Source organism: Zalophus californianus, chromosome 8 (genome assembly GCF_009762305.2).
Source record: "Zalophus californianus isolate mZalCal1 chromosome 8, mZalCal1.pri.v2, whole genome shotgun sequence".
Classification (NCBI taxonomy): domain Eukaryota; kingdom Metazoa; phylum Chordata; class Mammalia; order Carnivora; family Otariidae; genus Zalophus; species Zalophus californianus.
Window position 1 is genome coordinate 52,906,451 of NC_045602.1, and position 135,801 is coordinate 53,042,251.

The window sequence follows — 135,801 nt, forward strand, 5'->3', positions numbered from 1 at the left end:
AGGTGCCCCTCATCACATGCACTTCTGACTGAACCAGCCAGGCGCCCCATAGAACCACCATTTAATTCAGCCTTTTCTGGGGCACCTGGGTGGCTCAGTCGGTTAAGCGTCTGCCTTCAGTTCAGGTTATGAACCTAGGATCCTGGGATTGAGACCTGGGGCAAACCCCACATTGGGCTCTCTGCTCAGCGGGGAGCGTGCTTCCCCCCTTTCCCACCTGCTCTTGCTATCTCTCTCTCTTTTAAATAAATAGGTAAAATCTTGAAAAAAAGAAAAAAAATTCAGACCACACTCAATGATAAGGGAACAAGAGTTCACTTTTTGAAGAGAGAAGTATAAAAAATAAATAAATAAATAAATAAATTCAGCCTTTCCTCTTTTGAATAATTTGTCCTAAGAAAATAATCAGAGATGTATCTCAACATATTTTTGTGAGTATAGTCACTGCTGTATTATTTAAGATAGCAAAATGTAAAAACAACTTAAATGTCTAAATAGGAGATTGGTTAAATAAATTATATCAGTGTAATGGAGTACATATGGCTAATAAAAAATGCTACTCTGAAATAGTGTTTATTGTAGTGAAAACATTCATGATTTATTAAGTTAAAACATAGGAAATAATTTAAAAAATAGGATATGATGGAAGAATAGGTTTTTTTTTTAAAGATTTTATTTATTTGAGAGAGAGAAATTGAGAGCACAAGATGGGGGAGGGTCAGAGGGAGAAGCAGACTCCCCACTGAGCAGGGAGCCCGATGCGGGATTCGATCCCAAGACTCCAGGATCATGATCTGAGCCGAAGGCAGTTGCTTAACCAACTGAGCCACTCAGGCACCCATGGAAGAATAGGTTTTTCAACAGTGCTGGGACAACTGGATATCCATATGCAATAGAATTAATTTGGACCTCTACTCAAATCATACACAAAAATTAACTCAGAATGGATCAAAAACCTAAATCCAGGGTCATTAAGATTTATCCTTATGTTTTGAATTTTATAGTGTAAGAGTTGGAATTATAAGAAGAAAACATTAGCATAAATCTTCATGAACTTAGATTAAGCAGTGGTTTCTTAGATATGACACCAGATCAATCAAAGAAAAAATAGATGAACTAGACTTCACCAACATCAAAAACTTTTGTGGTTCAAAGGAAACCATCAAGAAAGTTAAGAGATTAAAAAAAAAAAAGTAAGAGACAACCCACAGAATGGGAGAAAATATTTGCAATCATCTATCAGATAAGAATCTAGTATACAGAATGTATAAAGAACTCTTACAAATCAATGATAAAAAGACAACCCAATTTTTAAAATGGGCAGAGTATTTGAATAGACATTTCTCCAAAGAAGATATTCAAATGACCAAATAAGGGGAAGAAAAGATGCTCAATGAATGAAGTGAAAATCATAAGGGAAATGCAAATCAAAACCAAAATGAGGTACCACTTCATGCCCAGTAGCATGACTATTAAAAAAAAAAAGCATTAGCAAGAAGGTAGAAAAATTGGAAACCTCATACTCAGATGGTGGGAATATAAAATGGTGTTGCCATTGTAGAAAACAGTTTGGCCATTCCTCAAAAGTTAAACACAGAGTTACCATATGACCCACCAATTTCACTCCTAGGTATATACCCAAGAGAAATGAAAACATATGTCCACATAAAAACTTGTACAGGAGTGTTCATAACAGCATTATTCATCCTAGCCAAAAAATGGAAACAACCCAAATGTGTATTAACTGATGAATGGATAAACAAAAATGTGGTCTAGTTATACAATGGGATATATTCAGCCAAAAAAAGTAATGAAGTACTGATACATGTTACAACATGGATGAGCCTTGAAAACATTATGCTAACTGAAAGAAGCCAGTCACAAAAGGCCACATATTGTATAATTCTACTTATATGAGATGTCTGGACAAGCAAATCCATAGAGTCAGAAATTAGATTATTGGTTGCCAGGACTGGGTTGGATGAAGTGGGTGAGGAATGAGGAGTGACTGGTAATGGGTATGGGTTTCTTTTTGAGGTGATAACAATGTCTGACAAAAGATAGTGGTGATGATTGTACAACTTTGTGAATATACTAAAACCACTAAATTCACACTTCCAAATGGTGGATTTTATGGTATCTAAATGATACCTCAATTTAATAAAAAGAAAAATAGCATACAAATTAGTCCGTAGAGTATGATCCCATTTTGTTATTATTTTTTTTAGAGAAATGAGATGATCCCATTTTAAAAAGAGTAGCATATATATGCTACTTTAAAAGAGTAGTATATAAAACAAATAGAGGATGTTAACAGAATGGATTTTCTTTTCTTTTTTTAAGATTTTATTTATTTATCTGACAGAGATAGAGCATAAGCAGGGGGAGCAGCAAGCAGAGGGAGAGGGAGAAGCAGGCTCTCCGCCCAGCAAGGAGCCTGGCTCCGGGCTCGATCCCAAGACCCTGGGATCATGACCTGAACCGAAGGCAGGCACTTAACTGACTAAGCCACCCAGGCACCCCAATAGCATAACAGTTTGGACTTTCATATGCGTACATATTCATGTACATTCTATAAAATGTTTTGCCATCTTAATTGGAAAATTGGGCAATAAAAGTTATCAAAGACTAATGTGCAGACTATCTGTCCATTAAGACTCTCCGAGGAGAATTTTAAGTATTTGGGGCAGTTTTTCTGTCCTGGTGGGACAGTCCAGAATAGTGATTAAGAAAGCAGCTGGGGGGAAAAATGTCTAGCTTTCTAGGAGCTTGGGAGCCACATTGCTTGTGTTCAAATACTGACTCTGCTGCTGACTAGCTCTGTAATGTTGGACAGATCACCTAATTGTTGTGTGCCTGTTTCTCATCTATAAAGTGGCATCAAAATACTTACTGTATAGGACCCTGTAGATTCAGAGTTAATTCATTTAAAGTACTTGGAACAGTGCTTTGCATATAGTAAGCCTTTTTTTTTTTTTTCAGTAAGCTCCACGCCCAGTGTGAAGCCCAGTGTGGGGCCCTAACTCATGACCAAGAGATCAAGACCTGAGTCGAGATGGAGTCAGCCACTTAACCAAATGAGCCACCCAGGTGCCCTGCATATAGTAAGCTTTTGATAAATGTTAGCCAGTCCTGGGGATGTTGCTTGGTGTGCCTGATTCCAGGCTGGGGAACGACCACATCTGACTTCACTAAGGTCCTGTTAGGAGCCAGTGACACAAGGTTCTTTTAAGGGCACACTGAGCAAGCCCAGAACACGCTTTTAAAATTTATTTTATTTTTTGGGACGCCTGGGTGGCTCAGTCAGTTAAGTGTCTGACTTTGATTCAGGTCATGATCTCGGGGTCCTGGGATCTCCCCGCTCAGTGGGGAATCTGCTTCTTCTTCTCCCTCTGCCCCTTCCTCCCCTCATGCTCTGTCTATCAAATAAATAAAATCTTGAAAAAAAATTTTTTTAAATTTATTTATTTTTTAATTGAAGTATAGCTGACACACAATAGAAAATGCTTTTTTTAAAAAAAGTTTATCGGGACGCCTGGTTGGCTCAGTCGGTTAAGCATCTGCCTTCGGCTCAGGTCATGATCCCAGGGTCCTGGAATCGAGCCCCGCATGGGGCTCCCTGCTCCACAGGGAGCCGGCTTCTCCCTCTCCCTCTGCCTGCCTCTCTGCCTACTTGTGATCTCTCTCTCTCAAAAATAAATAAATCTTTTTTTTTTTAAAGATTTTATTTATTTATTTGACAGAGAGAGACACAGGGAAAGAGGAAACACAAGCAGGGAGAGGGCGAGAGGGAGAAGCAGGCTTCCCGCCGAGCAGGGAGCCTGATGTGGGGCTTGATCCCAGGACCCTCGACCATGACCTGAGCTGAAGGCAGACGCTTAACTGACTGAGCCACCCAGGTGCCCCAATAAATAAAATCTTAAAAAATAAAATAAAATAAATTTTAAAAAAGTTTATTTATTTTTTTAGTAACCTCTACATCCAAGGCAGGGCTCATATTTATGACCCTGAGATCAAGAGTCACATGCTCTTCTGACTGAGCCAGCCGGGTGCCCCAAGAAAATGCTTTTTGAAGAAGAGGTGAACTAACAAATGAAGGCACAGGTTTTCATGCGCGTGGAGGTAGGTTTAAGAAAGTGTGTCTTCTCACTGTGGTTGAACGGCTCAGGGAATAACCAATTTGATTTCTTCCACCACCCAAGAGTGACTAATGGGGTAGTGTGTTTGCTGTCACTAAAGTACCCCCCCCACCAAGGTGTACTTAGCCTGGTGGCTGATGTCTGAAGTGCTAATTTGCTGCTGGGAGAAGGGAAACAGCTATGGCCACCCTCTCCGGACTTTAGCCGACATGGGTCCAGGGGGCGCTCGGGGAGAGCCAGAGCCCTTTCGTAAAGCTCTTACTCTTAGGACATGAGAGCAGGGAAAAGTGGAGAAGGGGGCTTGGGTCTGCCTAGGGGACTAACCCTGACTATAGATAGCCTTCTCTTGTGTGTACCCTCTGCCTTCCCTTCTACTGTCCTTACCTCCTCCCCATAACATCTAAAGGTGACAGCACTTTCTGGGATATTCAGAGTAAATCTTCCTGGTAATTCCTTCCTTCTGCTTCCTCTTCAATCAAGCTCCTATGAGTGGTTGCCCAAAATGCCAAGCTGGGCCTTGTTGCAGAACAGTTTTTTTGTTAACTTCCGTTTTTCGCTCTTAGAGTGTTTACAGAAGGTCTGTGTGTCAGAAGTCCGCCCTGTGGCATAAGGGAAAAGCAGGGATGGGTGCCCACAAAGGCAGTATTATTTCCCAAGGCAGCCAGAGAATCGTGGATATTATCTTATTCATGCTTCCCAGATGGAAGACTGAGACCCAGAAGGACCCAGAAAGATCCAGAAAGACCCAGAAAGCTTGCCCAAGATCACCTACAGAGTTGATGCCAAAGCCAGGACTAGAGCTCAGCTCTCCTGATCCTCAGCAGAGTGTAATTTTCCTTTCAGAATGTTGATGCTCAAGGGCAGGAGCCCCAGTGAGGTGTCCCAGAACCCCAGGCAGGTAACAAAGAGGACAGCCACGGTCAGAATTATGAAGAAACCATTATTTCCCAGGTGCAAGGATGCCCAAACAGAATGACACTGGGGAACTACACGTCATTCTGTATGGGAGGCTGAAGGCAGAGACAAGAGACTGGCAGGCCTTGCACTGGTGAGGCTGGTAAGAACGGATCCTGAAGGGTCCATGAGCTATGCTGAGAAGTTAGGATTTCTCTTGTAGACTATGACTGGAGGAGGGACTTGATGGCCTTTAAGTAGGGGAGTGATGTGGCCAGACTGGAATTTTAGGAAGGCCCCTCAGGTGGCCAGGCCAGGCAAGGTGGCCAGAGGACTTGGCAGTGGAAGGCTTCTCTGGTGGTGACTGCCTATTTATATGTCTGGCTAGGTGCTGTCTCATTGGCAGGAGGTGACAGCCTAGTGATGCTGGACAGTATGTGGCTCACTACCAAGGGTAGCCAAGAGTAGCAGGGAGTGAGGTGGGTTCAACTCAAGCTCTTTTTTTTTTTTCTTTTTTAACCTCAAGCTCTTAACAAACACTGCTTACTGTCCAGGTGATAGTAGCTGCTCTCACGGTGATCCCAAGAGTGGTGATTCATGCCCATACTGATGGCTGGGGTGGGGCGCATGGTGGTGGGGTACATGTGTGTATGTTGAGTGGTGTGAGAGAGGGGACTGGGGGCTGGGGGAAGACTAGCCTTCCAAACACGTGGGACAACTTCCGTGGCTATGACACAACAGGTGCTTGTCGACCTGTTCAGTCTTCTCGACTGTGGCTGTGGTTGTGGCCTAACAACTGGTGGCTGGACTGGGGCTGTGGCAAGAAACGCAGCAACTGCAGAGGGGGCTTATCGATTTCCAGTCCTCAAACCAGAAGAGGATGGGGCATGCTCAAGCTGCCCCAAAGAGAAAAGAGAAGAGTCCTGAAATGTAAGTCCTGATAGGAGAGGGAACAAAACGAATTAAATTCTAATAATCAAACTGGCCTGGCATCTGATATTCATGGCTCCAAGCTCCTCTTCTCTCCATAATCCTTTTTTTTGTTTGTTTTAAGTTTTATTTAAGTAATCTCAGGGCACCTGGGTAGCTTAGTCAGTTAAGCGTCGGATTCTTGATCTCAGCTCAGGTCTTGATCTCAGGGTCATGAGTTCAAGCCCGGCATTGGGCTCCATGCTGAGTGTGGGGCCTACTTAAAACAAAACAAAAAAACACACAAAAAAAACCCACAACAAAAACAGCAAAACAAACATTTCAGTAATCCCCACACCCAATGTGGGGCTCGAACTCATGACCCCGAGATCAAGAGTCACACACTCCTCTGACTGAGCCAACTAGGTGCCCCTCCACAGTCCTTTCTTACCTAGCTTTTTTTCCCAAGATTTTATTTATTTATTTGACAGAGAGTGAGAGCAGGAACACAAGCAGGGGGAGTGGGAGAGGGAGAAGCAGGCTTCCCACTGAGCGGGGAGCCCGATGCGATATGGGGCTCAATGCGGGGCTCAATGCAGGTCTCAATCCCTGGACCCTGGGATCACGACCTGAGCCTAAGGCAGACGCTTAACGACTGAGCCACCCAGGCGCCCCTCTTACCTAGCTTTTATTTTCAACTCCCTATTTGTTCCTTATCTGCCTTTAGTGAAGTTCCTTTCAAAAACAACAACCCTCCCCACCAAAATCTTTTCTCCAGTCCTCCCCCATTCCAGTCATTGTCCTATTTTTCTCTCTCCTTTGCACCCTTAAGCCGCCATCTACACTCCTGTCTCCACTTCCTTACCCCCAGGCCATCCTCTCCTGGTGTAATCTGGCTTTCTCCTATCACTCTTCTAAAATTCTGCTCCCCAAGGATACCCATGACTTTGGAAGTGTCTTCCCCAGTATCCCCTTAAAGTGGTCTCTGAGAATGACTGGGTGGAAGGAATTAAAAAAAAAAAAAAGGAAGAGAAAAAACTATTAGAAATTCGATTTCAATTTGTTTAACTGTTAATATTTAATTTTTTTTTTTAGATTTTATTTATTTGAGAGAGAGAGAGTGCCCGTGGTCATGTATGTACACGAGCAGTGGGGAGGGGCAGAGAGGCAGAGGGAGAAGCAGGCATCCTGCTGAACAGTGAGCCTGACGTAAAACTCGATCCCAGGACCCCAGGATCATGAGCTGAGCAGAAGGCAGACACTGAACCCGCTGAGCCACCCAGGTGCCTCTAAATTTTTTGTTTTCTAACATACATAATATTTAGAATTATGCTTGTATATAGTTTATAAATAAGCATGACTTAAATACATGTATGTAATTTATAAACAAACGTGTAATAGTGTATATGCTAAAGACTTTTTACTGAAGGGGTGCAATTAAAGAAAAAATTTTTTTTTCCAGTGTAGACATAGTGGTTTTTTTGTTTTGTTTTTAATTTTTTTATTGTTATGTTAATCACCATATATTACATAATTTGTTTTGGTGTACTGTTCCATGATTCATTGTTTGTTCATAACACCCAGTGCTCCATGCAGAACGTGCACTCCTCAATACCCATCACCAGGCTAACCCATCCCCCCACCCTCCTCCCCTCCAGAAACCTCAGTTGGTTTTTCAGAGTCCATCATCTCTCCTGGTTCGTCTCCCCCTCTGACTTACTCCCCTTCATTCTTCCTCTCTAAAGAAAATTTTTGAAGCTCACTAGTTTTCAGGATAAAGCTCAAACCCTTTATTATGGCATTCAAGGCTGTTTTAGCCTCAACTGATTTTGTGGCTTCCTCCAACTCCCCTTCCCTTATTTATCACGTACTATGCTTTTAACTATAATCAGCTACTACACATCTTCCAGTTGTACCAAAACATCAAATTTTAGTTCAAAGTATTTTGCACAAAGTAAATGTTCAATCAATTCTGTTAAACCTCTCTGTAGCATTATTGTCTTCATCAGCTTTGAAACTTTCCTCCTTGACTCCTCTCAAGGGCATTATCCTGGTTTTTCTCAGGCTGCTTTGACTATTGCTTCTTCATTGGCTACTTCTATATTCATTCTACAGATACTTACTGAGCTCCTGTTAATATATTATGGTGACAGGCATGGGAGTTACCGTGGTGAACAAGGAGACTAGGTCCTTTACCCTAAAGCTCAATCTCTAGCCCCTTCCTCTCATTTACCTGTCTCCCTAAGGCTCTGACTTCCCTTCAGTTTGTCTATTTCTAGCTACTTGTTGAATATTTCTCCCTGCAAATAGTCACACCACCATGTCTGAATTCATGGCTCCCCTCCTTCTAGCTTTCTTTGGCCTTCACACTCAGTTTGAATCTCCCTTGTATTTGGCTCCTTTCTACTGTATTCCTAGTGATATTGCTGCCCCACCTGTTATTAGAATCTGCTTGAGGCCATTTTCTAACTGCTCTTCCTGACTGCAGTCCATCCAAGTTGCCCTTCATCCTATGCCTTGTAGCCTATGTCATTATTTTACAAATTGTTGCCAGCTTTGCCTTTGAAAGGGTGGGAGGAAAAGGGGTTGAGGACAATTTGAGGTCTACTTTTTTTACGGCATTTGAACCACTTCACCCAACAAATTTTAGGGACTCCTTAAAAACCATTTGGCCTGGGTTTGACCGGTTCAACTTATTCACTCCTGCCCTACTCCTCGCAAACTTGGTTTATGCACATTACCTCCAGAAAACAATGAACCCGTTTCTGGGTTTTCACTAGGTCCTCCCTTACCTGTCCTGGCCCCTCAGTCCAACTGTCCTCTCTCAGCTTGTCATTTAGTACACATTGCTTTGTTCTCTTTTAAATATGTCTTTTCTGTCCAAAGACACTGTGGGCAGAAATGGACCTTTGACTTTTTGCAATCTGAAGTATATTTAAGTTTGCTACGTTGTAAGCACTGTTCTGCTTTACAAACATGCTCATTTTTCCCCCCAAGCCCAAGAGATCTGTACTTTTAATACCTTCATGTTATACAGAGGTTAAATAATTTGCCCAAGGCCACAAGAGGCCGAACTCAAATTTGAACTCCGGTTTAACTCCAGAAATTGGGTTTTCAGTGACTGCCTGACTCCACAGTGGGTGTGAAGTGCATGGTAGACCCCAGTCTTACCTCCAGGGATTCTTGGAACCAGGTTTGTACCTCAGAAAAAAGCAGATATCCTGTAGAGAATAAGCCTCAAGAGGTATTTATTGTGTGCAATACTCCCCTCCCACGGGAATTTCTCTTTGCTGTTAGTGATCTCCCACAGTGCCTGGGGTTTGAACTAAGCACTTTGGCACCTAATTGCCCATTGTCTTGTATTGCCATTTTCTAGTGCCTTTGCCTAATCATAGAGAATTTTTTTTCTCTCATAAAGTCCAGTCTAGTCCCACGGCTGGTGTGGACATGAGGTTATTAGGCCTTCACAGCAAGATCTTCCTAATCCATTGGTGAAGATAATCAGTGGCACTTAGTAAGAACCTTTTGGGGTTTTATTAAAAATGCAGTCTTCCGATTAGATTTGGGGGTGGGTACCAAGTATCTGCATTTTTAACACCACATTCTTAGGCTACAGTCAATGGATCTAGCTACATTCCTGCCTGTGAGGGCTGCCCCATTTAGGCAGGATTATTTCCTGGTATAATGACTTCTCTAACATTGCACACAGCTGAAGAATTAGAAGCCGGGCCTCTTTTGTTTCTGGATTCACCACTTGGCAGGTGTAATAACATCCTCTGACAGGCTGCTTGCCACAGGTGCATGCTTGCCACGTGTACCCCACTGGTACCATCCCCCATCCAGTCCTGGGGCCCAAGACCCCTCCATCCCTATCACCACCCCTGCCCTCTTCCGACTCCTCAAACACACCCTTGACCCTTTCCCTTCCCCCCACCTCAGCCCCTCCCTTCAGCCCCAGCCCAGCCCTTTCCCCTCCCCCACCTCTTCTTTGGGTCCCCCCCCAAGCTCCTCCCACCTTAGAACATTTTTTGTTGTTCCTAAGTTTCCCCTGTGAGATTGGGTTGAGGGGTGGGGCTGGCTGGACGGGAGGATACACTGCCATTCATTGGAGTTCCTATGGAATGGGCTACTTTTTCCATCTCAGAAAACCCTTGTTTTCTACCAGAGAAATGGGCAGAGGCCTCTCTGGGACTTGGAGGGATGTCACTCTCCGGGAAAGCCCCTCCGTCTGCAAATATCCCAAAGCAGGCCCAGCCTGCTGTGTTCCTTTGTTGGGGCAGAAAGGGAATGGAATCTTACCAATAGGTGAAAAGAGCTAGAGAGAACACCGAGGATGGGCCCACCCTTTTCCCTACAAAAGCCTAACGCTAAAAGGGAAGGGAAAAAAACCCACCAACAAAGAGTTTAAGATAGTAGTTCCCAGCTTTTTCAAATATGAAGCATTTTTTAACCAATCCATTTTTTAATTTTTAAATTCTTGACATTACAGAACTAAACTGAAATTTATTAACATTCCACTCTTACATTTCTTATCGACAAACAGAAATAAAATTCATGAGCCAAAAACCCAAAACAAAACTAAAAACAGGGAAAAGCTTATAAAACTAAATATGGATCCCAGCATTAACAGCTGAACAGAGAATGTGATTTTTAAATTCTTAGCGGATGATAAAGTTGTGTAGAAACTGAACACTTACAAATTATTTAAAACCTGGAATCACTGACCAGAAATTACACAGTTGGATCATGGGAAAACAGCAGAAAGGGGTTATAAGTGAAACCTACACTGTTCTAGCTGCACCCCATGCCCTTCTCGGAGGAAAGCCTGGCATTGATTAGATATTGGGCCAGACTAATACTGGCAGCAGAACCAGTGATAGTAACCTGCCTACCAGAGGAGCCTTCCACTGGATTGGCAATTTTGATCTGGGCCCCGGACATCTGGCGGATCTCATTAATGTTGGCGCCTTGGCGCCCGATTATGCAGCCAATTAAGTTATTTGGAATGGTGAGTTCATGGGTGGTTTGAGTAGATGCATCCAAACTTGCCCAATAGCCTTTCACCTCTGGAGAGCTGGAGTCAATTCCGGCGAATCCGGTCCCGCCGTGCATCATGGCAAAGTGAGACTGTTGTCTTGCCACTTGGTTCAGCTTGGCCAGATCGAGCGGAGAAATGGTGTGTTGTCCTTGAATCGAGTAGGCATCTAGAGGTGGTCCCTCCAGGTCATGAGTGGCATGGGGGTAGCCCGCAGCGTCGCTGCACCGATCTTGGCCGCCCGCGCAGATGACTGGAGAGCTGGCCGGCATGGGCTGGTACGGAATGGTCATGACTCTCCCTTGCGGAGACTGGGAGAGCGTCTCCAGCATGACCAGGCAGATCTGCTTGACACACTCGGTGACAGACTGCGGCACGCCAGCAATGGTGATGGCCCGCTCGGTGGAGTTGGGCAGCATATCCCCCGCCACCTGGACTTGGGCCCCCGTACTCTCGCGGATCTCTTTGATCTTACACCCGCCTTTCCCAATCAGGGAGCCGCACTGGGTGGCCGGCACCACCAGCCTCAGGGTGACCGGGGGCCTGCTGGCCGCCGTGCTGTTGGTCATGGAGCTGTTGATATCTTCTTCCAGCTTGTCGATGATCATAGCGAAGGCCTTAAAGATGGCATTGGTAGGGCCGGTCAGAGTGATGATTCTCTCCGGACAATTCCCCTCCGAGATGTTGATCCGCGCGCCACTCTCCTCGCGGATCCTCTTAACCGACTCCCCTTTCTTCCCAATGATGCTTCCTACTTCCTTTCCGTGCATAAGCAGCCGAATGGTGAGAGTCACATTTAGTCCACTTTCAGTCACACCGGCATCCATGGCGAGCGGCGGGCGGCGTTCGGGGGAGTTGGGCTCGTTACGTGGTCAAGTCTTTGGTGGCTGGCGGGGGGAGGGGAGGTGTAGGCCCAAAACTGCCGGCGCGAGGCGAGCGAGGGCCGCGGGAGCGAGCGGGCGCGGGCGGGAGGCCGCGGCGTCGTCGCAGGGGCGGGCGGCGGCGGCGGAGGGGGCGAGCGGGGCCGGGAGCGGCGGGCGGGCGGGTGGGCGAGGGCGCGGCGGTGGCGACTCCGGCGGCAGCCTCGGCGGTCTGGGCGGGGCGGGAAGCCCGCTTTCAACCCCGCGTACCCTCTGACCCCGGAAGTGCTTGCCGCGCAGGACCCCTTGAAAAAAAATGAGGACCCGTCTTTTTTAGGTCACAAGATTGCGCCAACCTCCACATGGTAGTTTTTAAAAACTCTTTTAACAGCCTAGCATTGAAAATAAAGCCCCAATAGGCAGACTCTGTGAGTCCGGCAAGGTTTTAAAACCAACATGCATTTTATTAACTCTAGCGGCACTGGCAAATGTTTGGAAATGTTAGTGTTGTGAATGGTGGATGACACATTATTTTCCCGCCTAACAAAAGGGGTTTGGAAGCGGAGCGACACGGACAGCCCCGAAAGTAACTGCAGGCGGCAGCTGGGACGCCGCGGGTTTAAAACGTGCGCGTGAGGCGGCTAAAGCGCGTGCGCAAGGGTGTGGGGAGACGGGAGGGGCAGCCGCGGTCTTCCGGGGGGGAGGGGCGGCGAGGCGAGTCTTGTGGGGTGGGTGCGCGCGCGCGAGAGCGCGCGAGCAGGCACGTGGGGCCCCTTTCGTCCCCGGTGCCCGGGCGCCCCGCGCCAGCCCCCACCCCTGTCCCGGTACCCCAGCGGCGGCTTGTGTGGAGAAAGACCGAAACCCACCCCTACCGCCCCCCAAGTTGCGGCTCTGCTGATGATTTCTGGGAAGTGCTGGAAACATGGCCGTAGAAAAAGAATGGCGTCCATTTACATAATGCTTTGTTTGCATTTTGCAAGTTTTTTTCGGTTGAACCTGCAGAAACCCCTCCTAGTGTCGTTTTAGTCGTGGCAGTCTTGTCAGACATTTAAGACAATGGTGTGCCGAGTAGTGCTGTGTGTGTGTGTGGGGGGGTTCTTCCGATTTTCCGTACACCGTTTAGGCTCCCGCTTCTGCCTTTTCCCCCGTTTCCCCGCTTGGTGCAGACGCCGCGCCCCGCTCTCTCCGGGGGCGGCCCCTCTCGGGCCCCGCCATCTTGGAAGGCCTTTCTTGCCGGTTCGCCACAGCACGTTTTTCTCACTAAAGAAAGGTCGCTTGCGTGGCTTGTGTACGTTTATTTCTATCCCTTTCTCTTTACTTCGGCTAAGCCAGACAGTAAAGGCACCCAGACAGATGTGTGCGCAACGTGCTTCAGGATCCCTCAGGGAAAGCGGCTAACGTGGCGGTCCCTCCGCCCCCCTTTCTTCCCCACGGGGTGGCCGCCATGTTTCCAGAACACAAAATGGCGACACGTGGCCTGGATTCTTCGCCAACGAGAAACTGGGGTAGACCCGAAAGCTCCAGAATGCTCCCAGCCCCCATCCCGTGCTTCTTGGCTGGAGCCTTACCCTCGCAGCGATTGCTCTGGCCACCCTGGTCCAAACCTCGGCTGCTGAATTTTAATGCATTTCCCCCCATTAATTTAAAATGGAAACGTTTATAACTGTAAAATGTAGGCATAATACTGAGTTGTTAGTTTTAAATTTAATGAGTAATGGGGGGCAGTACCAGTGGATAATTTGGGCCCCCAGTACCGAAGCATCTAGGAATAGTTGCTTTAAGAAATGAAATGGGAAATTACTGATTTGCTAGACTTTTAGCACAGGAGAGACCAAGAACTGGTCTTATAAAAAAACTTAAAAAAAGTTTCTATGAAGCAATTCAGATACCAGTGACCTTTTTTGGAGGCCAGCTGGCTGGTGAACCTCAGTTTACCCACAACTGGTGTTAACTTTTAGTGTAGAGGAACAGAGACAGATGTTATTGTGCATTTACCAGTGCCAGATGCTGTGCTAGCATTTTACTGCATACTATCTTGAATTTTTACAATGATCTGAGGTAGGTGTTACCTCTCTCTCTTTTTTTTAACAGACGAATTCACTTAGGCCCAGAGAGATGAAGTGACTAATTCAAGGTCACACAGTGTGGAGGATGGAATCCAGACCTTCTGATTTCCTTATTGGTGAGCACATTTTCAAATTTTTCTGTAAATCATGGTTTTAGAATTCAAGTGCTATTCGAATGTTTAGGTGAGCTTGTCATTTAAAGAACCCCTCAGGTAAACTTTTGGTGCATAGTCACCCCCAGTTTGTATCTGTTTGGGGATTCCCAGATTTTCCTCGCGTGAGCTATACCTGTAAGAGACTCAAATGCTATTTTTTTAAATGAGGTGTTTGGGTGACAATAGGGAGGGGGAAATGATTCAGCCCTACCCAAAGGCTGAAGTATCTGTCAATCCAGCCTTGTCTGCAGCACATTTAGACCTACCTGGCTCTGTGGGAGCAAGCAGTTTCTCTGTGTGACTCACTTGCTTCCTTCAGCTGCCGGTGGGCATGACTTCAGTCTTCCTCACCCCAATGTCCCAACCAAGTAAAAATAAATAATTTTGCTTTGGCGCCAAGCCTCCGTTTCTCTGGAAATATTGACAGAGCATGACAGTGTTAGGTAAATCGTAGTCTGTGAACTCTTCAGTTTAATGTAACAAATAACTTGTAGGCCAAACAAGGAATATGTGCCTGAATAGGGCTCTACATGTGTGGGTGTTAGAGATGGAGAGAAGGGCTTTTTGCTTCTTTTCACTTACATTAATGTTTCTGAAGTGCTTTTGCATTACCTTATATAATTCTACAAATAAGTTCAGCAGGTGGGTACATAAAAGCAACAATGACAGTAATACTAAGTGCTTACTGTGCCAGGCACTGTGTGAAGCTTTATTCTGTATGATAATTCAGTGGCTCTCATATTTTTTTATTTTGCATATTTAATCTCTACACCTAACGGGCTCAAACTCACAACCCCAAGATCAAGATTGCATACTCCACTAACTGACCCAGGCAGGTGCCCCAACCGTTTTAAAAGCAAACCACCATAAGAGATAAATTTTACAAAATAACTCATGTATGCACACGTATATAAAACAAAGTCTTTGCAAAACAACACTTATTCTTACTATATGCAGTGTACTCTGGTAATTTCTATTCTTTTACGTGAAATAAAAAGGCGCATCAAAATTAAAATGATGAGAAACCCATTATTAGGTTGTGACCAGAATGATTTTTTTTTTTTTAAGATTTTATTTATTTGACAGAGACACAGCGAAAGAGGGAACACAAGCAGGGAGAGTGGGAGAGGGTGAAGCAGGCTTCCCGCGGAGTGGAGAGCCTGATGCGGGGCTCAATCCCAGGACCCTGGGATCATGACCTGAGCTGAAGGCAGACGCTTAACGACTGAGCCACCCAGGCGCCCCAGTGACCAGAATGATTAATGTACACATTTAATCTTCACAAAACCTCCTGAGATGGGGGTGATGTTAATTTCCATTTTGCAGAGATAGAGAGAGGTGAAGGATTTTGTCTAAGGCACAGTTGTTAAATAGTAAAATAGGGATTTGAATCTAGGCAATCTGAATCCAGAGTCTGTATATTTACCACTATGCAAGATGTGGTCTCCGCAGAGGGCCTTGTTTTATAGAGGAGACAGAATTGTTTAGGGAATTAAAATTAGTAAATGTTGAAAACTGAGGAGACAAAAAGAGAAATTACATAATTAGGAATTATATCCTGATTCAAACTACTCTGGTCCTTTAAATCTGCCACATACTTATTTTCCCTAAAGACAGTTGTATACATTGGGTCTTCCCAAGACTGCCTATTTTAAACCTTTTTTGCCTGAAATTTCCCCCCCGCCCCCCAATAAAGACTTCCCCTTCCCCAGCTCTCAGGCTCTCTGTGTCCCCCAGAGTCCTACAAGCCCTCTCTGCCCCCATAGGCCACATTTAGCTGTTGGTTAAATTGTAATGTGTCTTGGTGTTGATAATGTGTTGTACAGGCTACAGGTGCTGTGGGTGACCCGGAAGTCTGGTAGAAGGCACTGGACTTGGGAATCTGTGGCTCTGGCCCGCAGCTCCAGCTCTCCCACTGTCTAGCTTGAGAAGTTTACAACCCAATTCAACACTGGGCTTTGGTTTTCCCATCTGTAAAACAAGAGGTTAAATGATGTCTTTTCATTCTATCTAAATTCTGTCTAGGGAGAGATGATATTTGATGATCTTGGTTCTTTATCTCTGAGGGGGGGGGATTATGTAAACATTTTACTTACTTATGGTAAATTCTCCACTCCCTTCCCCAGACCTGCAGTATCTTGTGGATATATGAGTGAATTCCACACCACCCATTTTACAGATGAAGCCACTGAGATATGGAACAATTGACTAAACAGTCACTGCCCCACCCCTGGAGCCTCCTGCATGACTCTTCTCCCATTTGAATGACTGCAGGTTAGTTAACGAGTTTAATAAGGTTGTGAAGGTGAGTCAGGCCTAGACTTTGGAATTGAACCACAGGATTTATATTCCATTCAAAGGAAGGATTTTTGCTCCCTTTTACTTCACATTGGCATGTTATGTGAAATATTTTGAAGTGATTTCACATTGCTTAATCATCACAGACAACTTTGCCAGGAAAGTAGTATTATGCCTATTTTATAGAAGAGCCATCTATGGATCAGAAGAGTGAAGTGACTTGCCCAAGGTGACACAGCTTGTCAGACCTGAGCTGGGTCTCTCTCTTTTTTTTTTTGAGCTGGGTCTCTTGACTATTAGTTGTGTCTTGTTCTCTTCTTGGCTTCTGAGGCTTTGATGCATGGAATAATTTTATCTTTAACTCAAACAGCTTTCAATCCAGTCTTTATTCTTCTGTCCCAGAGCAACCAGTCCACTTATGTTAGGTTCCTGATACTTTTGGTTTAAGAAAACCTCTTTCTTCTTTTTTTTTGTAATGTTTACATTTATGGGTTTGGGAAGTGGTGGGAATTATTCCTTTGGAGACTCTGGAGGCAGGGACCACATTTTTCCCCCTAACCTACCTGGTCTGGCAAGAATACTATAGCTTTTTAAATTTGCCCTACCAACATGCAGCATTTTTTCAAAAAAAAAAAACACCATGATTTCTTTTTCTCTTACCCCTTCAGAATTAGCTTCTTATTTTTCTTTTATTTGAAATTATAGTAAATTGAGAGGACCTTGACTCTATCACTTTCTGGGATACTACAGAGTATAGCCTAAGAAATATATATATGTATATATTTTTAATGATAGTTACCTCTTTATTTAAAAGATTTTATTTGAGAGCGAGAAAGTGGGAGAACACAGAGGGAGAGTGAGAGGGAGAAGTGGACTCCCTACGGAGCAAAGAGCCCGATGTGGGGCTCGATCCCAGGACCCTGAGATCATGACCTGAGCCGAAGGCAGATTGATTGATCCTTTTCCTCCCTCCCTCCCTCCCTCCCTCCTTTCCTTCCTTTTCTTAAAATCTTATTTATTTATTTTTCAGAGAGAGAGAGAGGGCACAAGCAGGGAGAGTGGGAGAGGGAGAAGCAGGGTCCGATGCAGGGCTCCATCCCAGGACCCTGGGATCATGACCTGAGCCGAAGGCAGACACTTAACCGACTGAGCCATCCAGGAGCCCTACTACTTTTTTTTTTTTTTTAAGATTTATTTATTTATTTGAGAGAGAGAAAGTGCACCCATGCACAAGAGAGAGGTGGGGGGGCAGGGGGAGAGGGAGAGAGAGTCTTAAGCAGACTCCACACTGAGTGCAGAGAGCAACTCGGGACTCGATCTCATGACCCTGAGATCATGACCTGAGCCAAAATCAAGAGTCAGTTGCTTAGATGCTACCCTGGTGCCCCTGGCCTAAGAAATATTTCTTACCCATTTTGTGGATAGTAACAAGAGTAGTAATATTAATCTTATATACTGATGATCTTGTGCTGCTGTTATGGGGTTATTACTGGGTTTCCTCAGAAACATAAGAAATACATTTGTGTGCTTTACAGAAGTGCCCAGGAGATACAGCAACATTCCTGTCCTAAGTTCTTCTAGTTGGTGAAAGTAATGCCCATGGATTCCCAGGGCTACTCTGACTGAAATAAAGCATGGAGAAGGGAGTGCAGAGAAAAGTTAAAGGGAAAATGAGAATAGAGTATAAATGCAAAGTACAGAAAATAAGGAAGGAAAAAAGGTAAGAAAGGAAAGAGAAAAGACGAGGGTGGAGGGCAGAGGCGAACACAGGATCAGTGGAAGAGATGTGAAGAAAACAATTCCAAGGTCCATTTGCCACTTGTGTGGTGTGGGAAGCATGGGCTGCGGTCTTGAACCAAGAAAGAGAAGCTGATGTGAGAACTTCTGAGCACCACATCTCTTTTTTATCCTCTCTTTGCAATGTCAGGTTGGGAAAATTTCTTTGTTTTTGCTATCAGCTGGGGATGTAATTAAGATGCCAGTAATTTTAATATGAGCCTCAGTTCAATTGGTTCATCAAGGAAAATGTGCTACAAAGATCACATGAAGTATTCCAGGTCAAATTTTAGCTTATTCATTCAGTCAGCAAATACTTTTTCCTTTTCTTAATTTTTTTTTTTTAATTAACTCAACTCCCAGTGTGGGGCTTGAACTCAGGACTCTGAGATCAAGTCTCATGCTCTACCGACCTAGCCAGCCAGGCACCCCAGTCAGCAAATACTTACAGATTGCTTGATATGTCCCAAACACTAAGGATATAAACACAAATGAGATCCTGTCCTTGCCTTCAAGATGTTTATGATCTGGAGTGGGGTACTGACAAGTAAACAGATTTGCAGTACAGTACGTTAATGTATTAGGATATGAGTAAGCAGAGGATGCTATGGGCTTAGAAGAGGGTCCCTGATTCAGCCTTGGAGGGGGTCCAGAAAAGGTACCTAGAGAAGCTGGCATTCAGGCTGAGTCCCAAGTTGGCAAATTGCAAGGTGAAGGGCAGGAAAGGATAACTCTGAGAAGGGAAACAAAGGCCTAAAGGCTGAGAGTGCACAGTCCATTCAGAAGTTGAAGGCATTTCAGAAAGGATGTTTGCATGATCCAGTTTTTGGTGATTTTTGTTCTGCTTCAGAAGTGTACATTATGAAGACTTGATTATGCTTACTAGAGTACAGAAAGTTCATCTTACTTTGTAGCAGTGATTCTCTTTTAAGATGACATCAGAAATTGTACTTCTGGTCTAGAGATTCTAAGGAGAAAATGTACATAAAGCAGTTTTTGAATTAGCAAATGATTGTTAACCCTCTGTGAGTAAAGGAAAGAAGGTATAGGGCATAGCATATGCCTTTCTTATCCAAGTTTTGGATTTGATTGTGTTCTGCTTTGTTTTCAAGGGGTGTGTGTGTGTGGAAATTTAGGGTCTTTGTTTAGCTGGTTAGGATGTTTGAGTTAGGGAGGAGGGAAAGGAGTTCAAGAATAATTGCTACTTTATGGCAGAACAAAAGAAATACATTTAAATAGCTCATTTCTCTGTTCCCACCTACTGAGCACAAGCAAGATTTAGTTGGGAACTTTGTTTCGGAGACACAATTAATTCAACCAGACAAAGCATTTGTTCAGCATTATTTGCTGTGTGAAATCTTTTGTGTCCGGATTAAGCACATTGATTTTTGTTTTTTGTTTTTTGAGACATGGTTATAGTTGCATTAAATAAAAACCTTATGTGTATTCATTAGACAATACTGGGATTTTACCTGGATTAAAAGAAAAAAAGTACTATGTGGAGTAGGGAAGACGGTGCTTAGAAAGTAGCACACAGATTCAGTGGTCATTTCTTAGTCATCTTGAGCCCTCTGTAGCACCTGACACTCCCTCCTTGCACATTAGTTTTATTTGGCTTCCTTGGTTTTCCCCCTGCCTCACTGGCCGGTCCTTCTCAGCCTCATCCCCCTTTTTTGGCTTCTCATATCCGGCCCCCTTTTGAATCCTCCTTATCTTCTTCGTCTCTAATGATGGAGTACTCAGATCAGTCCATGCATCCCTTCTCTGTTTACACTCATTCCCTAGATGCTCTCTTTCAAGACTTTAAATACCATTTGTACCTACCCTGACAGTTCTCAAGTGTATATCATCAGCTTGGATGTCTTCGCCTGAACTCAAGACTCTCATATCTAACAGTCTCCAGGATATCATCTCCACTTGGTTATTTAATAGCTTCTTGAGCTTAACATATTCAGCAAATACTTCTCTCAAATGTGTACCTCTGGGGGCGCCTGGTTGGCTCAGGCGTTTGAGCATCTGGCTCTTGGTTTCAGCTCAGGTCATGATCCCATGGGTTGTGAGATTTAGCCCCGCGTCAGGCTCCATGCTCAGTGGGGAGTCTGCTTGAGGATTCTCTCCCGCTCTCCCTCCCTCCACTCCTGCTCTCTCTCTCAAATAAATAAATAAATAAATAAATCTTCAAATGTGTACCTCTGCCAGTTCCTCCCCATTTGTTTCAGTTGTATTGAATCTATGGAGGACTCGCCTTTGATTCTGTTCTTTTTCTTTTTTTAAGATTTTATTTATTTATTTGACAGAGAATGAGAGAGCACAAGCTGGGGGAACAGCAGAGGGAGAGGGAGAAGCAGGCTCCCCGCTGAGCAGGGAGCCTGGCGCAGGGCTCAATCCCAGGACCCTGGGATCATGAGCTGAGCCAAAGGCAAACGTTTACCCAACTGAAACACCCAGGCACCCTGACTCTGTTCTTTTTCTTACTTTCCTCATCCAGTCTGCTAGCAAATCCTATAAGCTCTACCTTAAAAAAAATCCAGGATTTTGAAGACTTCTTACCCCTACTACTTTTGGAATAGACTTCTAAAATGGTCTTCCCTCGGTCTAATTTGAACAGTGACCAGAGTAATCCTGTTAAGTGTATATCAAATTATGCCACTCCTCTGCTGAAAACTGTCCTCTGGGTCCCACCCATGTTAAAAATTAAAGTCCTTACAGTGGTCTAGGAGGCCACATAGGATCTTCAGCAGCACCCTCTCCAGGCTGCTCTGACCTCATCTTCTACCACCTTCCCCTTGTGGTCTGGACACACTGGTCTCCTTGCAGTTGCTCCAAAATGCCAAGCCTTGGACTTCTGTAGTTGTATTCTTTGTCTCAAACACTTCTTTCAGTTACCAGTATGGCCTCCTCCCTTACCTCCTTCAGGTTTCTGCTCTGTCATCTAGTTTGTGAAGCATCCCTTGACCATCCTATTTAAAGTAAAAGCCATCTCCTGCCCTCTGCCTTCACTCTTCTCTTTCCCTACTTTGTTTTTTTCCACAGAACTTATTACTCTTTGATGTCCTGTTCATTCATTATTCATATATTTATTGAGAGATGCCTACTATGGCCAGGCACTGTTCTAGAGACTCTCTTTACTATAGTTTGTTTATTATTGGTCACCTGCCACTGGAATGTAAATTTCATGATAGCTAGGACTTTGTTTTGCTTGTTGCTGTATCATCACCTCCTAGAATAGTGCTTAGCACATGGGAGTTGGATGAATACGTTTTTCAAATTTTAAACAAAAATGTATTGAATGTATAGGGATTGTGTACCAGATAATGAAGGAAACATCTGTATGGGTAACGTACTGTTTCTGCCTTCAAGTGACTCAGTCTAAAAAATGTTTATTTTGATCTGAATAGTGCTGTGGTCTCTAACAGGATAAAGTGTTACATCATTTTGGAATTGGGGAGGTAAGGACCGGTTTGCAAAGGTATGGATCTCTTCAGAGAGGAAGTCCTACTTTGTCAGGCTTATTGATAATTTGTACTGTTTCTGGGAGGGCAGGATTGCTGATAGCTGACTGCCTTACTGGCTTTTTGAGTTACAGTTTCTGTTTGGTCTTGTCTTATTAGAGCAGGAGTTTCTTTAAAATCCTGTTACCAGTCTTGGTTCATTTAGATATCTTCTAGGAACCCTCTATCATAGCCCCTTCTTCTCAGCATAAGTGAAGGAGTTTACTATCTTTACCTTCCTCCGTATCTGAAAATTCTTTTCCAGAAACCCTGGTCACCCACGTACTAGCTATTTGGTCTTGAACCTCTCAGAACCTTAGTTTCTGCACTTGTCAAATGGAGATAATGATGAATGACACTTACCTTACTTCTTGTGAGGATTAAATGACTAAATACTGATTTTGAGAATGGGGGAGTGGAAAGGGGAAAGAGATAGAGGACAATTTCTTTTCTTTTTGTGGGGGCAGAGGGAGAAAGAGAGAGAATATCAAGCAGACTCCACACCCAGCATGGAGCCTGACATGGGGCTTGATCTCACGACCCTGAGATCATGACCTGAGCCAAAATCCAAGAGTTGGACACTTAACCGACTGAGCCACCCAGGTGCCCCAAGGACAATTTCTTTTTTCTTTAGTGAATAGTGTATATTTTTATTTTGAAAAACAAATTTTTTAGGGCGCCTGGGTGGCTCAGTTGGTTAAGCGACTGCCTTCGGCTCAGGTCATGATCCTGGAGTCCCGGGATCGAGTCCCGCATCGGGCTCCCTGCTCGGCAGGGAGTCTGCTTCTCCCTCTGACCCTCTTCCCTCTTGTGCTCTCTGTCTCTCATTCTCTCCTTCTCAAATAAATAAATAAAATCTTTAAAAAAAAAGAAAAAAATTTTTAAAAGATTTTATTTATGTATTTATGTATTTACTTATTTATTTTTAAAATTTTATCTGTTTATTTATCAGAGACAGAGAGCACAAGCAGGGGGAGCCACAGGCAGAGGGAGAAGTAGGTTCCCTGCTGAGCAAGGAGCCCGATGCGGAACTCGATCCCAGGACCCTGGGATCATGACCTGAGCCGAAGGCAGATGTCCAACCGACTGAACCACCTAGGCATCCCAGAGATTTATTTATTTCAGAGAGAGAGAGCGGGATTGAGAGCATGCACGGGGGAGTAGGGAAGGACAGAGAGAGAATCTCAAGCAGACTCCCTACTGAGCGTGGGGCCCAATCAAGCATGGGGCTCAATCCCACAACCCTGAGATCAGGACCTGAGCCTAAATCAAGAATTGGACGCTCAACCAACTGAGCCACCCAGGCACCTCTTGAAAAATATTTTTAACATGCATATGTTTCTTTTCTAGTGAGATTGGTGAAGATTTTATTTTTACAAACAAAGATGTTAATATATTGTGTTTTATAGAGTGGGAGGGTTTGGTTTTGTCTTTTGGTGCAAAACGGTGATTTTATTTTATTTAAAAATTTTTAAATTTTTTATTGTTATGTTAATCACCATACATTACATCATTAGTTTTTGATGTAGTGTTCCATGATTCATTGTTTGTGCATAACACCCAAAACGGTGATTTTATTTATTTTTTTTTAATATAAATTTTTTTAAAGATTTTATTTATTTTAGAGAGAGAGCACATGAGAGGGGGTTGGGTCAGAGGAAGAAGCAGACTCCCCGCTGAGCAGGGAGCCCGATGTGGGACTCGATCCCGGGACTCCAGGATCATGACCTGAGCCGAAGGCAGTCGCTTAACCAACTGAGCCACCCAGGCGCCCATAAAACGGTGATTTTATTAAAGCATGGGGGTGGGACCCATGGGCAGAAAGAGCTGCTTGAGGGTAGGAGGTTTGTTTGTTTGTTTGTTTCTTTTAAAGATTTTACTTACTTATTTGTCAGCACAAGCAGGGAGCTCGGCAGGCAGAGGGAGAAGCAGGCTCCCCGCTGAGCAAGGAGCACAGTGCTGGACTCGTTCCCAGGAGCCTGGGATCATGACCTGAGCCTAAGGCAGTCGCTTAACCGACTGAGCTACCCAAGCGTTCTAGAGTAGGAGGTTTTTAGAAAATACTTCCTTGTCTTTCCACCCAGATACTTCTGTATTATGAGGGCAGTGAAATACTAGAACCCCTCCCCGGGCTGCCCAGTGAGCTGGTATGTAGATATAGGCAAACAACCATTTCCTTTAAGTGAAGTTGGAACTCAGGAAGTAGTATTTGAAGAGGCTCAAAGGGATTGATGATAATAATAGCAGCAATAATAGTAATGGCTAACTGATGAACCAGGTACTTTATGTAGATTGTCTTCTTTTAATAGCATAGCAACCACATGAAGGCTGGTGCTATGAGAAATAGAGCAGTGCAGACTTCCTGCTCTGACTTCTCAGCTTTGTCAGTAATTAGCTGTATGGCCTTGAATTAGAAAACTGCCTCCTTTTCCTTATCTATAAAATGAGCATAATAATAGTACCTGCCTCATAAGGTTGTGATGATTAAATGATGTAAGCCATGTAAAGCACTTAAGATAGCACTTGGCACATAGAAAGTGCTCACTATGGGGTGCCTGGGTGACTTAGTCGGTTAAGTAGCTGCTTCAGCTCAGGTCATGATCCCAGGGTCCTGGGATCGAGCCCCACATCGGGCTCCTTGCTGAGTGGGGAGCCTGCTTCTCCCCTGCCTGTCATTACCCCTGCTTGTGCTTGCTCTTTCCTTCTCTCTCTCTCTCTCTCTCTGTGTGTGCCAAATAAATCTTTATTTTTATTTTTTTTTAAAGATTTTATTTATTTGACACAGACATAGAGAGGGAACACAAGCAGGGGGAGTGGGAGAGGGAGAAGCAGGCTTCCTGTTGAGCAGGGAGCGCAATGCTGAGCTCAATCCAAGGACCCAAGGATCATGACCTGAGCCGAAGGCAGACGTCTAACAACTGAGCCACCCAGGCACCCCTAAATAAAATCTTTTTTTTTTTTTTAATTTTTTTTTAAAGATTTTATTTATTTATTCATGAGAGACAGAGGAGGAGAGAGAGAGAGGGAGAGAGAGAGGGAGAAGCAGGCTCCCAAGGAGCAGGGAGCCCGATGCGGGACTTGATCCCAGGACCCCGGGATCATGACCTGAGCCGAAGGCAGACGCTTAACCATCTGAGCCACCCAGGCGCCCTAAATAAAATCTTAAAAGAAAAAAAGAAAGTGCCCACTAAATGTCACTGTTACAATAATTAAAGCAGTTGGAGAAGCAGAGGCTTAGAAAGAGGTAAAGTATGCCTAAGTGACATAGCAAATAAATGACTGAACAGTAATTTGATCCTGGGCAAACTGCAGCGTTCTTGTTTCTTTCTTTCTTTCTTTCTTTTTTCTCCCAGATAGGCTCCACACCCAACATGGGACTTGAACTCACTACCCTGAGTTCAAGAGTTGCATGCTCTACCAACTGAGCCAGCCAGGCACTCCATCCAGCACTCTTGTTTCTTACCATTATACTGTACCATCATCATGGACTGAGGGAAGAGATTGGGCATGAACTGTATTTTGTCCAACATGAGAGGTGAGCATAGATCTGAAGGTCACACTGGGTTTAGACCTACATAAGCTTTATTTGTGATCTTAAGCATCTTATCACCATAGCGTGTACTGGTTATTCTCTGAAGTGATTTTTCCCTAGATCCAAGGAAATGAAAGTGATGGGTCATTTTTGGTCTTCTGCTGAGGGGTTGAGTGTTCCCTGGCTGGGGCCAGGAAATGGAGCTGAATAAACACCTGTATCTTACTGCTTTTGGACCTAAGTAAGAGCTTGTCCTGTGTCTTGTTACTATGATTATGTTTCCTAATACAACTGGTAATGATGAGAAGCAGAGCAGTGTATACATTGAGCACTTTATGTGCCATGCATTTGACATGGGTTATCTCATCTATTTCTTAACGTAACCCTAGAAGGTAGTCACTCTTATCCCTATTTTATAGAATACAAAGAGATTAGGAAACATGCTTAAACTCACAGTCAGTGCTGGGATTTGAATATGCAATCTGGCTTTAGAGTCTACATTCTTAACCTCCACACTCTACTGTTTCTGTTCTTTTCTTACCTGTCTAAAGCACATAGTATGGGGCAGATGGCTTAGTAGGGTCGGTCCTGTTTTTCCCGTCGGAAAAATGGGAAGCTTTTGACTACTGGGCTAGAAATAAGGAGGCCTGTGATCTTGTCTTAACCTTGTCACCAACATCCAGGACTTCACTTTTCTCAGCTTTATTGTCCTCATTCATTAAACAAAAGGGTCACTCTAGATGGTCTCTGAGATCCCTTTTAACTCAGATGTTCTGATTGACTTTTTGAAGTGAGGAGAATAATATTTGCTCAGCTCCTTGATTTTGGAGTGGTGGTATTTGTGAGATTTTAGGGACCCTCTTTGTGCAAGGGAGGATGCCAGATTTCAGGACAGAGAATACTGCCTTCCTGAAGAAGGTAGGGCTGGGCTCTTTTTTGAGGCTGGTTGCCTAGGGAACGTAGCCGCTGGCCAGCAACACTCAGGAATGCTTTGGTTGAGAGTTGGGTACAGATAACTAAAACAAGCAGCACATTTAGGTTTCACTTTCCACCCTCCCGTGCCCCCCCCCACCAGCTACCTTTCCTTTAAAGCTCCCAGTTTTATACACTTTCTGTATGTTAGTACTTTGTTAAGAAGTTTGCTGTTTAATCTTCATAGTAATCTTATAAGTGTACTATTTTAAATTCACAGATAATGAAAGTGAGGCAAATAGAGTTAAATAATTTGTCTATAGTTACTCAAGTGGAAAGTGGTATCCAACCCACTGTATTGTACTGCCTGGTTGGAACTTAAAAAAAAAAAGAGGGAGGACTCTATTTATTAATGATGTTTGTTTTGTTTTTGTTTTATTTAGAATGATAGACTCTTGGAGTTGGAAAGGGCCTTTGCAGTAATAGTCAATCTCCTTGTCTCCTGTCTGCCATCCATTTACAGGAATGCTTTCCATTATCCCCCTGACAGATGATCACCCAAGGTCTTTTTGAATGTTTCCATTGCTGGGGAGCTCATCACTTCTTGAGGAATCCCATTATATGTTGAGTAGCTCTCTTTGGTAAGATATTATTTCTTGTTTTGAATTGAAATCTAATTGAGATGACTTCTCATCAGTTTTAGGCCTGTTCCCTGGAACCATACAGGATAAATATAATCCATCTTTCACATGCCAGTCTTGTGAATGTTTGAATACACTCTTCCTATTTATAAGGCATTTTGCAGTTTTCTCATAGCATCTAAACTTGATTTCAGTTTGAATTGGTCTGCACAAAAGCAGTCTCTGTTTTTTTACTGCTTTACAAGTACAGCCTTGCAACAACAAATCTATACTTCACTTCTTATGGTTAGGCACAAAGTATGGGCCCTTCCCACATCTTTGGAGAATGAATGGATAGTGACCTGAGTCTCAACAATTGTATATGAGTCTGGAGGGTTTGCAGTCTCCTACTCTTCTTATCTCTAGGACATTAGACTGTCAGAGCTTCACACTGTCAGAGCTCACAAAATGGCTGGAAGTTTATCCGGGCATTTGACAAAACTGCATTTACTTCATCAGGCCACTAGGTGATGAACAACTCACAAACCTAGACTTCAAGGATGGTTGTGTATAGGACAGTTTCTGTTTATACTTGGAAAGGCCGTCAGAAGTCATCTGGTACAGCCTCATTAAAAGGTCTTTTTTGGGGGAGGGAAAACATGTCTTGGGTACACTTTGGTCTTTCCCAGCTTTGCTCCAGTTTTAAATATTAATTTGAATAGGATGCTTCTTTCTCTGAGTGATTTTTTTCTTTTTTTTTTAATTTTTATTTATTTATTTATTTTAAAGATCTTATTTATTTATTTATTTTGACAGAGAGAGACACAGCAAGAGTGGGAACACAAGCAGGGAGAGTAGGAGCAAGGAGCCTGATGCGGGGCTGGATCCCAGGACCCTGGGATCATGACCTGAGCCGAAGGCAGACACTTAACAACTGAGCTACCCATGTGCCCCTTGGTATGTGTCTTTTTAAAATAACTCTGCTTGCCACTTGTTGAACTGTTTAGACTTAAAAATTTGTATTTTCTTAGTTCAAGGAAATTTTATTGCCTTCCTTCTATCTGTTTCCAACCTCCTTACTTTACAGATGAAGAAACCAAGTCCAGAAAGGTTAAGTGACTTGTTCAAGGTCACTCAGCTAGTTAATAGTGAACCTCAAACAAATAACTTGATTTCTTTGATGAACTAGACTTTCATTGTATTGACTGTTGCTCTGTTGAGAGAGCCATCATGAAAAACATGGAAATTTTTTAGTGAGACAGGGATTTTGCTGAGGGTTCGTGAGGAGATGAAGAAGGAGGAAGAGATGATAAAGTTCATTATGATTAAAATGTGACCCATTTGGGGTGCCTAGGTGGCTCAGTCATTTGGGTGTCTGACTCTTGGTTTTTGCTTGGGTCGTGAGCTCAGGGTCATGGGATTGAGCCCTGTGTTACGGAGTCTTCTTGGGATTCTCTCCCTGTCCTTCTCCCTCCCCATCTGCCTCTTCCTCCCCCTAGGATAAATACATAAGTAAAATCTTTAAAAAAATGTGGCCAATTTGAAGGACTATAAAATTCACAAGGTATCTCAGTTACTAGAGTTACCCCAGAGCTCTAAAACTTAATAAAGCCAGGAAATTGAGTGAACACTTGGAGAATTAGATATCTAATTGTCAGGAGTTGGATAAGCATGGTCATGCCCTGTTGTAAATATTGGAAAACATGTAAGTATCTGAAAGCTTGGAGACAGACATCATAAACTGTCTTATCAGTGGTCTGGTTTCTGTTTCGAGTTACAGCCTGGGACCCTTTTCTACTGGGAACCACCTGTTCCTGCCTTTGTTGATCTTTGGATTTCCCCAGCCCTCAGTCCCTTTCAGTTTTGAAATGAAACCTACCCCAGAGGGTGAGGTCAGGTACCGAGAGGACTTTGACAGCTCACACCGGGTTGTTTTTTTCTAGAGTCTGGTATGTGACTGTGTGAAGTGTAAGGCTCAGCAGGCTGTGATATAGACTGATTGATGGTGAATCAGCTGTTGGGTAAGGCCCAGGTAGTGCTATTTCTTTGCGTAACCAGGAAAACATGTAGACCAAATATGTTGTCTTTCATCCTTAGACAGTTGAAACTTAAGAGTACAGTCATCAGAGATCTGCCATGATCTTGCTGCTTTTGGTTTACTGAAGAAGGAAAGGCATCGTTTCAGTGGCTTTTCTCCTCGTTTTTAGAGCCTCCTTTCTTTTCAGGAAGGCTTCTTTCTGCTGCTCCAGCTTCTAAACGTTTATATTGTGCCTCCTGGAATTACTGCTTTGATGTGAAGTGACTCCTCCAGATACCCCTAGACACACATACCCCCATGTCCTGGCCCCAACCCCGTCACAGAATTTGGCTTCCCTCTTCCCTTTGTTGTGAAACTGGTTTCCATGATACTCTAGCACTTTGCTTGGAATCTTTATAAGCAGTACTGGCCCTTTCTTTAACTCACCCCATACCACTTCCCCCTAATTTTGCCTGACTGTCCCCCAGCCACTACCCTCAGTACTGCAAAGCTGCTTGTAGACCTTCAAATACCTTTTCTCCATTGAGACTTTTACTGGCCAGCAAGGCCACCTGATCCCTGTCCTTGAGGTTGGCATCTATACTCATTCTCCCATGGTGGTGGTCGTGGTTGTTTTTTTAAGATTTTATTTTTTTAAGTAATCTTTGCATCAATATAGGGCTCAAACTCACAACCCCAAGATCAAGAGATGCATGCTCTACTAACTGAGCCAGCCAGGTGCCCCATGTTTGTTTAAGACTTTGGTGTCTGGCTCAACATCGCTCGGCATCAGGGAAATCCAAATCAAAACCTCAATGAGATGCCACCTCACACCAGTCAGAATGGCTAAAATTAACAAGTCAGGAAACGACAGATACTGGCGGGGATGCGGAGAAAGGGGACCCTCCTACACTGTTGGTGGGAATGCAAGCTGGTGCAGCCACTCTGGAAAACAGTATGGAGGTTCCTCAAACAGTTGAAAATAGAGCTACCATACGATCCAGCAATTGCACTACTGGGTATTTACCCCAAAGATACAAATGTAGGGATCCGAAGGGGTACGTGCACCCCAATGTTTATAGCAGCAATGTCCACAATACCCAAACTCTGGAAAGAGCCAGGATGTCCATCGACAGATGAATGGATAAAGAAGAGGTGGTATATATACACAATGGAATATTATGCAGCCATCAAAAGGAATGGGATCTTGCCATTTGCAACGACGTGGATGGAACTGGAGGGTGTTATGCTGAGTGAAATAAGTCAATCAGAGAAAGACATGTATCATATGACCTCACTGATACGAGGAATTCTTAATCTCAGGAAACAAAGTGAGGGTTGCTGGAGTGGTGGGGGGGTGAGAGGGATGGGGTGGCTGGGTGATAGACAGTGGGGAGGGTATGTGCCATGGTGAGCGCTGTGAATTGTGCAAGACTGTTGAATCACAGATCTGTACCTCTGAAACAAATAATGCAATATATGTTAAGAAAAAAAAAGAAGATAGCAGGAGGGGAAGAATGAAGGGGAGTAAATCAGAGGGGGAGATGAACCATTAGAGACGATGGACTCTGAAAAACAGAGGGTTCTAGAGGGGGGGTGAAGTGGGGGGATGGGTTAGCCTGGTGATGGGTATTAAAGAGGGCACGTTCTGCGTGGAGCACTGGGAGTTATGCACAAACAATGAATCATGGAACACTACATCACAAACTAATGATGTAATGTATGGTGATTAACATAACAATAAAAAATTGGAAAAGAAAAGAAAAAAAAGACTTTGGTGTCTGACCTCTCCTCCTGGGACTCTGGCCCAGGCTCGGGGATTGGTGGTCAGGCTTGGCCTGGGTCTAGTGATTCAGGATAGACCGTGGAATTAGGGAGCTTTGTGTTAATATCTTAGATGTGGGGAGAATGGGAAGCCTTAAAATCTGAACACCAAGGCCATTGGGAGTGGAAGGGACAGAGAAAATTTAGCATCTGAAACAGTGGATATCATTTGTAGGCTCCCTCTTCTCCCATTTGTAGGCTCCCATTTAAAAAAAAAGGTTTTTTTAGAACAGTTTGAGGTTCACAGCTAAATTGAAGGAAAGATACAAAGATTCCCGTTATTACTATACTTAAGTAAGTGCCCAAGGTGGGGCTCAAACTCACAACCCTGAGGTCAAGAATCACATGCTCTACCAACTGAGCCAGTCAGGCGCCCTGAGATTCCCATTATTTTTTGAAAAATTGATCTATAGCTTTATAGGGAATGTAGTAATATAATTAAAAAAAATTAAAATCTGTAGATATTTTGAATTCTCCTGCTCTCCCCACACCCATTTCAGTTATTTTTGTATTCCTTAGAGGTGGTAACCTGTTAGTGTTTGGAATTTGTACATACCAGACTTTTTCTCTGTGTTTACATACATATGCATGAACCCAGAAAAGTGTTAATTTTGTGTCTTATTTATACAAATGGGGTCACATTTTATGGATCATTTTGGTATTTCTTTGATTCAGTAAGGTGCCTTGACAATATTTTATATTGGTACATAAAGATATTTCTCATTGATATTTGCTACTGTATAATATTTTCTAGTATAGATATGCTGTATTTAGCTATTTTCCTATTGAGAGACATTAAGGTATTTCCATTTTTTTGTTGTTATGAAGGATTCTTGTTGTGTTTTAAGTGTCAGCATTCTCTTCCTAGGCCTTTTCTTTTCTCATACTCTTTCTAGGTGATCTCAACCCTCTGACAGCTCCACTTAACCATCTACATATGGATGATGCCCAAGTCTTTCTCCAGACCAGTGTCCAGCTTGCTCATGTGGACAGCATCACGGGGATGTTTTGCATACTTGCCATCATGCAGCCTCCTGCTTTTCCCACTTGCTCCTCATCCACTGTCCTGTCACATGGTAAATAGCATGCAGTAATTAGGCCCAAAGGCTAGTAGTTATTGTCAGACTTCCCTTTCCTTCCACAGTCAACAACCAGCTTGTCACTGGGACTTTTCCTCCCTAGTGTTTCTTGGATCCAGTTGCTTTCTTTCCTTCTTCATTGCCACTACCTTGTACTTTAGTTTTATGACTTATAAAATAGAATACTTGTGAGTATTAAGTAAATTAATAACATGTAAAATGTTTAGAAAAATAGATCAGCACCCAGTAAGTGCTATGTGAATGTTGGTTGTTGTCATCATCATTGTTGTTGTTGTTTGGTTCTTCTCATCTTAGTGTACATAGTACATTTTCATCGCTACCTCCAGTCTTGATTTTATCCTTCCCCACCTTCATTCCACTCTGCACATTGCAGTCAGAGTGATCTTTATAATATATACAAATGATCATGGTCTAACTTTCCTGCTTAAAAAACTTCAGTGATCTTGCCATTGGACTTTTACATGAATTGTCACCCCCACCTAGAAGGCTTTTTCCCTTGATCTTTTAATTACTGTTTTTTGGGGGTTTGTTGTTGTTTTGTTTTGAGATATGTTTTTATTTATTTGTATTTTTTATTTTTATTTTTTCTAAAGGTGTTATTTATTTGACGGAGAGAGAACACAAGCAGGGGGAGCAGCAGCGGGAGAGGGAGAAGCAGGATCCCCACTGAGCAGTGAGCTCGTTGCAGCTCGATCCCAGGACCCTGGGATCATGACTTGCGCCAGAGGCAGACACTTAACCGACTGAGCCATCCAGATGCCCTGAGATCTCTGTTTTTTAAATGTCATGTCCTCAGAGAGGCCCTCCCCTGACCACCTAATTAATCCAAAGTAGCCACCCATATCCTTTCTATCACATAACCTATTTTAATTCTTTCCATAGCACTTATTAATACGTGATATTTTTCTAGTTTATCCATATATTTGTTTATATAGTCTCCTTCAATTATTTTTTATTTATTTATTTAAGTAGGCTGCACGCCCAGCCTTAGATCAAGAGTCGCATGCTTTACTGACTGAACCAGCCAGGCACCCCTGGTCTCCTCCAGTTAGAATTAAACTCTCTGAGAACAGGGATGTTGTCTGTTTTATTCACTGTTATATTTCTAGTATGTATAATAATGTCTGGTACATTGTAGGCACTCAATGAATACTTGTGAAGTGAATTTTAAAACAGTTTCATATGTCTTATGAGGCCCTTTTTGGTCTCTCCAGCATCTTCTGCTTCAGGACACCCTCTGCTTTGGCCTCTCCACCCCCCAGCTCATCCCATCTCTTCAGATGTGTTTTCTTGCTGCAAGACATTTGCATATGCTGTTCCCTCTACTTAGAACACTTTTCCTCAAGTGCCCAGCCACTGCCTGGGTATCTCCTATTTATCAAGTTTCAGCTTAGGTGTAACTTCACTTGACTGCCCTTCTTAGTCTTACAGCTCTACATGCATTACCTTTAATTATACATACTATAATTATTTGTCTCCCTCACTAGATGGTAAGTTTTGTTGGGCAAAGGCCTATGTCTTGCTCACCATGTATTCTTAGTCGTAACCGCTGTGGGCTGGAGGCATCTCTTGAGGTGGGGTGCTGGGCTCAGTTGGACTACCCAGAGTACCAATTGAGCACTAAGAAGGTATGCCTTTGAATGCCGGGTAAAGTCTAGGTATTTGGCCCTGGCTCATTGTCATTCTCCTTATTCCATCTTTGGTGATTCCAGTGTTTGCCTGGATGAACTATCTAAGATGCTTGAGAGGAATCATCTAATACACTTGTCTCTCTCTCAGACATATTCATAAAAATTAGTGTAGCTGGCAGAGGACTTGCCCATGAATGGGGCATGAGTGCTGAGGATAAAAGTTGGAGATCTGGGTAGGCAGATTATTTACTCTGAGTGGCTGATGGCAGAATAACTGAGAGTGGAGTGGAATTCTAAGCAAGGAAGGAAGCAGAAGGCCTTAGGGATAAGGTGAGGCAAAGATGAAACAGGAAGCTGAATCATTAAGTCAGAAACCTAGAGAATCAGGATGATGGGTGGAGTGTACAAAAGGACAGGGCAAGCAGTTCACGATTAGGGCCATAAATAATCTTGGGGATTACTTAAATCATCTTTTGGCATTCTTACCTCTTAGGTGTGGAACCAGCATTTGGATTAGAAGAAGGATCAGGTAGTAGACATAGAAAGGTTTGAGCTAGATTGCATATTACTTTGTATTTTATGTGTTAATTACCTGAAAGTCAAATCCTCAGAAATCCTATTGTACCTTTTCTCCCACACTTCAGTTTCTGCTCCCTCTTAAATATACTAGGTTTAACTAGCTAATTTTTGAAAAAGTTTCCTGTATAGAAGCCTGTAGCAATCCTGGTGTTCCTCTAAAGTAGGCTGAGGATACTCCCTTCAGGTAGGGTGAGCACTCCTTCAGGCTGTACCCCCCACCAGATCATGCATAGGAGCTGGCCTTAGCAGCCTCAGGAATTCAGGACTCCGCCTAGCCTGAATCTGTGGATTTCTCTCTGAATTTTGGGGAGGAACATAGGAGTGTAAACTATAGGGTGGTATTCTATCAGTGAGACATAGTAGGAGTAGTAGAAGATTGGCTGGGTGTGCATAGACCTAGGATCTGAAGGTGTATAGGCAGTGGGCTTCAAAGTTTCTGACCTGGAATGGTCCTTGAATTTATGGCAGTATTAGGTTGCTTTAATGTGTCAAGTAGAGAATCTTGGTGAGTGGTGCCTATTATTAGCCCTTAGAGGTGTTCTGTATATTTTTCTGTGTGGCCTGGAGGTCTTCTATAGACTGACTGAGGGGCACCTGGGTGGCTCAGTCGGTTAGGCATCTAACTCTTGATCTCAGAGTCATGAGTTTGAGCCCCGCACTGGACTCCACACTGGGTGTGGATGCTATTAAAAAAAAATAGACTGGTAGCTGGCATCTTGGTGGGTGCTTGGTGAGGGGGAATCATGGGGATAGGAAGAGTACTTACTGAAGAGAGGTATATTCTCTTTTGAAGGTTGGGTAGAGTGACTGTGTACACATCCTGGGGAGTCTAAGCCCAGTCACCTTGCCTCTGTGGGCTCTGCATTCTCCTCTTAGGGCTCTGCTGGGAAAACCAGCCTAAGAGAGCCAGAGATCATAGCCACAATTAGTGATTCCCTCAAGAATGCTCCCCCCTTTTTTTTTAAAGATTTTATTTATTTATTCGATAGAGACACAGCGAGAGAAGGAACATTAAGTAGGGGGAGTGGGAGAGGGAGAAGCAGGCTTCCCACGGAGCAGGGAGCCCGATGCGGGGCTTGATCCCAGGACCCTGGGATCATGACCTGAGCCGAAGGCAGACGCTTAACGACTGAGCCACCCAGGTGCCCCTGCTCCCTATCTTTGACTCCTCTTGTTCTCTAAGCCTCATGCTCTGATGTCCTGCCTTCTATTTTTTGCTTTGGTACCTTCAAATTTCATAATCCGTTTTGACTCCTCTTTCTAGATTACTCCATGTCCAGCTTGATTCTTGGTTTTACATAGTCCCCTAATTTTGACATTGCCAGCCAACTACATGGAGGGCCTTCTCCATTAATCCTGTTTGTATAACTGTGATTTTGAAGCTTTAATGCATCAGAAATACCCATGGGGGCAAAAGAGGAGCGTGCTGGATACTTATTTAAAATGCAGATTCCTGGGGCACCTGGGTGGCTCAGTCATTAAGCATCTGCCTTCGGCTCAGGTCATGGTCCCAGGGTCCTGGAATCGAGCCCCGCATTGGGCTCCCTGCTCAGCGGGAAGCCTGCTTCTCCCTCTCCCACTCCCCCTGCTTGTGTTCCATCTCTCGCTGTGTCTCTCTCTGTCAAATAAAAAAAATAAATAAAATGCAGATTCCTGGGGGTGCCTGGCTGGCTAAGTCAGAAGAGCATGTGACTCTTGATCTTGGGGTTATGAGTTTGAGCCCCACGTTGGGTGTAGACCTTACTTAAAAAAAGAAAAAAATAAAGTAAAACGCATATTTCCGACCTCTACTCCCTAGCTTTTCTGATTCAGTAGGTACAAGGTGGTGATCAGGAATCTGCATTTTGATTGGCCTCCCAGATGACTTTGACTACAGTCATCATCTGCAGACCATATTTGGAGACACTGACAGAGGATTCTGCTGACCTCCCATCCCTAAAGGGGAAGAAAAGGGTTTTGAACCCTTTATTTGGATTTAAAGGTCCTAGGAAACTTAGTCTGTCATCCAGTGGGAATAATGGATAACTGTCTCTATGTACCAGCATCTCATCTCGTTGCCACAGTAGATGCAGAGCCAGATGAGGTGTAGAAGGCCTTAATGATTAACCCATGGCAGGTTAGCACCTCTGGGATTTACAGGAAGCTTTAACTTTGGACTCAGGAAACAGGCTAGATCATGGACCCTGAAGGCTGCCGGTTGCACTGCAGATTTTCTCTAGGGTGCCTCTCTTCCTGTGCACATTGACCCTGTCTTAGTGTAGGCGGTCTTTATTTGGTTCCCAAGCTGTCTTCACTCTCTGTTGTGCCCATCCTATACACAGCTGCCACTGTCCTCCTATAAGACAACCCAACCTTGTCTCTCCTTTTCAAGTCCTCTGTTGCATTCCTGTTAACCTGTATGATGAAGTCCAAATATCGTAGGTTGGAATACACAGTCTTACACAATTTGGCCCAAATTGTGGTCTATAGGATTGAGGAAAATCTGGTCCCTGTCTTTTTCTCAGGTCATCCCAAGCCCTTCTCTCATCTCCTGTGGCACCCTTACCTGCTCGTAGTTCCTTGATCTCTTCTTCTATTCTCTGGTTTCAGAGCCTTTGTAGTGCTCTAGCCTCTGCCTAAAACACTCTTTACCCTGCTCTTCACCTCATTAACTGTCCCTTACTTTTAAGTATCAGTTAAACATTATTTCCTCTTAGTCTTTTCTGGCCACTCTATACAGAGCAACTCCATGTTACTTTTTATCTTCATACCTCATTTGTTTCCATTAGACCACTTACTGCTTTTTACTAGTTTGTCTTTCTCTCCTATTAGATTATAAGTTCCATGAAGGTAGGGAAGTTCCTGCTCATGGTTATATATTCAGTGCCTAGAGGCACTCAGGGAGTATTTGTTGACTATAAATTACTCTTCACCTTCTTGTTAGTAGCTGTGTGGGTGCTTTGTGGCCCTGCACAGCTCTCACCCTTTGCATGTGGTGTTGCCTCTGCTGGAAGCACCCTTTCTCTCATCAGCTGGTCAGATTTTTTTGTCTTTTTCCACTTCTCTAAGCAAGTCTTTGACTTCCCCAAGCAGTGCTAGTTCAGTAGAGGCAGCTTTTGGTTCTCTCGAATGGACTTCTTGCCTTCTAGTGATTTCATCTATGTAAGAGATAGACGGTATTGCCCTTGGTTTATGGATGATAAGCCAGAAGCTCTAAAAGGTGGATTAACTTGTAAATGGCAGAACTGAGATTCCAACCCCAATGTGTCTGTAGAGCCCTCACTCATTCTACCTTGCTGTGATCTAAAAGAAACCAAATAGCAGACCCAGAGACACTGAAATGAAAGAGATGTTTTTTTGTTTGGGTAATGAAAGTATGTGTGTTTGTGTGTGTGTGTGTGTGTATGGTTTATTTATTTGTCTTATACTTCTTGAGAGTTAAACACAGTAAAAGGTATACTATTAAGCCGTTTATAAGGATGATAGAATAAAGGGTAGCCAGAATATTCAGAGGACAGTATGTATTTCATGTGTTTTCTTGATCATCTTTGGTGACTATGACACAGTCAACATATATCCTGGTAGAAATAAGATGAAACACTATTAAATTCAAACCAAAGCAAGTATCAATGATCATTAGTAGTTGCTTGGAGGATATATAAAGAGTTAAATCTGAACGTTTTTGTTGAGGGAAAAAATATGCAAAATTGGTATGCATAGTCTTTAACACATTTTGCTTAAAAATACATCTTACTATATATTAAGATACTAGTTGAATAGGGATGCATGGGTGGCTCAGTCGTTAAGTATCTGCTTTTGGTTCGGGTCATGATCCCAGGGTCCTGGGATCGAGCCCCGTGTCGCTTCGGGCTCCCTGCTCAGCAGGGAGCCTGCTTCTCCCTCTCCCACTCTCCCTGCTTGTGTTCTCTCTCTCTCTGAGAAATAAATAAAATCTTAAAAAAAAAAGATACTAGTTGAATAAATTGTAGTAAATATTGCCATATTATGTTGCTGTTAAAAAGAATGAGACATACAGGCAGGTACACACACACACCCTGATATGGAACAATCTCTAAGATCCGTTATTAAGAGGAAACTAAGGCAAAGTGCAGAATAGTGTTTGTGGCATGCTAGTATTAGTATTTGTGTGAAAAGGGGGGAGGATTCTATCTACTTATTGTACCCAGATTACCTCTTGTTTGTTTTGTTTTTGTTTTGTTTTTAAAGATGTATTTATTTGAGAGAATGTGCATGTATGAGAGACAGAGAGAAAGTGGGGGGAGGACCAGAGGGAGAGGGAGAGAATCTCTAGCTGATTCCCCACTGAGCACGGAGGGCCCAATGTGGGGTTCAGTCTCATGACCCTGAGATAATGACGTGAACTGCAATCAAGAGTTGGATGCTTAACTGACTGAACCACCCATACACCCCAAGTTTTATAATGTTTTAAGTACTTTGCTTTACCCTATAAATATCCTGAAAAGTTGAATGTAAATGTGTGTGTGTGTGTGTGTGTGTGTGTGTGTGTGGTGTGGTGTGTGTATCAACAGGGATGGGCTGGGGAAGCATCAAGTTGTATCTCTAAACTTCACAGGAAAGAGGAAGAAGGAAGGTCCTTTTTGTCTAGTGAATGATCCCTAACTTAATATATTTGGACTTTTGTGTATGACATTTTTCTTGAAGTAAAACACATCTCTACTGAGAATGGAACAAAAAAAGAGGAGATTGTGTTTGAAATTGAAGATACCTGTGTATGTCAGGATACCCACTATTTGTCTCTACTTCCTGTTCATGCACTAGAAATCTTGGAGTCCCCCTTTTATAGTCTGTTTCCTGTGTGTTGATTTTGTCTTTCCAAATGGAGTAAATTCTTTTTTTTTCTTTAAGTTTTTATTGTTATGTTAATCACCATACATTACATCATTAGTTTTTGATGTAGTGTTCCATGATTCATTGTTTGTACATAACACCCAGTGCTCCATGCAGAACGTGCCCTCTTTAATACCCATCACCAGGCTAACCCATCCCCCAACGCCCCTCCCTTCTAGAACCCTCAGTTTGTTTTTCAGAGTCCATCATCTCTCATGGTTTGTCTCCCCCTCCGATTTACTCCCCTTCATTCTTTCCCTCCTGCTATTTTCTTCCTCTTTTTTTTTTCTTAACATATATTGCATTATTTGTTTCAGAGGTACAGATCTGTGATTCAACAGTCTTGCACAATTCACAGTGCTCACCATGGCACATAGCCTCCCCACTGTCTATCACCCAGCCACCCCATTCCTCTCACCCCCCCACCACTCCAGCAACCCTCAGTTTGTTTCCTGAGATTAAGAATTCCTCATATCAGTGAGGTCATATGATACATGTCTTTCTCTGATTGACTTATTTTACTCAGCATAACACCCTCCAGTTCCATCCACGTCGTTGCAAATGGCAAGATCTCATTCCTTTTGATGGCTGCATAATATTCAAATGGAGTAAATTGTTGAAGGTGGGAGGCATATCTTATTATATCTTATAGTGACAAGCATAATAGAAGTTGCTCAGTAACTACATATTCAAGGAAGAAAAGAGAGAGGTGGAGAGAGAAAGAAAGAGGCTCCTCTGTCAAAGAGATGATTGCTTTTGGATTTTCTCTGACTTGTTCTCTTTACTAGTAAAGAATTTCTTCCACTTGTAGACTCAGTGTGTTGGAGGATTTTGTGTGTGTGTGTGTGTGTGTGTGTGTGTGTTGGAGGGATGTTCCCTGCTGAAAGCCTAGTAAAGAATTTCTTCCACTTGTAGACTCAGTGTGTTGGAGGATTTCGTGTGTGTGTGTGTGTGTGTGTGTGTGTGTGTGTGTGTGTGTGTGTGTGTGTGTGTGTGTGTGTGTGTGTGTGTGTGTGTCTGTGTGTCTGTGTGTGTGTGTTGGAGGGATGTTCCCTGCTGAAAGCCCAGGAAAGAGCAGAAGCTGGAATGGGGTATGAAGGCTGTTGACCTAATGGTGTGTAATGAGACTTCTGTTTTGTATCCCTGAGGAGAATCTCAGATTTCTGACCTGTTCCTTATTTCAAGCTTGGGTATTCAACTGTCAGCAGGGCAACTGGACCTGTATGTGCCATAGACTTCCTAAACTTAGTAGCATGTGGTAGGAATGTTTGATTAAAGTGATTTGTTGTTTTTGGTGAGAGTATGTGAAAACTCTTAACACTGGGCCTTGTATATTGTTGGTATCCAAGAGGTGACAGAGAGTATGTGAGAAATATTTTGAAACTGTTAAGGTCCCCAGCCTCTGTTCACATGCCTCCTACTCTCAGGCTAAATAGGGGATAAAAACATGGATTCCACCTTTGGGAATTTGCCAATTCCTTATTGGTGGCTTTATGTTCAGGCAAGAAGTGTAATTGGCTTCCACATATCTGACAGCAAGTATATCTGGACCCTGTTCACCAGGTTACTCAAAACCTTACCCCAGACTGAAAACGTCACCTTGGGCAACATTCTTGGTAGGGACCTAGGCTTGAGCATTTCAGTAGGGAAGGCTGTGAATCTCTAGGGTAGTCATGCAAGGTGTTGAGTGTATGGGATTGGACATGAGTTTAACTTAGCCAGGATAGATTGTGGGGTGTAGCTATGGAGGAAGGGATAAAGTAGGGAGTAAAATGGGCTCAGCTCTGTGTCATTTCTTCTCCTAAGAAGATGTAGGCACTTGTGTGCCAGGGGCAGAGCTCTGGACTGCTGTGGCTAGTCACTTCCCTTTGAGAGTCAGTCTTACCTCTGGCTGCCCTGCAAGGCATTTGGGGTTTAGAAGATGAAACAGGGAATCTGAATCAGATAGCCTTGCTTCAAATCTTTTTTTTTTTTTTTTTAAGATTTTATTCATTTGAGAGAGAGAGCACAAGTAGTAGGAGGAGAGGCAGAGGGAGATGGAGAAGCAGACCCCCTGCCTAGCTGGAGCCTGACAATGGGACATGAGACTCAATCCCAGTACCTGGAGATCAAGACCCAAGCTGAAGGCAGACGCCCAACCATCTGGGCCATCTAAGCGTCCCAGCTTTGCTTCAAATCTTATAGATCTGCAAGGAGGAAGTGTGTGTCCTAGGATCTGTTTCCCATGTGCTGAAATAAGGAATCCCATCCAGGTGTATGGAGGTTTCCCTCCATTCTTCTTAGGCCCCTTCAGCTTGCCTTGATCTTAAGCTTTTATCCTTTTTGCACTATCACTGGCCTGGCATCTGGAAAGAGGAGGGAGAAGGGTGAGGAAGGAAGGGGAGAGTTAAAGAACTTGTAGGGGTAGGTGGATTTTTGGTCCTTACATCCTTTCTGGAACAAAGTGTAGGGGGGTGGCTCACTTGATTGGGATCTGACTTTTTTTTTTTAAGATTTTATTTATTTTTTGACGGAGAGAGACAGCGAGAGAGGGAACACAAGCAGGGGAATGGGAGAGGGAGAAGCAGGCTTCCAGCAGAGCAGGGAGCCCGATGTGGGACTGGATCCCAGGACCCTGGGGTCATGACCTGAGCTGAAGGCAGAGGCTTAACCATCTGAGCCACCCAGGCACCCCAAGCATCTGACTTTTGATTTTAGCCCAGGTCTTGATCTCGGGGTGTGGAGCCTGTTTGGGATTTGCTCTCTCTCTCCCTCTGCCCCTCTCCCCCAAGAAATAAATAGATGAAAGTGTAGGTGTGGGGAAAAGGATGAACACGGTGGAGAACAAATAAAGGCTACTGGCACCACTGGTCTGCAGTCAGCCCGGACCCTTGGTTGGTATTATCAAATTCTTCCTGTGTTGTTCCTCTATCCCATTTAAGGCATAAGCATGTATACACATGTAATTTCATATCAATGGAATCATACCATAATACTGTTTTTTTCTTTATACCATTTTGTAATCTTTTTTCACCTTTTCCCCCGCTTTACTGAGATATAATTGGCATATAACATTGTGTAAGTTTAGGGTGTACAATATGATGATTTGAAACACATACATATTTTTAAATTATTATCACAATATGGTTAACACATCCGTCACCTGACATAGTTCCCTGTTTTTTGTGTGTGTGGTGAGAATCTTCTCTCATTTTGTAGTTTGTTGTAGACTCCTTATGTAAATAAATGTAGAATAAATGGCTAAATTATATTTTAATGTGAGGATGTATCACAATGCTTTTTATTTTTTATTTATTTATTTATTTTTAAGATTTTATTTATTTGAGAGAGAGAGAGAACGAGGGATAGAAAGCACGAGAGGGAAGAGGGTCAGAGGGAGAAGCAGACTCCCTGCCGAGCAGGGAGCCTGACGTGGGACTCGATCCCAGGACTCCAGGATCATGACCTGAGCCGAAGGCAGTCGCCTAACCAACTGAGCCACCCAGGCGCCCTTATATTTTAATATTTAATCTGTTCATCTTATCTCTTATCTATGGGGCTTTCCCTGACTCCCTTACTTAAAATTGTAGCAAACCCCCTTTCTTTCCTGTCTACCTTCTCGCCTTTATTTTTCTCTAGCATTTAACACCCCTTGATATACTGTATACTTTTCTTATTTGTTTATTGCCCAATACCTTCCATTAGAATGTAAGCTCCATGAAGACAGATTTTTTTTTCTTCTTTTTTTATTCACTGCTTTCTAGCTGTTACGTAGGACAGTTCCTGGTTGGTATTCAGTAAATATTTGTTGAATGAACGAACTTGTTGGACTTTTGGTGTATTTGTTGGACTTTTTATTTGCAGTATTTTTTTTTTAAGTGATCTCTGCACCCAGTGTGGGGCTCAAACTCAGGACCCTGAGATCAAGAGTTGCATACTCTATTGACTGAGCCAGCCAGGTGCCCCTATTTGCAGTATTTTTGTTATTATGTACGTTCTGTGATAAACACCCTGTATATAATCTTTGTACACTTGTCTACTTATCTCCTTAGGATAAATTCTAAGAAATAGAATGGATCAGTTAAAGGATATGCACATTTAAATTTTTTTTTTTTAAGATTTTATTTATTTATTTGACAGAGACACAGCAAGAGAGGGAACATAAGCATGGGGAGTGGCAGAGGGAGAAGCAGGCTTCCCACTGAGCAGGGAGCCCAGTGCGGGGCTCGATCCCAGCACCCTGGGATCATGACCCAAGCCGAAGGCAGATGTGTAACAACTGAGCCACCCAGGTGCCCCCACATTTAAAATGTTGATTCATGGAACCAACTACCCTTAAGAATGTTAACTTCTACCAATAGCACATGAGAGTGCCTACACTGTCAGTAATACTGGGTTGTATGTTTTTCATCTTTCCCATCTGACAGGTGAAAAGTGGTCTTGTCACTATAATATGGTAGTTGAGAGTGTGACTCTGATAGATGTGATGTGATACGGTATGTGACTCTGGAGCCAGCCTACGGGGGCCTGAATTCTGACTCAGCCGTAACTGTGTGGCCTTGGGTAAGTCATTTAATTTCTCTTTCTCAGTTTCATCTTTGATAAGGTAAGCATAATGATAACACCTGTTTCAGGAAGAATAAGTCAATTAATTTAAATAAAATGCTTCAAATAGTAATGGAGACATGTCACTCAATAAGTATGACTTAATAATTTTTTTTATATTAAAAGATTGAACATCTTTTCAAATGTGTTTTGGTATATTTTTTGAGTCACTTATTCATGTCTTTTTTTTTTAAGATTTTATTTACTTTTTGACAGAGAAAGAGACAGCGAGAGAGGGAACACAAGCAGGGGGAGTGGGAGAGGGAGAAGCAGGCTTCTAGCGGAGCAGGGAGCCTGATGCAGGGCTCGATCCTGGGACCCCAGGATCATGACCTGAGCTGAAGGCAGACGCTTAACCGACTGAGCCACCCAGGCGCCGCACTTACTCATGTCTTTTGCATATTTTCCCAGTAATATTTTCTTAATGACTTGTAAGAGGTAAAGTGTTGACTATAATATAGCAGAAATGTTCCTAGTTTGTCATTTGTCTTTTGACTGTGTTTATGCAGTTTTTTTTTCTTGGGAAGTTTTACATTTTTAGGTAGTCAAAATCTTTTTTTTTTTTTACGGTTTTTCCTGCTGCTAGGCCAGTATTTAGAACAGGCATATCTCCTTACCTCAAAAATATAAAAAATAGTTATTCATTCTCTTTGAGTACTTGGTGTGTGTGGGCACATGCATGCGTGCTTTTAAATCTTTAAATTTAATCTTTAAATCTTTGATCCTTCTGGAATTTATTTTGATATGAAGATAGCAGATGAGATCTGGCTCTATTTCTTTCCATTTGTGTACTGTCCCAGACCTATTTATTAAAGAAGAAAGACCAGGAGCCTTTAATCTTTTCTCCCCTCCCCTAATCTGAAAGTAAGATATCCTCGAGATAGGAGGTCTCCATTTCAGAGAATGAATTTCGTGTTTGGACTCAGTCATTCAGTTGCTAAGCTATGGGATGAATATGCTATGTAAAGCAGTTTGGGATCAGAACTCACGGTTTGACTAAGCAGTGAAACTGCTGCATTCACTAGGGTAGCTTCTCTGCTGGCTCTTCTCTGGAGGCTTCTTCTAAATGGATCTTAGTTTGAGGACTGCTTTGAAGGGGCCATTGTTAGTTTGGAATGATAAGTTCTGTGTTCTTTTTTTTTTAAAGATTTATTTGACAGAGAGAGAAACAGCAAAAGAGGGAACATAAGCAGGGGGAGTGGGAGAGGGAGAAGCAGGCTTCCCGCCAAGCAGGGAGCCCAATGCGGGGCTTGATCCCAGGACCTTGGGACCATGACCTGAGCTGAAGGCAGATGCTTAACCAACTGAGCCACCCAGGCACCCCAAGTTTTGTGTTCTTAAAAAACAAATGAAGTGATTATAGTGGATATTTCCTCACTCCAGCCTGAGAGTATTGGTAGGGTATTGATGAGGGGGTATCGAATGGTAATGAACACATTGTGTTCTACCTGTGCCCTCATCAGCTCTTTTTTGGAACTCTTGTCCCATCTAGTTTCTTCCCTCTAATTCAAGATGGAGGGAGAGTGATTCCTATATGACGGAGTGTTCATATATCCCATGGCAGCTGTCATTTGCCAAAGATGTCAAAGAAGGGTAGCTGACTCTTACATGGCATATGCTTTGTGCCAGCAGCTGTTCCAAGCACCTTACTTATATGAGGTTTTTATGAGATTGGTGCTCTGTACTAGGTTGAATAGTGTTCTCCCCAAATTTCATGTCCACCCAGAACCTATGAATGTGATCTTATTTGGAAATAGGATCCTTGTAGATGTAATCAAGTTAAGATGAAGTCATAGTGGATTAGGATGGGCCCTAATCCAGTGACTGGTGTTCTTATATGAAGAGGGAGATACAAAGAGGGAAGACATCTGTGTGAAGATGGAAGCAGAGATTGGAGTTGTGCTGCCGCAAACCAAGGAATGTCAAGAATTACTGGCAACTACCAGAAGCTGGAAGAGGCAAAGAAAGATTCTTCCCTGGAGCCTTCACAGGGAGCATGGCTCTGCTGAAACCTTGATTTTGGACTTCTAGCCTGCAGAACTGTGAGAGAATAAATGTCTTTTGTTTGAAGTCACCCACTTTGTAGTGTTTGTTATAGCAGCCCTGAGAAACCAACACATACTCTTTTATTACCTCCATTTTCAGATAAGGAAACAGGCCCAGAGAGATCAGATACTTTGAGATCTGTCTAGGCCACTGCTCTGCTGGCTGTGCACTTACTCTGAAGTTCCTGATGTTGCAGTTGTCAGCTCGGCACCTTCACCATGGCTGTCACACCTTCTGGTAGTGCTGGGACTGAGCTGTTGGAATGGCTCCTTCCCTAACACAGCAGGCCACAGCCTTTCCCCATTCTTGCCCATTTCATGCCCTAAAGCAGAAACTCCTCTCAGAGGCTTCTGGCTGTAATCTGATCATTTCAGCAGATTGCTTCATGACCCCACTCTTCCAGGTGAAATCAGGCTTTTATTTTTCATTTCCATGCAATGTCAGAGAAATGTGGGTAACGGTTGTGGGGAGGGTCACTTAGCTTCTTCTGGCAATTATTTTTATGTTTCCCATTTTTGGCCTGCTATACTTCCTAGAATTTCTGTCAGTAGACAACTCAAGTCGTGGTTGTTTTTGGAGCTTCAGGATGTCACACACAGCTCACGTCACACATATCACAGTTCATGGCTGTGAGCAGAGAAGGAGCAGCATCATGACTGCATTGACTCTGAGGGCCCTGGTCACCTGTTCTTGATAAGCCCAACACACCACAGTGGCTCTCTTCTCTGCCAAAGTGAGTGGGGGGATAAGGATGTTATCTGACCCAGCCCATCCCCCTGAACAGCTTCTTGTTTGCCCATGGCCTCTTTTGCTGGCATCCCAGAAGGGATCTCTTCCCTTTGCATCCCATTGCTGGCTGCAGAATCTTGCCTTCTTTCCAATATGAACTTTTTGCTTTGGATCCTGCTCTTACTCTTTTTTTTTTACTTATTTTTTTGAGAGAGAGCACGAGAGAAAGCATGAGCAGGGGGAGGAGAAGAGGGAGAGGGACAAGCAGACTGCGCTGAACGCTGAGCCTGAGGTGGGGTTCAATCCCACAACCCTGAGGTGGTGACCTGAGCTGAAACCAGGAGTCAGACACTCAACCCACTAAGCTACCCAGGCATCCCAATCCTGCTCTTCTTTTTTTTAAGATTTTATTTATTTGACAAAGAGAGACACAGCGAGAGAGGGAACACAAGCAGGGGGAGTGGGAGAGGGAGAAGCAGGCTTCCCACTGAGCAGGGAGCCCGATGTGTGGCTCCATCCCAGGACGCTGGGATCATGACCTGAGCCAAAAGCAGACTCTTAACGAGTGAGCCACCTAGGCACCCCTCCTGCTTTTATTCTTAACTCTCACTAGACTGAGCTCCAGGAACTCAGGAACCATATTTGTTTTGTTTGCCGCTGTATCCCAGGACTGAGCAAAGACCTGACACTTCTCTAGCTCCTCAAGAAGTGTTTATTGAATGAAGAATTGAATATTGACCTTGAAGCTTTGGAATCCTGGTTTTTCTTGCTTCTTGATAAAGCCAAGGACCAGATTAAGAACTTCAGAGGCCTAAGCAATAGAAAGATTATGATGTCCCTCATATTTTCAGCCCTCAGTATGTATTTCAAAAACAATATTAAACACAAAATCAGTATAAGGAAATCCAGTGAAGTATAAGGAAAATCCAGCAAAATTCTGTTTTTTACCATGGTGACTAATTAGATAAATAGAATTTAAAACATTTGCTATTACTGTCTCTTCTTTGCCAGTTCTCTAAGCACATGCTTTGGGATAATCCTGCCTGGACCAGTCCTTTCCTCCCCTCGGACTTCACCTTCATTTCCTCTTCATTTCATCTGCTAAAGTTGCCAGCCAGTTCCTTTCACCCCATAGGGGTGTCTGGCTCCTGAGACCCCAGCCAAGCCTAAATGCCCCAGGTTCCCTGGGGGTTTGCCAAGAAAGTCAAGTAGAACATGCACACTGCTAAAGAGTACCTCAGAGAACTTCCATGCTGAATTGTGATTTATAGTCAGCATAGCACATTGTGCCAAGTGATTACACTTGGGCCATTTTTAGTTGTAATAATCTGCTCCTGTGATCCTGTATGTCCAGACCAGAAATGTTCCTTTGGTCCTTCTTCCTGGATCACTGAGAAGTCAAGACGTAGTCCCACTCTGCCATCTGTATTAATCTGGCTTTGTTGAAACCAGAGAAGCAAGGTATTCTGGAAGTGTAGAGCCCAGGCCTTCTACAGGCTATTCCAAAGCTGTGACTGTAATCAAATCTGTTGCTGTTTCATTTCAAAGAGCTTAAAATAGTGTTGGAAACCTCCCAGGAAAAAAGCACCACTGTAACTTCTTGGCTAAGGAAGGGGTGTGTGTTGGCCAGAGCAGAAGCGATAGCCAAGGCTCCCAAGTTCCTTTCTGGACCTGTTGATTTTAGGTGTGATATTTGGCAATCAGATGCTGTCCTATACCTCTGATGGTTCATCTTCAGCACAGAGAGTGATGTGGGCCATGCTTGTAGAGAGAGAGGCTGACATTGGTCCCCTGTGATCTAGGGGAGCCTCATCATTAGATGTCATTTCTTTCATTTGAATTTCTAGTTCTTTTTAACAATTTTTTAAAGATTTTATTTATTTTTAAAAAATATTTATTTATTTGACAGAGAGAGAGAGAGAGAGAGAGCAAAAGCAGGAACAAAAGTAGGGGGAGTGGGAAAGGGAGAAGCAGGCTTCCTGCTGAGCAGGGAGCCCGATGCAGGGCTCGATCCCAGGACTCTGGGATCATGACCTGAGCTGAGGGCAGACGCTTAATGACCGAGCCACCGAGGCGCCCCAAGATTTTATTTATTTAGTGAGAGTGAGTGAGGGGAGAGGCAAGAGAGAGGGAGAGAGAAAATGTCAAGTAGATTCTACATTGAGCACAGAGTCCAGCGTGGGGCTCCATCTCACCACCCTGAGATCATGACCTGAGCCGAAATCAAGAGTCCAACGCTTAACCGACTGAGCCACCCAGGAACCCCTAATTTAAAAACTTTTTAAAGGTTTTTGTTAAGTAATTTCTGTACCCAGTGTGGAGCTCAAACTCACAACCCTGAGATCAAGAGTTGCATGTGCACTGAGCCAGCCAGGCACTCCTCTAGCTCTTCTTTTTAATGTAGAAATCCTTCCCCTCCCCCGCAGAATTAATATAAGATTAATATCATCTACATTTTACTTGAATTTATTTCATCAGAATTGCTTTCCTTTTAGTGGTGTTGTAATTAGATCAGTTCTTTTTTTTTTTTTTGGTTTTTATTTATTTATTCTTTTTTTTTTAAAGATTTATTTATTGAGAGAGAGTGTGCATGAGTAGGGGGAGGGAGACAAGCAGACTCCCTGCTCAGCAGGGAGCCTCATGTGGGGCTTGATCCCAGGACTCAGAGATCATGACCAGAGCTGAAATTAAGAGTCGGACGCTTAACCGATGGAGCCACCCAGGCGGCCCTAGATCAGTTATTCTAAGGGATGGGAATTTCAGTAGGGTTTAGGAAAAGAGGGTTAGGTTTGTGTGGGGCACACACCTTGGCCTTGGACAGCCAGAGAGTAACATTAGGGCACCAAGGTGCATGATGAGCCAAATAGGGGAGAACAAACTCCTATCCCTGGAGAACCAGACATATATTAGATGCTTTTCATATATTTTCTTATTTAATTATCATAATGCAAACCAATGAAGTATCATTTTCACTTTTGCACATGGGCAAGCTGAAAGTCAAAGAAGTTATGTAACTTGTCCAAGGTCAGACAGCTAATAAAAGGCTGAGCTAGGATTTATTTCTCCTCAGGTCTGTCCAGTTCCAAAACCCATGCTGTTTTCACAGAGCTCTTCTGTCTCTGACAAGATTTAGGGAAAGGAGAGAAGATGGAGAGATGACATCTTTCTCTACCTCACAGTTTTACTCGTTGAGACGTGTTTAGCCAGAGCAACCTGTTTATAGAATGCTAGGTTCTATATATAGAGATGCTGCAACAACATATGTGGGAAGGATACCAGTTGGCTGTAGGGGAGGATTTAAAAAAAAGCCTTTGTTCTTTACCTCTGAGTTTTCATTGCAGTGTAATCCACAAGTGTCAAAACACCACTGGTAACTCTGGTTTACTGCTTAAGAGTCCCTGTCCTATTCTCCAAATAAAATTTGTTGATATGTCCCAAGGAGTAAGCCATGATGGGGGCAGAGGTGAGGGTGTGGTGTGCCCTTACTGTATGTTCTGGAGCTGGTGACACCTGTTACGTGACTATTATAGTGAATTATGACTGAGTAAACAAGAGGTGTCTCTCTTTTGCCTTTCTAAGGGAGACCAGATGGCATTGGGTGCTGGCCCAGGTCCAGGGGAGCCTGGCTTCTGGGCTGGCAGAGGAGACAGCTTGAGTGTGTCAGGTGATGGAATAAGAAGAGACAAGGCTGGACTGTCAAGTGGTATAATTTGAGGGGCACCAAGAATGTGTGCTGCCCCTCAAAGACTTGCTTCAGCTCTTTGCTAGTGCTTGGAATTCCACAAGTGAAATTTACTTCCCTTGATTTAAGTCTTCAAGACCCTATTAAAAATGAAGAGACTCCAGGAAGGGGTCTGATTGTGAAGCATTTTGGTCATGTGAGTGGAGGTGTGAATGAGTGTATGTGATTGATTTCTGAGAACTGAACTAAGGGACAGAGAAGAAAGGGCACTCTGCCCTAGTCAAAGGGACAGGAAGGAGAAACTATTGAGTTTGAGATAAAGGCCCTGAAAAGAGAAGTTGGGTCCCTAAAGAAACAGTTTGTGTTCTTTACAGTTTTGACTGAGAAGACAAGCAGCTGAGGGTGATGGGGATGGAGGCTGATGGGGATGATTCCAAGAGGGCGTGTTGGGTGGAGAGACTTCCCATGAGCATGCTGGGTATTCAGGCATGATGTTGTCTGGAGAACAGCTGACAGGCAGAATGTAACAAGGAGTGCAGGACCTTTGGGTCTGTGGTTTGCTGTGATGTCCTCAGACAAGACCGGCACAGATCTTAGGAAGTGGGAGGCAGCTTCCCAGAAGTGATGTAAAATGGTGGCGCAAAAGAGGTTGCTGATGACAACATGGGCAGGGCACTTCCTCAGAGGCTGCTGGTCGCAGGCAACTTCTGGTTTTGATTTCCCAATGTGCTGTGCTGAGATAGGGCTTAACCAGAAAGCAAAATATGCCATGTCAAAAGCAATGACAAAGCATTTGGGGTGTCCACGCAAAGGTACGGTTCCCTCTTGTCCACTAACTTTCTGGAGCCAAAATAGCTAATCCAGAGGCTGCCCGAATAGCATCTGTGATTCAGATCTACAACTTTTTTGGCCTGAATTCCTGCAAAGAGAGCCTTTCTAGTTGACTGTTCTTCATCATTCATCTAGCACTGCTTTCCAACAGCCTTTGTGATCTGAATTCTCACAGAGAATTCACAAAGACTCCTGGGGAAGTCTTTGACAGAAGCAACTCAAATCTCAGTGCCTTTTCTAGCTCCTCACAGTTGGGTTCATGGATGCCCTTCACTTCAGGCTTGAACTTCTACTCTGTCCACGTTCCTACCTTAAGTCTAGAGCATTTTGTTTTAGCTCAGACTTTTGGTTTCCATTCAGGCCTCTGGGGTCCTTCCAGCACATTTCCCTAGAAGGCTATTCTAGGAATGGTCTCCACCCCTCACCTCCTGAAGTTTGACAGGGTCTGGACCTCCCTCCTTAGTGGAATTAACACAACTCTGTAGAGTTTCTGGACGTAATATACCCCTTCATCTCTCCCCAACCATCATAGCCCCATACAGAAGATCTAGTGATGTAGCTAGATCTGCTGATCACCAGGATTTTGGAGCCAATGCCCCCAGCAGGGGGTCTCCTGGGTAGGTGTACTGTACTGTGAGTGACAGCTCTGTCCATTACTCTCTGCCTCTCCTCCATCTCACATTTATTTTGGCTTTTTCGTAAGAGGATCAAGCTCTGTCCAATTGCCCTGCCTGGACCCTCTAGCCTTGTCTAGGACTATAACTCTGCTGTCAACCCCTCACCAGAGGCTGGGGTTTTTGCTTTCCAGCCTCTCTCAGGCCAGTTCCCTTCTGATACTAGAGACTCCCCCCCTCCGCCATTGCCCCTACTAGAGACTTTTCTTGCATCTAGGCTTCTGTGGATAGAGTCTTGCCCATGCACAGATCTCCCAGTTGTTGACTATCCTGAACTCTGCCTGCTACTCTTTGGGCTAATTGGATGTCATGCTAGTCTGCTCAGCTGTACTTCTGGAACAAGCTTTTTAGCTTAGTTGGGCCCTGTCCTGAATTTCATGGTAGTTCTCCAACTGCCTCTGCCTCAAAGACAGCTTTTAATATGCATTTATAAAGCTTCAAAAGGGAGAGAATATAACATTTTCCAAACTTATTTAACTAAAGAACCATTTTTTTTTTTGAAGGAATATTAAGATCTCACAGAATATGGTGTTTGGTAGAGCACAGTTTTGGAAAATATGCGGCTTTATCCTAAAGGAATGGACATCAAATGGAGGAATTCCAGGTGAAGGTAATGTCACAGTCAGTGAAAAAACACTATTTGGGGGTAGGAAATCTCTCTTGGTCTCTTCATTCAATAAATGCCTACTGAGCACCTAGTATTTACGTCTTTCTGCTGGAATCACATCATGTGTTTGATTACCTAACTGTGTGTTGTCTGCATAAGGACAGCTCTGATCTGGAGTGTAGCTCTAAGGTGGGGAAGAGGTAGGGATTCTACATTCTTTCTCCCCCATTCAGATCTTCCTCCTTCCTCCAGTTAAAACAGGAAGTAGTGAATGGGATGATGCCATCATCAGCTTCTGAGGCTGCTTTCCCCAGGTTTTACCTCTTCCAGGATTTCTCTAGCTCTCCTGAGCACCCCTTCCTTCTCACTTTGGGAGTATTCATCTCAGCATCAGTCTCAAGTCTCACTGCTAGTTCAGGATTTCGACTTCACATATGGGATCAGTGCCAAGTGGGATGGAGCTCATTCTTACGGAATGATTATGGCATTGTAAATTTTCTGCTTTGCCTGTGAAATCCCTCTTTTATAGCTCATGGGTAGTCCAGACTATTATTTTTTTCAACCCTTCAGTGGAGATAAACCCATGCACTGTAGGCAGGGCAGTCTTGCAGGTGGAGATCATTTAAATCTGGCAGGGTAGGTGACCAAGTGCCAGGAGCTCCAGCTGGCAGAGGTGGTAACCAAAGAGGAAATTAGCTGCTTCCTCTGTATGCCATTCTCAACCAGGACAGCCAGGAAAAGACCACTTGAAGCAGACAGAAATCTCTTAAGACTCCTGATTAAGAAATTTTAGGTCCTTTTGAGACCCTGATGTATGTATGTGCCTTTACTGTCATGAGTGAGATCTTTGGTTGGCCAACTTTAACTCAGTTGGATGAGCTAATCATGAAACAAACTATATGCAAAGGCTTAGCTTTGATCCTGCCCTTAGGTATGATGTTCATCCAGTAATTAGCATCCTCCTACCCACAGGCCCCACCACAGGGGCCTTGGTCCAGGGCCCATGTCCATTCCTGCCACTTCCTATGAAATGCTCCAGTTTTAACTGAAGATCAGGGAGTGAGCTCACTTACAGGAAGATCGAAAGAGGGCTTGAAATGGGCGTTTAGAGGTCTTTGATAGAGCCAGTTATTTGGTCCATCTATTATAAGTATTAGTTGGCACATAACTATATAGATGTGTTAACTGTAACTTCATATAACTGTAGAAGGCTTGTTTTCCCCAACAGCCTTCCTACGTGAAGACATTTCCCAAGATTCTATCCTTAGCCTCCTCCTCTCCTCTGTCTATATACTATCCCTGGGTGATATCACCTGTGCTTATGGTTTTAGCTACCACTGATACGTCAGAAACTCTTAATTAAATCTCCCTCTCCAACCTAAATCTCTCTTCTGCATTCCAGATTCATGATGGCCAAACACTATTACCATCATAACCTGGGTGGCTCTTAGGTATTTCAAACTCAGCATGTCTCAAGCCAAATTCTATTTTTCATTATGCCATCCTCTTCCCCCTCTTCTTCTGTTCCTTCCTATTCCTATTCCTCCTTCTTTGTTCGTAGGAGTATCACTATCCAGGGTCATTAGTAAACTTGCTTCTGCATCACTCTCTTCCACTATTTCCCCACCAGGAATTAAGTAGGCTCTGAGTGTAATGTAAGATGTTTAGAATGTCCCTCCCTCCCACCCTCCCTTGCTTGTACATGTGGACACACTCTCTCTCTCTCTCTCTCTCTTTTATTGGGGTTCTTGTCTACAAGGCATCTATAGTTGAATTCAATAGAGAAGTTAACAAATAGGAAAAAAACAATTAAAGGTTACGCTGAGGTTCAGATTCTAGGTAAAATGGAAGTTTTGGAAAAGAATCATCTGAGAGCTGAAACCTTGAGAGAAAGCTTCATGGAAGAGATGAGAGTTGACCAAGGACACACTAAGTAGGGTAGGGACCAGAACACCTCTACAGGAGCATGTGTAATTGACACCTCCTCCACTGGTTTCTTCTGTGAATTACCACTGAACCTTATGTAGTTTGGTCCTTTTTAAAAGCTTCTGAGGATTGAGTATCCTAATGTATCGCATTAGTTAGCTGGAACCGTCTTTTCCCTTAAAAATTTGGCTCAAAGTGTCATTCTACAGCTTATAGAGAGTCTGATTCCTTCACCCAGATTCTTCAAATTCCTGGGAGCTCATGTATTTATGGTCATTCTAATTTTGAGCTCTTGCTTCCACTAAATTAGTTCAGATTATAGATGGCCTTACCATCTCAAGCATGCTGTTCCTGTTTCCATCCATATTCACCCAGATGTAGAACTCAGATATCTCCCAGGTAAAGCCTTTGTGTGCATAGCAGACTTTATTAAAGATTTAGGGTAATGTAGAGTGTTTTACATTGCCACAAAGCAAGCAACTTAAATTCTAATACTGGCTATCACTGTCCCTTAAAGTATTTTTGTCTACCTCTCCATTAGGATTTCATCATTATTCATATCACCCATGTGTATGGCTTTGGCCTCTTATAATCATATCTTTCCTCTTAAATCTTCCTAACTCTATTGCCACTAAGCATTCCAGATACTTCTTACTCTGTTATGCGAAGCAATTGAATTCTCCTCTCTTCCAGACTTCCCTCCGTATGTCCAAAGCCCACTGGAATGGGTCTGCTGAGTAAAAAGTTCATCCTCTTCTTTAGCCACACAAAGTATTTGTAGAAGCTCTGATGTGTTCTTTTACATTATTTATCTCCTTTGAAAGCATTTCTTGTTTGGGGCGCCTGGGTGGTGCAGTCGGTTAAATATCTGACTCTTGGTCATGATCTCAGGGTCATGAGCTCAGGGTTGTGAGACTGAGCCCCATGTCAGGCTCCAAGCTCAATGTGGAGTCTACTTGAAATTCTCTCTCTCTCTACCTCTGCCCCTCCTGCCCATGTTTTCTCTCTCTCTAAAATAAATAAGTAAATAAAAATTTTTTTTAGAAAGGCATTTCTTGTTTTATTTTTATCTTTTTATTTTTATTTTTTAAGATTTTTATTTGGGGGGGAGAGAGAGAGAGAGCAAGTGTACAAGCAGGGAGGAGGGGCATAGGGAGAAGGAGAAGCAGGCTCCCAGCTGAGCAGGGAGCCCAGCGCAGGACTTGGGAATCATGACCTGAGCCAAAGACAGATGCTTAACCAACTGAGCCACCCACACGCCCACATTTCTTGTTTTAAATAGCATTTACTACTTTTTCTCTTTTCTTTTTTTTAAGTAAGCTCTATACCCAATGTGGGGCTTGAACTCATGATCCTGAGATACGGAGTTGCACACTCTGCCAACTTAGCCCCCCAGGTACCCGAGCATTTACTACTTCTTACCTCAGGAATGGTTTTGCTTTGAAGGATCTGTGGAGGGAAGATAAGACGATCTTCCAGGCAAGGACAACATTGTGTATATAGGTAGCAGTCTACATAAAACCTGTTGTGGGCAATGAAAAAAAATATCCAACTAGAAATAAGAATTCTTTTAAAGATTTTTTTTTTAATTCATTTATTTGACAGATAGAGAGCACAAGCAGGGGGAGTGGCAGACAGAGGGAGAAGCAGGCTCCCCACCGAGCAGGGAGCCTGATGCAGGGCTCCATCCCAGCACCCTGGGATCATGACATGAGCCGAAGGCAGACGCTTAACCAACTGAGCCACCCAGGTGCCCTGGAAATAAGAATTTTTGTTGGTGAGCAGAGCTCAAAATTGATTAGAAAGTCCAGAAACAGATCTAGGTTTTAGTGGGAAAGGATAGTGTTTAGGGTAAATGTCTAACCATTAAAAAAAAATCCCTCTCACCTTCTACCAAAACATATTCTAGATGGATTAAAGTTTTTTAACACAAAAACTAAAGTAATAAGTGTACTTGAAAATAGTTATTTTATTTTTTAAAGATTTTATTTATTTGAGAGAGCATGAGCAGGGGGGAGGGCCAGAGAGAAAGGAAGAAGCAGACTCCCCCCTGAGCAGGGAACCCAACGTGGGGCTTGGTCCCAGGACCCCGAGACCATGACCCAAGCCGAAGAAAGATGCCCAATCGACTGAGCCACCCAGGTACCCTGAAAAGAGTTATTTTAGTATGGCACCCAAGGCAGGAACTATAAAGGAAAAAGTGCAATGTATTAGCTTAAAAGAAAAAAAAAAAGGCAAAACAAATACCATAAAAAGTAGATGACAAACTGGTTCAGAGGAGTTTTTGGGGCACCTGGGTGACTCAGTGGGTTAAGCAGCTGCCTTCAGCTCAGGTCATGATCTTGGGGTCCTGGGATGGAGCCCTGTATTGGGCTTCCTGCTCAGCGGGGAGTTTGCTTCCCCTTCTCCCTCTGTCCCTCCATACTGTTCCTGTTTTTTCTTGCACCCTCTCTCTCAAGTAAATAAATAAATAAAATCTTAAAAAAAAAAAAGACTTTTCAACATACCTCAGTGTGCACAAAGCTCTTATAAATCAATAGCAAAACAAAAACAAAAAGAAAATAGGCCAAAGTCATAGAATAAATACTAATGACCTGTAAAACCCATAGAAAAAGGGTATTTACCTTATAATCTAGAAGACACAAATAGAAATGAGACATCATTTTTCAACTGATAGATTGACAAATATTAAAAATAGTATTTATTGCTGGTGAGAGTTTGAAGAAACAGGAACTCATACTCTGGGAATTCAAATTAATACAGTCTCTCTGAAGTTCTATTTGGCAATATGTATCAAATTTGAAGTACACATACTCTTTTTTTTTTAAGATTTATTTATTTGAGAGAGACCGCGTGAGTGGGGGGAGAAGTAGAGGGACAAGCAGACTCCCCACTGAGCGGGGAGCCTGACGCAGGGCTCAGTCCCAGGAGCCTGACATCATGACCTGAGCCAGCCAGATGCTTAACTCACTGAGCCACCCAGATGCTCCTGAAGTACACACATTCTTAAACCAGCAATCTGACTTCTAGGTATTTATCCCCAGGGCAATGTACAGGATATATTTATGAGGATATTTGTCACTGCAGAATTTACAAAACAATCAAAATGGCCACCAATAGGGGATTGGCCAAATAAACTGGTAAATTCATACAATGATAAATGAAGTAAATCTATAATTATTGACACATAAAGATGGCTATAATATATACATGAAAAAATAGCATATGAATCTGTTTCAGTTGAAATAAATACAGCAATAGCTATGTGTATATATTTAAAAAAATCATACAGCAGGGGCACCTGGGTGGCTCAGCCGGCTGAGTGTCCAACTCTTGTTTTTTGTTTTTTTTTTTTAAAGATTTTATTTTATTTATTTGAGAGAGAGAGAATGAGAGAGAGAGAGCACATCAGAGGGGATAGGGTCAGAGGGAGAAGCAGACTCCCTGCCGAGCAGGGAGCCCGATGCGGGACTCGATCCTGGGACTCCAGGATCATGACCTGAGCCGAAGGCAGTGGCTTAACCAACTGAGCCACCCAGGCGCCCCAACTCTTGTTTTCAGCTCAGGTCATGTTCTCATGGGTCATGGGACCAAGTCCTGTGTCAGGCTCTGTGCTCAACGGGAAATCTGCTTGAAGATTCTCTCCCTTTGCCCCAAGCCCCCTTAAATCAATAAAAATAAATCTTAAAAAAATCATACAACACATTGTTAACAGAAATTATCTTTTCTGATTCAGAAAAAAAAAGCATTTAAAAAAGAGGGGCACCTGGCTAGCTCAGTCGATAGAACATGCGACTCTTGATCTCAGGGTTGTAAGTTCGAACCCCATGTTGGTTGTAGAGATTATTTGAAAAATAAAATCTTAAAAAAAAATAGGAAATAGATTCTGACTTGAGGGTGGTGGGTGGGCCAAAACCACAGTTATATTATGTCAAGGTGTGTGTCTGTCCTGTGAAGTTGGAAAATTACTCGTCATGATGGAAAGGGGGTAACTGGAAAGGAGAACCACTCTTCTAGAAAGGGGAGACAGGTTTTTTTCTTGGAGTTGAATTTGAAGGGCCAGAGGTACATCCAAAAGGAAGTATTCTGTAGATTGGGGATTCCCATTTAGAAGAAAAGGTACTTCTAAAGTAGAGGCAATAAGTAAGAGTGGGACTCTAGATTTGACACCCTTGAGATGTTTAGGGGAGGGGTGGTCTTATCTTGGTTCTCCCTTTCTTGTTGGTAGTCTTGACAGACCCTGGAGAGGAGTATGTGGCAGTGGTCTCAACTGGAACCTGAGAGTAGAGCTTGAGGAGAGGTAGGAATGGGTAGTAATCACCATAATAAAACAATAGCCACAACATTATTTAAAGATCACTCTGCAATTTATGAAGGCCATTGTATAGTGACATGGCTAACACAGTCCTGTATGCTGTGCATTATTTTTTTTCTTCTTTTATATGGACACTGAATCTCAGAGAGTACAATTAGGACTCAGACTCAGGTATTCAGGCCTCAAACTCCATTTCTCATATCTCCACTTTGCATTTCTTCGAGATGGATTTTCCAAGGAGGGAAAGACTAGAGTAAAAGTGGCAGTCTGGAGCTAGGGATACCCACAGTGAAGAGGTGGAAGGAAGAGGAGGGCCAGGGGAGATACCATGCTATTCACGGTCGGCGTCCTGTCCTCTGGCCCTTGTAGGTCCTGACATTCCTCTAATCCAGAGAATGTGGGATGTTCTATTGATTTAAGGGGGATAAAAAGTCCTAATCTGTTCATAAATAGCTTGAGGTGTTTTGGAAGTAAGGCTGGCCAGTTAGGTTAAAGCAGAGTTAGTGTGGTGGCTTAGTAGTTTATTGAATTCTGGCTTCATTTTTTGGAAGGCAATACAGTAGAAGCATATTGACTGAGCCCCATGAGGGAAGGGCTTGTCTGATTTAATTACATGAAAAAAATATTTTTGTGAAGTCATTAAGTTTGGAATCGCATGTTAATTCACTTATGCATGTATGCACTATCTAGTTGAGATCCTAAGAGGACCTGCTTTAATCAGTAGAAAATCAGAAGTTTCAAGTTACTTCAGTTTTCCAACTGACAATCATATTTATGCAATTAAATATTTTAGCTAACCCATTCTGATAGCATAAACATTAAAAGCAGTTATCTCCAGTCAGAAATTCTGAACCAGCAGGGTCCACTTTAGAGAGGTTCTTGGGCAATTGCTAGAGTGGTGTCTGCTAAGAGTTCTGCAAGGCATTCTTGCTGCCCAGTGCTTGGAGCATGTGGCCAGTCAGAAAACTGCGGTTGAATGAATGAGTGAGTAAGGAAAGGACTGAAGGAATCTTTATCTCTGAGGCATGTTGAGCTATGTAGAACAATCTTTGTACTATAGTTTGACTTGGGTGGTTCTGGGACTAGTCTCATCACTTGGATTTTGTATTAGGGAGAGAGGAAACAAGTACCATGGGAAATTTCTGCTCTGTGAGCTGGTGACTCCACAGAGGAGGGATGTTTCCCAAATCATAAGCTGGTGTCCCTTGAGTCCCAGTCACATGATCTCTCCTTCTAAAAAGATCAGGCTGCTGAGAAAGACTATGGAACAAGTGAGGAGGCCCATGGAGGTAAGAGATTTCCTATTGGCAACCTGGATCTTACCCAAAGAGGGCAGCTACTTTGTAAGTCCTCTGTGGGAGGCTCTCCACCACTCTTCTTCTTTTCTGCTTGGATTCTAAATCAGGAGCCTCTCTGGCTCATTGCTGGCTTTTGTGTACCCAGCCTGGCCCTGCCCTCTGGCTGTGTGCCATTGGCGATTTTTAGCCCTGCTGGAAATTACACCGTCTGTGAGGGTAAAGCAAACTGGGAGGTTCTGGCTCCGGCTCCAGAGGGACTGGAGCCTGTCACCTGGCCCTGTCCTGTGTTTCCTGGCATGCATTCCTGGCCACCTTTTTGCCCTTAGCATGGTCCTCTAAGCCCATAATTCTGCCTCAGTAAGGATTTAAGGACTGGCTTCTTCAGAGGGACTCTGGGGGGCAGGAATGTCAATGCTTTGGATGAAGCTCTTGATACCAATCTCTGTGTCCTGCTTTAGGAGAATTACTGGTCTCATGTAGATGATCTAACAGTTATGTTGGGGGTGGTTGGAATATGAAGATTCTTCAGTATCACAAAAGGATTTACCACTGGGTTTCTTTAACCTGCTTTTCAAAATTGAACCTGCTTTTCAAAATAAAATTTGATTTTCACACTGTAAGTAGTGTGGAGTTATTTACATTAAAAAACCTTTGAGGGGCACTTGGGTGACTCAGTTGGTTAAGCATCCCACACTTGATTTCAGCTCAGGTCTTGATCCTAGGGTCCATGCTGGGTGTGGAGCCTACTTAAAAAAAAAAACAAAAAACTTTTGAGATTTTCTAGGCAAACTTCCTTGTTTCAGATATGAGCAAACTTTGGGAGGTCCAACAAGGGCAAAGCTGTGCCTTTGTTGAGCTGACTTTCAGATTATCTGAAAGGAATTGAAGCAGAGGGGAGCAGACATTGTGTGAGAGGAAGTCTCAGTCCCTCCGGGAGGAGCATATCTTGGGGGTATTTTTTAGGTGAGGGAGTGGAAAGATGCATTCCTTCCCCTTGAATGCCCTGCTCACAACCCTTAGATTGGGTAATTCCTGCCTCATTGACTTTTACCTTAGTCCTTTCGGATTGAACCCAAAACGACATGGTAATACCTCAGTATTTGAAACTTTGCAAGGTACATTTAAGTAAGTGAAAACTTAAATTATAGGATATGAGTGACTGAATGTAACTTTATTAAATTCAGTGTGTGAAAAAAGCCTTATATTAAGTTAGCAAAATGTCAGTAGAGGTTCTTTAGGTGGCCTGATTTAATTAGTTGATTAGGTTGATTAGATTAGATTAGAATTATCTGATCTATAATAGGTACTTGTAAATTCTATTCATTTATCAAATATTTATTAACTGCAGAGAGTTGTGTGATAAGATAAAGCGGTAGGGTATGACAGATATAGACCAATGCTGTGGGAGCTCAGCGGAGAGATGGTTTCTAGTTTGTGGATCTAGAGAATCAGGATAGTTTTGGGAAAACAAACAAAACATTTCTTTGTTTTAAAGAACACTTTAAATAATCTTGCGTATACTCTAGTCAGAAGTAGTATTGATATGAAGGTAAATCTCATTTATATTATTAAAATTTATTTATTTTCATTCATATTATTAAAACTGAATAGCAACATAATGTATTTCCTTTTACAATGCTTCTTTGCTAATCTCTAAAGCAATTTTTTTCCCCAAGGAACAGACCTTTGGCAAGTAAGAGCAAGAGCAGTCCAGTCTTTTACTAGGCAGTACCTCTGCAGCTAGTGAATGGAGGCAAGGCTATGGACAGAGAGGCCACTCTTACAAAAGCTTATTTATGAAGTGAGGACAGTTCGTGAAGGGGCAACACAGGGCCTAGGGAGGGTTATTTATTTATTTATTTAAAGATTTTATTTATTTATTTGACAGAGACAGCAAGAGAGGGAACACAAGCAGGGGGAGAGGCAGAGGGAGAAGCTGACTCCCTGCTGAGCAGGGAGCCTAATGCGGGGCTCGATCCCAGGACCCTGGGATCATGACCTGAGCCGAAGGCAGACGCTTAACAACTGAGCCACCCAGGCGCCCCTTGGGTTTTTTATTTTTTTGAGATTGGAGCATGTCCTTGTACTATGGGAGAAAGAGCTAGTTAAGAGGGAGAAGTTGAAGATAGAAAAGAGAAATAAAAATTGAGCAGGGCCCCTGAGGGAAAGGGTCTACTGTGTCTTAAACGCTGGTGGAGAGATGAAACTTTTTTTTTTTAAGATTTTATTTATTTATTTATTAGAGAGAGAGAATGGGAGATAGAGAGCACGAGAGGGAAGAGGGTCAGAGGGAGAAGCAGACTCCCTGCTGAGCAGGGGGCCCGATGTGAGACTCGATCCCGGGACTCCAGGATCATGACCTGAGCCGAAGGCAGTCACTTAACCAACTGAGCCACCCAGGCGCCCCGAGAGATGAAACTTGATCTGAACAAAAGACAAAGGCTACCACTGAATTTAACTCCATTACCACCACCACCACCACCACCATTTATAGCTTTCCTACCTTTTGCTAGCACTCTGCTGAGAGTTTTCAAGTCTTATTTGATAGGGACAAGGGATGTGATGGGACAGAGGGACTTGTGAACATTTGGGGGAGGCAGAAAGTTGGAGTTTCCTTCTGTTGAGCTTTGTTTTCTCTGAACAGAAGAAATTAAAGTCATCTGCTGGGAGCAGGTGGGGTAGTGGGGACAGTGACATGGCTTTTAAAAGCTGTAGCTAATAGAGATCTGAAAACATGTAAGTGGATAGCTGAGTAGTGCTGAAGGCCCAGGTAATGTTGGAGATGATGACTTCCTAGAGGAAGAGCAGCCCTCATGACTTAATGGTTATTTTAGCAGTGTTCAGCAACCGAGGACGTTTGTATTCAAATAGAGGCTGTATTTTGTGATCCAAGTGGAAGACTTGGAGTCAGAGGAGTCTAGAATATTGGTGGCAAAGTGGTTGTTGTCAAGGTGGTTAAGAGAAAGGAGTGACTCCAGAGGAGGACTGATAGGCAGCGAAATGATGGGGGTGGGTGTCAAGGGGCTGGAAATCTCAATGAAGTTGAAGAGTGAAACTGTAGAAGTAAAGACAAGGAGAGGAAGAAATATAGAAGGATACAGGAGGTCATGACGAGGCAAAAGGTCTGACTTGGAGTGTAAAGCCACACTGTGATCAAGGGGCCAAAGGTCTTGATGACCGAGAGGTCAGTAGCTGACAGCAGTGAGGAGGAGTGTAATTGTTTGGTATAGACGTTGGCAAAGGAAGGATTTTTTTGTAAGGTGGTAGGAATAATGGCTTTGAAGCCACATTGAGACAGACCATCTCTTTTTCTTCTTGGTACCACTGGGTACTGAAGAGTGATTTTATGGCAGAATCTTCATTGCCCAGAACCAAGTTCCTCAGGGAGTGCCAGGTTCCACTTACTAGGGAAGGAGGCCAGAACCATCTTTTAGGCCTACATTTTGCACAGCGTGCCTAAATAGTGTGACATTGGGGGAGAGGAGAGATATTCTGGCCAAGTGGGACAACCTCCACAAAGTACTGGGCCTTTAGGCAGAGTTTGCCGGAATAGGGACTAAGTACTCTTTGCAGGGAAAATCCCATTTGGCCATGAGGGTTTTTTGAACTGTTCAGGATCAGATTGAGTCAGTGCTAACCTGTGAGAGGCTGAAGGGAAACTGAAGGTTTCTTGCTTAAAACTCTACAGGTCAGTAGACTCTTGAAGCTTTCTATTCCTGTGGGGTCTGGAATTTATTTTTCCTTCCACAGTGACAGTAAATAATGCCCTAAAGCCCACACAGTTTGAAAGAGTCTGGAAATATTCAGATTTTTGTTTATAAAGATGTTTTTGGGTTTTTAATGGTTCAGGATTCTTTTGACATTGTTAGTACATGATTCCAAACGTTTAATAAAGAGCCTCCAAATAGCTGGAAACAAAGTCTTTACAATTCTTTTTGCTCATTCTTTACTTGATTCATTTACACCACCGCCCTGGCCAAATGTGAATAGCTCAGAAAACGATTGCTTAATCAGCCATTTCATCACAGGAACTCAAGCAAGATTGTGTGGCGGCCAGCAGAAGAGGCTATGTGGCTCAGAGCTCGGGGTGTGCTGCTCCTGTGACAGTACTTTCGGAATCGTTTTTAACTGCTTTTGCCACATAAAAATGAGAAAGTTCTGTCTGGCAAAAGTCATAAACAAAGTTAGAAGACAGCCCACAGAATGGGAGAAAATTTTTGCAATATATGTAATAGGTGATGAATTAATATCTATAATCTATAAAGGGTTTCTAGAAATCAATAAGGAAAAGACAGACCCAATAGAAAATGGGTAAGAATACAATAGGTGAGACACAACAGAGCAAACTGTAATTTCATCTAAAAAAATGCTTATCCATTTCTTTTTTTAAAAGATTTTATTTATTTGACAAAGCACAAACAGAAGGAGAGAGAGGGAGAAGCAGGCTCCCCGCTGAGCAAGGAGCCCGATACGGGACTCGATCCCAGGACCCTGGGGTCATGACCCGGGCCGAAGGCAGCCACTTAACCAACTGAGCCACCCAGGTGTCCCAATGCTTATCCATTTCGGATGAAACTAGAATTTCATTTAAGATATGAGCACAGACTTCTCTGGATGGGAATGTTCACTGTCTTGGTAAATATCCATGAATGGGTACTATGAAATACTCTGTGGCTGTGAAAACATTTTTTTCTTCTTTTGAATGAGCACACATGTCCATGAGCGGGGGTGGGGGTTGGGGGGCAGAGAGAGAGAGAATCTCAAGCAGGCTACATGCCCAGCATGGGGCTCGATCTCACAGCCCTGAGATCATGATCTGAGCTGAAATCAAGAGTCAGACACTTAGGGCACCTGGGTGGCTCAGTCGTTAAGCGTCTGCCTTCAGCTCAGGTCATGGACCCAGGGTCCTGGGATGGAGCCCTGCATCGGGCTCCCTGCTCAGCGGGAAGCCTGCTTCTCCCTCTCCCACTCCCCGCTGCTTGTGTTCCCTCTCTTGCTATGTCTCTCTCTCTCAAATAAATAAATAAATAATCTTAAAAAAAAAAGAGAGAAAGACACTTAACCGACTGAGCCATTCAGGCACCCCAGCTGTGAAAACTTTGAAGTTAACTTTTTCTCTATCAGTGAAAGGAGCAAGTGCAGAGGAATATGAATAGAATGTTCCCATTTACTTTTTAAAAACATTCCTATTTGATTTGGAATGTATTCTGTTTTGAATTTTATAAAGGATTCCTAGAGATTAAAAAATATTTAAGGTTGTATTCTTCTAATTACAACATTAATGAATGAAATGTCAACTTTTGTCTTCCCCTTATATAAAAGATTTATCTAGTATTATAAATCTTAGTCTCTAAGAAGAATTTAGAGACTTCTCAGTACCTTTCCCTTCCCAGAAACTAAAAAAAATTCTGGAAGGAGGCTACTGGGCCATGGTGTCTACAGTTGTACTTCTTGGTGTGAGGAACAACGGAATTCAAAGCTCAGAATTATTTTTTCCTGGGATTTGCTACATTTTGGTATTCACAGCCTTCTAGAGCCTTTCTGCCTCCTGCCTGTGATGCAGTGGAAGGGGCTGAGACCTCCTCTGGTTGGAAGGCTTTGATGTTCCTTCCCTTGGAAGAAAAAGGAAAATTACCTGATAAGGCCCAGGTAGGCAAGACTTACAGCCAGCCTGAGTCTTGGGAGAAAACCTGCTTCTTGCATTTGTCCTTGCCTCTTCTTTGGAGAAGCCTCTCAGCCTGTTTTAATCTTGGTCTCAGGCCCCCACCAACCTAGGTGAAAGGAAACCTTGAAGCAGATAGCTTAGTTTTGCCTATTTCACTGGAATTTGAGGCTCTAGAACTCAAGCCTGGAAACAAGAGGAATTCCATCATAGGGTGGCACAAGACCAAAAAAACCTCTTTGTCTTTCAAAGACAGGCAGCACTTTTGGGACAGAAGCACTGCTTTCCTTTATTACATTACCAGTGTCAGTAGACCCCAGTATGGGTGTGTGAGGATTGTATCAGACTAGTAACATAGGCTTTTCTGTGAGCTGGCGAGTTTACATAGAGTGGTATAATAGAAATCTATTTAAAACAAAATTGATTCCAGCCAGTTCTTTCGAAAGAGAGGTGGCCTAATTCATATTCATAGGGGGAAAAAATCATTCCATTCTCTTCACCAGTACAGAATGGTGGTGCTGAGAGAGTGAAGTTCAAAACTTCCTTTTGTTCCTCAGTGCTGGTCAGGCGTGGAACCTGGAGTAGATAGTTCACAGCGGGGCTGACTCTAGGTATGGGGCATTGGATGTCAGAGGAAGGGGGATGGAGAGTTAAGTTGCTCTGAATAATATAAGGGGAATTTAGTTTCCTGAGCAAAGGGAAGACCCCTCCCAAACATGAGCACTGTCTGGAGAGAGTGAAGGAGCCATGGAGCATGGTAATGGTAACAATATAAAACCGCTCTGTCTCTTCATAACTTTAGGAAAGTCTGATGAAGACACTGTGTTTCGATACAGGTTGTGTATGTGTATTTTTTTCTTTTTTGGTAATGCATGGAAAAAGGGAACCCAGTCCCACCTCTGGGACAGCTCAGATCAGAAAGAAGAGATCAGCCTCAGTGAGTGAGATAAAAAAAAAATCCACAGGAGCTGGTCAGAGCCAAAAGAGGCTTTTTAGAGCATTAGCTGCTAGGAATTTGCAGAATTGTGGAAGGGTCATTGGGTGGGGGGATCCAGGCCGATTTTAAAACATGTCCACAGACAGTGGTTGCAGCTGATTCTTGTAGTGCTTGCTGTATAACTCATAGAATGTTTAGCCTTGATCCTCCCCCAGGATCCTTCTTATGGAGGTCTATTTGTTAGATGTTCCAGGAACTACCCTAATATTCCTCTTTCTGCCCAATGGAAGCCATTTGCATTTCAGACTCCAAAAGGGAAGCAAAACTTCCCAACAAAGGGCTTGTTATTCCCTTCCCTCCCTCAGAGCCTATGATGCTGGTCAAAGAGCAAGAGAACTGCAGCTTTGCTGGTCACACCAGCACTGAGTAGGGCACATCATTTGGGAGTTAAAGGGAGGCAGAAAAGGCTTCCACAAAGTATTGGGACTTGGAGACTGCTCTGAGTAAGTATTTAAGCAAATATTAAGACTCCAATAAGTGCCTCAAAGCAAGAAGCCAAGGTCTCTGAGCAGGTGGAGTAGGACCGGGGCAAATCCAGCCAGTGTCACACACTAAACAAGAACTCTTGCTCATTTCTTAGGGAGGAACACCCAATTGATGGAAGAACATATGGTATAGTCTTTTTTTGGGGGGGGGGTACCAAATTACTTTATTTGAAGAATGGTACAAATGAAAGAAGTTAAGTAGATGTTTTGGTACAACTTATAGAAAAGGTAAAGGTAACCCCAACATGCATGCACTGCCTTGATGACCAGGGAAGTCACCCTTGTGGCTATGGGAAGACAGCCTAAAGCTTAGCTTTCACTATCACTGTTTCCCAAGGTGTGCTTGTCAAAGAGATACTCTGCCATGCCAGATTCGGGAGCCCCCATCTTGCGCAGGTTGGTTACGTGGTCACCCAATTCTTTGATGGATTTCACCTGCTCATTCAGGTAATGAGTCTCAATGAAGTCACACAAATGGGGGTCACTTTTATCAGTGGCCAGTTTGTGCAGTTCCAGTAGTGACTGATTCACGCTCTTTTCCAAATGTAATGCACACTCCATTGCATTCAGCCCGTTCTCCCAATCATCGAGGTCTGGTTTCTTGATATCCTGAAGGAAGATTCGGCTACCTCGTTGGTTCTGCAGCTTCATCAGTTTCTCAGCATGTTCCCTCTCCTCATGAGATGGTGAAGAAAATATTTGGTGAAGTTCTTCAAAGCCACATCATCGCGGTCAAAGTAGTAAGACATGGACAGGTAGACGGAGGCGTAGAGCTCCAGGTTGATCTGGCGGTTGATGGTGGCCTCCAAGTCCTGGTGGTAGTTCTGGCGCACCTGCAAGGGGGACGCAGTCGTCATGGCAGTAGCTGAGAAAAGGCGGCAGCGAGCGGCGGTGGGGAACTTGGAGCGGTCCAAGGGTGCGAAGAAGAGATGGTGGAGGGCTGGCTCTGAACGGCCGGCCCTGAACGGCTGGCCCGGGTGGGGGACGAGCACCGGGTTCTGTCCAAGCACTGTTGAAGCAGGAAACCGCGGCGACTCCCGGCAGAGACTGTCCATATGGTATAGTCTTAAAATCCACTGTAATTCCATACTTCGAGGACAATAGAGTTTAGTGGACTTGGACTGCCCCGCATGCATTCTCTCTTCTTAGGTGAGAGCATATTGATTTTCCTTTGGGAGGGCCATGTCCTTCTCTCTTCTCAGACTGGATTCTGGTGGGGTCAGGTCCATCCCTTGGCTCTAGATGGAGGACACATGACTGCCAATCAAAGAACAGCAGTTGACGTTGGTATGGTCTCAAATCCAGGCCAATTAAGGACTCTGGACTTTTTTTTTTTTTTTCTGAAGATTTTATTTATTTATTCATGAGAGAGAGAGAGGCAGAGAGAGGGAAAGGCAGAGGGAGAAGCAGGCTCCCAAGGAGCAGGGAGCCCGATGCGGGACTTGATCCCAGGACTCCAGGATCATGACCTGAGCCGAAGGCAGACGCTTAACCATCTGAGCCACCCAGGCGCCCAAGGACTCTGGACTTTTGTTGGAACTATTAAAAAGTGAGTTCTCATTTTTTTTTCCAACTGAGTTGCCAAGCCTGTAGAATGTGCATAATTCTGAGGCTGCAAGTGGTCATCTTGACACCCCAGGGGGAGTGCTGAAGCCAACACAGGTGAAAGCTGAGTTGTGAGGTGGAGACGGAGCCTAGGTGGCATCTTTGGAGCACCTGTATCCAACCATGCTTTATGCTAGTCTCACTCTGACCATTTACATGAGTCCAGGCTTTCCTGTTTTATTTTTGAAAAGTGTGATTGGGATATTTGTCACCTGCAGCCAATAGAGTCTTAATTCATGTTATGAATTGTATATAGTTCTCATAACAAAGTGTGGTTTGGCCTTTCTCATCAGACCCTTTTGTCTTAAAGTACTGAATTATAAGTTTGTTATATGAACCAAATGAGACCATACGTATAAAGAACTTAGCATTATCCTCTGTACATAGGAAAAAACCCAGTAAATATTTACTACAGGAAGCAAGGAGGGAGGGAGGGGGAAGGGAAGGAAGATTGGATGCTGAATTAAAAGGACCCTGAAGTCCCTAGGGTAATATTCTAGGAACCCTCAGGCCCTATCAGGTCTCTCTGATCTAAATGCCCCTAGTGCCCTACACTTTACCCTCCATAAGCCTTTATCATGGTTTGTAATGATATGTTGATGTAATATTTTGGTTAATGGCCATCTCTCTCACTGAACTGGCAGTTTTATGAGGGCAGTGATTTTGCTCACTCTTACGTCCATAGCAGGTGGTTAAATGTGTGGCATTCAGCAAACATTTGTTTTTAAGGTTTTTTTTTTTGAGAGAGAGGGAGTGTGTGTGTGTTGGGTGGGGGGAAGTGAGGGGGTGAGAAGGGGGGGAGGGAGAGGGTAGGGGAAAGAATCTCCAGCAGACTTCCTGCGGAGTGCAGAGCCCTGCTCAATCTCATGACCCCTGATCATGACCTAAGCCAAAACCAAGTCAGACTTTTAACTGACTGAGCCACCCAGGTGCCCCTCAGCAAACATTTTTTGAAGGAATTGTCACCTGTAGGTACCCAAATTGGACTGGCTGTCCTCAATTATTGGGGATGGGACTGTGGCAGAATTGGCAAAATCAGGGAAAGCTATCCCTGTCCCCTCTGTATCTCCTACACTAGCGATATCCCCAACACACATACAGACAATTTTGTCTTAGATAATTTTGATTTGGTTGTGAAACCTGGAGAGGTGGGAAAATGGTCCCTTCTTCCTTCCTAGAATGTTTGATCTAATAACTAAATTGATATAAAATAGATTACAGGAGAAAACCAAATTTTGTATGTAGGGGAGCCCCATAAAAATATGAGGCCCAAAGGGCAGTCAAGTAATTGAAGTTTTATATAACATCCTGAGCTAAGGAAGGAGGTAGAGGTCTGGGGATACAAAGGGAAGGAAGGCCATTCACAAGAGGTGTTTGGAAAACAAAGGTTGTCCTTTTGTGCAGATAAGTTTCTTAGGTAAAAAGGTATCTCTGGTAATAGTGTCCTGGTATAGGCCCCCTTCCAATGTAAATTTAGGCAGTTGAGTGGGGAGGTAAAGAGCTTTTTTTTAAATTTGCTGTGTTTTGATTGCTTTTAGCTCAGAAAAATCCTTATGCCAGAGACATATTTTGGGGTGGCAAAGTCTGCTCCCCTTCTAACCCTTTACCAAATCTCTAGTTATTATATTTTTATTGGCTCATTTTATTGAAGAATTGAATAGTATGGTGGATGGAAATAAGTGGAAAGCAGAGGAGTAGGTCAGGTCTCTGTGATTAACGAGCAGTCTTCCTTGCTCCTGTGTCTTAAAATCATACATTTAACGGGATAGTCTACGCTGAGTAAGACCTGCTCAGGAGTGTGTTGGAGGCTGTTAGAAGATTCTAGGAAATTGAAGAGGGATGCGGATGCCGAAGACTTCACTCTTAGCAAGGAACAAAAGCAGTTAAAAGGTGGCCTGGGAAGGGCAGGTAACCTGACGCTCACTCCTTTGGCCCTGGTGTCGGCCCAGCGGGAGCTCCAGGCATCCCACCCAGTCCCCTTCCTGGAGACACAAAGCAGCCTCCTTCCAGCTTAGGCTGTGGTTCATCCCTTCCCCCAAGCCTGCTTTCCCTGAGGTGGGGACAGTGTTTCCCAGGGCCCATGTGACTTCCACTGGCAAGTGACGATTACAGACGGTTTACCAGTCAGTAAAACTGCCAAAGGCTTTTGTGCTCTAATAATCCTTTTCCTGTTTAAAACTCTGGGGATTTTCTACTCTTGCCAATAGTTTCTCAAGTCAGCAATTACGTTGTGGATTATGTAATGGCTAGGTATTAAAAATAGAAAAGACCAGAGTTTGCATCTATTTTAACTAAATCAAAACAGAGCAGAGGGAGGGGAAAGGAGGAGAGGGAGAGACCAGAGGAGGAGGGAAAAAGAGATTACGTGACAAGAAGCAGCGCGATCCCATCCTGTGACCGGGCAGTGCAGCCCACAATCTACCCTGCTCCTTTCCTGCCGTTCGTGGCCCAAGGGGCTGTACTCCTGTCCTTGGCCTCCTCCAGGGAGAGGACCCTGCGGAGGGTTCCTTTATTTCTCAGCTCAGCCTTGGGTGTTTGCCAGCCTCTGACAGGCAGAGTGACTACGGGTTGGGGGCAGGGATTGATTTTGATGTGATTAAAAACTATTTGCTATGAAAATGCACTTTTATTATAGATACTCCCAACCCTCCAACTTCCCCACCCTCACTCCTCTTCCCACTGGATTGCCATCCCTAAGCCCTCATACAGGAATTCCAAGGCTGCCGTGCAGTGTTCTAATGTGATTTCTCACTAATCCTCCACCTTCACCCCGAGGTAAAAGATCTTTGTGTTTTTCTGGGAACCTATTGAGTAACTTTAAGGGCCCTCTAATGAAATTTTACGTGCCAGGTGGTCTGGAGTAGGGATATTTTTGGAAGGGGGACTTCTTCTAAGGGCCTGACAGATCACACCAAAATATACCAGGCTTTTACTCTGTCACCTCCAAAGTCCCTGACTCCATCCTGCATACAGAGGCAGCTGCAGGGGGAGGTCTTGAGTTAATCACCTCTAGCCCTTGGGCCTACATAGAGCACATGCTGAGCAACCTGTCTCCGGTTGCAGGAAGTGGTGGGTACTTTGAAGAAGCAGCTTACTGTTTCTGAATATTGAACCAAATAGATTTGGTGGGGTTAGGGTGAGAGACCTGAAAGTCTAGACCAGCAATAGAATCAGTAACAGGCAGTATTAGAAAGCTGTGTCCCATTGTTACTTCCATCACACTTCTTCCTCAGAGTCTTCCTCTGAACTGGGGTGGGGGAGTGCCAGCCACTCAGAGTAACCCTGGTCCTAGCTTCACCCGGCACCGCCCAGACTAATGGAAGTACAGTGAAAGGAAGAGAACTCTAATTTGGGGATTATAGGCATAAATTCACTAGATAGGCAGAGGGTGTGGGGACCTTCCTTAGGGCCTTTCAAATCATAATACCAGCCTCTACTAGGAAGTGCCTGTGACTCGGCACCTCTTTCTTACTCTTGTAGGTTTTCAGTTCTCTGTTGCAGATTCCTATCTGCGTTCTCCTCCAGAGCCTGACTTTGGTAAGGACCACCAAACAGCTGGTATGGTACAGACTTTAAATTGTTCCAGTCCACCCTGTCTATTAATGCACTTGAACATGCCTAGTCAACTGGCCTTGGGTGTGGTCAGTGTCACTGCAGCATCTGTTTTCTGTTTTCTGTTGTCTGACAGGCGGGCTACTGCAGACCCAGGTAGTCAGCAGAAGTTATAGGTCACAGTGAGTATCTGTCTTCTACAGCCCATCCTACCCCTGAGGCTTTGAATAAGGTTAGCAGTCCACTGAGGCACCTGCCCTAGGGGCTGTTAGGGGCTAGCGTCAGTAGAAGGCTAAAGCATTGCAGGCTCCATCAAGAAACCTTTTCCATCTAAACTCAACTTTCTGTTGTGGCCTCCTTCCCACTCTTACCCCCCATGACCTCACAATTTGACCATAGCAATGTTGTATACATTGGTCATTCCCATCCTGAAGATCACCTTTTCTATCACTGTTATAACATTTAATGGATTTCTACCCCCAACACACACACACACACACACACACACACTGTAGTGGTGGTACTTCTGGTGTCGCTTGAGATAATGCTAGTGGTCACAAGCTGGTATAGACAGAGTAACACATTTTAACACATTTAACTTTTATTCATCCAACTGACAAATTAGAGACACAGTAGTGCTTATATGTGTTGGACATTCATTTGGGCCACAGACAGTGTAAGGTATAAAGGATAGATCTGTTGCATTAACTCCCAATAACAGGGCTCAGAGCTAGACAACTACTTAACCTTTACTGCACACACCATCACACTCCTTGGACCCCTTCTCTATCCCATTCCAACCTCAGACTCAGAAATGAGTTTGGGGATGTCGGGTTGTGATCCCAGGGTCCCGGGATCGAGCCCCATGTCGGGCTCTGCTCTCTGCTTGGTGGGGAGTCTGCTTCTCCCTCTCCCTCTGCCTACTGCTCCCCTGGCTTGTGCTCTCTCTCTCTCTCTCTGTCAAATAAAAAATATTTTATGTATTTATTTGAGAGAGAGAGAGCATGAGTGGGAAGGACAGGGAGAAGCAGACTTCCTGCCGAGCAGGAAGCCCAATGCGGGGCCCAATCCCAGTACCCTGGGATCCTGACCTGAGCCGAAGGCAGACACTTAACCAACTGAGCCACCTAGGAGCCCCATAAATAAAATCTTAAAAATAAATGAGTTTGGGAAATGGACCAAGACAGGCCGAGGGTTAGGCTTCAGGCCTCCACATATTTGCTGCAATTCCTGCGGCCAGAAGTACCAGGTGGTGGGCATGGGAAGCGGGCTGGATGTGGGGAGAGGTGATGTAGCACCTGATATGACTCCAGCCACACCTGGAGCTCCTGTGTCTTCCAACAGAAGATGGGGGAGTGGAGGTTGGGAGAGGGAAGGAGAGGAGAAGGGGTGAGGAGAGGAGGGAAGGGCGGAATCAGGTAAGGGAAGTGGGGCTTACAGGCTGACCCTTTGGACTAGGCAGAGCCAGATTAACAGAGGCATCTCAGTGCCCACCTGGGACTGACAGGGCAGGTGGAATCTCTTGTTTAAGGTGCCGAATCTTGTGGAAGCAAGCAGGGATGTCTTGGCAGCCTGGTAATCTGACTTTAGGCCAACCAGGGTTGCCAAACAAGGGGCCGTGCTAACACCTCCTCTGTACTCTCAGCACCCTCTTCCATCCAGATAGGCCTAAGTTCCAAAGACCCATCCCTTATGTCACAAAAGATGACCAAGGAAGGAACTCACTAGCACTTACTTCCCTGAGGGGTTTGCATTTAAGAGAGACCCCAGAATATTACTTCTACTACTGCTATATAAATTTTACTATAACTATTACTTCTCCTCTAGTCAAGTAATTTGGTAATTTAAAATTTTTATCAAGGGGCATCTGGGCGGTTCAGTCAGTTAAGCATCTGCCTTCGGCTCAGGTCATGATCCCAGGGTCCTGGGATCGAGCCTGGAGTCGGGCTCCCTGCTCAGGGGAGAGTCTGCTTCTCCCTCTGCCCTTCCCTCTGCTCATGCTCTCTCTCTCAAATAAATAAAATCTTAAAAATGTATTTTCTCAAAATTTAAAAATTATTAGCATAAAATGTTCAGTCTTGTTTTTATATCTCTACTGTACTTCATTTTCCCTTTTTCATTCCCAATATTGTATATTTAATGATTCATGCTTTTTTTCATGATTAGTTTTGTTAGACTTCTGTTTTGTAAGAACCAGCTTTTGTGTTATGTCTGTTTGTTTCTCTGTCTTTTATTTCATTAACTTTTACTTCTTAATCATTTTTAAAAGATTTATTTATGTATTTTGGGGGGCACAGGGTAGGGGAAGAGAGAGAATCCCAACACAAGGCTCGATCTCACAGCCCTGAGATCATGACCTGAGCCAAAATCAAGAGTTGGACACTTAACTGACTGAGCCACCGAGGCGCCCCACTTCTTAATCATTTTAAAACCAGTTTTGTAATTGAAAAGCAATGCAAAGGGGCACTTTTTCTTACAAACTATTACAAAAAGATCAGTTACTCAAAAGAATGAACAGAGGTTTATTTATTTTTTATTTTTATTTTTTTTTAAGATTTTATTTATTTATTTGAGAGAGAGAGAATGAGAGATAGCACGAGAGGGAAGAGGGTCAGAGGGAGAAGTAGACTCCCTGCTGAGCAGGGAACCCGATGTGGGACTGGATCCTGGGACTCCCAGGATCATGGCCTGAGTTGAAGGTAGTCACTTAACCAACTGAGCCACCCAGGCGCCCATGAACAGAGGTTTAAAAGAAGAAATTTACGTGGCTTATAAACGTAAGAGAAGACTTTACAAGTAAAATAATGCATCTTTAATGATGGACCTCTAGGCTTGAGTGGGGAAGAGAGGCATCATAGAGTTAGTGCCCAGTGGAAGGAACCCAATGCTCCTGCCCGCCCTCCCCATCTTTTATTTACTGGTTGGTGTCAGGCAAGACACAGACCTCTGTTTCCTCCCCTGTAAATAGTGACTAATACAGAACAACCCCACCTGCCTTACTTGCTTCATTGGCTGTTGTATCAAATCAGATACTGAATGTGAAGGAGATGACACCTGAACTCCCACTGAGCCCTCTGCCCCCAGTCTGTCTTCTCCCACAGGTGGCAGTAGGAAGGGGTTATAGAGGAACCCAGCCTACCCTGGCAGGGTTAGTTACCAGGCCGTGGCCCTTAAAGGAACATTATTTTGAAGGGAAGGAAAGGGTCTTATTCTCTGCTTAGCTCACTGTGCCTGCTGTCTCATCTTTTCTTCAGCTAAGTTTTATTTTTGATTTTGTTTTATAATTCTGTATTTTATGGAGAAGTGCATGGAAGGGGTGGGTGTGCTAGAAATAAGCTCCTAGAACTGAGAGGCAGGAAAGGGTGGTCTATATTAATGGTTCTTAAGTGTTTTGGTCTCAGGACCCTTTTACACTTTTAAAAATTATCGAGGACTTCAAACACCTTTATTTATGTGGGCTGTAGCTGTAGATATTTACCATAATACAAATATGGAAACAAATATTAGAAAAAAAATTTAAAAGTATTTATTAATTATGTAAAAATAACAGTAATAAATCCTTTACATGTTAACATACTTTTTATAAAAATATATTATCTAAAATGAAAAAATTCAGAGAGTCATTATTTTACAGTTTTGCAGATGTCTTTACTGACTGGTTTAACAGAAGACAGTTGGGTTCTTGTATCTGCTTCTTTACCAGTCTATCATGATACGTTGCTTTGGTTGGAGTAAATGAATAAAAACCCACTTCATACAGATTTGTAGCTGAAAAAAGTAGGAGTATTTTTATTAGCCTTTTCAGATAATTGTGGATATCTTCTTTGATATTTCACCAAAACTGGACAAATGGCAGTTTCTGAAAGGTAGTTGCAATGTGAGATCTGAAACCATGTCATTGAACTTCTCATCCTCAGCTATATTAAACTCCATTGATCTGTCTTGCACTTTGAATGGTTCTTTAGTTCATGCTTGAGACATTATGCATGGGTCATTTGGAAAATAATGACTCAGTGATTTATGGAGATCTTCCCAATGTAGACACATTTCAATCCATAGTATTACATTCCTAATATTACCACTGATGTCATCAGCAAAGTCTTTAAGTACCGGGAAGCTGTGAAGCTCATGGTGTGGAGACAAGTTTTTAAAATTCTAATTTTCATTTGCGAGATCAAATTTTATCATTGGCAAAAAATACTATCAGTTTTCCTTGATGTGACAAGCTCACTTCATTCATTTTTGAGAAAATGACTGCCAAATGTCCACATCTGAGTAATCATAATTTGTCAGTCGTTCCTTCCCTTTTTTTGGGGGGGGTCATTTTTCTAATAAAAATGTTTCATGAAAAAAGGAGGTGGTTCATTTCTCAATGCAAAAAATCACATAAATTTATCTAGTACTTTGGTATGTAGCAGAAGTACTTTATGCACAGACTATTAACAAAATGTACTCACGATAATTTTTTTTTTTAAGATTTTATTTTTAAGTAATCTCTACACCCAACATGGGGCTCAATCTCACAACCCTGAGATCACGAGTCACAGGCCAGCCAGGCACCCCAAGGGTCATGTTAAAAAATCAGTAATTATTGTTCCATCATGGGCATTCTTATGTGAAGCTAGCTTTTTTTTAAACCCAAGTGCCTGGGGAGCAGAATATGACTTCACTAATTTGTGCTAAGTCCCCAGCAGTTTTACCCACTGTTGCTTTTGTATTATCAGTTCAAATGTTGACTGAGTACTGCAAAAAAGTCTTGGTATTTTTCTTTAAGATTTTATTTATTTTAGAGAGAGAGAGCACATGAGAGGGGGAGGGTCAGAGGGAGAAGCAGACTCGCTGCTGAGCAAGGAGCCCTGTGCGGGACTTGATCCTGGGACTCGATCCTGGGACTCCAGGATCATGATCTGAGCCTAAGGCAGTTACTTAACCAACTGGGCCACCCGGGCGCCCCAAGTCTTGGTATTATTATAAAAATGTTCTTTGCCTTTTGGGCCACGCCGGAAGGGTCTTTGGGACCCCCAGGACTCCAGGGATCATAATTTGAGAGCCACCGGTGTGTGTGATCATGGGCAATAATAGTTTGTGGCTTTGAACACCTCAGTATCCCTAGACCTCAGTTTTCTCAACTGTTAAGGGGAGCCAGGGCTGGGGCCAGCTCTTTTTCTACATACTGTTAGACCCTGTTTACTGCTCCTTGAAGCCACTTCTCCCTTGTGATACTGCTCTCTTCTCCCTTCCTATCTTATGTCTCCTTTCCCTTCCATAGCCCTCCCCCCACACCTCTTACAGGTGGGGATCCTCCTTGTTGTTTTCCCTCCTCCTTTGCTCCCTGGGTTATCTTATCCCTTCCTTGATCTTAAACCATCACCTATAGGCTGACAGCTCCCAAATCTCTATCTTCAGTCAAGATGTCTGTCCTGGGCTCTAGTGCTTTGATTCCAGCTACCCTTGGGACCTCTCCACCTGTGTGCCCTACAGGCATGTCAAAGTCAACATATCTAAACTGATTTCATCATCTTCCCCAACACATTGCCTCCTCTTCCAGAATAGCCAGTCTTGGTTAATCTGTCATCTACACCCACCGCTTAAGCCAGAAGCCCAGGAGCCCTCCTCTCCTTATCTGATCCCCTCACTTCCCTCATCTAATCACCCAAGCCTATCAGTGCTGCCTTCTAAATATTTTCTCAATCTTTTTCTGCTCTCTAGTTCTACCACCACTGCCTCAGGTCAGGCCCTCGTCACTCCTTAACCAAACTATTGCATGAGCTGTCTCCCTGGTCCCCTTGTCTCCCCTTTCCAACTTGTAATCTGCAGCTCTGGCTGGAAACCACAAGACTGTCTTCTCACAGGCTTTGTTGTTGTTGTTGTTTTGTTTCCTACTAAATAAATACATATTGAATACTTACCATGCCAGGCCCTGTGTGGTGTGCTGGGGATAGAACATAGAACACAGCAGGCGAAATCCTTGGCCTCCAGCTCTCATAGTGTTTGAGGGGACAGAAAAAAGTACAGGGCACAGGTAATCAAGACACGGCGTGATGGGGAAGGAAGAGAGGGTGGTCTTGGGAGCCTCTAGAAGCCTGAACTGAGGGCTAGTTGTGTCCAAGAGGTGGTCAGGGAACACTTCCTGGAGGAAGCAACACTCTGAGACTGCACACTCGGTGGGAGTTAGTTAGGAGTGGTAGGAGTGTGGTGGTGAAAAATTTGCCTGGTAATTTGTTCATCTCATTTCCCTGCGTAGAGCCCTCTTCTGAGCTTCACCATTGCCAGCAGGATAAAGTTCAAATTCCTTATCATGGAACACAATCTGTGTGGCCTCACTGACCACTCCCCTGTATTGAGTCTGAGGTGCTTTCAGATAGTTCCCCCAGTCTCTGGCTAGCTCCCTCATAGCTCCAGGCCTTTGCACATGCAGCTCCTCATGCCCTCCACCCTTCCCACCCACTCTGAACTACCAACGTCAGTTGACTCAGGAGCCCTTCCCTGACCCCTCCCATGTAGACTTTGTGGCTCCCTCTCTGGTGCTCCCCGCCTGTGCACACACCTGGACACCTGTGCACTCATCACATCATTAGAGCTTGTCCACGTGTATCTCTGACTCTTGCTCCTACCTGCCAGTGCAGAATTCCAGGTCTTGTCTACCTCCCACACCCTCACCCCGTGAGCATTTTGGGCGTCCCCAGGGTGTGTGTCTCCCATGTGCTGGTGGATAAGGTTAGACAGCTACACCCTCCCACTCCCAGCTATCTTTTCCCCTCCTCCACTCTGCAACCTCCCTTTGCCCCTGCCACACCCCATGAAGCTATCAGTTCTGCTGGACATTGCCCCACCCATTAGACACCCCACGCCTGCTGGGAGCCACTGCCACTCCTGTTGGCATGAGGTCAGCTGGCTCCTCTGTAGGAGCAGGGCTGTGAGGCTGCTGGTGCCCCCAATGCTTTATAGGGCCTTGAGGTTTGGTCCCACGGGTGTGTGTCCATCACAACTACTGCCTCAGCTCAGGATTACTTCCTCCTTCCACTGAGCAAAGTTTTGGCCCCGGGTCAGTTCACTGTGCTCTTCTCCTTCTTCCCTTAGAAAGAGTTCTTTTTCCTAACAAGTCTCTCAGCCCTTCATGCAAATACACTCCCCAAGATTCTGCCCTTCAGTGGGCTGAACAGGTGTGACCTGCGTCACCTTCCAACTCCAGCCTGGAGGGAAAAATATATATGTATTTATATGTTTCAGATAGTAGATGATATAAGCAATATTGAATAGAGCTTCATCACTAAAATACAAAAGCAGTTTAGAAATACATACAATAAAAAGGTAAAGCTCCCCTTCTAGCCCTTGCCCTATCTTAAAAGCTTACCCTACTGGTAGACACTGTTAATTCTTTGGTGGGAATGTTCAGACTTTTTGCTCTGCATTGACACATCTGTGTGGCTGGCATAATGTTTGAGAAATTAATCCATTTCCTCCTTGTGGATATTCCCCTTTCCCACTCTCACATTCTTGGAGCTCATTTCCTCCTGACCTAGCTCCCCAGATTAGAAACTGGAATCAAGTTTCAGGTGTCTCTGGCTTTTGTGTGCCAAAAGCTTATGAGCTTAGGAGAACTTTAGGGTTTGTGGAATAGCTCATTGAAGGAAAAGGATTCTTTTGCATAGACTGAATACCTTAACTAGAAACAAGAAAGAAGAAGGATTTCACCTGGAGTGGAAAGACCCCCAACTCTTTGCAGACCTCTCCTCCCCAGACAGGCTCAGGGCAGGAGAGACAGGGGAGAAAGATCTGTGGTCTCCAGAGTCCCACCTTGCCTTCTAGTGGATCACCTGGGCAGGCAGGAGTAAGATCCCAGAGAGTGGTGGCCACGTGGTGGCCGCATTTTGGGACCAAGCTATAGGAACACGGGCAGCCTGCTCCAAGATTCTTGGATGCCCATGGGTGGCAGAGAGTGGCAGAGGCTATTGGATATGGCTTCAGCCAGCTTCACAGCCACCTCCTGTGTTCCATGCTGGCACTTCTCAGTATTCTGGAGAACTCAGACACACCTTGAGTTGAGTTTCCTCTTGGCACAATGGAAGCTTACCATAAAGATTGAGTTGAGTTATAGAAACTAAAGTTTGGTTTCTTGCACACTTGAATTTGTGAACCGAGATTCATTCCTGTGGCTTGTGCTATTCATATTCTGCCACTTTTGAAAAAAATGCAATATATCTTAAAAATGTTTCCACATCAGTAGGTATAAATTTATCTTGTTTTTTAAAAAACAATATTAGGGACGCTTGGGTGGCTCAGTCAGTCACTGTCTGCCTTCAGCTCAGGTCATCATCCCAGGGTCCTGCGATTGAGCCCTGCATCAAGCCCCACATTGGGCTCCTTGCTCAGTGGGGAGCCTGCTTCTCTCCCTGCCTGCCACTCCCCCTGCATGTGCTCTCTCTCTCTCTGACAAATGAATAAATAACATCTTAAAAAAAATAAAAAACAATATTATTTTCAAAAACATACATGCTCACAGTAGAAAATTTTAACAGTACCAAAGGAGAAAGCAAAAGTTCTCCAATCCTCTGTTCCTACTCCCTAGATATAACTATTGCTAACAGCTTCTTCTTTTTTTATTTTTTAAGATTTTATTTATTTATTTGACAGAGCACAAGCAGGGGGAGCGGCAGGCAGAAGGAGAGGGAGAAGCAGGCTCCCCACTGAGCAAGAAGCCTGATGTGGGGCTCGATCCCAGGACTCTGGGATCATGACCTGAGCTGAAGGCAGAGGCTTAACCGATGGAGCCACTCAGGCACCCCGCCAACAGCTTCTTGATGGTTCTTCTAGAAAATTTTCTATGTGGATAAAGACTTTTATCCATTTCTATAGAGCTCTTTTTATATGCAAATAATCCCAAACTATATATATTTATCTGCAACATATTTGATTATTTAGCAATTTGATCTTATTAAATGAATTCCATCATTTAAGTAGATATAGTTCAACTTCATTTCTTTTAATGATGCCCAGTATTCTATAGACTGGATGTGCCACGTGTATGTAACCAGTTGATTGGCATAAATTTCCAGATTTTTAGCTATTACCAATTAAGGGCACAATGAACATAATAATATCTAACATTTGTTGACCACAGACCTTATTCTTTGCATGTAGTAAGTCACATAACCCTTGTAATAGTCCAGTGACATAGGCCCTTTTATTGCCCCTGCTTCACAAATGATTGAATTAAGTCACAAGGAGGTCAATAACTTTCCTATAGTCACCATCTGGTAGGTGGTAGATCTGGGATTTGAACAGGGCAGTGAAGTCCCAAGCCTGTACTCTAGATTAGGACACCACAGGCCCTGTGTAGATGCTGTGCACCTGGGTAATATAACCATATACATCTGTAGCAACTCCTGGGTCAAAATAAATGCATGTCAAGTTTTAATAGTGCTACGTGGTCAGGAGGTTATTTTATGAAAAGAGTAGTGTATTTCTTTTCATAATCAAGTGCAGAGCCTGCTTGTTTCCTGAGAACAGAGGGGCTGCAGAGGCTCCTGTGTCCAGAGGCCTCACTAGGTGAGAGCATGTTTTCTGCCATCGCCAAGGCTTTAGGTTTGAATCCTATTTGACCTTCTCCCCTCTGGGCTCAACAGGGCTCTTTCTAATTAAGGCCACAGACACAAGTTGCCAGAGAAGTCAGCTCCTGGACTCCCTTTCTCTCTGTACTCTCTTAGTCTCTCAGGGGTGAGGGTCCCTCCCAATTAGAATGGCCCCAGTTTCCCATTCCGTCTGCAGGGAGAGAAAATGGCAGCTACCTATAGAGACGGAACTGGCCACTCTTTACTTCTCCACCTGCAGCTCCTACATCAAACCTCAAGGGGTCCCATTGTGGGACCTTCAGTCCTGGATCCATACCAGACCTGCCCAGAGTGTGTGGCATAGCTTCTTTTTTTTAGCAGTGGCTTTTTTTTTTTTTTAAGATTTCATTTGTTTATTTGACAGAGAGCACAAGCAGGGGGAGGGGTGGATGGAGACAGAGAAGCAGATTCCCCACTGAACAAGGAGCCCAATGTGGGGCTCAATCCCAGGATCCCTGAGATCATGACCTGAGCCAAAGGCAGCCACCCAACTGACTGAACCACCCAGGTGCCCCCCCCCTTTAAGTTAAACTCTGCACTTAATGTGGGGCTTGAACTCATGACCCCGAGATCAAGAGTCAGGTGCTCTAGGGGCACCTGGGTGGCTCAGTAGATTGAGCATCTAACTCTTAATTTTGGCTCAGGTCATGCTTTCAGGGTCCCAAGATTGAGCCCTGCATCAGGCTTCGTCCATGCTGGTCATGGAGCCTGCTTAAGATTCTTTCTCTCCCTCTCCCTCTGCCCCTCCCCTCTAAAAAAGGAGTCCATGCTCTGTTGAGTCAGCTGGGTGTCCCCATGACAGTGGCTTTTATAGGACTATATCAGTGGTTCTGAAAGGGGCGATTTCACCCCAACCCCACTGGCAGGGGACATTTAGCAATGTTTGGAGATATTTTTGGTTGTTGCAAATTGGTATGTGGGAGGGTTAGGGGGGTACTACTGGCATATAGTAGGTAGAGAGAGGCCAGGGATACTGCTAAACATCCTGCAAATCGCAGAACCGCTGCTCACAACAAAAGAGTTATCCAGCCCAAAATGTTAATAGTGTTGAGGCTGAGAAACCATCAGCTACAGAAGGGCAGACAGTTCAACATGGCTCTCACTATGTGACTCCTTCTGTTAACAGCGGCAAACACTTATGTCTTGTTCACTTGTAGCAACTGTTCTAAGTGCTTTATCTCCATTAACTCATTTAATCCCCGGGCACCTGGGTGGCTCAGTTGGTTAAGCGACTGCCTTCGGCTCACGTCATGATCCTGGAGTCCCGGGATCGAGTCCCACGTCGCACTCCCTGCTCAACAGGGAGTCTGCTTCTCCCTCTGACCCTCTTCCCTCCCGTGCTTTCTCTCATTCTCTCTCTCTCAAATAAATAAATAAAAACTTAAAAAAAAAATAACTCATTTAATCCCCACAACAAGTCTGTGAGGCAGGTTCCACTATTATCATCTCATTTTGCAGATGGGGAAGCCAAGGCACGGAGCTGTGAAGTACCCAGTCCAAGGTTCCCATGGTGGCAGTCTAGGCTTGATCTCCAGATATGCTCATGGTAAGCACATGCGGGACCTCTCTCCCTTCTTTGCTACTTCTAGAACCTTTGGAGCACCAGGGATTATTTATATCTTTACAAGGAGGGGAAAAAAAGCAGTTGACTGGTCTTTTCTCCCAAATTCTGACTCTCCCATTTCTGATGGCTTTTGTATTTTTTTTTTTCTCCAGACAGTTTAACCAAAGTGAGTACTGATTACAGAGATTATGGACAACGATGAAAATTAACTTATTGAATTTGCATAAAAAATCCTGTGTCCTTCCCACAACGGTCTTTTAGGGCTCTTTCATTCTATAGGCTGGACTGCTTGGGTGACAGATTCGCTTAAATATGAGAGCAGACCTGATCACTCAGGAGGACAAGGAGGAGCTGGTGAGTCAAGCTTGGGATACCAGGGACACAGGACTCCCCTGATTAGGCCCATAATTTTGATGAAGGGGGTGCTTTTCCAAAGGAGGCCTCCAACAGCCAAGATGGGAAGTTGTAAGTGGGGTGAGGGTGGCGGAAGAAGTAGGAAGGGATCTGTTGGATCAAAGCCAGAGGAAATACTTACTGGTTCATTAATTATAGGATGCCATAGGATTGGCTTTGCCTCTGGGTGTGGGGGCAGCAACCTATGCTTTAAACAAACAGCCCCATCACTCAACAATAATTAGCAGCAACAATAAGCATCTTCAATGGGGCAAGATTGACAGGTGGCCGACAACATGCAGCCTCAAGCCTGGCCTGAGCTTGAATGCCACACCTGTGGAGCCAACCAGTCCATGGTCAGGCAGCCCGCAGGGTCATGGGCACAGAGGTGACATGTTCTTTCTTGGGCCATTTGCCAAGAATTTGTTATGTCCTAGGCACTGTACCCACGGTCTAGAGAATTGAAGAGACAAGATTAAGTTTGAAAAGTTAAATAGCAGCATAAGAAATACCACATATGTCACATATAAGGGATGTAGATACTCAGAGTCAAATTGGAATTCTGGATAGGGATTCCCCACCAGGCAGATGGTAGGGAAGGAGGTCTATATCACACCACCATGTTTCTTTTATTTTATTTATTTACTTATTTTTTTTAAGATTTTATTTATTTATTTGACAGAGAGACAGCGAGAGAGGGAACACAAGCAGGGGGAGTGGGAGAGGGGGAAGCAGGCTTCCCGCGGAGCAGGGAGCCCAATGCGGGGCTCGATCCCAGGACCCTGGGACCATGACCTGAGCCCTAGGCAGATGCTTAACGACTGAGCCACCCAGGCGCCCCTACATTTAATTCTTACTCTAGATGGAATTTGTCATATTTTGGTGAATTGTGAGAATTAAGGATTTAACTTATTTTTCCTAGTTACTGATGATTAAAATATTTATCCTTAGCCTCCTGATCTGAAATACTGCAGGGCACCTGGGAGGCTCAGTTGGTTAAGCGTCTTTCGCTCAGGTCATGATCCCAGGGTCCTGGGATCAAGACCCGCATCGGCGGGCTCCCTGCTCGGCGGGAAGCCTGCTTCTCCCTCTGCCCCTCCCCCTGCTTGTGCTCTCTCTCTCTCTCTCTCTCTCAAATAAATAAATAAAATATTTTTAAAAAATGAAGTACTGCATCTTACAGTACATTTCCATGTATACGTGGGTCTGCTTTAGGACTCTCTGGTCTGTTCCAGTGAATTGTCTATTTGTACACCAGTAACTTCTGTTTTGATCACATTTTCTTTAAATATATCTTAATAGGTGCTAGTGTGAGGTATGCATTATCACGCTGTTTTTTTCAGAATTTTCTTTGTTCTTTTAAGGTAGGCTTCAAAATCAAAGTGCTAGGCCCTCCTCCCTTGGACTGCACAGTAGAGCTGGAAACATGGGTCATCCCAGTGGAATCCTTTGTATTCATAAGCACCAAACATACCAGGAGCTGGATTTGATGGGCCTGGACTTTCTTCACGATGCAGAAATCACATGGCTTCTTTAAGGAAGAAGCCCCTCACTGCCATTGACCTTCACATGGGATATTCCATAGTCTCAGACCCAAAGACAGTCCTGTGGAGTTTCAGAGCCCCTGTGGACCTTCGGAGCCCCCGTGTCTCTGCTGCTGTGGCTGCTATAATGCCATACGCCTCCCACAGTAGCCCAGCCACCCTAGCCTGGGGTTTTCCTGTCCATCTTGCAGGGGACCCTGCCTCCAGCCAGGGCCCTCTCCACGCCTGGCCTCCTCTGAGGATTTCCTGTGGGTTAGCCCTGGGGATCTTCTCTTAATCTGTTCTTAAATGTGTTATTCCAGAAAGAATTCTTTGTAATCACCAGCATTGTAATGGCTTCTTCCTAGTTTCTTTTTTTTTTTTTTAAGATTTTTATTTATTTATTTATTTGACAGAGAGCACAAGCAGGTGGAGTAGCAGGTAGAGGGAGAGGGAGAAGCAGACTCCCTGTTGAGCAGGGAGCCCGATGGCGGGCTTGATCCCAGGACCCTGGGACCATGACCCGAGCTGAAGGCACTTGCTCCACCAACTGAGCCACCTAGGCGCCCCTTCTTCCTAGTTTCTAATGTGCACACATTTTTTTTTTTTTAAAGATTTTATTTATTTATTTGACAGAGAAAGACACAGTGAGAGAGGGAACACAAGCAGGGGGAGTGGGAGAGGGAGAAGCAGGCTCCCCACCAAGCAGGGAGCCCGATGCGAGACTGGATCCCAGGACCCTGGGATCATGACCTGAGCCGAAGGCAGACGCTTAACAACTGAGCCACCCAGGCGCCCCATGCATGCATGTTTTTACCTATTTCACATTTGCTTGGTTCTTTCTTTTTGTTTGTTTGTTTGCTTCTGTAATGTTTGATTGACTAATTGATATTTCTGAAGTGACTTTTTGCAGGATCTTTTTTATTGAGGAGTAACGAACATACAGTAAAGTCACAAATCCTAAGCATACATCTCAGTGAATTTTTATAATGTGTATACTCTATAACCACCACCCTGATCAAGATATTTCTTGTAGTGTTAAGAAGCTGTGGTGGGGGGACTCCTGGGTGGCTCAGTCGGTTAGGCATTTGCCTTTGGCTCAGGTCGTGATCCTGGGGTCCTGGGATCAAGCCCCACATCAGGCTCCCTGCTCAGCGGGGAACCTGCTTCTCCCTCTGCCTGCAGCTCCCCCTGCTTGTGCTCTCTCTCTCAAATAAATAAATAAAATCTTTATAAAAAAAAAGAAGCTGTGGTGAGAGATTGATGGAGAGGGAAATCATGAATCTGTCCCTAAGCTCCTGTCTTTTTTAAAAAATATTTTTATTTTTTATTTTCTTAAAGATTTTATTTATTTATTTGAGAGAGAGAGAGAGAAAGCAGGAGCAGGGGGAGAGGCAGAGGGAGAAGGAGGCTCCCCGCGGAGCAGGGACCCGGATGCGGGGCTCGATCCCAGCACCCCGAGATCATGACCTGAGCTGAAGGCAGACACTTAACGGACTGAGCCACCCAGGCGCCCCTCTTTTTTTTTTTTTTAAGATTTATTTATTTTAGAGAGAACGTGCACGGGGGTGGGGAGAAGAGGGAGAGAGAGAATCTCAGGCAGACTCCCCACTGAGCATAGAGCTTGACACCCACCCGGTGTGATTTGATCACGACCCTGAGATCATGACCTGAGCCAAAATCAAGAGTCAGATGCTTAACTGACTGAGCCACCCAGGCACCCCTCCCATCTTTTTCTAGAACTGTCTTTAAAAGGGTGTTAAGGAGGGAGCCACACTTCAAGTCAAGTGTGTAAGTGGTGTAGAGAGCAGAATGGTAAGGAGTGGTGGGTCGTGTTCTGGTCCTCCCCTCACTAGCCCATGGGACTTCTGTGCCTCAGTTTCAGCAACTGTAAAATGGGAGTAGACGATAGCTCCTACGTCACAAGGTTGTCATGAAGATTACATGAGGTAGTACATGTAAGTGCACAAAAAATGTTAATTGTTGTTTTGTTATTAATTAGGAGGAGGAGGAGGCGGCAGTGGTTCTTAATGAAGGGTACACATCAGAATCACCTGGGGCACTTTTGCAAAATACACGTGCTCACCCTGGCCAGATCTATTGAGTCAGAATCTATATTTTAAACACCTCTCCAAGGCATTCTGTTGCTCATCTGTGGTTAAGAATCACAGGGCTGGAGGTGGCCATGACTGGAAGCAGGAAGACCAGTGGGTGGCCCCCGTGATAGTGAGGGCTGGAGAAGGTCAGAGCTGGGCAGATTCGTGGCAGAATGGAGAGGTGGCCAAAATGTGGTGACCTTGGGTGGGGAGCAAGGAAGGAAGGGGAGGAGTCTGGGGTGACTCATAGGGTGCTGACCTGGGTGATGGAGTGAGCAGGTGGAGGATGAGCCAGAAACCAGAATACAGGAAGGGGGCATGGGGCCAGCGGGCCAGTGATTGTTCTAATTCTCCTTGGGATTGTTGATGGAGGCTCCTGGTAGAAATAACAAGTTAGAATTTGGGTCTCTAGGCCTGCGCTTATGGTGTTTTCCAGGGAGTCATTGCTGTGAAGGAGACAGAGCCATGGACCTAGTCATAGAGCAAATGTTGAGGGCCAAAGAGGGCCAAGTTCATAAGCATCCACCTCTGGGAAGGCCTTGTCCACTTTTTCTTACTCCCTCCCTAGAAAGAGAGAAGTGCTTATTTCTTGTGTAATAACCCCCTTGCTGAGGACTCTTGGGGAATAAACTCTCACCTGAAGATGAATAATAACTGTGGGTCACTTTGTCACAGTTCTCAAAGTTTTCCACATCCCCTGATAGAGGAGCTTATCTTTATTCTTTAGTATCCTCAGACAGCACATTTGGCTAGGGCAATGTCTTCTGACATCCCTTCATCCTGCATGCTGGCACACATACTCAGCTTATGATAGATGGCTTCTAACGCTCTGGCTTTCTTCATATCAACCAGTTACTCTTTGGTAAGAATTTAGGTTATTCCAGTACCTCTCCCAAGACATTTGCATTTAGAACTATAGGTGTAATAGAAATAATGGAAGTTGCTGGATTCCTGAGGGAAGGCAATCCTGGAATGAATTAATCATTTGCTCATTCTAGAATACTCCTGTCCAGTAGACCTTGCTGCGTTGATGGAAATGTTCTGTGTTATACAACATGATGGCCACTAGCCATATGTGGCTACTGAGAGTTTTGAAATGTGGCTAGTATAACTGAGGAACTGAATTTTTCATTTTAATTAATTAAGAGTTAAATTTAAATTGACAAAAGGGGCGCCTGGGTGGCTCGGTCGTTAAGTGTCTGCCTTTGGCTCAGGTCATGATCCCAGGGTCCTGGGATATCGAGCCCCGCATTGGGCTCCCTGCTCAGTGAGAAGCCTGCTTCTCCCTCTCCCTCTGCCTGCCTCTCTGCCTGCTTGTGCTCTCTCTCTCTGTCAAATAAATAAATTAATTAAAAAAATTTAAATTGACAAAAGAAAAGCAGGTACTATCACTGAGAGGTAGGGGCACTAGGCCAGACACCACTCCCTCGACCCTCCCACCCTCAAGGGTCCCCCAAAGGTAACTTTGGGTCTTTGGAATCAAATCAGGCTGCTTCTTCCCACTCTTCTAGCCTTAGCCCCTCAGTTTACCTCCCCAACAATGCAGGCATCTATAGCTGTCCCCCACCGGCCTTTCCCAGCCCTTGTTCACCCCACTCCTTCTTACCATGGGACACTGCCCATGCCTTTCCTTCTGGCCTTGCTGCCCCCTCCCTATTCCTGCTCATGCCACAGCAAGCCCCACTTCCCCCAAGAAGGCTTCCCTTACTCCTGTGCCTTCCAGATGAGGCCAATTTTAGGACCTTGAACAGATTCCTTTTGACTTCTCATCGGGGTGGGGAGGTAGCAGGGATGGGTCTCAGGAAGATGTAGCTGCAGGATGGATGTGTGTTAGATTATTGCATTTCAAACTTCCTTGACCACCACTCCCTGTGAGAAATATATCTCATGTCCCAACCACCACACACCTACATACAGGTATATAAAACCGAAGCAAATTTTTATAAAAATAACACCCTCGCTGTATGTGATGTACTTGGATATTTTCTGTTCTACTTATTCTTTAAAGATTGCTGGTTGTGACCCACTAAACTGATTTCATAACCCAGTAATGGGTCACAACCCACGGGGTGAAAAATGCAGAGTGAGCTCATTGCTCAGAACAGCTGCAAACACAGGCCAAGTGGCCCCGTCTAGACATTGCCCTCTGGGTTCCTTGCAGAGCTGGCACATGATGGCACCAGCAGTTGGGTGCCCCTGGTGGTGGTCCACATGGTGGTGCTCTGTTCTCTCTGTGGAGTCTCCTTTTAAGGGCCCGCCCAGTTGGTCATCCCACAAAGTGGCCATGGTCACGGATGCCGCCGCAGTGCCATGGCAGGAGGTTGAAGTCTGTCAAGTGCTCCAGAAACCTGAAAGATGGCAGCTTGGTGTCAGGTGTCACAGGGACGTACATTTCATTCCTCTTGATGGAGCTCCTCATGGAGGCAAAGCTCCCAGGCTGATTGGGGCTCATCAGTGCTGCTCACCTGGCAGGGCTATGCATAATAAACAGAATAAGGGCAAAACATGGAGCTCTGCATGCAGCATCACAATAATAGAAACATCTTACCAGCCAGAGGATGGTGGAAGGAACATTCTGGTGGGATTGAGTCTTGAAGTCTCAGCTCTCTTTGGACTTTAGCCCTGAACTGGAAGTTATTGAAAATAGGATCTGCAGAAATAATTACGTCAAAATCCTTGCATCTAAACCAGGTGTTTTAGCCTTTGAGGGCCTCCAGTCTGTTAACACTTGGCACACTGTTCAGACAAGAGTGGCTCTCTGATTTCCCAACCACTGCAGAAGAAAAGAAACAGACTGGAAGGGTGGGGCTGGTAGGTTGTTTTTAGAGACAAACATGCAGATGACAGGAAAGTAAAGGCCATGGGGAAGGACAGAGCAACAATAAGGAAACATAATCACATTATTGTCTAGTTCCATAGGGAATGCTCATAATGATGACCACTTCAGTGGGAAAAGGATAGTTTTTTGTTTGTTTTTTAAAGATTTTACTTATTTGAGAGAGAGAGAGAGCGCAAGCATGGGGCGGGGTTGGGGGGAAGAGGCAGAGGGAGAAACAGACTCCCTGCTGAGCTCAGAGCCCATGGGGCCTGACGCTGGGCCCTGAAATCATAACCTGAGCCAAAGTCAGACACTTAATTGACTGAGCCAAGCAGGCGTGCTGGAAAAGGATAGTTTTTTGTTTTTTAAAGATTTTATTCATTCACTTGACAGAGATAGCAAGAGAAAGAGCGAGAGAGAGAGAGAGCACAAGCAGGGGGAGGGGGAGAGGTGGGCTCCCCACCTGAGCAGGGAGCCGGACACTACAGGGGGCTGGAACCCAGGACCCTGGGATCATGACCTGAGCTGAAGGCAAACGCTTAAGCTGAAGCCACCCAGGTGCCTGAAGCTTCACTTTTTAGGGAAGATATTTTATTGGAACCTCTGTGATTCTGGATAAATTTGATGCTGTTGAGCTGATACTGATTAGGCTAGCCATATTCCTCATGGGTTTGAGGCATGCTGTGATCTCAGGTTCTCATCGCAGGTCCTCCCCACCCAGCCCTAGTCTGCCTCACAGCCTAAAATCCTTCCGTTTCTGTTGGATTCCCTTGTTCATCAGAGTGAATTTGTGCATAGATACTTTCTCATCTGCAAGCTTGTTGATAGTGGTTTCCTGATGCCCTGAAGATAGATACAGAGGAGGCTCTCAGATGGAGACTCCTTGGGGAAGGCAGGCCTGGGTGGGGTGACCTCTGACCAGAAGGCAGGACAAAGCCACTGGAATTTGGGCTGGAGTGAGTTTTTAGGTAGTAGCAGGGGGTGGGCGGGGGACAAACTGCCCCCTCTTCACTCTGCATTGCCTGAAGATGGCCCACTCGCTGAGACAGGGCCAGGTATCTGTTTCTTTGGTAGCCTATCCCCTCAAGGCTCCCTGGCCACCTAGCCCCCAGATCTACTTCTGTGAGTCACCCCGCATGACTGCAGGGGTGCTCCAATCAGTGAGTGAAGAGAAAAGCCAAGTATTTCTGAGACAAAGATTATTTATTCCACACCATCTGAGAAAGGGACGTTCAGTAGAAGGCAGTGGGACTGGAAATGTGTTACACCACCAGAAGGTTTCTGTCTTAACAATAGATGATTATATAGTATGCATGCATAATACATTACACATCTTCATGTTGATATTTGCAGATGCTGTTTGATTACAAAATGATGAAACATTTCGTCTAATGGGGAGAATAATAATAAACTAAAATAACAATATCAAAAGTCTTTGGAAATATTTCAGAGGTTTGCAGAGCCATTGATTGATGTGTCCCCAAGGCCAGAAGAAGAGTAGGGCTTGGTCAAGTGGTGGTTCTAAGAAACTGCGTAATAAAAAATTTTTTTTTCAATAGGAATATAACGCGAGGGGTAGAGAAAAACCACCCAATTCCATCTAAGTAGTGGAAATTAGATTCTGATGATGAAGTCAAAATGATTTTTATAGGGAAAAGGGTGGGCAGCACCAAAAGAAGACATGAGCTTAGATTTTTAGTGAATCTACTGGTTTGTTGCGTGTATATGATACCTTGCGTGTGATTCACCCATGTCTGACTATCCAGAAGGACCAAAGTCCAGAATTAGCAGTGATTGTAAAGGAAGTCTGTCCAGCACAAAGGTTGCTTGTCTGCTTCCTTATTGAAGTCTGTATGAGCAAGAGGATGAACAAGGCAAAAAAAGGCCCTCTGTTAGGGAGAGGCACAGACTGTTAATGTAAAGAGAGAAAGAAAAAGTGCCCTATTACCATTTGTTTCCAATTCTGCCTCCCTTGAGAATAGTCCTCAAATGGCAGGAGAGTGGATAGGTTGGGGGCATCATAGGGAGTGAAATGAAGTACCCAATAGTAGAGGAGATGTTAGTGGAACTCCCTCAACCCCTGCCTGGGGCAAGGTCCACCTGTCTTCAAGAAATCACAGCCCAGTGTGGAAACTGTCCCTAGAAGGGATGAGTTCAGGGTAGGGCAGGGTGTGGCCCCTCAGGAAAGGCTCCTGGGGGCGGCAGGCAGAGGCTTCCTTCCTTGGAAACCAGCTCCAGAAACCGTGACTCGGCTCTAAAGCATTTTTAGGCATCTGGGGGCTGCTGCCTGTGTCAGTCCAGTGCTCTCCATGGCTATTTGTTCTGGGGGTGGCTGTGCACAAAATGCTCCCCAAGCGAGTGCTAGGACTGGCCAGGCTGGCCTGGCAGGTTCAAGGGTGCGGGGCCCGCCCCACAACTGGGGCCCACGACACCATTCCTGAGCTTCAGGGCCCAAAACACTAAAGTTCCTTGTGTGTGTATCCTCTGTGCCTGGCACTGTGCTGGGTGTTGTCTGGTGGTGTCATGACACATCATATCCTGGGAGATGGGTGGTGTCAGGTCATCCCCATTTTACAGCTAAATAAAGAGGCTGGGACGTTAAGTGTCTTATAAAGGGCAGAGCCAGGACTTGTAGTCAAGGTTTCCAAGGCCAGAATCGGGGTGGGGGGGATGCTGTTTCTATACCCCACCCTGGTCAAGACCAGAAGTGACTCAGCTAGGAAAGCTGCCCTTGGGAGGAGATGGAGCCAGAGATCCAATAACTGACCACCTCAGCCCAGGGGAAGGGCTAGAAGGGCCCTGGATCCACTCATGGGACCCCTTACCCCCCACAGAGTGAGCACCTGCCTGCAAAGTGCTTAGGGGATCCCTCCTGCAGAGTGGTCCTTGCCGGCTCACTCTTCATGAAAAGTTCTCTCAACCAGTGGTCATTTTAGAGAAGGGAGGTAGTAGTTTAGAAACATGTTTTTAGGCAGCGGTGGCCTTTTCCTTCCCTAAAAACTATTTTTTTAGAACAGTTTTAGGTTTATAGCAAATTAAGAAGATGGTACAGAGATTTCCTTTATATCCTCTGCCACCCAAACATGCATAGCTGTCCCCATCATCACCACCCCCCACCAGATCTGTACATTTGTTACAATTGATGAATCTATGTGGTGGCTCTTTTTTTCCAAACAAAATTTCCTCTGAACATGCTTAAAATTGAAAACAGATACAAAGGGAGCTGTTCTGTGTGAGAAGATTGTGGGGAAACCTGCTCCTGCCTCCTGTCTGCTACCCCCCCCTACTACCCCACCCAGATTCTCCAGGGCCCAGATGTAGTTTATGGCTCCTGTTCTGAGGTGAGGAGAAGTAATGCTACTCTATTAATGAGCTCTTCCCCCAGTCCGTGCCTCTAGAACATATACTGCAAGTGCCAGGTTTAAAAAAAAAATTATGGTAAAATATGTATGATGTAAAATTTACCATTTTAACCATTTTTGAGTGTATAGTTTAGTGGCATTAATCACCACCGTCCATCTCCAAACCTTTTTCATCCTCCCGAACTGAGTCTCTGTACCCATGAAACAGTAACACCTCATCCTCCCTCCCTCCAGATTCTGGCAACCACCATTCTACTCTGTCTCTGTGAATTTGCCTATTTTAGGTACCTCATATGTGGAATCAAACAATATTTGTCTTTTGGTGTCTGGCTTATTTCACGTAGCATCGTGTCTTCAGAGTTTATCCATGTGGTAGCGTGTGTCAGAATTTCCTTCCTTTTTAAGGCTGAATAATATTCTATTGTATGTATATCCCATATTTGTTTATTCACTCATCTGTTGATGGACATTTGAGTTGCTTCCACTTTTTGGCTGTTGTGTGTGAATAATGCTGCTATGAACATTAGTGTATGTGTTCCGGTCTCTGCTTATAATTCTTTTGGGTATATACCCAGAAGTGGAATTGCTGGATCATGTGATAATTCAATGTTTAACCTTATTTATTTATTTATTTATTTATTTATTTGAGAGAAAGAGAGAGTGGGGGAGTGGGAGGAGGGGCAGAGGGAGAAGCGGACTCCCCGTAGAGCAGGAATCCCGATGCAGGGCTCGATCCCAGGACCCTGGGATCATGACCTGAGCTGAAGGTTTAACGGACTGAACCACCCTGGTGCCTCATGCAGGGAGAGAGAGTCTTAAGTAGACTCCATGCTGAGCAAGGAACCTGATGTGGGACTCGATCCCACGACCCTGAAATCACGTGAGCCAAAACCAAGAGTCAGATGCTCAACCACTCAACCAGCTGCGCCACCCCAGGCACCTCATATGTTTAACCTTTTGAAGAACCATCATACTATTTTCCATAAAAGATGCACCTACCATAAAGGATGTACCTATATTCCTACCAGCAATGCACAAGGGTTCCAATTTCTCCACATCCTTGCCATCAGAGCAGGTGTTTTTATTTTTTTTAAAGATTTTATTTATTTATTTGAGAGAGAGAGAATGAGAGATAGCATGAGAGGGAAGAGGGTCAGAGGGAGAAGCAGACTCCCTGCTGAGCAGGGAGCCCGACGTGGGACTCGATCCTGGGACTCCGGGATCATGACCTGAGCCGAAAGCAGTCGCTTAACCAACTGAGCCACTCAGGTGCCCCTGGAGCAGATGTTTTTAATCTCTTGTTCATAGCTGTATCTCCAGAGACAGGGACAGTGCCTAGCACATAGTAGGTACTCAATAAATACTTGTGGGGTCGAATGACTGGGAAGCCTTGGTCTCTGGGCAGCTGTACCCGGGAGCCCTCCTACCTGTTAACCAGTCAACAGAACCTTCCCCTTCTAGTCCCTGCTCAGCTCTAGGAGAATCACCCTTTTGATTGGGTAAGTTACCTAGAAGTGCCCACTGGTGTCAAAGAGGAAATGGTGGATGTGGGGTGATGGATGTGATGAGGGATTCTAACATACTGGCTAGCATGGGAGTCTTTCAGACTGTGGATCTTGACTCATTTCTGGTTCCTGAAATCCCATTTTTAGTGGTTAAAACCAGCATTTATGAAAAATGAAATAAAAAAAATACCAGGGTATACCAAATGGAAGAAAGAGTAAATATCATTTTGTGAAACTCTTGTTTTTAGTGTGATATTTATGTATGTTTATAATGGATCACAAAGAATTTGAAAAACACTGTTGGCTAGGGTATGCAGCCCTGCTTAAAGAATTCCCCATGGGGGAGAGGGTTTACTGCCTTACAAGGGAGCACCTGCTACTTGGGGATCTGCTGGAACACTGGAATGTTCTTCCTTTATTGAGCAGAAACCATTCAGCTGAAAGATCTTTCCTTTGAGGTCCTTCTGTGTGCTAGGACCTGTAACAGGCACTTGAGATGAAGAGGAGTCCAGGGTGCCTCAGGAGTTAATGGAGAAGAGAGGTAGGAGAACAATAAAGGGACAGACTGATGTGGGAAGGGAGGGGAGAGGAGCACCAGGAATGCTGCCTGGAGGAGTCTAGGAAGGAGCCAGAATGAGCCTTGAAGGATGGTAGGAATTTGCTACTCTCTACCAAGAGAAAAATTTACAGGAAAGTATGAAGATGAGAAAGACCAGATCGTGTTCCAAAAATGGCAAGTAACCTGGTCTGGCTGGAGCCCAGGCTCCCTAAGAAGGTCAGGGGTAGGGATGGCCAACTTGAGGGACCTGAGGCTGGAGAGCAGGCAAAGCTCAGATGTGAAAAGGCCTTTGTGTCAAGAGCTTAGATTTTCATCCTACAGGCAGAGGGGTGTTTTTTGAATATTTAGAAAACAAATACTTGTCAGGATGTTTACTGGGCTCTGGGGAATTAGGGTGAATGAAACCTGAGAAGCCATCATCCCGGTGTAGGGAGCTGGTAAGGAAGTAAGGAAACACACAGACACAAATGGTTATAGAAAGGGAGACGAACAGGGTGATGGGAAATAACAGGGTCCCATGAAAAAGTGAAAGAGGTACTTGGCTTACACTGGGGGAAGGCCTCTGTGAGGAAGTAATGGCTCAGTTGCAGCCTGCAGGTGAGGAGCCTTCTCGGCAGAGGCGCAGAGGTGGTGGCTTGGGCAAAGGCCACGAGGTGCAGAAGGCCCGGGGCAAGAGGCAGCTGAGAGAGGGGGTGGGAGTGGCTGAGCCAGCCCAGGGAGGGCCCGGGGACCAGGTGGGGCAGGCCTAGGGTAAGGATTTGGGATTTTATCCCAAGGGCAGTGAGAGGCCATTGGAGTTTAAGCAGGTGTAGGTGTAGGGGTGTCGGGGGGGAGGGGGGAGAGAGATTATTTCTTTATTTTTAAGTGAAAGGATAAGTACATCCAGGGCAAGGATCAGTCAGGAGGTGCAGAGGAACGGAAGGAAGGGAGGCAGTGAGGGGCTATGGAAAGCCCACCCTTGTTTTCTGTGGATCCTGGAGCCTGGCTGTTTGGACCTGGGGTTGGGGATGGAAGTGACAAGAGATGCCCAGAGGATATGACACTTGGGGAAACACTGGTTTCTTCTGCCAGAGGGCGGAGAGTGGGGAGGAGAGTCTTTATTCTTCAGGATTCCTTTTCCTGGTTTCTTCTTATTCAGACCGGACTTCTGACTGAACACTGTGTTGCCACCTCTGCCTCTTTGTCCAGGCTGCTCACCCTCCCCGGAACACCATTCCTCCTCCTTTCTCTTTCTTCTTGACCCAAGGTGGCTCATCCCTCAAGGCCCAAAGGAAGGCCCACGTCCTCTATAAGGCTTTCCCCACCATTCCGGCCCCCCCTGTCCCTGCCAAGCCCAGCCCTGCACTGTCTGTGACCAGCAGGAATAGGAAGAATGGTGTTCCAGGCATGTGTTGTGACACTGCACTTTGGGGAACACTCTTCAGCTCCAGCTTCGAACAACACGAGAATCTTCCCCAAATCCCCTCCTACTCTCCTGGCTCCCAGTGAGAGACACACATGGCAGGGGCCCCAGTCAGTGTGTTCCAGTCAGCATGAGACCAGCTGTGAAGTCCCCAGAGGGGGTTCTGATGGCCTTCATGTCCCTCACCATCTGGGTCCAGTGATCCCTAGGCCCTGAGTGAGGAGGGTCTGGGGACTGATGTCAGAATCACCTCCTGGGGTTTGTTTGGATGAAGTCTGGGAAACTCTCATCCCACTTCCAAATGAGGGCTTTCTATTGCTTGACACAGTGGGCTGGTGACATAAAGGCTCAAGTTAAAGAAACTTTTAGGTGTCCCCATATGGACTTGCTGATCTGGGAGGCCTAAACCTACTCCAGGGGCAGCCTGTGATGAACAGACTCTGTCCTGAGCACACTTTTTTTTTTTAAAGATTTTATTTATTTATTTGAGAGAGTGAGCAAGAGAGAAAACAAGCTGGGGGAGGGGCAGAGGGAGAGAGAGAAGCAGGCTCCCTGCTCAGCAGGGAGCCAGACGTGGGTCTTGATCCCAGGACCCTGGGATCATGACCTGAGCTGAAGGCAGTCACTTAATCGACTGAGCCATCCAGGCACCTTGTCTTGAGCACACTTGTATCTAACCAGAGGTGGTAGTGGTAAGGGTTCTCAGTGCTGCCTTCCTACCTGCTGGGCAGCTGGGCTGCTCAGGAGAACCATTCACCACTGTTAACTGATCTTCTCCCACTGCCACCTATGCTGGACCACATGGAGAATTACCCTTGTGGGAAGCAGCCCAGCCATTACTCTCACCTGCAGGGCAGAGTCTTCTGTGTCTTTTGATTGGGATTTATATTAGATACCCTGTTTGTTTTCTCCAGTGAAGGCATCTGTATGTGGGGACATCCATGTCCCACTTGATAGGCAGGCCTCCCTTGGTCCCGGTCTCCACAGGTCTAGTCTAGGATGACTGCTTCCTTCTCTGAGTGTCCCTCTGGACTCCTCGCACTTAATTTATTGCCTGCCACATTGTCTCCATTTTAATTCTGGCCATCCCACACTTCCCCTCCAAGTGTAATGAAAATTCCACCCACCATTGTAGCATGATGGTGAGGCAAGTGAGCAGAAACAAATATACTTACAGATTTATATTTCTTCATGTTTTCTGGGATTAATGTTACTATCCGGGTCATGCCCAGGCCTGGATTCTGTCTACCCAGCTTTGCTGCATATCCCCTACCACAGCCTTGTGACAAAGGTTTAATTGCTTAATTGTCTTCTTCCCTAGTAGACTCTTAGCTCTCAGAGGGCAGCAACTGTTGCAGTCATCCTTCCTATCATTGGACCTGGCACATGAGGTCAGTTCTCCGTATGTATTTTCAGTGGACCATTGTATGAATTTAAACTTTTTTTTAAGATTTTATTTATTTATTTGACAGACACAGTGAGAGAGAGAGAGAGAGAACACAAGCAGGGGGAGTGAGAGAGGGAGAAGCAGGCCTCCCGCTGAGCAGGGAGCCTGATGCGGGGCTCGATCCCAGGACCCTGGGATCATGACCCGAGCCAAAGGCAGACACTTAAGAACTGAGCCACCCAGGCGCCCCTGAATTTAAACTTCTTAAGGGTAGAGACTGAGTTTTTCTTACCAGTTCCACATCTCATTCTAGCCCAGAGCTATGCTGATAATAAGGCTAATAGGTTGGCTATTGGATGGGAGTGCTGGAGAGTCACCTGGAAAAGTTTCTCAGGTCAAACTAGATTTTCATCCTCAAGGAAACAAAGAAACCCGAAGTCTAGACTCCCAAATATCTGGAGTGCCTGTCAGGAAGAGGTCAGACCCCATCACATGGGAGCTGTGATCCTGGGCATTGGGAAGGTCAGGTGTGGTAGGGTGGGGAAAACTTGGGTGGTGAAACAGGAGAGGGAACCAGTGGTGCTCAAGTGTCAGGAACTGAGGAATTTGGTTAACTCAGCTCTCTGCCCCCAACGTCCACAAATTTAAAAGGAAGAGGAAGGGAAGGGAAGGGAGGGAATGGGAGGGGGAAGGAGAGAGAATGAGCCTGGGCTTGGAAGCTAAATCAAAGTGGATCTGAATCCCCTTTTCATCTCCTTTATTTTTTATTAAAAAAAATTTTTTTAAAGATTTTATTTATTTATTTGAGAGAGACAGAGAGTGCATGAGATGGGGGAGGGTCAGAGGGAGATGCAGACTCCTCACTGAGCAGGGAGCCTGACGTGGGACTCGATTCTGGGACTCCAGGATCATGACCTGAGCTAAAGGCAGTTGCTTAACCAACTGAGCCACCCAGATGCCTCATCTCCTTTAAATATGGAACTCCAAGACATGGTATTAATCTCTCTGAGTCCTAGTTTCTGCATCTGTGGAGTGAGCATTAGGTTAATACATATGATAGGTCCCACACTGTTCTTGGCACATGGTAGACACCCAGTAAGTAATGGGAATTATTAGTACCATGGCATCATGTTTCTTCTTTTTTTAAAAATTTTTTTTAAAGATTTTTTTTTTTTAGTTACTTGACTGAGCAAGCAAGAGAGAGAGAGAGCGTGCGCATGAGCAGGGGGAGGGGCAGGTGGGGGGGGAGCAGACCCCCCCACTGAGCAGGAAGCCTGACTTTGATCCCAGGACCCTGGGATCATGACCTGAGCCGAAGGCAGACGCTTAACCATCTGAGATCATGACCTGAGCCAGAACCAAGAGTTGGAGGTTCAACCAACTGAGCCACCCAAGCACCTTGAGCATGCAACTATTGATCTCGGGGTCATGAGTTCAAGCCTCATGTTGGGCATACAGCTTACCTAAAAAAAAAAAAAAAAAAAAAAAAAAAACTAGCAGATTAAAACAAAACAAAATAAAAAAGAAACAGCATATTTTTTTTAAAGATTTTATTTATTTGACAGACACAGTGAGAGAGGGAACACAAGCAGGGGGAATGGGAGAGGGAGAAGCAGGCTTCCCGCCAAGCAGGGAGCCTGATGCAGGGCTCTATCCCAGGACCCTGGGATCATGACCCGAGCTGAAGGCAGATGCTTAATGACTGAGCCACCCAGGTATCCCTCTAACGCCTAGCATATTAAAAAAAAACTTATCAGAGATGTAGGTGAACATTTACTTATAAAGATACTGATGGGATCAGCCTCACATCAGGCTCCACACTCAGCTGGGAGTCTGCTTGAGATTCTCTCCTTCTCCCTCTTGCCCTCCCTCTACTTGCACTCTCTCTCTCTCTCAAATAAATAAATGTTTAAAAAAAAAAGTTGCATGCTCTACTGATTGAGCCAGCCAGGAGCCCCATATATCTCTGATAAGTTTTGAGGTAAAATCTTAGAAATGAAATTTCTGGGTAAAAGAAAGTGAACATTTAAAAAATAAATTTTTCATTTTGAAATAATTTTAGATTTACAAAAAGTTGCAAAGATAGTACGGAGAGTTCCCATGTACCCTTCACACAGCTTCCTCTAACTTTAATATCTTACCTAACCAGAGTATATTCATCAAAACTAATAAATTAACATTGGTACATTACTATTAACTAAGCTCCAGACTATATTTGGCTTTTATTAATTTTCTTACTAATGTCCTTTATCCATTATCCTTTATCCAGGATTCAGTCCAAGATGCCATGTTGTATTTAAGCATGTGAATATTTTTAAGGCTTTTGATGTGTCTCTGTGTGTGTATGTGTGTATAGGAAAGTTGTGTCAATTTATATTCCCATCAATAGTATAGTATATTAATACCTAAAAGGTATTATAGCAACAGCAATAACATCAATTTAGTGGGCATTTATTTTTCCTTTTTTATGTATATGGATATGTTATTAGATAATATATGCAGGAGAGTTTTAAAACCACTTCATAAATGAGAATGTTTAAATGGTATGATGCCAGCTATAGAAATAAACATACAGTTTTGGAAACAATGTTTGTCACTCTTTTTAAATATTGTTCTTTCTAGATTTTTTCTTTTTTTAATTAAAAAATTAAAAAATGTTAATTCCAGTATAGTTAACATACAGTGTTATATTAGTCTCAGGTATACAATATGGTGATTCAGCAATCCCGTACATCACCCAGTGCTCATCACAACAAGTGCTGTCTTAATCCCCATCACCTATTTCACCCACCCCCCCCCCCCTCAGTTTGTTCTCTGGCTTTTGGTTTGTCTCTTTTTTCTTTGTTCATTTGTTTTGTTTCTTAAATTCTGTATATGAGTGACATCATATGATATTTGTCTTTCTCTGACTTATTTCACTTAGCATAATATTCTCTAGCTCCATTCATGTTGTTGCAAACTGCAAGATTTCATTCTTTATTACAGCTGAATAACATTATATTTTATACACACACACACACACACACCCACCTCTTAATCCATTCATCTATCCGTCGACACTTGGGCTGCTTCCATACTTTGGCTACTGTAAATGAAGCTGCTTATAAACATAGGGGTGCATGTATCCCTTTGAATTAGTGTTTTTGTATTTTTGAGGTAAGTACCCAGTAGGGTGCTTGCTGGATCATAGGCTAGTTCTATTTTTAACCTTTTGAGGAACCTCCATACTGTTTTCCACAGTTGTTGCACCAGTTTGCATTCCCACTAACAGTGCATGAGGGTTCCTTTTTTTCCACATCCTCACAACAGTGGTTATTTCTTGTGTTTTTTATTTTAGCCATTCTGACAGGTGTGAGGTAATAGCTCATTGTGGTTTTGATTTGCATTTCCCTGATGATGAGTGATGGTGAGCACCTTTTCATGTGTCTGTTGGCTGTCTGTATGTCTTCTTTGGAGAAATGTCTCTTCATGTCTTCTGACCATTTTTTAAGTTAGTGAGCATTTCTTCATGGCTAGTGGGTTTACAGGTTTTTTTCATCTGTTTGGTAACCACTTGTACTTTTTGTTTTTGATTTCCCAAACATTTATAGGGGCTTTTATCAACGTCTAAGACTTTAGCTTCCATTCAAGCTGACATACAGCCAGTGTCCGGTAAACATCTAGAAAGCTAGCCCTGCATCCTGCAGTCACCAAGGCAGTGTCACCCAGGAAGGGGAGGCCCGCCAGATGTTTCCTGCAGGCCTTGTTTCTCCTGTAGAGGCCTGCCCAGGACTGTGGAACCCGGGTGACAGTGAAGTGTGCTCTCTGAGAGAGCAAGCTCTCCTAGTGACCCAGAGGCCAGCTATGTACAAAGAATGGTACAGGGTAGGCAGTGACATGTCATAAAGAGCACTGTCCAGGAGTCCAGGGAATGGGGGTTTCGTTCTGGTTCTCTTACTACTTGTGTGAACTTGAGCAAATCTGGTCCATTTTCTGGGGTCTCTTTTTATTTTTCATCTGGTTAATGGTCAGGATCTCAGAGACTGAATGGACTGTTGCAAAGCAGTTTGTAAAGCATTGTACGGATGGGTGATACGGTCATGGGAAATGCTGTCATGAAGAGGACTGAGTAGTGCCTTCTGTGGGTATTATGACTCTCAGTCCACCACGCCAGGAGGGCAAGAAATGCTCCTGAGATCAACTCAGTTCCAGCCCTGAACTCCCGCGATGATATCTGGGTTTACATCTACTCACTGGGCAGATACTTGGCACCGTCCTCACCACCCAAGGGCAGGGACCCACATGCAGGCTCATTACCTAGAGTAGCGGGTCCAAGACTAGTTGGAATGGTGTAGCTCACACTGACACAAGCAAGCCTCCCCCCAGGGGTTCTGTCCCACCAACCCCTCCACTCTCCCCACAGAGTTGCTCCTACTTCTCTCTTTTTACCCCATAGGCCAAAAATTGGCTATGGAAAAAGAGAAAACCTCAAGACCTTGTGACCTTCCAAAGATGCATTCTATCCAACTTCCCTGATGAACTTGTTAGGAAATGGTATCTTAAGCCAGGTGTGGGGTTATATTCACTCAAAAATCATGTTGGGCAGAGCTCCTGGGTGGCTCAGTTGGTTAAGTCTCTGACTCTTGCTTTTAGCTCAGGTCATGATCTCAGGGTTGTGAAATCAAGCCCTGAGATCATGACCTGAGCTACGACCCTGTGTCCACACTCAGTGCGGAGACTGCTTCTCTCTCTCTCTCTCTCTCAGCCTCTCCCCCTGCTCATGCTCTCTCTCAAATAAATAAGTAAATCTCTTAAAAAATCATGTTGGACCATTTCTTCTCATTTGTACTTAATAAGCCCTCCCTAGGTGGCACTGGGCCAAGCACTGTGAATATACTAGAAATCCAAGACAGAAGATCTAAAGCCCATCTTTCATTTTATAGATGGAAACAGGACAGCCTAGAGATAGATGCTAAGGAGCTCATTTAAGGTAACACAGCTACTTGGGGGCAGTTGTAGGTTTGGAACTTGAGGTTCCTGCCTTTCAGCCCTGTGCTCTTTCGACAGGTTCTTAACACAATGTACAGTACGGTTGGTTGCAGGAGCAGGAACAATGGCTCTGGAACAATTATAGAACTCTTAGAGGGGAGCAGAGTTCCCCTTGCTGGTGATTTCCCACCCACAGTGGGCTTGCTGCCAGTGTCTTTATATTTTTACTTATAGATGCTTGTCCGGGAGTTGTAATTTTCTTTTGAGACACTGGGAAATCCCATAATTAAAAAAATGATTTGGTGAAATTGAATTCCTACATTTTTGCCCAGTTTGTGCTTCTTCAGAGTGAGTGTGTGTGTGTGTGTGTGTGTGTGTGTGTGTGTGTGTTATGGGGGGCATTCTAGCACTTCCTGTCCTCAGACAATTTCACATAGGTTGATCTGGGTTAGGGCTCTCCATATGTGCTTTGACAGGGCACAGTGACAAAGAGGAAAGTAGGAATGAAGTGTGGAGAAGAGTTAACTCAGGGCCATATGGAAAGGAGATGTGATCTTACTGACTGGGACACTCTGAATGTGGAGGGAGAGGGAGTCTGCATGGCTATTCACTGGTGGGGTGAGGTGGGGTCTCAGGGTGAGAAGAAAGAGGCTGATAAGGGTTTTTTTTTTTTTAACCCAGAAGTGTCCAGGTTTTGAAGGCTCCTGACTCATTGTCAGTATCAGTCATTCATTCACTCAGATAATTCTGGAGAACATTCAACAAATAATGATCTAAAATCACGTCTGGGCAAAGGCCCTGTGTCAGGTTCCAGGGAGGATGTGTTCTATGTCCAGGGATATGTCTTGGTTGGTCTCTGTGGTATAGGAGAGAATAGTCTCCTCCAGGTCCCATGGCCTGTGTGAGGGCTCCCAACTCAATGTCATTGGCTCTGGAGCTCACTCCTAGCTCCCGGGTCAGGATGGGGATGAAGACTGCACCATCCACACTGCTGCCTCACCAAGATCAGATTGGAGGGAGCAAGGTACTGTGGGGCTGGGCCTGGCTTCTAAGGAAAAGTATTACCGCAGTGCCTCTGAGAAGCCAGTGGGCCAAGAAGCAGGGGTTGGAGGATCATGGTTTTCCATCCCTCTCTGATTCACAGTGGACTTTTTGTTAGAGAAGATGAAAACCAGGCCCACTATCTGGAAAAGAACTCAGATTTGGATCTCATGAGAGATCAGAATAAAGTCTCAAGACAGAAGGGTGGGGAACTTGGTGCAGGCAGGGATATAGGCCTGAGGTGGCCAGTCCTGGGTCAGAGCCTCCCTGGGCCACACAGTGAGGAGAGACAGCACTGGGTGGGGCAGAACCACGCTTGGGTCACATTTCTAACTCCTGTGTTTTTGGAGCTATGAGTTGGACAGATTTTATCTTGCCTGTTTTGACCCTCCATGAGGCAACAGCTGGGGGCCAGGGGAGAGACAGAGAGCAGCAAGCATGCTGGTTCTTCTTTTGGCCCATTTAGCAATTTCCTGTAATTTTTGAGCAAGAACAGGTATAACCCTTTGTACCCTGAGGTGTGCAGTCTCCAACATATATGCCTGTGGCCCTGAGGCCATCTAGAAATTGACCCTGGCTCAGTCCAATCAAGAACAAATTCATTGACCACGGGGAAAGGTCAAGCGTATATTATATATGCGGCCTTGGCCAGGCTCTTGCATTCTTCTGGCTGTTCATTAAGCAAATAGTTTTGGGGCACTTATTTTGTGCAATGTGCAGTGAAGGTCAAGGTCCACATTTTACCCATGAAGACATGGGACCACAGGGAGAAAGCCACGACCTGGCCTCAGTTTCTAAGTGAGTGAAGCTGGTGGCAGTTTCTTGGCAAATTCAAATGTATCTGCTGCAAACAGATCCTTTTCCTCAAGTAATTCTGGGTGCTTTCCAAACTTACCAGTTCCCTCAAGAATGGGGGAAGAGGCCAGGAAGCTCTCCAGGAAGAGGAACAGAATGGTCGAAAGCCTTCTGTTAAAGGGAGGAAGGTCCCTTTAAAAAGCTGAGGGAAGACAGTGTGACAAGGAAGGGAAGGTGAGTTTGCAGGTTGGGCTCTTGGTGGGTAAGTGGGGTCTCTCTGAGCCTCACGATCGCACTTCACCATCCCTTCTCTTCACCTAGGACACCCCCTTCCTTCCTCAGATCTCAGTTCAGACATCCTAGCTTCCAAGGAAAACTGCTACCATAGCTACTCTGAGAAGCCAGTGCGCCAGTTCCATTACGCAGCATCTTGATTCTTACCCTATATCTCTCCATTATATTTCTCAAATCAATCTTTCTGAAAGACCTGTAATTCTTTTTTTTTAAGTAGGCAGGGCTTGAACTCACCACCCTGAGATCAAGACCCGAGCTGAGATGGAGTTGGACACTTAATCGAATGAGCCACCCAGGGGCCCCAAGGCCTATAATTCTAGACTGGGAAGACTTCCATTGCTCCCCATTGCCTTCATCACTATCAGAATCACACTTTTTCAAGCTTTCTCCATGTGCCAGTTAAAACCCCTCTAGATCTGGTCTTGCCTTCCTTCATGGTCTTCTCTTGACCCCCAAGGGCTAGCTAAAGTGAATCACATGTAGTGGCCTGCATTCTCATGCCTCAGGGCCTTTGTACCATCTTCCTGGAGCACTCTTCCCACATTCCTCACCTAGCCAACTCCTACTCATCCTTCAAAGCTCAGATCAAGGGCTACAGCCCCCAGGAGACTTTGTAAGGGCATCCCCCTTCTGCTCTTCCCCAGCACCCTCCACAGAGTTCTGTCAGGGGGCTGATTGCCCCAGTTCTGTTTCCCCTATTAGAGCTTTCTAAGAGCCTAGCTCATTTCTGCATCCTCGGTACCTAGCATAGAATCTGACACATAGCAATAAATAAAAATCAGTACTGAAGAAATGCATGAGTGAACAAACGAATAAATTCTGCTTGCAGTTGGGGTGCTCACTAGGGAGATAATATTTGAGGTGAGTCCAAAAGAATGGCTAAGAATTTGTGAAGCAGGAATTTTAATTTTAGGGACAGGGAATGGCATGGGCCAGGCATGGAGGTTTGGGAGAATGGGATGTGTTAAGGGAACTACCACTAGTTCTGTAGTTGAAGCAGAAGTTGAGTGTGCAGGATATGCCAGAGATGGATCTGGAGAGACAGGACAAGGAACACGGACTAGTCTGGACTTTGCCCGGTACAGAACAGGGCAGGACAGAGTGCTTTTGACGCCATGAGGAAAGTGGGCAGGAATGGGCAGTGCCAGACTGTAGGAGACTGGGAAGAAGGCAATGGGGGTGTGAGCCTGAGCAGCCAGGGGATAAAGAGCAGGGACAGACTTGAGTGGGCTTTAGATGACCGTGACCTGCAGCCAGAGGAGGTGTGGGGCTTGTGGGATGGTGACACTGTGGTTTCTGGCTTGGGTTCCTGTGTAGCTGGTGAAGCCATTCCCCAAGATGTGAGCCTGGAGAGGAGCAGATTTGAGAGCAAGAAAATGAGTTCAATTTTGCTTATAGGACCTGAAAAATGTACATTGGGAGGGGCCATCAGGTTTGGAGAGCTTTTTGAGGTCCCTGTTCAAGGCAGACCTGGGGCGATGGGGTCAGATCCAGGTGTGCTCAGATGATACTAGCTCCCAAGAGCTGATGTAAATATTCAGGATGCGAGACAATAGTTAAACCTGCCTATTAACTAAAAAAATTACATTAGGGGGTGGAGAAAAATTAAATGACATAAAATTACAATTAAGTAAATTATATTAAAAACAAAGGTACTCAAATTATCACTTCTAAGAATTTCAGAATATTTTATTCTTGATGGCTTTAAGATTATTTACATTTGTTATGTCTCTGGAAATGCTATATGATGTTGTTTTACTGTGCTTTTCTTCCTAATTCCACATTCAGTGGCATCACATTGGTAGCTTGAAATCAGCCATAGTGGGAATATTTGCACCATGGAAATTGACAAACACCACACATTGGGGCCTGATTTATTGCTTTGTTGACTGCCTTGACTTAGGAAAATTATGGAGAAAATGTTAATAATGCACTTTGACTTCCATATATCTTGTGCCTATAGCCATTATGTTGTGAATGGTACAGAGAAATTGAGCAGATGTTCTTCCAGTATTCAAAAAGTATTACAGGATTCGGTAAAGAAGTTGCTTACACCATTGACAAAGGAGTGAATTTGCAATATGTATCTTTGTTGTTTCACTTTTTCTTATTAGTCGGCATAAGCAAAAATATCAACCAATATTCACGTTAGAACTACACTCATTTGTCAAGTATAATTATAGGTTAGTTATGGATTTAGCGGGTTGGTAAAAATCAGTGAAAGCTTTCTGTAAGACTCAATTTGCTATATGCAATTTACAGTATAGACTACTGTATATTTTATTTATTTATTTATTTATTTATTTATTTATTTATTTATTTAAAGGTTTTATTTATTTATTTGACAGAGAGAGACACAGCGAGAGAAGGAACACAAGCAGGGGAGAGGGAGAGGGAGAAGCAGGCTTCCCGCTGAGCAGGGAGCCTGATGTGGGGCTGGATCCCAGGACCCTGGGATCATGACCTGAGCTGAAGGCAGACACTTAACGACTGAACCATCCAGGCACCCAAGACTACTGTATATTTTATTGCTACTTGTAAATTGCTAAACATCCTTTACATCAGTGAAGTTTAAAATGAACTCATAGGTGATTACATTTTTTCTCCAGAGTGCCTGTTGTTATGTATTTACCAGCATACCACTGGGCAGATTGCCTTAGGCTGAGGAGTGACCAGAGACCAGATTGGACTCTTTGGAAAGATTTCCAGAAGAGGGAGGGAATCATCGATGGAAAGAAGCTTCCATCAGTGGAGGGACTAGGGGCGGGTAAGTGAGGCTCAGGTGGAGGGATTGGGCTGGAGGGAGAGTTCTGAGAAAGGATGTAGAAGTGAAGAGAGCCTGGGGTGGGAAGCAGCTGGGCCCCACTATTTCCTCTGCCAGGGAGGGTGCAAGCTGTGTCCTGAGAGTGAGAGGCAGACGGGTGAGGAGGTGAGGTGGGGTGAAGGTTTGGCCCAAGTGGGCAGCGAGGGACACAGAGGAGGGGCCTGGGAGGATGAGGCTGACTCAGGAAGCCAGCAGAGACCACAGCGACAGAACTGTAACCGTGAGGGCGACAAGATGGGGTGTGAACCAGATTCCGGCCACAGGCCAAGCGCTGCCATGAGGATTGCTGTATTATCTCCCAGGACAATCCTAGAGGAAACCAAGGCTGGGAGAGGTTAAGTCCTTATCCAGAGCCCACAGCCAGTTAGTGGCTGAGTCAGGATGCAAACTCAGGCACCAGGCTCTGTTGACAAGGCAGGAGGCTGCACTGTGGCACTTCTCTCCTTGGCAGAGCCCCTCAGACTATGCAAATAGGAATCTCTTCAGGGCAGAGATAGGCAGGGTGGGTGTGGCCGCATGTCAAGGGCTTACGGGCATCAAAGTTCTGGGAAAGCCTCCCCAGCCTGTTACCCAAGGCTGGTGTCTGCCTCCCAGCACATGCTTGCTGCGCCACTCCACAGTGTCTACTGGAAGTTAATAATAATGAATTGGGGCTTGCATTTTTTAAGAATATCTTTGTTACTTTATTTTCTAATAATTCATTTTATTGTATTTTTAAAAAATAAAGTACATGACAGATTGGGAACTTACAAAATTGGTCCTTCCCCTTAGAATATTTGAGAAGCACTATTATAACCCACCCTTATTTTATTTTATTTTATTTATTTTTAAGTAATCTCTATGCCCGATGTGGGGCTTAAACTCACAACCCCGAGATTAAGAGTCTCATGCTCCACCAACTGAGCCAGCCAGGCGCCCCTCTAACCCCCGCTTCTAATCCCATTGCTCCCTTGCTAGAAACCTTTAGTGATCCCCACTGGCTGTAGCAGAGGTTTCAAATGGTGTGTGGGGGGGCAGTTTGTGGGACTTAATTGAATGTGTCATTACCAGCATTAAAAAAAAGAAAAGGCAAGTGAATTAGAAGATATCAGATGATATTACAGGTAGTAAAATATTTTTACAAAAAAATTTTTGTTTCAGTTACTTATATATTTCATGTATTATAATGCAGATGTGTACTAGCATATGATGAAAAATGTTTGTCTTTCTATGCTTACAGTAAATAAAAATGTTTGAATGCCACTGTTCAGCAGCTACAGACGGAATCACCAGGCCTGATATTCCAAGTCTGGAGGAGAGAGTGACCACTGAGGAAGAGCAGGGTAAAGGTGAGCAGGGTTTGGAGGACACCCAACTTATGGATGAACAGAGGGAACAATATGAGCAAAGTCAGAAAGACTTTCATGCCTAGATTGTGTCTCCAACTTTAAGAGGGCCTGGGTCATGCCACTGGGAGCTTGCAGGCAGCATAAGGGTTATAGTCTCTGTGATGGGAGCTTAGGGGGGAGCCCCTAAGTCTGCCAGGGAAATCAAGGGAGACTTCCCAGAGGTGGCAGTGCCTTAGATGGGAAGAGTTGGGGTTCTCCAGAACAGGCCTGTGGGGAAGGCTTGCCTGGTCAGGTGAATGGCTTATGAAAAGGCACAAGCAAGCCCATCATGTCTGGGGAACCATGAGCCACTTGGTGTAGGCGGAGCATGAGTTAGGGAGGAGGCCTTCACGTGCTATGTTGTGAGTTGAGATTTTATTTTGGGATGAGCAGCCATGGAGGAATTTTGAGCAGAAGGATGACATGAGTGGCCTTACATCTCAGGACGCGGGTGGCCGTGAGGAGAGTGGATTAATGGGGAGGAGATCTGCAGCACCATCACTGCAGTGGTGGGGCCTGAAGGAAGGCAGTGTGGGTGCAGGGGCAGGAGGACTCGGGAGGAGGAGCTGGCCGACTGTGATCACCCGTCCATGAGGGGATTGGGCTCTGAGAAGAGGGAGGAGGTGAGGGTGCCCCCGCTGTGGTTGACTCAGGAAACTGGCTGGCTGGTGGTACCTTCTACCCAGAAAAAGAACACAGGGGGCTGCAAGGGCCTGGGGAGAAGATATAACGAGTTCACTGTTCAAAGGGGCACCTGGCTGGCTCAGGTGATAGAGCATGCAACTCTTGATCTTGGGGTCATGAGTTTGAGCCCCACGTTGCATGTAGAGATTACTAAAAAAAAAATAAAAGACTTAGAACCAAATGGAAGCGGCAGCTGTAGGTGGATGTGGCGGTGGGCAATGGGAGCAAAGCAGAGAGGTTAGGCCCAGGGTACAGTCTGGGGAGAGTGCAGAGTGAGAGAGAGGGCGCTATCGAGGGGCGAAAGGAGCCCACAGGAGACTGAGGAGAGTGGTCTTGGAGGCACAAGATACAGAAACTTGGGTCCCGGGACCCAATGGGACAGAAAAGACTTAGAAGGAAAAGCAGTGATACAGGTGCTTCAGAAAAGCAAATTCCTTGAAGGAGTCATGGGATGTGGCCATTGGGAGGCCACTGATGTGCTGGGCAGGGATGCAGTGGGGGGTCGGGGGCAGGAGCCAGGGGCTTTGGGGGTGAGTGGGGTGACACAGTGAGGCAGGCAGGAAGCAGAGCTGCACCTTTGTGCAAATCAGAAAGGTGGGCTCCTTCCTCCAGGCCCTCATTCCGGCACGCTGGCCTGGCCAGAGGATGCGGGCTGGACTTCAGCCCTTCTAGGGGGAATCATTGACCAAGGGGGTTGCTGGACAATGTGAGGGATATATTTTTTAAGACGTGAGAAACTGGTACATGTTGACTTGGCTGAGAGAGGGGAACCCATGACAAAAAAAAAAAAAAGGTATAGGACAGGGACACCTGCAACAAGCAGTTGGGTGGGCAGGTGCGGGGGAGGGGTTGGTGCACGCAGCCAGGCAGGAAGGTGCATGCTTCTGGTGCATCAGGGGCAAGGCTGGTGTTGCTACCATGGGGATGGGGCCGGGACTGAGGAGGAGCAGGGTTGTGTGCTGAGCCCAGAGCCTGGGGCCCAGTGTGCAGGTCAGTCTTGCTGGCAAGAGTTAGCTGAGAATCTCTTCAGGGGGGCCTGGGAGAGGATGCTGAGCAGGGACACTGAAACACAGCTGAGACTGCCTGTCCCGGGGCACCAGTGGTTGCACTGCCCAGGACTGGGTGACATCTAGACTGCCCAGGCTTTGGGCCTAGAACTGGGCAGACCAGCCTGGAGAGGGTCTTGGCACAGAGCTTTAGTTTACTTATTTTACTTTTTACTATGGAAAATTTTCAAACACACCCAAAAGTTGTGGGAAACTGAAATGAACCCTCTTGTACCTATCATCAACCTTCAGTGATTATTATGATTGTCAATGTTATTGTATGACTTCCCCCTGTAAGTACCTTTTTAAAAACTTTACAAAAATCATTTAATAGATTTTATTTTGGGGGCACCTGGGGGGCTCAGTTGTTAAGTGTCTGCCTTTGGCTCAGGTCATGATCCTAGGGTCCTGGGATCGAGCCCCGCATCGGGTTCCCTGCTCAGTGGGGAGTCGGCTTCTCCCTCTCCCACTCCCCCTGCTTGTGTTCCCTCTCTCGCTTTGTCTCTCTCTGTCAAATAAATGAATAAAATCTTTTAAAAAAATAGATTTTATTTTTTAGCGAAGTTTTAGGTTCACAGCAAAATTGAGCAAAAGGTATAGAGAGATTTCCCACATATCCCTGTTTGAAAACTTTATTTGGAAATAATTTTAAGCTTACAGAAATTGTAAGAACAAGTTTCTTTATTTTTAAATAATGTTTTTCTTACTAGAGAATATATTCTCAGAATGTATATGGAAGAAAATTAAGATCATTCATGAGCCTACCACCCCAAAGTAAGTACTATCACTGTTTTGGTGTATTTCCTTCCAGTCTTTTTTCTGTGCTTTTATGTACATATTTTTAACTGGATTTTTTTTATCCAGAAAACTACTCCATCCCCCAAAACCTTCCTGTCTGGTGTGTCCATATGAACTGGCTCAGTCCCAGGGCCCTCACCCCCAAAGCCCTCCACAGAGACTGTAGAGAGCAACCACAACTGATTCAAGTCTGTGGTTTGTGGGTACCCTCATTCTTTGGTTTCAGTGCCAATGCAGGTTTCCCCTTAACATTATTTTCATTTTTGTTTTTCTTGAGTAATATAGGTTGATTTCCATGGGATGAGTTGCCCAATGCTCCTTGGACCACTGTCTTGCCCACCTTCCACACTCATCTCTGGATTCGGGACATCTGTGTCTGAGCCTGTCTCCCCAGCTCACCTGAGCACTGTGTGAGGGTAGGGCCCCGCTGATTCATCTCAATGTGAGGCACAGTTGGCCTCAAGAAATATGTATGGAATTGACTCAACCCACTTATTTGGCATTACCCATTCCCATCTGTGCTGCAGACTTGCCTTACACTAATTTATAGCCAGCAGCATTGTGTCTGGCACACAGTAGGTGCTCAATAAATGTTTGTTACTGCTACTCCCAATAACTTGGGGATTTCTGTACATGTTAGGGCTCTGCTGTTTTTCCTCCTTCCCTTTCCCACCTCCCCCCACTTCTTCCAGATGGTAAAGAAATGACACCACTTTGACATGCCAGAGGGAAGGTGCCCCAGCTTTGTCTCTGTCTTCTGTAAGTTAGGAGCAAAGCTAAGTTGGCAGTGGATTCACAAGAAGCAGCTCCCTGCTCTGAGGGTATTTTATATGTTTGCATTGCTCACAATACCAGTTATCATTAGCAGCAATTAAAACTATTTCAGGATCAGTTCAAAGCTGCCTTTGAGGTATTTTAAGTTGGACCAAAGTCTCCATGTGTCTAGCTCTAAGCCAAGTTTCCTGGTGTCATTAGAAGCCCACTTGTATTTGGAGAATACCCAATCTGTATATTTTGATTGCCTGAATGTTTCATAAATTTCAGGGGTGTTTGCCACAAGTGGGTCAGTGTCCCCAGAGCTGTTGAGACTGTCTTACAAGTCCCACTCCCACCCTCAATTAAGTGAAGGGGACCATGGAGATGGGAGAGGAGGAGGGGGTCTGCCGGGCCCCTCTGGCCAGGCGGAACCCCTGGGCTCAGAGGGAGGGTAGCAGAAATCAGAGCAGGAAGAGATGAGGGCTTGGTCTAGGGTGGGGGCATCAGGGCTTGGGAAGAAGGTGGGAACCCACTTGGAGGGCAGGCTGTGGGGAGGGGAGAAGGGAGGCCTTCAGAACACCTTAAGTGATATTCATATTTGCTTGAAAGATAAACATAGGGAAAGAACCACTTTTGGCCTATTGAACTTGTAGGGAGTTAGTCAGTAATGTGTTCTGACTCTTGGTTGGCCATGGCCCTGACCCCAGGCCTGGAGGACTGGCAGTAGCACTGAGGCCTGAGATCACTGTTCCCGAAACACTTCCAGGACCCTTTGGGACCCTCCAGGGCCACGATTGGCACCAGGCATCTTGCTGCCTGCTGACAGAGTAGGTTCAGCTGGTGGGCTGTGCTGGGCGGTTTTCTGGTAGAAGGGTTCTGAACTGATGGTAAAGGAGGGTGAGGGCAATCCAAATGGGCAAAGAGAGGTTCTGGAACAGTGGAGAACTAGGGAAGGGCCTCACGGGCAGAAGTGCCTGTTCGGTCAGGGCAGTGGCAGGGACCAAGAAGGAGGACCAGTTAAGGAAAAGCTATCTCTGCTAAGTGTCTTTAGCCATGACTGTTGTGAGGACTGGGTACTTCCTGCTTGGGAACGGCAGTGCTGGTAGTCTGAGGCTTTGTGGCTTGAGAATAGGGAACCTGCTGGTGCCTTGGGTTTCCCCACACGTGTTGCTTTGGTCAGAGCCCACCAGCCGCACCTTGGTCTCTGATCTGAATCCGTAATTAGATTTTTGTGCAGAATTCACCTCTTTGCCCTTCTTTTCAGCTTGAAGACCCAATGCCAGGCCCCACTGAAGCAGAACGTCAGAACCAGCTGTGGCTCCTGCTCCTAGGAGCTGTACCATCAACCCTACACACCCATGCACCCGCACCAGCCCCGGGACGGGGCCTCAGCACAGGCAGTGGGGGATTGCGCAGGAGGGGGGCCGGCAGTGAGGGCCTTGCTCATGGTGGTGAGTGCCCAGAGAGGGGAGGAGGGGAGGCCCCTGTGTCCTTGGCCCCGCACAGTCGAGGGGAGATGGCAGGATGACCCACTTTCAGAGCGGCATGGCTGTGACTGGGATTGCTTCACATGGTCAGTCTGCATATACATGTCCATCTTAAACTCTTCAAAACGGGCTGTTAAACATCTGTATCCTGTTTTCATTAGCTTGTAAGCCATGGTGATGGGGACCTGCCTAGTTCTCTGAGCCAACAAGTGTGCCCAGAGGCTAATAAACAGCAGGTGCCTCCAATAAATCTGATTTTAATACTCAGTGTAAATGTGTGTGCAAATACATCTGAGAAATGAAAGGTGGGAGCTGAATTCTATATGCAAGTTACACAATTTCATAGCCATTTTGAACTGAGAACTGTAGTGTGACTGTGCATGGGTGGTATAGGGTTTACATGTACAGGAGGTGTGTGCAGCGTGCAGGGAGGACAGCCTATATGAGTGTGGTGCGAAGGGGTATGTGCGTGTGTGGATGGGGATGGGGATGTGGAAGAGAAGTCCCCATCAAACCAGGTGGAGACAACACCAGCTATGTACTTTATAGGGCCTGGGTCAGAATGAAAGCATGGGATCCCTCGTTCAAATTTATTGGGAATTTCAGGATAGTGCAGCGCCAAAGCCAGGTTGGCCTTTCTGAGTGCAGAGCCCCACGTGATGTCATACGCTAAACACCCACGGAGCCTGCCCAGGCTGGAGAATGTGGACCTCTGGTCTCCCCTCAGCCTTCCCGTGCTGCCCTGGTAAATCCTTGAATCCCTTTGCTCTCTCCCCATCCAGGTCTCAGGGTGACCCTGATTTGGAGGATGGGGGTGCTAGCCAGAGGCAGCCTGGAGAGGAGCTGCAACTGGTGGCCCGTGCATCTCCTAATCCTCCTTACATTTCAGTTGGAACCTCATCACGGGCACCATAAGGTGTGTGTCTCTCAGCTCTTTGCTCAAAACAGTCTCCTGAGGACATCCAGGCCCCCTTGCCCCCACTGCCCACCGAGGGCTTCAGTTCTTGGGGGCCTGATGGGCTCTCTACTGATCTTGTGCATAGCACAACTGCCCGGGGGGGAAAACGGCAGAGGGGGCCAGGGAGCTGGGGGCAACAATGGGCCAGCAGAGCTCACAGCCCCAGATTCTCAGTGAGGGGTTGTGGAGGGTGGGGATTCCCTAGGTCCTTCCTGTTTATTGTCCTGGTTTGCCTCCTTTCCGGTTGAGTATGGTGTGCCTGCTTCAGAGCACACTCAGGAGATGCTGATGGATAATAAAGAGGGTGTTCCTGCCCCAATACCTATACTTGTCAATAATTAACCATGATTTCCTAGGTTCTGGGAGGAGTTTGTGGTACCTGGCCTGCCCCAGCTGGTTTAGCTCATCATTGTAGATTAGCATAGCAATTCCAAGGTCCCTCAGTGGTTCTGGGGTGTTCCAGTTATGGCTTCTCCCAAGGGTTAAGGGAACGTGAGAAGTTATTTCACCATGTTCCTGATCCTAGCCAGAGACCGGTCCCTAAACTCAAGGCCTTCCTGCTCTCCTAGTAACTGTGAGGGCCCCGTGTGCTTCTGTCAGGGGGTCCAGATGGGCCCGTACGAGCAGAACACCTGCCAGTCCTCTGAGGAGGGCCCCCTGCCTCAAGCCAAAGGACCCAGGAGTGTAAAGGTTGTTTGGGCAAATGTCAAGGGCAAGGTGGGCAAGAAAGGGGATTTAGGCCCATGTGAGTGGGCAGGAGTGGAGATTTCAATAAATTTGTTAATCACTGGCCACAGGGCTTGGCCTGCCCTAGAGAGAGGGCATGACCGAGGCCCCCATGCAGGGGTGGGATGACCAGCTGGCTTTCCAGGAAAAAAAAAAGTCCTGGTTAAGAATTTGCTAATGTCTGTGGTGTCAGTACTGCCACCAGGTCCAATTTCAAGCTACCAGCTGGTTTAAGAACTGACTTACAGAACTCTTGAACATTTAACAACCAGCTCTCACTGCCCATTGGCTCACCGTCCCCACGAGAGGCCATCAACCACACAAGCCCCCAGGACCCACCCGCATGTCTCCCTGAGCCCGACTCCCACTTCCCTGCCTGTATTTGCAAAATGCCGTTATCCTTGCGTCGGACTGTGCGTGAGCCTGGGCCTGAGGCCAGCCATCGCCCTTCACACCCCTTGTGCTGCAGGCCTGGAGGAAGGCCGGCTGGTCGGCCTCACGGGTTTCCGTGGTGCCGCGGAGGTGGTGGATGTGAAATGGCTTTGCCAATGGGAACAACAAACCCAAGCAAGTGCCACAGCCCAAGTCTCAGGGACAGCCTATCTCTAGTCCAGAGCAATGGGAGGTATGACTCAATATCTGCCCGATGGTTTGACAAGCTCCAGTTTGGAGCATCTAGCAGTCTGCCAGGTGACAAGCCATCCTGCCTCTCACCTGCCTCCGTCCCATCTCCTCGCAACCTCCTCACACACTCCCACTTCCAGGGGACCAGGTGCGCCCGGTGCGGAATACCAGGTAGCCAGGAAGCCACTACTAGGTCAGTTCCCTGGACCACAGAACGACACAGCGCCCATCCCAGGAGTTGGGAGGCTGTCCACAAAGTTCACTGGCAGATGGGGCTTCCTGGTCTTGTGGGTGGCCAGACCATTTCTCTGCGTGCAGGTTTTTCACGGTGCAATCTTCTTGGAGACCCACCTGCACTTGACACCTTCCCAGTGACTCCATTTCCCCCTCCTCTGGGCTTCTGGAATGACACGAGGGCCCCACCTTAGCCAGGCAGCTGTGATGAGAGGTGTTGACCCAGCTGCCTCTCTGCTAGCTCACTGTGTCAGGTGGAAGGGGCTGAGACAGCAGCAGGGACTAAGGATCTTTCAGTATAGCCAGGGACCCTGGGCACGTCCAGAGGCAGGACTGGGGCCAGGGTCCTCTCAGAGTCAGCCAGGCACTGGGGGATGAGTGGTACAGGGAACCAATGAGAAACAGGCTCCGGGCCAGGAAAAACAGCCCAGAGCCGCGGGTGTGCCACCGTTCCTGCTCCTCTCTTGTCTTAAACCCTCTTGCTTGGTGACAGCACTCAGCCAGGTCTGGAGCCCAGCAGGGAACACCTGCTGACCCGAGAGTAAGTTTCTGTGGGGGCTGGAGACAGTCACATGTGTCTGGTTTGTGTGAACCTCACACTGTGGTTCATTGCAGGAGACGGAGTTATAAATGAACCAGCACACCACACTGCAACATGTGCTCAGCCGGGAGAATGTGGACTGCAGAGGAGAAGGCTCCATAGAGGGGATGACATTTGAAGGAGGTCATGAAAGTGGGTCCCCCCAACAGCCCCAGTCTCTCTACACAGGCCCAAGTCAGGCTCCAACTCTGGGTCTCACAGATCTGCCTTCTGGGAATCCATGGGGTGGCCCAAGGCAGCCTGCACTCCCCAGCAGGAGGTCACACAGCCAACTTCATCCAAAGCCTTCCAGTACCTCACCACTGGCTTTGCCAACATGGCGGACATTTCCCCTTCTCAGAACATAAGGGAGTGAGATTCCCTGGCTGCTCTTTCCATGAATGAGCACAGAACGAGGGGGGTGGGGAGGGAGGGCTGCAGAGCTTGAGGAAGGGGCTCTTGGAAGGTTCCTGGAGGGTGAGAGGGAACAGGAGGGGAGGAGACGACATCGGTGGCTCAGAGGTTGGGGCCCACCCAGTGCTGGAGCCCATCTGGATCCTGACGTACACTCCCAGAAGTTCAGAGTTGGCACCAACCCACTTCAAGGCCTTAATGAGGGTGCTCTGGCCTAGGCCTGCCCCCTCCCCCCTCCCCTCCAAGTGCTGACTTTGAATTAGATGTGATCAACGAGGGAAAAATGACTGTAGCAATCAAGTTCATGGTAAATGCTTGTGTGTGTGTGTGTGTGTGTGTGTGTCCCCTCACTTAAACAATTTCTGTGCATTCTTGATTCTGGGACTATCCTCTGTCTTTCCCTCTAGAGAATCTTATGGGATTCCATACTTGGTTTAGAATGTATGAGAAACACCTACCCCAGGCCTTGCACATAGTAAGAGCGTAGTGAATGTATGCTCCTTTTCCTTAGCACTCAAAGTGGCCACTGGGGGTTGAGGGCAAAGGGGCTTCCCCAGGCTAGAAGCTGATGGGCCTTTGGTCCTTGCCTTCCCCTTCCTTCTCTAGCTGATGACAGACACCTGGATGTCATAACATACTCTGTGTCCTCATCTGTTATTCTCGGACACAGGCTAAACCCTCTGGGGAGGGTACTGAGTGGGTCCCCTCTGACTGGGGCTGGACTTTCTTGCACCGTGGGCTGGCCTGTACCAGTCCCAGGGATAGATGCAGAAGGGTGAGGCACTGATCCTGCTCGTTGGGCAGGATGCTGGTAGGAGGGCGGGCTGAGCAAGGGCGGGGCTTCCAGAACAAAGGAGAATGGGGAGCCCTGGGGGCCTAGGCTAGGCATCAAAAAGGCTCTGCAGAGTGAGCAGGCCATAGCAGCTGCCTGTCTCTGTGCCCAGCAGTCAGTCAGACAACCTGCGCCGGGCCCCTTCCACCTGCCCCAGACGGGCAGCAAACAACACTCAGAGAGGCCTTGTTCTCCAGCGTGATTGCGCCCACACTGCTCTGTGGTTTGCTCTACTTGGCGTGGGTTGCTGCTGCAGTTCCAGAGGAGGGCAGAGGGATGGCGGGGAGTGGAGCCAGGAGCCAGGAGGGCCGTCGGGAGCATGCATTGATCCCGGAGCCCTTTGATGGGATGAATGTAGCCCCATACCTCTGGCTGCACCGCTTTGAAGTCATCAACGATCTCAACCACTGGGACCATGCCACCAAACTAAGGTTTCTGAAAGAGTCCCTCAGGGGAGATGCCCTGGAGCTCTACAGTAGACTCAGCCCCAAGGACCAGGAAGACTATGGGACTGTGAGAGAGACCCTCCTGCAGGCCTTCGGGGGGCCCGAGGCCGCCCCCAGCCACCTGCCCAAGGAGATCGTCTTTGCCAACAGCATGGGTAAGGGCTACTACCTCAAGGGGAAAATTGGCAAAGTGCCCGTGAGGTTCCTGGTGGACTCCGGGGCCCAGGTCTCTGTGGTCCATCCCAGCTTGTGGGAGGAGGTCACGGATGGTGACTTGGACACCCTGCGGCCCTTTGAGAATGTGGTAAAAGTGGCCAATGGGGCTGAAATGAAGATCCTGGGCATCTGGGATACAGTGGTGTCCCTGGGTAAGCTGAAGCTAAAGGCAGAGTTCCTAGTGGCCAATGCCAGTGCTGAAGAAGCCATCATTGGTACTGACGTGCTCCAGGACCACAATGCCGTCCTGGACTTCGAGCATCGCACGTGCACCCTGAAGGGGAAGAAGTTCCGCCTCCTGCCTGTTGGAGGGTCCCTGGAAGATGAGTTCGACCTGGAGCTCATAGAGGAGGAGCCCTCCTTGGGAGTGGGGGAACAGGAGCTGTCCTACTGAGAAGCCCCCTTTTCTTTACCCCCCAAACATGGTGGGAAGACCCACCACAGTGGAGGGGAAGGGCAAATATCCTCAGGGATCACTGGGTTTTGCCACCTCTCTGGAACCAACTCTGGCCTCCTCCTCTCCCTCCTTCTCCATCTGCAGGGGCCTTCCTCTGTCCCTGGTCAGGGAGGCTGCCATCTGAAAAGGCACAGGTGAGGGAGAATAGGCTGGCTATCTCAGAGGAAGGGAGAGTCCTCATGGGTGGTCAAGCTGCTATTGGTGGCAAAGATTTAAGGCTGGAAGGTTCTGAGAAGGCTAGAAATGGCTGTCTTTCAGAGAGGACTGAGGTACCTCTTCAGATCCCCTGAGATCTGGCTCAGTCACCTCCATGCAGTCCTTCTCAGTTGGGCTGGGTCCTGCCTGCAGGGTCCTCACAAGCAAGACCCACTCTTGCAGGTGAGGGTCAGAGCTGCTCTGGAGTCTTCCCTGTTGGGTCTTCCCACCTCCCTGTATGATGTAGTTTCCTTCTGTCATTTGCTTTGAAACTCATTGAGCCTTATGCCAATAATTCATTCTTCAAAAACCAATAAAAACTGACTCATGGAAAAACCACGTAATGTGTTGATTGGGGATGAATGGAATGGATGTGAGCGGCTGGGTAAAACAGGGAGAAAATGTCAAAGAGATGGAAGATCCAAGTGCTCTGTGAGTGATTAGCCTGGAGCTATAAGAGAATATATACACAGTGCCTGTATCTATGTCTTGGATTTTCTCAGATAGCCTCAATTTAAAATATTTTTACTTATTTCTTCCATAATTCCTCTAATCCTTTCAAACTACAATATTTTTGCACCCAGGTTGCCTCTTCTACCCAAGAGTGACCCTAACGTTATTTGTGAGATACTGATTGGGGATTGGAAAATTATGGTTATTGTAAACAAGTGGGAAAATACCTGCCTGGCAAGTAGTTCATACAGCCACCTGGGAGACAGAGACAACAGGGCAGGCGACAAGCATTGACCTGCATGGGGCAGCCCAAGGGAGTCTGGAGGACAGAGGTGGAGGTGGCCGTGGGGGCTCTGGTATCTCAAAGACAGCTCCTTCCTGGAGAGACGTGGGGCCTGAGACTAGAGAGACGGGATGGAGTGGGGAGGACATTCCCAAATCTGGGAATGGGATGTTTGTTTTTTTAGGGGTCTTCCTCATATCTGCTTCTAATTCCTGCCTCTCTGTTTGGAACTCAGCTGGGCTGAGTATCTGGAAACACTCAGCCAAAAAGGATCTGCAGGGAGACTGAGGGTGCAAAGCCTCAAGAGCTTTTGATGGGAGGTGGAAGGGGACATCTTCCTTTCATGAGGGTGGGATGAGCCTCTTCTGGAAGTTTGCGCCTGAACATCCCCAAGGGAGAGACAACTAGCTGGGCAGGAGCAGAGGCATGGTTGAGTACTCCTCCTCAGAAGCCTCTGGGGACTTGAGCCTGGCCCTCCAGCAGCTGTTCTGAGCCAGGGGCCCTTGCTCCCCTCTCTGATTTCAGTTGCGATTCTCCTGGGAACTGAGGCCCAGGCGCAGCCCCTCATCCGCATGATTACCGCAGCCCATCCCCGGGCAGCCAAGCCTACTAACAGGAATCCGCTCCAGCAGGCTCAGTGCATGGGGGGCGGTGCGTGGTGCTAGGTCAGTACAAACAAAGTCTTATTCTGGGCCAATGAGGCCTGGAGAGGCCCGGCTGTGGAGGAGGGAGGAGCCAAGAAGGAGGTAGGAGAACACTGCAGAAGGAGATGGTCTGTCTCCTTGTGCCTCCCAGGTCCCTTTCTCAAGTTTGGTTTTCAGCTCCTAACAAATGTGGCTTCTCTCCTAGGCCAAACCCTCCTCTGAGGGGCAACCCAGGCGGCACCTCCCTGTGACCTATTTTCTCCAGGTCCTTCAGATCCGAGGCACACGCTCAGCTGAAGGAGGGAGGGTGGGGAGGCGGACAGGGGATGGGGACTTGGGTGCTGGGCCAGAATTTCAAGGCAACACCTGGGTTTCCCCGACTCTACCCTCGCCCACACGGCAGGCAGCGAGCCCTGTCCTACATGAACAGGAATAAGGGTGACCTGTGGTCCAGCGGCAGAGGTGCTTGCTCCTCTGTTCTGAGTGAAGGGAGCCTGTCCCCAAAGGAATGTGAGCCCTGGGGTGGGCCCAGCTGGAGGGTGGGGGGGTCTGTGACTTTGGAAGCACAGGCCCTCATGGAGGAAGGAACCAATGGGTGGCTCTCACCCGGGAGTGAGACCGGAGACCAACGCTGTGTGCGTGTGAGGTGGTTACAGGTGCAAATGCGTGAAGGTGGAGCCTGGGCTGCAGGGGGGTGAACGGCTCTCCTGGGAACGGAGCATCAAGGGGGAGCCCTGGAGAGCAGCTAGGAAAAGTAGGTTGTGGACACATGGCAGAGGGCTTGGTGCCTGGGGGAAGGGTTTGCACATAACTTGAGTCTATGATGACATAAATAATAAACAGGAAGGCCTGGGTGGCTCAAGTCAGTTGAGTGTCCAACTCTTGATCTCAGCTCAGCCCTGTCTTGGACTCCATGCGGGGCTTGGATCCTACTGCGTGTTTAAACCACGGTCAACCAGAAGATTCATCCAGCTTCTGGGCGTATGATGGACACAGTAGCAGCAGAGAATGCAGCTCTGGAAGCTGATGGAAGCTTCCAGGGTGGTATTCAGCCTTAGGGTCTCAATTTGAGATGATGGAAAGGGAGAGGCATCAATGTAAAGGTTGAATCCTGGCTGCAGAGGAGAATCGCCTGGGAAAATCAATGAAAGCGAGTTCTTCAGGGTCCTGCAGCCAGGCTCGAGAACGTGTGATCTGCATCCCAGCTGTATTTACCCCCTGGTGACCCACAGGGTGATACCCGGACCAGCAGAAAAGCAGCATTACTGTCACCTGGAGCTTGTTAGAAATGCAGAATCTCTACCCCCACCAAGACCTGCACCAGAGCCTCCGCTGGGGGAAAACAACAACAAAAAACCCAACAGAAACCCTCTCCAGGTGATTCTCATGCACAGGAAAGTTTGAAAATCTCTGGCCAAGAACATTCTGATACCTCTAGTTAAGGGGCAACTCATGGCTCCCACAGGCACCCACTTCTCTACTAATGACCACCACACCCTGAATGGCTGTTAATTCCCTGGGCTATGCTAGATAATTCCTCATGCCTTTATCCCGCAAACATTTATTTTTAAACTTTTGTTTTGAAATAATTTTAGATTTTCAGAAAAGTTGCAAGAGCACTACAAAGAATTTCCATCCATTTTACCTCGTTTCCCCAAATAGTAACTTTTTTTTAAAAGATTTTATTTGAAAGAGAGACAGCACAGCCGGGGGAGGGGCAGAGGGAGAGGCACAAGCAGACTCCCCACTGAGCGCAGAGCCCATGGCATTAGATCTCATGACCCTGAGATCATGACCTGAGTCGAAATCAAGAGTCAGACACTCAACTGACTGAGCCACCAGGCACCCCCACCCCCAAATAGTAACATTTTACCAGTTAACCTTATTCTCATTCTCTCCTGGTCTGTATCTACATGTATATAAACTGTTTGAAAATTGCAAATATGATATGCATTTACTTCTAAAGACTTTAGTGTGTATTTCCTAAACAACAAGGAATTCTCTTTTAAAAAGATTTTATTATTTGAAAGAGCGAGAGTGGGAGAGGGAGAAGCAGACTCCCTGCCGAGCAGGGAGCCCGATGCGGGGCTCGATCCCAGGACGCTGGGATCATGACCTGAGCCGAAGGCAGACGCTTAGCTGAGCCACCCCGGCGCCCCAGGAATTCCCTTATCTAACCACGATACAGTGATCGAAATCGGGAAACTGTCATCGGTATACTATTGCCTGATCTGCAGACCTTACTACATTTTCCCGATTATCCCAAGAGAAACCACTGTTTTCCGTCCAGCGTTCAATCCAGCCACATGCTGCATTTAGTTCCTGAGTCTCTTTGGCCTCCTTAACCTGAACGAGTCCTCAGTCTGTCTTTGTCTTTCACACCTTTGACATTTATGAAGAGGCCAGGTCAGTTATTTGGTAGAGTGTGAATCTACGTTTGGATGACTGACACTTTCTCATGACCAAATTCAGGTTATGCATTTTTGGCAGGAGTGCCCAGAAAGGTGATGATGTGTCCTCCCCAGCTCGCAGCAGGAGGTACCGGCTGCCTCTTGGTCCCGCTACTGGTGATGTTGACTTTCATCCGTTGGTCAGTGTCTGCCAGGTTTCTCCACTGTAGCCTATTCTGTTGTGTATAGTTAACGTTTTCTGGGTTGATGCTGTGAGACCATACGAATACGTTGTTTCTCGTCAGACTTACCCGCTAGATCCATTGATGATCCTTGCCTGCCAATGGTGCTTTTCCAATTCTACTCCCTATGTGTACTAGCTGGCACTCAATCCTGAGCTTTCCCTTCCTGTTTGTTATTTATTAATTTAAATTAATTTACTTATTTATTTTTAAGTAGGCTCCATGCCCCGCGTGGAGTCCAAGGCAGGGCTGAGCTGAGATCAAGAGTTGGACACTCAACTGACTGAGCCACCCAGGCCTTCCTGTTTATTATTTATGTCATCGTAGACTCAGACTCTTATTCAGTGAGTTATCCTCTGTTACTACCATTTTTTTAACACTTGAATTGTTTTAGATTTGGCCTCTTCAAACTGGCTTCTGTCTTCTTGGGCCATGTCCCCATCATAATCCGAGCCCCTCCTTATTTTCCTGTCACGAGATGTTCAGGTTCATCTTGTATCTTCCCTGGGCCAGCCTGGGGATTGGCCATTTCTCCAAGGAACCCTGGTTCCTTCTGGTGGAGTCTGATATTCAAAAACCAGGATCTGGGCGTTCAGTGTGTTCATTGTTACTGGGGTGTGCTTACATTACATGGCCACTGGTGTGGTCAGATCTAAGGAAAAAAACACATAGTTCGTCTATATATGTTTCTACAATTATCTCTATTAAAAATGAGTTGATACTGATACCTCCAATTCCAACCCAGGATGATTGGGTTTATTCTAACCGTCTCCCTTTCCATCTTAGCAACTTCTTTCTCCAGTGAGAAATCTAGCTCCGGGTGACTTATTTGCGCAGTCTTAGCATACCCAGAAAGTAGTTTCAGAGTTGCTAACTCCTATGCCTATGAAAAACAAACACACAAGCAACCAGTTATTAATCACCTACTCCGTGCCAGGTGTGGGTGGTCCTTGGCAGCAAATAAGAGGAAAAATAAATGATGAAATCAGACCACAGTCATCTTAAGGAGAGCTAAGGCTCCCACATGTGTAAAGCCCTAGGTAGGTTTGAAGGTTTTACTTTGTCTGGAGGACACAAGGTGCCCGTCGGGAGAGCAGCTAGGGTCCGAGACTGGAGTCCTAAATCTTTCTCCCGTGGCGGTGCTGAGGGCATGGCTGGCCTCCAGGGCCCAGAGCAGTGACCTGGCCCACCCACCCGGTCCTCTGCCAGTGAGGAGACGCGGAGGCAGCTGTCAGCTGGTGCCACCACACCTTCTAGTCCCATCACGGTCCCCTGTTGGCAAGCAATCCAGGTAATGGAGGTGGCTTTGCTGGCCGGGCTGCCAGGAGGGTGAACTCTGGTCAGGCCTCTCTGACCACACCCTCCACCCGGCTGTTCTGGTCCCCACTGCTCAGCCACTGTGGGCCAGCTTCCCCGAAGCCTGGACAGGGGCACTTCTCCAAGGCACGGGCTGTCCGTGGGACTCGTCTGGGGCCAGCCTTGCCCTGCCTCACTTCTCTGGGCTCCTGTTAGAGCATCTTCCTGCTGTAGGGAGTGTGTGAGATGAGCCGTGCCTTCTGGGCTTTTGCTGTCTGAGGAAGGAGGCAGCCCTGCAAAGGAACCCCAGGCCTTAGAGTGGCCCAGTGCTGTGTCCCCTCCCCACTGCCCTCTGCACGGGGCCAGGAAGGGCTCCACAGAGCAGACCTTTAAGCTGAAGACAAGTGGTGGTTTCCCAAGAAGAAGCAAGGTGGGAGGAGGGTGAGGAAAGGGAGCAAGGAACAGTGGGGTCAGGGCTGGCTAATGGGGTGACTGGGGGGGAGAGACAGAAGGCCGGTGTGGAGGGTCTTGTATTACTTTTGAGGTGACTCCAGAAGGCCAGCGATAATCGATGGTGGATTTCTTCAGCTTTAAGATGCACTCAGTTAAAAAGTACATTATCAATTTATTTTAAATTTTAAAGTTACAGGTTTATTTTAATGTGTATGAGGAAAAAATATGTATACTAATAGCTTGTCCTTTTGTGAACATTTTAGCCTACACTGGGCCTGAAGTAGATAAAACTGTGAATCCAACCATCAATAAGCCAGAGGAAGTAGAAGTACCATGATGGGGCAATGGGCATAGAGGCAAAAATTTTGGAAGCGGTATGCAAATGACTGACATTTGGTAAATACGTTGATATGTTTCTCCTCACTAGGATGTAAGCTCCAGGAAAGGGCTTTTTTGTGCCCCATCATCCTCACCAGGCTTGGTGCATATCTGGGCCTTAATAAATAGTTGTTGAGAGACTTGACAAGTGATTGAATGAGCAATGTAATGACTCAACAGGTGCCCCTCCTAGGAGACATCAGGCCAGCCTAGATCAGACCACACGAAAGAAGGTCCAGATTTCTCTTGAGGATCATCCATAGTGATTGCACACAGTGGAGACCGATCGGAACTTTGTAGACTTAGGACGTTCAGCTTCAGATGCCCAACGACTTCGTCGAGTCACAGGGCTGTAGGGGACCTTGGCAGTTATCTTGCCCCTAGTGTCCTGGGCAGGATGGGCTCCCCGAGAAGTGGACTGTGAGGTGAAGATTCGCCTGCTGGAAGTTGATTAGGGATGTGGGGATCAACACCTGTGGAAGGGCAGGAGCAGTGAGGCGGTCTCAGTAGGGGCCTCAGCTGACATTATGAGACGTTCTGAAGCTGAAATGATCCTTGAGAGCTGTATGGAGCTGAAGCAAAGGAGCCAGGCAGTTATGCCGCTATGCAGACTGCCTCAGAGGGCTGTGCCCTTGGGCAAGGCAGCTGTCTTCACCCAGGACATCCCGGAGGGGTGCCCATGGCTTCATCTCTGCAGGGAGACGTGGGTGATGTGTCAGAGTCTACCAAACGTGTCCCTCCAGTCTCAGTACATTATCAATTTAATCCTTATTTTTGGAAAAAGAAAAAAAAATCACTGTATGTACCAGTGGTATATCCTGATTTAAGAAGCAGTAGAATGTGTGTGGGGGGAAGGGTGGTGGAGGTAGGTCTTAAAGTAGAGAATATACTTGACTTCATCTCAAGTAACACCTGCCTGGTGGGAGGCACTGCAAAGCATTCTGGGACTGCCTGTTCGGCCACAGCCAGAAAGAGGCCATGAGGGATTAGTGAGGTCTGTCCTGGGAGCACCGTGGAGGGTGAGCACCTGATTCCTCTACTGTGTGCAGTCAGGGGTCTTCATCCCTTGGTAATGGGGGGCTGTGGAAGGTTATAGGCAGGGAGGTGACATGATGACCTCTCCATGTGTAATGCATCCAAGCCCCAGTTCACAAACACAGAGATGTATGGGAAATGGCAGCTTGAATGTTTTTCCAAAATTAAAGTTAATTACATGCAACTCAGTCCCCAGTCAGCTAGGCTGTTGAGAAGGTCACTCTCAGTCTTTTTGGGGGCTCTCCCAGAACCTGATGCAGCCCCAAAGCTTTGTGGGGAGAGGGGCAACAGGTCACGGACACCCCATGCACCGTGATCGTGGAGAGGCCCGTGTCCCTGCTCATGTAATCCATGTGGATTAGCAGCCTGGGCCTCAGGTCTTGCCCTCCTGGGGACACCAGGCAGCCCCTCCCTGGGATGTCTTGACACCTCTTCAGGGTGAAGCCACTGAGTGGTGTGTGGGTGCCGGTTCTCTCCAGGACTGACTGCCATCCCTCCCCTGTCCAGCCACCTGTGTTTTCCTCATCTCCTCCTATGCATCCGAGCCCACCCCACACCTCCCTGGCTGGGTGGGGCATTCGAACTCATTCCCGTCCATGGGTTTAGGCAGGTACAAAGGTTGGGGAAGCAAAGTACCATATCTTCTAGGCAATGCTAGCTTGTAGCCCAGGACCAGAAGCAAACCCTAAAAGGCTAGACTACTTGCCTGAAATGGAAGAGTCAGGGGAAGAATCTGGAGCAAAAGCCCACACACTGGGGTGTGTGTGTCCTGCCCTGACGTGCATTCCAGCATCCTGTGGACGGGGCCCAGGCACAAGACTGGATGGAAAGGGGCTGTCTGTGTGTGTGTGTGGAGGGGGGCATCTGCATCTGCCCACATTCAGGCCCAAGAGGCTAATAAGCAGGCTCAGTGGTGAAGGGGGACAAGTTCCTGAGGTAACAGGCGTGGTTTTGCCCCTCAGGGAACATTTGACAGAGTCTGAAGACCTTTCTGGTTGTCACAGATTTGGGGGATGTGGGGAGAGCGGTGCCACTGGCGTCTAGGGGGTAGAGCAAGGCCACGGATGCAGCTCAGTCTCCCACAATGCACAGGGCGGCCCCCCAACAGGGAATTCTCCGCAACTGAATGTTGAGGAACTGGCTTGAGGCAACTCACAGTTTGCTGATTTGGCAATTTCTTTCTTTCTTTCTTTCTTTCTTTCTTTCTTTCTTTCTTTCTTTCTTTCTTTCTTTCTTTCTTCCTTTCTTTCCTTTCTTTCCTTTCTTTCCTTTCTTTCCTTTCTTTCCTTTCTTTCCTTTCTTTCCTTTCTTTCCTTTCTTTCCTTTCTTTCCTTTCTTTCCTTTCTTTCCTTTCTTTCCTTTCTTTCCTTTCTTTTCTTTTTTAAGATTTTATTTATTTATTTGACAGAGAGAGACACAGCGAGAGAGGGAACACAAGCAGGGGGAGTGGGAGAGGGAGAAGCAGGCTTCCCGCGGAGCAGGGAGCCCGGTGCGGGGCTCGATCCCAGGACACTGGGATCATGACCTGAGCCGAAGGCAGACACTTAACGACTGAGCCACCCAGGCGCCCCGGCAATTTCTAAGTCTTACAAAACCCCTGGAATGTAGGTTTTTATTTCCGTTTAACAGATGGGAAAATTGACATTAGGGGAAGTCAGTTGGCTCAATGTTGCTCAGATGATTAATGGCTGAACTGAGTTAGAGTGTAAGCCTGCCTTCCCTCAGAATGTTCAGTTCGGTCTGCTGGAGCGGTCCACACAGAGATTTGGTAAAATGAATTTGTTTTCATCTATTATAAATAGAGCCAGGAAGACAAAGTGGGTGGAAATGAATTTGAAAAGTGGAAATGTTCAACAAATGGGCCTTGGTTAGCTAAACAATATGTAAAGTACTTGTAAACTTTTGAACATGTTCACTGTGGTTAGACATATATTTAACAATTTATGAAAATTAAAAATTTATAAAAATTTCCAAACGAGTAGAAGAGACATAATTGGCTGAGAATAAACTTGGGAGGAAGAACTCCTGGAAAACCTCCCCCAAATTCCAGATCCTTTTGTTACTTTATTGCTTGGTTAATTTGTCATTGTTTACGTTCCTTTTGGTAACCGTTGTTGTTGTTGTTTTTACATTTGCGGCGAGTGCTCATTATAGGAAAGTCAGAAAATTAGGTCAATCCAAAAATAAAGAAACTTCACGAAGAACCTTCTACCCACTTACCCTCCCGAGGTCAAACGTGGCCTGTTTTTCCAGGACCTTTCTCTATGGACATTTGTATGAATGTATTTTCCTTCATCCTTTCACTCCCCGATTCTTGTTTCTTCTTTCTTCCTTTTTAGCAAAAATAGGATTACCCCGTACTTTCTCCTTCGTGAACTTCCATACTTTATGTAACTAATGCCCTATTTAGGACACGCAGATTGTCTCCAACATTTTGCTGTAACAGACCGCACCACACACTGAGGAGGAGGCAGGTGCGACAGCCACATACAACACAGACCTCGCAGCAGTGGTGTCAGGTGAAGAAAGCCCGACCAGACGGGGACAGTGTGATTCCATTTACGTCATCTTCTAAAACAAGTAGGCAAAACTCAGCCACGGTGTGTGGAGATGCACCTCAGGAGACAAGAGTATAAAGGCAAGAGAAGGTATGTGATTAGGGCAGACGCAGGGTGGCCGGGATGGTGTGTCAGGAAGGCATCTGGGGACACGTGGGGGCCGGCAGTGTCTTGATTCCTGACTGGGTGGTGTTCATGTGGGCATTTCATGATAATTCACTAAGCAGAATATTTATGTGCCCTTATGTACATGGCATTTCACAATACATTTTTTAAAAATGAACAGAATTAAGATAGGTGGCGGAAATATTAACTAGAAATTTAAAAGAGGGTAAAACAATTCTGAAATTTAAGCAAAATACTTGAGGCTCAAAAGGATGCATTACACCTCCGTACTACATCAAAATCCCAATTTTTGAAAAATGCGGACCATATTTTTATTTAAATTCAATTAGCCAACATATAGCACATCATGAGTTTCAAAAGTAGAGTTCATTTTTTTTTAAAGATTTTATTTATTTATTTGAGAGAGAGAATGAGAGAGAGAGAGCACATCAGAGGGGATAGGGCCAGAGGGAGAAGCAGACTCCCTGACGAGCAGGGAGCCCGATGCGGGACTCGATCCCGGGACTCCAGGATCATGACCTGAGCCGAAGGCAGTCGCTTAACCAACTGAGCCACCCAGGCGCCCCAAAAGTAGAGTTCATTTAATCATCAGTTGCACGTAACACCCAGTGCTCATCACATCACGTGCCCTCCCTAATGCCCATCACCCAGTTACCCCCTTCACACCCACCGCCCCTCCAGTGACCCTCAGTTTGTTTCCCAGAGTCCAGAGTCCCTCATGGTTGGTCTCCCTCTGATTCCCTCCCCTTCAGTTTTCCCGCCCTCCCCCTGTGGTCCTCTGCACTATTTCTTATGTTTGTGGACTCTATTTTAGACCAAACTGTCCTCTGGGCTGAATTGTGTGTCTCCCCCCCACCCCCACAACTTGTTCTCAACCAGATTGTTTTCTTTCAAATTGCTTTTGTTTTTGACCAAGTCAAAAACATTGGGTTCCACGCTGGGTGTGGAGCCTGCTTAAGGTTCTCTCTCTCCCTCTGTCTCTGCCCCTTTGCCCCTCAAAAAAAAAAAAAAAAAAAAAAAAGGATAATGGTAGGGCAAAGGGCGATCCTGGGGGCAGAGGGGCGGAGATCAACTTCCCGTGACCTAGGGGCTTCACTCTACGGTGGCCCTTCACTCTGGAGACTTGCCACTGAGCCCCCTTCTCCCTCTGACCTGTGGCAGTAGGTGGTACTCCCCTCTGGGACTGGCACATCCATAGCCAGGCATGGGGGGGCCTGTACTCATCTCCTAAAACTCATCTTGCCCGAGACGCCCCCTCACCTTAGCTGTCAAGAAGTTTTGGATCCTGATTCTGTTAGGCAGTCTGGGTGTCTTCTTACCCCCTTGGGGGGTCATCCTCAGATGTGGAGAACATGCCATCCATACCTGAGTCCAAATTATTGTATTAATGTTGACAGGGACAGGGTTGGGGACAGTATCCCATTCATGTCACTGGATGCCTTCTTGTAGATAGACCTGCGTCCACCAATCTAATCTCAGTGGGACCACAAGGTATTTATTTATTTTTAAAGATGTTATTTATTTTAGAGAGAGTGAGAGAGAGAAAGAGAGCATAAGTGGGTGGCAGAGGGAGAGGGAGAAGCAGACTCCCTGCTGAGCAGAGAGTCCGATTCTGGGCTCGATCCCAGGACCCCGGGATCATGACCTGAGCCAAAGGCAGATGCTTATTGACTGAGCCACCCAGGCGCCCCAGGGACCACAAGTAATTTATTGATACTGAAATTTGCAAGTGATTTTCTCTTTGTACAACAGAGCAGAGTCCAGGCTAGTCCTGTGAAAACAGTATTCTCATTTACTTGCAATCTGATGAGTTTTCTTGAGTTGGGGAGAAAGGGTGGTGTTCGTTCTGCTTCTGACAGGTGACTCAGACCCAGGCCAACTCTGCCTCTGCGGAAACCCCCGGAGGGACCCCAGTTCCTCTAGACAAGCAGGGATTACTTTCAGCCCTGAGGCAGCTCCCTTCTATTCTTTGGCAAGTTTATTTCCACTGCTTAAAAAAAACCCACACTCACCTTCCCTCTCCATGCTCTCTAACCCCAATTACCTTACCCGTGCTTAGCCATCCTCCCTGCCCTCTGCTTGCCAAAAAAAGGACCAGGGCGGTTTTTTTGTTTGTTTGTTTTTTATACACAGGCTGCACTCTTTACACTGTGTTCTTGTTCTCTACAAAGGTGAATCTGAAATGACTTTTTTTTTAAAGATTTTATTTATTCATTTGAGACACACAGAGAGAGAGAGAGAGAGAGAGAGCATGAGCAGGGAGAGAGGGAGAAGCAGGCTCCTCGCTGAGCCAGGAGCCTGATGTGGGGCTTGATCCCAGGACCCTGGGATCATGACCTGAGCCAAAGGCAGACGCTTAACCATCTGAGCCACCCAGGTGCCTCTGAAATGACTTCTAAAGTACATATATTAAGATAGAAGAAATTTTAAATAAAAATCAAGGTCAAGAAAAAGACTAGGGGGAACTTAAATACACACACACACAAATCACAGGGTCTCATAATTACTAACAGTGAGGTGTGAATTTGGCTCTGAGCTTCCTGGCAGCCTAAGCAATAAGAGAAAGGTGATCCATTTAATGATTCACTTTTTCCCTGAGGAAACACACACCCATTCTTCAGGGAGAGCAATGGCATCCCTGCTCTGAGTTCCAACAAGTGGTTTCCCCTGCCACTGAGAGCTGTAAGCATGGTGAGGCAGTGCCTCACCCCAGTCCTCTCTTGGTCATCTGTCTCCACTGATGACTCTTCTGGGCCCCATGCTGTTCCATGGCCTGTGCTGGTCTGTGCTTGCCCTGCAGTTGTGCTAACCAAGGCTTTTCATTACAAAGTTGCAGAGAATTGTCACAACCTCATGGTCTCGCAGAGTTTACACTTGAAATGTGGCGTCTTTGTTGACTGGCTAGGGCTCTGGCGACTGTTGTTCTGAATTTGCCATTGGAAAGACACACGCAAACGCTGGGACCTAAGGCACCTCCCACTCTTCTGAGGAGGTGCCTGCAAAATGGAGGCATTTAATAAGGGTCTTTCTGGCTTTGCCAGCCCTGTACTTCCTGGTTTCTCTTTGAGAGTTTCTGAGCTGCCTTGCAGGGCTGGAGGGGTTTTAAGATTTAACTTTTTGAACAGCAACTAGGTGAGGTACCACCTGAACAAAACACCCCCTTCTCCACCTTTGGCCACAGTCCATCCCTGAGTCACCCTCTCTTCTCTCCCCCGTCATTTTAACCACTTCCTGCTTGCCTTTTGTTGTCTAGATAGCAGATAGCATGGTCAGAATGACATATTTGAACACTTCCCTGCCATCTCATGTAATTTTCCCTTCCAGGCTGATTTCTTTTCTGAATGTTAGAATTCTGTCTTCTGAGGATCTAAGTTACATTTCTGACAGCGCTAGTAAAATAATGATGTTTGCTCATATGTATTGAATGCTCCCGAAAGTCAGGCTCTGGGCTAGGCTTTTTCCATCCCATCTCTCACTCCTCCCAACAGCCCCAGGAAATAGATACTGTGATTATCCTCATTTTTCAGAATGGGAAGAAGGAGCCCAAGACCAGTTGTCCCACGTCACCCAGAGTGTAAAGTGTGGAGCTGGCATTGGCCCTCGGATCATCTGACCAGAGTCTGTGTGCTTGACCATCACCCAGGACCCCCTTCCACGGTATCCAAAGGACATTCAGTCCCCCTGAGGGTCTCTCGTTCCCCTGTTGATCAGGATTAGTGCCAGAGCTCTGTGATGACGGCGTCTTCTCCCTCCCGGGCAATGGGAATATCAGCAAAGCAAGAGTTTGTCAGATGTTTTTTAACGAAATGATGACCTTTCCAGCAGATGGTTTGGGTCTCCCAGCCCTACTGGCCGCTGGGCAGGCTGGGGGACTGCCCCCAGGTTTTATCCAGCCCAGCCATCTGGGTGACCAACATCGTTGGTTGGGCTGGTGTTTCTCCCTCTTCCTCTGTCCCCTAGGCCCTCCTGGGTGTCTCCTCTCCCAGGCCCATGGTTTCCTTGAAAGTAGACGTTTTCCTGACACAGAGCTCCCTACCGTGGGTGTCATTGCTCACCTCCGCCCCCAGGTGAGGCCGAGAGCACCCTAGCGAAGGCTCGTCTCTCTTCCCTCAGGGCCTCGATGAATCTCTCCAGCCCCTGAGTCCCGGGGCCACCAGCTCCGTCCTGACCTTGGGGCCACACCCTTTGCTCTGCGCTGGCTCTTGCCTCAGTCGTCCCACTAAATCCTCCGACTGTCTTCACCAGAGATGCCGCCTTCATGCACAGTGAGGGCAGATCCCAGAAGCTGCAGCCCAGCAGAGCCCGCCCTCCTGTCTGCCAAAAGCGTGTCCGTCACTTGCCTCCAACATGCAGCTGCTTTTTCCTCTGGGCAAACGTTCACCCCCAGTCAGCATTGAGTGGTCCCATCTGCTTCACGTGGTCCCCACAAGAAAGTCCCATCAGTTCCACGTGGGACAGAGTGGCCACCCAGTCAGTGCCAAGCCCTGAACAATGCTTCCTGCGGAGTCCCTGCCTGTGGGGCCTCCGGCCACTGGAAGCCAAATGCCCTTAATGGATGGAAAGGCCCGAGTGTTTAGCGGAAATGAGAGGCTGCTATTCCAGAGACTCTTGGTAGAGAACCTTGCTGTGTCCCTCCTCGTCTAGGTCTTGGTGACGTCTAAGAGGTGGACCAAAGTGGCACTGGATTAAAGGGAACTCCAAGGCTACATGGAAGTGTGTTAAGTAAATATGGGTTGAATAAAATGATGTTACAGGGTCCACAACCCAAAAGACGTGGTAGAGAAAGAATGTCTTCAACTCCTGTACAGAATGTCTTCCTCAAGAGTCTGCTGGGTTATTGTCACAAGAGCCCTGTGAGATTCAAGAGTCAGGGGCTAACCCTCAGAAGGGACAGAGAGGGAAGTGAAGATGGAAGTGAGGACAATGACTGACTTAGCAATGGCAGTCCACAGTGGTCTTGTGTGTTCCTGGTTTCTGCCTCATTAACTGGAACCTAAGGTCCCTTCACAGAAAATAGATAGCTGCATTCAAAGGCTTTAAAAAGAAAAGATGCCAAATATGGAAAATGGATTACAGGGTGACACAGCTCTTGCAAAAACGGAGGCAAAGGAGTGTGGGCTCTGGAGTCCGAGTCCACCAGCTCTGTAGACTCAAACAGCTCGCCTCCCTCTCTGCCTGTGTCCCCGCGCCCCCAGAGATGGGGCTAATGACCGTGTCACCCCCAGGGCTGACATCGGGGTTCCAGGAGGCCTGAGTTGACCATCAGGGTGACGTGGACACACACGGCAGAAGGAAGGCCACTTCATCAGGCTACTGTGAACAAGCAAAGTCAGGAAACCTTGGGAGTAAGATTTGTCATCTTGCGGGGGAGGCTCTCTGTGCGAGCTGACTTCGTGATTATCTGCGGCTCAGAGCTTCCTGTCCTCGGTCACAGTAAACAGGGAGCCTGCGCTGCGGCGGATCGTGCCTTCCATCCCTGTTGCAGACTGTTCCCTCTCTGGTGGGTTTGCTTTGGAACCTGTCCACCGAGGTGGGTTCTAGAATCACACATCCTAGACTGGCCCAGCACGTGGCCCTGCTTTTTGGAAAAAGCAGAAGGGCGAGGCTACTTTTCCCAAGTAGGAGTACCAGAAAGATCCTTTTTTTTTTTTTTTTAAATAAGCCCCGCAGGCTGCAGACCATCATAGGTAACTTCTAGGGCTCCATAAAAACCTTTCAGAATTTTTGGGTAGTTTTAAGAATAAGAGGTCACTAGTAAAGGAGAAAGCCACCCTTTCTCTCCTCTTGACTCTGAACAAGTGCTTTCTTGAGGGAGCCAGAAGAGGCAGGTGGGGATGGAGCTGGGCTCAGAGGCTTGCAGGGCGGGGCCCGAGGGCCAGAGCCAGTCAGTGACCCTAGAAAGCAGCATCCTAGAAAGGGCAGGGTTTTTTTGTTCTGTCCCTCAGCTCTACGATAGAGCCCAGCTCAATCCCTATTTGCTAAATGAGTGAATGTCAATTAACCAAATGGGTTCATACGTGAAACAACCCCTAAAGCAGGTGCCTTGTCTCCTCTCAATCGCATGCGTCCTTCACGGTCGGCTGTCCTCCCTGCACGTGTCCATCACACACCACGTGCTCTGCTCCCCCCCCCCCATTCCCTGCAGGCTCGCTCCTGTCCTAGCAGACACCCGCTTCCTCCAGGGCCCACCTGGAAAGCTACCATCGCTGTGATTTTTCATGGCACGTCCCTGCCCAACTTTATTCCTCAACTGACTATGTGGCGTTAAATTGTGACTACATCCCTGTCTTTCCCAGCAGAGC

The 135,801-nt window shown here is 45.6% G+C and overlaps 2 protein-coding genes and 1 pseudogene across 9 annotated transcripts; 1 reads left to right on the forward strand and 2 right to left on the reverse strand.

Moving 5' to 3' along the window:
• Positions 1-10,384: 10,384 nt before the first annotated feature.
• Positions 10,385-11,990, reverse strand: PCBP1 (poly(rC) binding protein 1). The gene has a single exon (XM_027620707.1). It carries the CDS (start codon positions 11,802-11,804, stop codon positions 10,734-10,736), a length of 1,071 nt encoding a protein of 356 aa, XP_027476508.1. The 5' UTR covers positions 11,805-11,990; the 3' UTR covers positions 10,385-10,733.
• Positions 11,991-12,574: 584 nt separating this feature from the next.
• Positions 12,575-119,977, forward strand: ASPRV1 (aspartic peptidase retroviral like 1). 8 transcript variants are annotated; one of them, XM_027620709.2, is made up of 16 exons: positions 12,575-14,019; positions 16,185-16,332; positions 24,977-25,158; positions 26,511-26,708; positions 43,093-43,228; positions 45,114-45,312; positions 45,416-46,049; positions 51,736-51,842; positions 82,749-82,836; positions 83,007-83,020; positions 83,116-83,208; positions 107,607-107,764; positions 109,041-109,149; positions 111,629-111,692; positions 111,994-114,875; positions 117,117-119,977. In XM_027620709.2, exon 16 carries the CDS (start codon positions 118,604-118,606, stop codon positions 119,381-119,383), a length of 780 nt encoding a protein of 259 aa, XP_027476510.1. In that variant the 5' UTR covers positions 12,575-14,019; positions 16,185-16,332; positions 24,977-25,158; positions 26,511-26,708; positions 43,093-43,228; positions 45,114-45,312; positions 45,416-46,049; positions 51,736-51,842; positions 82,749-82,836; positions 83,007-83,020; positions 83,116-83,208; positions 107,607-107,764; positions 109,041-109,149; positions 111,629-111,692; positions 111,994-114,875; positions 117,117-118,603; the 3' UTR covers positions 119,384-119,977. The 8 variants fall into 8 exon arrangements, with proteins under 8 accessions (XP_027476510.1, XP_027476509.1, XP_027476512.1 ...); XM_027620708.2 differs by lacking the exons at positions 24,977-25,158; positions 45,416-46,049 and having other exon boundaries at positions 26,591-26,708; XM_027620711.2 differs by lacking the exons at positions 24,977-25,158; positions 45,114-45,312; positions 45,416-46,049 and having other exon boundaries at positions 26,591-26,708.
• LOC113938424 lies at positions 66,672-67,592 on the reverse strand (annotated as a pseudogene).
• Positions 119,978-135,801: the final 15,824 nt, after the last annotated feature.

What these genes read in the sequence shown, in the direction of transcription:
- PCBP1 (XM_027620707.1), bottom strand. Translation starts at nt 11,804, where the DNA reads ATGGATGCCGGTGTGACTGAAAGTGGACTAAATGTGACTCTCACCATT.
- ASPRV1 (XM_027620709.2), top strand. Translation starts at nt 118,604, where the DNA reads ATGGCGGGGAGTGGAGCCAGGAGCCAGGAGGGCCGTCGGGAGCATGCA.